This window comes from Oncorhynchus nerka, linkage group LG3 (genome assembly GCF_034236695.1).
Source record: "Oncorhynchus nerka isolate Pitt River linkage group LG3, Oner_Uvic_2.0, whole genome shotgun sequence".
NCBI classification, from domain to species: Eukaryota; Metazoa; Chordata; class Actinopteri; order Salmoniformes; family Salmonidae; genus Oncorhynchus; species Oncorhynchus nerka.
Genome location: NC_088398.1, coordinates 41,742,668 through 41,886,846, shown reverse-complemented (window position 1 = coordinate 41,886,846; position 144,179 = coordinate 41,742,668). Strand labels below are relative to the sequence as shown.

The window sequence follows — 144,179 nt, the reverse complement described above, 5'->3', positions numbered from 1 at the left end:
CTCTAGGAAGAGTCTTGAAGGTTCCAAACTTCTTCCATTTTAGACTGATGGAGGCCACTGTGTCCTTGGGGACCTTCAATGCTGCATCATTTTTTTTGGGTACACTTCCCCAGATCTGTGCCTCAACACAATCCTGTCTCTGAGCTTTACGGACAATGTATTGTTTAAGTTCAGTTATTACATTTCTGGATCAAGCCTTGGCAGTCATTCTGATCTCATTCCCAATGATCAGTGGTTTAGTTTATTATGTTACTGTCCAGGGGTTCTGAATTTGCGATGCACCTAACTGTCCACGTTTTTCTATGTGATACCCTTTTGATTTGAACATTTGAAAAGTTTTAGATGGGCTATATGGTCTACTAAGGTATATGTTGAATGTGATAGTCTACCTATAACCAGCCAGAGTAGGCCTATAACTCCATTTCTATTTTCAAGCATAGTGGTGGCTGCATCATGTTATGGGTATGCTTGTAATCGTTAAGGATTGGGGAGATTTTCAGGATAAAAAATAAACGGAATGGAGTTAAGCACAGGCAGAATCCTAGAGAATCCAAGAGGACAAACTGTTTCAGGACAACCTGCTTTCTAGCAGACACTGGGAGATTAATTTACCTTTCAGCGGGACAATAACCTAAGACACAAGGCCAAATCTACACTGGAGCTGCTTACCAAGAAAACGGTGAATGTTCCTGAGTGGCCAAGTTACAGTTTGATTTAAATCTACTTGAAAATCTATGGCAAGATCTGAAAATGGTTGTCTAGTATAGCAAATTTGACAGAGCTTGAAGCATTTTGAAAAGAATAATGGCCAAATGTTGCACAATCCAGGTGTGGAAAACTTTTAGAAACTTACCCAGAAATAGTCACAGCAGCCAAAAGGTGTAAATTAGATATTTTTGTTTAATTTTCATGAAGTTAGAAAAAAAATCTAAAACACGTTTTCACTTTGTCATTATGGGGTATTATGTTTCGGTGGGTGAGAACGTTTTATATTTAATCCATTCTGAATTCAGGCTGTAACACAAAATGTGGAATAAGTCGAGGCGTATAAAGACTTTTAAGTATGTAGCATGCTAGAATGGGTATTGTCTTCATTAATCAACAGAAGGAAGCCCCTTCCCTCGGAGGCAGGCAGGTAGGCAGTGCTCCATGGTTCACAGTGCAGTGCGGTGTGAGGCGAGGGGTACCGCTGGTGTTTCACAGCCCCGTTTCACAGGGAGGGCATGCTCTCTGATTGATGATTTTATAAGTAAGACCTTGCACCGCGTTCCCCCTGGGCCGGGCCTGTGCTTCCTGGCATCAATCACGTGTCATTTCCATTCCTGCACCACTGCGTGACAGAAATACTGTAAAGGTGATCTATGTGTGTGTTTTAAGTAATTATTAAGTGTCCAGCTACACTTATAAATCATTCACATCCACTCACCTCCCCCCTCAACACTCTCACATTCTCTCACTCCCTTTATTATACCCCCCCACACACACACACACACACACACTTTCTAAAATAAAAACAACTCAAAGCTAGGGAGCTAGGGTTAGTGCTGTTTCCATCTCCTCTCAGTTTTCTTTCAGGGGTTTGTTTAATTGAGGTAGGGAGGCTTGGCTTAAAGGTGAGCTGAGGGGTTGGGCTGCCGGCTGGGTTGGGCTGTATGGCTCTGGACATGGCTCTGGCTGGTGTGAAGGCCTTGGCCTGGCGTTAATGAGAAGCCTGCCATCAATCAGAGGCTGCGGGATGGGAGACGACTGCAAATAAGTTAGTGATTACAGGAGGCCAGTGACGGCCAGAGGCCAACAGGGGCAAGGCGGGGGCAGGACCCTCCAATCCTCCACACTTGAGCTAAGTAAACACGTGTCAAGGTGACAGGGGTCAGGGCACACTGCTGGACCTTTATTAGATCCTGACGCAGAAACCAAGATGCTCTCTGTCATCATGGTGACCACACTGCTGATTGATGAAGCTGTGGGAGGGGAAGGTTAGAGTGGGGTGGGGGCCGGAGTGGGCAGGCGTTTCAATCTCTAGGCTTTTAAAAAAGGGGTTCTTGACGGACAACATATTCAAATGACAAAAGGTAATGCAGACTCGATCAACGCCAAAAGATTCATCAAATTCAGTTGCTACTTCACATGGAGATGAGTTGATTGCATGCGATCACACTATGCACAAGCAGCGTCTCTAAATCAACATGATACAGATGGCAACCAAGTGCAAGTCCCTTGTGGAAGAAATATCTCCAAAATAACTGCTACGTGTGTGATGGAAAACAGATTAGAAATGTTAGCCAGCCTGGTGATATTTGGGCCAGTGATGCGTTCACACACTCTTTTACTGAGCAATGGTTTTGTAGATTGCTCGGGCTTCCCGGAGCATCAATCAACTTAGCAAATTAGATTCGGTTTAAAAGAGCTGTCTGTTGGTTAGTCAACAAAACCTTTATCTATTCAAAGCCTAACAAGGGGAATGTATGTAGTTCAACTCAACAGTTCAAACTATCACATCGAAGTTGAATATTTTTTACAACACAAATTATACTAGTATACTAAATCTAGGCCTACCAATTTCCTTGACCTACTTCTGTTCTATAGATCTTCTAAGCAAAGTAGCTGAACGTCAGTATACTCAATCGCCTCCATTTTCGCATACCCAAGCTATTGTGGTACTCCCTGCTCCAATATGGTCATGCTACAAGCCCAGAGGCTGCTTACATGAGTGCGCCTGAACTTCTTGACTGAAGGCACAGCAGCCCAGACATGTTTTTATGCATTTTTCATATTATCCACTACGGCGATTGCTAAATACCATTATGATTGTGTTTAACTTATCTTTAAGATAAGGTATAGAGTTCAAAATGTATCTTCAGAACCCCTGGACAGTAACATAATAAACTAAACCACTGATCATTACTAGCAATTTGAGAATGTAGAACTGGAGAATAAATGTCCAATGTAATATCTGACGGTGCTACTGGAAGACGCAAAGTGGAGGAATGTTGTGTTGTTTACATGGTCAATCCCAGTACGTCAGGGCAATGGTTAAAATAGAAGCACGGTAGTAAATACTCATTTTACTGTAGGCAAGAGGACCCACGTGTATTTCGACCTCCCCTCAAGAGTCCTGTCCAGGGTGGGTACTTGTACATCAAGCTGCGTCACGTTACGGAAACAGGAGATGCGGTCCTGTCCTATGGCCTGTTCTGGCTCGGACAAGGCTTGGGCTTTTCCCAAACTCTGTCATTTGGGCGACCCCAAGGGGTGCACTTTTTTTCGTGTTTTTTTGCCCTGGCACTACATAGCAGATTAAATGATCAAAGATTGATGATGAGTTGATTATTTGAATTGGCTGTGTAGTGCTAGGGCAAAAACCAAAATGTGCACTGCTTGAGGTCCCCTGTACTTAGTTTGGAAAACACTGGTATAGTGTGTGTGTAAGAATTAAGGTGCACATCCTCACCGGCCCGGGGGAAGTCTCATTGGATACATTAAAAAAAATGTAATAACTGACAACTTTCTGCTTTGTTTGTGTGTTTGGTAATGCCACTGTCAGTCAGGAAAAACATGCTGAGACGGATTATCACTACAGCGAGCGAGGTACTTGGAGTCAGACAGACAGGCTTGGGTTGGATCTTTAAGCAAGGGTCACGGAATCCTTTTAGACCCAAGCCACCCCCTGTACCTGGAGAAGATCTCAATTGCATACTCCTTGTGTCCTCTCTACTTGTCTCCTTATCAAAACCCATGTGAAAAGCAGAGGTCCCTCCCTTTTGATCTTCTCCTCCAATGGGTTTTGAGAAGGAGGCTAGGAGAGAGGATGCGAGGAATAGGCAATTGAGATTCTCCCCTGGACCTTGAACTATTCCCCTCTGGGCGCAGATATGGGGGCACCTCCGTGCAGGAAAGACAGATCTAGACAATTGTTTGTGCCATGTGTGATATCCCTCCTAAAAAGCTCGAGTTAATGTTGATATCAGGCTGGTGTTCTTTCATCGGTATATACTGTATATAACTGTCGTGAGTTTGTTTGTTGTCTATGGTACATTTGCTTTTTCTTAACGCCATTTTAAACGTGCGCATAATACTGCAACACATTTTCTCCACAGGGACAATGAGGTCCTTGTCAATGTCGGACCTTGTCAAACAATCTTTCATAGTGCCAAACTCTGTCCAACAACAACAAAAATGTATGGGGATGTATGACCAGAATAGCCAGTAAATATGAAAACACAGTTCAGTAAATCGTAGAAAATGAATCACAGATAACTGAATATTCATTATTAATCTGGATGCAGAAAGCACGATGTGCTTCAATTTAGTACAGCATATGCAACATGGATAACAAATCCTAATGAAAGGCTACTTCAATATTTAAAACAAGTCCTTAATCCAAATGTAGCTGGAACCGTTTCCTGTCCATCTGTCAGCCTGTGAGTCTCAGAGCTGGCATGGCCCCCTGGAGATTCCAGTGGGAGTTTTGGATAAGAGTTTAGGGTTTTTGAGTTGTAAATTAGTCCATAATACGCTGGCCTATCGTTGAATGAGTGGGATTAAAGTGAATGAAAGTGATGGAGTGGGATCATAGTGAAAGTGAAGGAGTGGGATCATAGTGAAAGTGAAGGAGTGGGATCATAGTGAAAGTGAAGGAGTGGGATCATAGTGAAAGTGAATGAAAGTGAAGGAGAGGGATCATAGTGAAAGTGAATGAAAGTGAAGGAGTGGGATCATAGTGAAAGTGAAGGAGTGGGATCATAGTGAAAGTGCAGGAGTGGGATCATAGTGAATGTGAATGAAAGTGAAGGAGTGGGATCATAGTGAAAGTGAATGAAAGTGAAGGAGTGGGATCATAGTGAAAGTGAAGGAGTGGGATCATAGTGAAAGTGAATAAAAGTGAAGGAGTGGGATCATAGTGAAAGTGAATGAAAGTGAAGGAGTGGGATCATAGTGAAAGTGAATGAAAGTGAAGGAGTGGGATCATAGTGAAAGTGAATGAAAGTGAAGGAGTGGGATCATAGCGGAAGTGAATGAAAGTGAAGGAGTGGGATCATAGTGGATGAGATCCGTCAACCCCAGAGATACACATAGCATCCAGTCTTCCAGCTCACCTGGGAGGACCCTGGCATTGGAACAAGGAAAATAAACCACATTTTGTTGAGATCAGATGAAGGATGCCACGGTGTGTCACAGTAAACTGAATGAACAGACTATCGGTGGAGAAGGATACACTTTGATAAGCTTTTGCTCAGTCCGTCTTATTTTTTCAGTCGAAAATAACACCGCTCAGCAAAACTATCGGAAACGTTTCATGTCAATCCCAGACGACACCAATAGGACATTCTTAGATCCTTTTCATATAGAGTATTAGACAGTATACTCAGTGGAGGCTGCTGAGGGGAGGACGGCTCATAATAATGGCTAGAAGGGAGTCAATGGAATGGTATCAAACAAATGGTTGGGGTTGATGCCATTCCAATGACTCCATTCCAGCCATTATTATGAGCCGTCCTCCCCTCAGCGGCCTCCACTGAGTATACTGTATAGTCAATATAATCATATGCACTTCTTCCAACCTCCACAAGCAAATGCCCTGAAACAGTACCAATTTCAGATTTTCTTCTAGAATGACTTCCCGTCTGAACATTGTTTTTTTTTCAAGTGACTGTGCACCATTTCAGATGTGTGTTGGCTGTACTATGCATACACACCATGCCTTTCAACTCATCCTATAGTAATGAAATGACGGCACTTCATCTTACCGGTTTGAGACTGGAAGTGGAGAGGCAGGTGTTTTTAGTCACACCGCAGGCTTTAAAGCTTCTTCCTTTGGTGAGAGCGACAGAGTTCAGGTTGATCCCAGCATGTCACACACATTCAAACCCACTTCCATCGGGGTTGCCTGATGAACCATGAAGCCCAATGTGACGCTGACCCTCAGCACAGCTAATCTCAGTGCACCAGAGTCCTGCTGGGGGAACCTAGACAATCTCAGTGGCCTTCCTGCCTCCCTGCCTTGCCATTGCCTGCATCCTTCAAAACTTCTCCATAAACATGAGGCTGCTTTCTGGTCTGCTGGACACACACAGGAAGCCCCTACCTCCCCCTTCCTCCCTCTCTCCTGCCTCTTCCACTGCCCTGTGTTCTCACTGCCCGGCAGATCCATCGATTTTCTAAACTAGTGTATAATGCAGGATGATGTCGCACCCGCCCCCTCTCCCTGGTATGAACTCTGGGCCAGTGGGTCTGGCATGTCCAGAGGAGGACAGAAGGCCAGTCCAGGGTTGAATAATTCCCAGTGGCTGATGGGTTTGGAATGGATGAGACCTTGTCTCGGTCTCCATGGCGGCGGTGGAAATGATGACAGCAGTGGCTGCGATAATGGCAGCACACATGCGGACGGGAATCCATCCCGATAACAGTGAGATAACACTGATGGAGTCTTTCAATGTCATTAGTGTCCATCACGTAGAATTACAGGGCAAAACCTCAAAGCCATATCTGTAATTATCAGCATGGCAGCCTGGTGTGTGTTTCTCCTGAAACAAGACAGAGATTAGGCCCATCGAGCTGGTCAGGGAATCTAATGTCATCTACTCAGACCTGGAATGCTTCTACAGCTGGACATGCATGTGCCTCCTTTATCCCTGTGTCTTTTATTTTCATTACAGCAATTCTCTACATTCGTGTGGACGTGCTGATACAAACCAACACAGACAATGCAGGGATAAAACCCATCCATGTCTCTCCAACTTTGTCCTAATCTTTAATAGAAAACTCAAACGTGGGATTAAATCCTCAGCGCGTTGAAATGTTTCAGAAGCTATTGGATGTATTTTATCTCTCGCTACCTTTATAAAGATAATTGTTTGTTTTTTCACCTTTCTTTATACATATATGTCAATTAAGAACCATTTCTAATTTACAATGATGACCTGTCAGGGAGTGAGCACAACACACATAACATGCTAATAGATTAAACAATAACATACAAACAATAGTCAAACATACACAATGCACAGTCAGTAAAACAGGCAGTAAGACATTTAGTAATAGGCAGTATTTAAGAGGCAGGGGAAACAAATGCAGTTATCTTTTCAAATCTCAGACAGTTTGTTTTTAAAAGCAGCAATGGACACAAAATAGCTTAGTTTCTGTGTTTTTTATGGATGGTCCGGTCTCTAGAAGCGGATAATTGAAAAGCATTTTCACCAAAGATACTGCATGTCTTGGAGATTGCCAGGTTTATGTACAGTAATTGCTGGATCTCAGATTGCTGATGGTGGTGGGGAGTCTTCGCAGTGAGCTGAGATAAAGAGAGGTCTTGCTGAGGAGGGATTTGTATATGAATGAGAGCCAGTGGGTTTGACGTTGTACATGTAGGGATGGTCAGGTAATGGATGAATATACTATAAGTCACAGTGATGGGCTTGGAATGGAGCACTAGTGGCAAAGCATATGGCAGAGTGATGAAGCGCATCTTATTTGTTGAGGGCGGACTTTACCACAGAACGTAAAATATTAACACAAGTGAATTTTGGCCAATATCAACACGTGTCGCTATTAGCTTTGACACATTAAGAAAAAAACGTTAGGAACGAACTTCTTCAGAATTGGTGTCCCGTCCACGGGACGGTTGAGCTAACGTAGGCTAATGCGATTAGCATGAGGTTGCAAGTAACAGGACATAGACATACTCTATCTGATATTGCCAGAAAGCTTCAATTCTTGTTAATCTAACTGCACTGTCCAATTTACAGTAGCTATTACAGTGAAAGAATGCCATGCTATTGTTTGATAATAGTGCACAGTTTTGAACTTGAAAAGTTATTAATAAACCAATTAGGCACATTTGGGCATTCTTGATACAACATTTTGAACAGAAATGCAATGTTTCATTGGAACAGTCTAAAACATTGCACATACACTGCTGCCATCTAGTGGCCACAGTCTAAATGGCAAATGGGCTGGAATAATACATTATGGCCTTTCTTATATTCTCCTACATTCGTTCAAATTTCCACAAACTTCAAAGTGTTTCCTTTCAAATGGTATCAAGAATATGCATATCTTTGCTTCAGGGCCTGAGCTACAAGCAGTTAGATTTGGGTATGTCATTTTAGACAAAATTATTTTTTAAAGGGATCGGATCCTTAACTAAAAAACAATCTCTAACCAAATAAAACATTTTTTTTAATTTTTATTAAAATCACAGTGCAGTTATCACAAAACTACCACTAACAGGTCCCAACTATCATCATAACGGGGAAAATACTAAATTAAACCTACAGCACCTAATGCAACAACGCTGTGACGTTAGTAGGAGATATGCATCTTTCAAATTATTTACCACGGATACAAAGCCCTCTGCACGTCATCGTCATTTAACAGTTGGAAAAATGTCCGAGAGTGAGACAGGGAAGCAACAGCAGTTAAGTTCCATATGACAATATTTTGAGGAGTTAAATGAGGTGTCGGTGAAATGCAAACTTTGCGAGGTGGAATTGAGTAACTGTGGCAATGCAGGTGCAATGCTCAGCTATATGAAAGGGAGGCACAGTGAGACCCAAACCGTTGCTGGCAGCAGTGCAGGCCTCCAACAACAGACATTAGACAGGCTCTTCACACAAAAGAAGTGTGATGAGGGACGGAGTGATAAAATCACAATGCTGATTTCAAAAAAACAAACAGCAACCCAGCATAGACCAGCATAGGCTGGTGACAAGCCATGGCTGTGTTTTTGCTGCTAACCAGCCTTCATACATGCAAAAACATAGATACTGAAACAAACATTTTTTTTTTTTTAAACGGCAATAAAGCATGCTGGCAAATCTAATACTGATGGCCGTGGTTTTGCAGACCAGCTTGACCAGACAACGCTGGACCAGCATACACACAGAAACAAAAGGTTATTGAGGGGTTCTTTGTCAGGGGTGAGGGTGATGTGTAACCATTTTTTTTACATACCAGGAAGGGTTCTTTAGTGCTGTGATGGTTGTGAAGAACCCTCCTGTTCTTTAACTCTGCACCACGTTTTCCTTTTATGCCATTTTATGCCTAACTGTTAAAAGGTTCCTGTAATTTGGCAGTACACTACAGGCCACTAGTTGCTGTGAAAGTAAGGTAAACATCAAGTTACTGCATTTTGACAGCTGAATGAAGATGTTATTGCTGTAAATGGACAGTATGCTGCTTAATTCTGGTTACGTGAGACTATACCTCATTTTTTGAGCTTACAACCTCTTGGCTGCTAATAACCTGAATTTCCTTCTACACCACCGGGTCTGTGGGCATGACAGAGATTGGCCACACATTTAACGGCAAGAATACATTTCTACACTTTGCTAAAAAGTTGCCCAGAATCAAGTCAAGTGCTCAGGCACCCTTGATGTAAAACGTGCATACATTCTTAGGGGATTTAAACTTGAACTTGCCAAAGTTTACAGTAATGCAAACTTTGGCAAGTTACCAAAGTTTACAATAATTTACCAAAGTTTACAGTAATGTACTGTTAAAGCAAAGTTTATTTGGAACTGGCAACCTAACTGGCAACAAGATGACAATAAGTTATTGTGAAATGCACAGTAAGGGCCTCCCGAGTGGCAAAGCGGTCTAAGGCACTGCATTGCAGTGCTAGCAACATCACTACAGATCCAGGTTTGGTACCGGCCGTGACCAGGAAACCCATGATGCACCGCACAATTGTCTGGGTTATGGGAGGGTTTGGCTGGCTGGGATGTCCTTGTCCCAATGTGCTCTAGCAACTCCTGTGGCAGGTAGGGCACATGCACATTGACAGGTATACAGTGTTTCCTCCGACACATTGGTGCAACTAGCTTCCAGTTTAAGCGAACAGTGTGGCTTGGCGGGTTGTGTTTCGGAGGACACATAACTCTTAACCTTTCCCAAGTCTGTACGGGAGTTGCAGCGCTGGGACAAGACTGTAACTACCAATTGGGGAGAAAAAGGGGTAAAAAGTACCAAAACATATGTTTTACATGCACAGTAACTCACTGTACCTTCACTTAACTTTTCTTATTACAAGAAAGCTTATAGCATTAGGTGAAAACTACTAAGAATTATTTGTGGTGAGCACACACGAGACTCACCAGGCCTCAACCTCTCGGTTGACAGCATAGTGACCTTCCTGCCACACCCTCAGGTCAGTGATCATGACAGAAATCAGCCACAGTAAGTTACTGTGAATTATACAATAACTACTTGCAGCAAGCTGACAGTAAGTTGAAAGTTGAATGAATTTCCCGATGACCAACTGCCAATAAAGGAAAAATCCACCCAAAACCACAAATTCCTATCATTTACAGTGTTAAATAACACTATGTGAGAACAATAGTTTTGCTGAACAAATATTTTTTTAAATCCGTCATAATAAGGTTGGTAGCAATGTGAAAATCATTGTAAAAGTCTGTTCAAGTTCAAGTCATGTTCAAGTTCAAGTCGACTACAAAACCCACAATGCAATGCTTTCTCTATGGGCTGGCTGGCTAGCTAGTTAGCAAATGTAGCTACACACAATAATACCAAAGCATGTGAAGTAGCTAGTTAGCAGTAAAATAGCCTAAACAAACAGCACTATCACCATGTTCAACCTGCAGATCGATGTGTCTCGTAGTTTGACATTCGCAACAGCAATGCAATGCACCATAGAATGAAGAGGCAGACAAATAGGAGATATGTGGTGGACCCTCTGTTAAATTTCACATATTTTTTTGTGATAGGAAGATCTAAAAAATATGATCTATGGCTCATTCGAGAGTAGACAACCTCCCATGTTATGACATTGGCCAGCACTGAAATCTGACATGTATGATAGACATTTTTGCAATCTAAAAGTCGTATTCATATTAACTTCCAGTTTAGTGAGAGCAACTTAATCACAATAATACGTCATACCAGACACATTTTGGCCTGCTTGAACAGCAATAGCTCAGATACACATGAAAACATGAAATGACCCCGGAAATCAATAGAACTTTGCTCATTAATACACAAAAACAATATAACACTCAAAATGGGTGAAGCTTTCCTTTAAGATACTGGAAAATGCACAGCAGCCTCTTAATTAAGAGTGCAGCTCTTGATTGCCACCCGATTTGACAAAGATTGTAAAACTCAATGTGGACAAATGAGATGCTCAACTTTCATCAACATAACGATTAAACAACTTAAACTGGTGCAACACTTCCACTAACGGTTGGCACAAATGCAACATTTTAGACCATGCCGTTTTAGACAAATCAAAGAATTCTATGTGGCACCCAAAAGAGTTCCCCCATAGAGACAAATGACAGAATGTCCATTGGTTGTATGCTTTTACAATCTTTATTATACCAACAGATCCAGTGACGTAGCAGAAAATGAAGACTGCTCACACCGAGAGGTTCATATCCCAAGTGAGGTTGACTCCCAACTAACCCAAATTTTGCTGGTTTGCAAAACCCCACCCATAATTATAATATTTACCAGCATGCTCTATTGCAGTTAGATTTTTTTGAATTGTTTGTTGCAATATCTATGTTTTTGCAAGTGCATTAATCAATCAATAAATTCATGTATCTTATGCTGCACAAAGATACATAACATACACTTTTATAAACTAATCCAATATGTTAGTTGGATTTATTGCATCTGTTATTGAAATGGTTGTTCCAGTTTAGATGGTTTAGGTAGTCTCATTAATTTATCTTTCTAACCCCGGTAGTCATTCTGTATGCAGATTGTGGGAATCTTCTCTGGCTGGAATCCAATAGGAGTTGAACAACATTGTAAACCAGCATAATGTGACTTGATTCTGGTTTAGCTTTAGCTTATGCTGGTCACCAGTGTCCCAAAACACAGCAAAGGTTGGTCACCAGAAATAAAAACCACAAAGAAGGCTGGTCACGACGAAAATAGAACGAAGGCCGGTCTGCCAGCATAACCAGCTAGACCATGCTGGTCAGCCAGCAGAACCAGTTAGACCATGCTGGTCAGACCAGCTTGACCAGCATCCAACCAGCACTGACCAGCTTAGACCAGCATAGACCAGCTTGAAATGTATGCTGGTCTACACTGTTTATTTTCAGCAGGGATGATTACAGTTGATATGCAGCCATTGTTAATGGATGCCGGCTTCAATGCCCTGATGGCATATCTAGAACCAGACTACAGGATGCCAGGTCTAAAAACCGCGACGGCCCGGATGGAGAAATTGTACAATGATTCCTCTGCATGTACAAAGCACAAGCTCTCAAACACCCCATACGTGGTTACAGATGATTGGACCTCTATGAACATGCTGTCATACATCACTGCATCGAGCCATAATATCGATGACAGGTGGGACATGAAGTCCCATGTACAGACCACTGAGAACATGGAGGAATGGCACACAGCACAGAACCTAAAAACGGCATTAACTACCATTATTGCCGAGTGGGTGGAGGACAGCAGGAAGGTGAGCGTCATCTGGTAGCCCTGACCGCGTAGATGGAACTAAATAGCCCCCTTACTGGTCATGAGCAGGACAATATCCGCATTATGAATTGACATGGAATTGTACAACAAACAAAAAAATCTTATAGTTCTAGACAAAAAATGGCTGTTGAAAAGTTAATACTGCATATTCCAACTTCCACGAGGCGTATTTCAAACTCATGTTTGTTTTGCATGAAGAGAGGACGGGGGGAAAAAACAGAATGGTCTAGTAGCTGTAAAGGCATCATTCCTCTTTGCACCCACACTTCAATCTGAAATACACTACATGACCAAAATGTATGTGGGCACCTGCTCGTCGAACATCTCATTCCAAAATCATGGGCATTAATATGGAGTTGGTCCACCCTTTGCGGCTATAACCGCCTTGACTCTTCTGGGAAGGCTTTCCACTAGATGTTGGAACATTGCTGCGGGGACATGCGATACAGCCACAAGAGCATTAGTGAGGTCGGACACTGATGATGGGCAATTAGGCCAGGCTCGAAGTCGGTGTTCCAATTCATCCAAAAGGTCTTCGATGGGGTTGAGGTCAGGCTCTGTGCAGGCCAGTCAAGTTCTTCCACACCGATCTCAACAAACCATTTTTGTATGGGCCTCGCTTTGTGCACGAGGGCATTGACATGCTGAAACAGGAAAGAGCCTTCCCTAAACTGTTGCCACAAAGTTGGAAGCACAGAATAGTCTAGAATGTCATTGTATGCTGTATCGTTAAGATTTACCTTCACTGGAACTAAGAGGCCTAGCCCGAACCATGAAAGATCATTATTCCTCCTCCACCAAGCTTTACAATTGGCACAATGCATTAGGGGCAGGTACGGTTCTCCTGGCATCCACCAAACCCAGATTAGTCCATTGAACTGCCAGAAAACAGTTTCCACTGCTCCAGAGTCCAACGGGAGCGAGCGTTACACCACTCCAGCCAACGCTTGGCATTGCACATGGTGATCTTAGGCTTGTGTGCAACTGCTCGGCCATGGAAACCCATTTCTTGGAGCTTCCAACGAACAGTTCTTGTGCTGACGTTGCTTCCAGAGACAGTTTGGAACTCGGTAGTGAGTGCTGCAAACGAGGACAGACCATTTTTACACACTACGCACTTCAGCACTTGGTGATCCCGTTCTGTGAGCTTGTGTAGCCTACCACTTTGCTGCTGAGTCGTTGTTGCTCCTAGATGATCCTACTTCACAATAACAGCACTGACAGTTGACCAGGGAAGCTTTAGCAGGGCAGAAATTTGACGAACTGACTTGTTGGAAAGGTGGCATCCCATGACAGTGCCAACTTTGAAAGTCACTGAGCTCTTCAGTAAGGCCATTCTACTGCCAATGTTTGTCTATGGAGACTGCATGGCTGTGTGCTCGATTTTCTATACCTGTCAGCAACGGGTGGGGCTGAAAGAGTCGAATCCACTAATTTGAAGGGGTGTCCACATACTTTTGTATATATAATATATCAACAAAGCTGTGTATATGGGGATTTCCCGTTACTAACAGGGGAGGGAGAGAAAGCAGGAGAAATAGACTATTCTTCATGAGTTTAACATTCCAGGCATGCAGCTACCCAGAGATGACGGGGAGGCTCAAAGGTTTTTGGGTGCAGAATAAAAAGGACTTGGGAGGGTAATATAAATGTTGAGGTTGCTCTATGATTATTAGTCAAATGATGGTTCAGTAGCTTGAATAATATTTTTACAAATCAATTTTCATGGATATGAATGAAACAGACTGCAAGACAGACTATAAGTCATGCAAACATCATTAGTCTTTCCTTTTGTAAATGTGTGTGTTCAGTAGTTATTGCATTTAACCATAATACAGATTACTTGATAATGGCTTATTAAATCCAAAGTTCACCGTGGTCCGGAAAATTAATTTCAACCGGAGCGCAGGCATTCCTGTAACATTTCGATTTGCCACCCCCCTAATTGCATGACAAACAGACACAGTTAGTACAGCAGATAAGCTCAAATAAAATCGTACCGCTGTAGTATAGACATGTGAAAATTGGCACACTTGTATAACTAAACAATTACTGATAGAGTACCATTTGATCCAGGCATCATCGAAGATGGTAGCGCCACCTATAGGCTAAACCTGCAAATTAATATCGACATTATTCTCAGCTATATTTTAGACTCCTGCTTTACGTATGTCAAATATTAACAGATGACTGTAATTACCAAAAATACCAGACATGTCTATTAAGAGAGAGATTCCAATAGAATCCAAAAGAGATTCCAATATTATCCAAAAGAGATACCAAAAGAATCCAAAAGAGATTCCAATAGAATCCAAAAGAGATTCCAAAATAATCCAAAAGAGATTCCAATAGAATCCAAAAGAGATTCCAAAAGAATCCAAACGAGATTCCAATAGAATCCAAAAGAGATTCCAAAATAATCTAAAAGAGATTCCAAAATAATCCAAAAGAGATTCCAATAGAATCCAAAAGAGATTCCAAAATAATCTAAAAGAGATTCCAAAATAATCCAAAAGAGATTCCAAAAGAATCCAAACGAGATTCCAATATAATCTTAATAGAGAAATCCTCCAAAGCAGCAGGGAGTCAAGGGCCGGACTGAAGTTCATTAATTTGTCTCATGCAAAGATCAAACACATAACTAACGTGATAAGATGGGTTAAATAATAAAAGGCATGCTCATTTTGTACCAGATAATAACACATCCAAGATAGGTTATTTATAGTACTTAAAAGAGTAAAAGACAGATGCAACCAGGTTTTAAAAATCAGGTCATAGGTGCTAATGATGTAACAGACCATGGAGACAACAAATCCATGTGGAGCTCATTTGGGGAGAAATCAGGGTGGCTGAATCTTTATTTTAAGAAACATCCTTCAGGGTACTAGAAGCCATAGCGTTGAGACCCTAGCATACCCATAATGCTAAGGATGTCCAGGTCTTTGGGTTCCTGGCCAGTTGATGATCCAGCCAGTTGTTGATCCAGCCACTTGTCTGGTCCTGAGAATGATACATCCTGGTCCTCTTTACTTGCTGTGTGGGAGGTTCTTCTCTCAACTTCAAGCGTAATCACTTGGTTCAATTCATGATTGCATGGCTTCCTAGAAACACATTAACTGATTTTCCCTGTAGTGGATTTAAAATAGCCAGGGTCTCTCTGGACTGTGGCTTTCCAGAGGCAGGCCTGAGAGCTGCAGGTCCTTAGGGAGTCCCTTGGTACAGTACATCTGGCTCCATTAAGCCTGTGAGGCTGGCTCTCTGTGAACAGCACCCAACACACACATCACCTCACACAAACTGCTTCACACACACACGCCACCTCACACACACTCCGGGTTGGGTTGCAGACGGGTGGTGTCAGATCGCCTCGCTCTGCAAACAAGCTCCGGAAGACATCATCATGCCAAAACACAGCTCATTAAACGCTATTAGCGAGTCATTTAAGCAAATTGAGTCCCCTCTCGACTCCTCTGGTTAGCAAACAGCTTTAGGGTCATAGCTAAAGATGGGGGGGGGGGGGGGGAGCAGGACAAATGAAGCTACTCTAGGTCACTCACTGTGACGCCGCTTGTGGGACTTACAGAAATATCATGTTGTTAATGATCACAGACCAGTCTTTGACTCTAATGATATGCCAAGAGCAAACCAATGGGTTGGTTGAGGATATATCATATCCATGTGGCCAGAGTGAAAGCATGCCCTCAAATAACATCACAAACACCTACTGAGAGAAACATATCAAATCATGAAACGGTTTTGTCACTATCATGTGAGGGACATGGACAGGCAAGTGTCCTCTGTAGAATGAAAACATATAGTTTATTGACTCTCAGTGTGCCACCATGTTATCTTCCTTTTGAGATTGTGGTTTAAATGTGATAAATGCACAAAATGCTTTTAATCCAATAGGCTACATCTTTATAGAACAGTAGTAAGACCTTAGTGAAAAGCATTTAAGGCCAGTGCATTTCCCAAAGACGGGGGGGGGGGGGGGGGGGATCATGAACTGTGAGCTGGGGGAAAAGTAATTGCACATCAAACTTTGACAAAACGCTGTTTTTGATACTAGAAAATTGGAAGCTGATGCCTTTTCCCTCATGCTGCCGGAACACATAGATAATCTGAGGATTCTGAATCTCTGATGATAAACACTACGGATTTCTGATGCATAGGGAGGTAGAAGCAGGGTAGGAGGCATCTTTCCCTAACACTCTAAGCTACCAGCCCAAAACCCTGACAAGACAATTTTCTACTAGTCAGAGGATGGTAGAAGCTTCTCAAAGATTAATCTTCTATTAGTAATGGGTCTTATGCAAGTGTTCTCAACCAGTCTGGCCCAAAGACGCATGTGGTTCTAAAATAGAATGTTCTGAACCAAAAACTCCACACGTGTCGGACTGTGAACAAAACTTTGTACATTTTGTTGAATTAAATAACTATCATCAATATGCCAATTCACTACACGTTTGAGTTTCATGCAATATTCTGAAAACGTTGTGGGAATATTGTAAGAAATACAAGACAACAATGTTGCAATAATAAACTTCTAGGCTAGTTATAAAATCAGGTCTGACACATTCGTTTATGTCCATGTCGATCCACTTCCAACTTGATATCACTGCAAATGTTTTATCCACTTTCAGTGATTTACTGTCTTTTCTATTGGAAATGGAAGATGATCCAATCAAAAGTGAACTAAATGGCCGACAGGCCCTTCATAACCACTAAACCAACGGCAAGGTTCAGTGACAGTCAGTTGTTTTCTTTCTTTCTGATAGAAGGGATGAAATGATGACATTCACAGGCCTGTTTCAAAACCAGGTGTCTGGAGCCTGCCTCCAGACACTGCAATAAATCAGGATGACTTTGCCGAGTCCGACTAATGGCGACTAAACAGAAGATTAATACGACTCAAGGTTTTGATAAAGGTCAATTTGGTAAAAGTATGCATCCGTTTGAAGCAATTACCACCAGCGATCTGGCTGTACCTGCAGAATTAGGGTTGCCATGGATACCCGCTGAGCTGGAAATGGGAATGTTCCCCTGCATGACAACATCTTGGATTGGTTCATTACACTCCTATTTACCACTACTAAAGCCAAGCACGCAAAACCTAAAGACACTGCCAGTCAGGTATAAAGACACTAGCTTTGCATTTAATTTATTAGATATACCAACATTGTAAATATATTTCAGCTTGTGCGTGTCTGGAAGATTTAAGCATCACTCTTTCTTGACAGGAAAGTTCATTTTTTGTGGTTTATTCTTAAAGCAAAAGGGCAACAATTGTATTTTTTATTTTATTATTATTAATGTTGATTGACCTCCATACTGGTACATAAGCTTGCATTTCCGACCTCTAAAAATAAATGATAACCCTGGTGCAATGTGACGAGACGCCAATATCGAGCAGCCAATCTCAGTGCTGAGGCACCCTCTGGTTTGTTTTCCATTGTAAGGCTGCATTGATCTGATCATCCGTAGTAGCCCGGTACCTACCACTGTAATAGACAAATCGACACATCAAACCTCTAAAACAAGCCTAATCTAAGCCTTTTCTCCATATAGAGGGCGACAGGTAGCCTAGCGGTGAAGAGCATTGGGCCTAAATTACGCTGCTTCAAATCCCCGAGGCCGACTAGGGGAAAAAATCTGTCAATGTGCCAATGTGCAAGACACAACCCTAATTGCTCCCGTAAGTCGCTCTGGATAAGAGCATCTGCTATAAATGACTGAAATGTACAAATGCAAATGGATAGACAATACAACTTACCTAACACGCCCATCAATCAAGTCCGAATCGGTCAATACCAACTGCAAGGGACTCTGTTTACATAATGTCAGTAACTATTAGGATAAAAGGTCTGCAAGTCTAATCATGTACACTAGTAAATTACAAATCATGAATGTCTGTGCCGAGGCATTTCTGGGGGTGTGCTGTTTACACGGGTGAGAGAGAAGGATTTCCATATGTCAATTAGACTTGCTTGATGAACGCTCCATGACAATCAACATGAATAATCTAGAGACCAATTACTTGTCTACAGGCCACAGGGCTGCAGAGAATAACAGTTCCCCCCACAGGCACTGGAACATGAGATGTGCCGGCATAAACGACACGTCCTACAGGAACCTCAGATACCGATTAATCAAGAGAAGGAAACTAACTAGCCGACTTACTATACCCTTGTTTTTTCTCTGTATTCATCCCAGGGGTCAAGTGGAGTAGCAGTGTGAGAAATAGTCAAATTATCAAGTGTTGACCATCTGCTACTGGACATTGTACAAATGGGCAAACCGTACAAATGCTGTAGTTCATGGCACAAAAAAAATGTACCCGCAATATCATCGTATCCAAGGACGAGTTCAAATCAAGCGTTTATACATTTCTCGTTCAGCTAACATGCCAAATTAACATTGTATTTGTAAGGTACGAAATCCATCAAAGCTTTATTCCGATGTTTGTGTTTTACCCTCTCTTGGTAAGTTAATGGTGGTGTTTCTCAAGTTGTTCATATTCCATCCAGTGCAGTATGTCTAAGGTACTGTGCGGCTTTCATTAAGACGACTCACTGACACAATATACCGATATATTACTGGAGGGTTACGACAGTCAGATTGATAAGATATGGCTGGAACCTCATCTTTTCGGGAGACGTCTCTCTGTGTGGTGACACACTCCCCTGAGTGAACAGAGTTTTAATTAAACCCCAAGCACTAGAACGGAGGATAAAGTCTTCACGACTTTAATGCCTTGTCAGTCGCTGCCGTGGAGGTGAAGAGAAAGCGGGGAAGTTATTTACACCAAGGGGAGAGTTCATCTGCTTTGATGATCTTAGATCTCTAATCACATAGAGAAAGATTGTAAATATCATTGCAGAGTAACCCACCCTACCAATACACTGAGATGCCAGGTAAGGGCAAAAAGTTCCTTCGCAAATATGAGTACATCTAGCGAGAAACAGGTAGCTCAGAACATGCGTCTACGTCATACTTGTTTTCCACCGTAATTTGCAAATAAATTCATTACAAATCCTACAATGTGATTTTCTGGATTTTTTTCCCTCATTTTGTCTGTCATAGTTGAAGTGTACCTATGATGAAAATTACAGGCCTCTCTCATCTTTTTAAGTGGGAGAACATGCACAATTGGTGCCTGACTAAATACTTTTTTGCCCCACTGTAGCAGTGCAATGAATTACTTTATTTACTGACTGTGGGCTAATACGGTGGGGTATGAAGTGTATTAGCACAGTATGGTATGTGGAAAAGGCTTATTCTGAGTACTACTCGTATCAGATAGGGAAGCTGAGCATGACAGACTACTCCGTCTGCAACAGTCTTACCAACAGCCTCCTTTTGCCCCTTATTTCAGGATTCATGTGCACTCAGGAGTGTAAGACTGGTGGTCTAAAAATGATATGAACTACTTTGGAAATACCGAAGTAGAAAAAGGGGGACTTCAAACAGAATATATTTCAAGCTTTGATGTGTAGTTAGTGCCTTTATGGGCCAAAACAAAAAGCAAGAGTTTGCAGAGAGCTTAGTCAAAAAGGTAATAGAAGTCTTGCTTCTCAATACCCCAAAGTAGCCATACATTGTTCTTTGACTATGAAATCACTTTTTTGTTCTTTTTTTTTACAACAGTTGTTTGGTCAGTTGGAACATCTCTGATTCGTGAATAGACGGAGGGCTGTGTGCATATTTCTTGGTTCATTGACATCTTCCATACACCCTGCAGGCCTCAGGCAAAACCTCCACTAAAATGATTAAGATCAAAGGCCCGACGATAACAACAACAAAAATGACTCACTGACTCAGTCGTACAGGTCGGTCCAGTCGAACGCGCGAAGGTGGCGCTCCTCTTCGGTCATGGAGAACCGGTCTGCTTTGCATTCGACTGATCCACATGGCTGGTCAGGTTCGCTTTGTGTTCAGCGGAAGGAGCCCACATCTCACCAACATGCTCCACATCGTGGGCAGTCAGCGCAGACAGTCGAACTGTATTGACATTGCAGAAGGTTTCGGCAGGGAAGTATCTCTGTTGGTCTCCTCTCATCAAGTTTGGTGATATGATGGAACTAGAAGTAGTAGATGAAAGCACTGATGCGGTGGTAGAAGAAGTAGCAGAGTGACCCGGAGAGAGCCAGAAAGGCAAAGCCCGATGCTGGAGGAACCGCGGCTGACTGAATGTAGTAGACCATGGAGAGACGTCCTGCTGGAAAACCGCTGCAAATCTTCTGGCATATTCAGCTCCTCGGGGCGAGTATGGATAGGACAGGAGTTGGACTCTGGGGAAACTTTCATACCATCCACCCAAATGTGTTGTTAACATTTGATACCTCATAGCCAACAAACAACTAACTGAAGTGGATTTAATGACCTTTTATACACAGCAGACAGTTTATTCAGTACACCCCCCAATTTACAAAAATGGTTCGCTCCGACAGACAGCAGACGGTCATTGGGGCATTAAGTTACTGTTCGGTTGCATGTTAGATTGGACAAAACAAGTGACCGAAGCGACTTTGAGCGTGGTATGATCGTCGATGGCAGTTCCAGTATCTCAGAAATGGCCGGCCTCCTGTGCTTTTCATGCACAACACTTGTCTACGGTTTACTGAGAATGGTGGGACAAACAAAAACCATCTGGTAGGCGGCAGCCCTGTGGGTGAAAACAGCTCTTTAATGAAAGGTCGGAGGAGAATGTCAAGAATCATGCAAGCTAACAGGCGGGCCACAAACAGGCAAATAATGTCGCAGTACAACAGTTGTGTGCAGAACGACATCTCGGAATGCACAACTTGTCATTCCTTGTCACGGATGGGCTATTGCAGCAGACAACCACGCCGGGTTCCACTCCTATCAGCTAAAAACTTAAGAAGTGGCTCCAATGGGCACGCAATCTCCAACACTGGATAATTGAGACGTGGAAAAACATTGCCTGGTCCGACGAATCCCAGTTCCTGTTGCGTCATGCTGATGGCAGAGTCAGGATTTGGCGTAAGCAACATGAGTCCATGGCCCGTCCTGCCTAGTGTCAACGGTACAGGCTGGTGGCGGTGGTGTAATGGTGTGGGGAATGTTTTCTTGGCACCTGTTAAGGTCCCTTTGAGCAATGTTTCCGTGCCCAAAGAATTCAGGCTGTTATGGAGGCAACGGTGGGTCCGACCCAGTACTAGATGGGTGTACCTAATAAACGGGCCACTAAGTGTGTATCTCTGGCATCAGAGAGACACAGCCACTCCACTGTTTCAAAATTACCATCGGAGGATTACACACCATCAACAAACCTTTTATCATCAACGAAGCTCCTCACAACAGGAAAAATGCAATCAAATATCTAGATCATAAATGAAAAACAAAGTAGAATAGAAGTAAAAATGTCCATATAAAAAGCTTTCTCTTTTGGTTGAATGAGTGCAGGAAGCTGTTCTAATGGTCTTTGTTCCCTCTGGTTCAGATAGCAGGCATGGTAAGGGCTTATTGATCAGCAAAATGGGACATGCTTTAGCAACATTAGAACAGATTTGCGTGAAAGCATCCAAAAACATAGTATTTGTTTGAAAGCACTGTTGAGCAACCTTGAGAAAATATGTTTTAGGCCTACAGTTTTTGTGGTTCATGTTCCATTTGAGCATTACTCAGTAAAATATCTTCAATGAAAAATACTCAAGCTAAATATTGACTACAAAAGTCCTTGTAGATAGATTGTTCAACATTATGGTTATATCAACATAGATATTTTCGAGTGTTTGCCATCCTTCCACTCATGGCCAGACAATGATTTGCTGTTAAACAGAGAAGTGGGCGCTGGCTTCCTCCCAAACAACCCCCAACCCAGTGAGACATCTCACTATAGGGAGCGTGATGTCCTGCCGACACTGATCAGAGTGCAGCCAAGACACAGCATGCCCTCTCTGCCTGCCATCTCTACAAGATGAACACCCTCTTAGCCAGCCTTCCAGTACCCAGGTAATACTCTCAGGCTAGATATTGTACTGTATTGCCTGACAAAGGATTACAATCATCTCCCTCGGCGATGCTCCAACTTCATCCAATAATACATCTAAGAAACTCTCCGAAAACAGGATGATGCTTGGAACCTCATCAATTCTTCACTCTGAAGGTCACTACAATTTGCATGGGTTACATAAAGTTCATATGTTAAATCATTTCGTAGTTAAAGGGGCAGAAACTATTGCAATTAACCAAACATACCTCAAGCCGGGTCAAAAGATTTGTGGTACAGTGTTTGGAGAAAAACGTCCAAGCTCCCGGGAAAAACATGTCCTGTAGAATGTTAAATCATAGATTCCTATAAAAAAAATAAACTGTTCAATATATCATCTCCCCCATAACCTCTGTCATATCCCCTTTTGTAATGCATGAGTCTGTGAGAGGACAGCAACATGCCGCCTGTAGAACCTAGGCTCTTAAACCTGCTCAAATAAAATTGATCTGGCATTGGCCTAGCTAGCTTCCAATTAACTCCAATGCCTTTCATTTCTCTCTCCTGCGGCTCCAAGTCCCAGCTCTACCTCTCAGCGTAGTATTTCTATGGCTGCTGTGGGTACAGGGTCATGGAAATGTCCAGGAGAGGCAACAATTTAATAGAAGTTGTGCTCAAGCTTGGATAGCCCCTATACTGCGCTGGATCATATTATCTGTGGGAAGAAGATTGATGTCTGAGTATCTGTTGCAGACATCATAGTCCATCTTTATATTGCCGTAAATTGCTGTACACTTGGGCACAGAGAACTTTATACATCCAGAATATCTAGACTCTGTTAGACACTGACCATTGTTCTGTTTAGGCAAGTTACTAAACACTAATACTTTCTAAGAGAGTTGTGATTTTCCCCATACTCTCCTCAGTACCTCTCCATTATTAGATTTGGCTAAACTGTGCAGTTTAAATTAACAAATACTTGGGGGCGGGGGAAGCGGCCAACTTGACGCTGTCTCCCATTCGTTAGAACCAACTGCATTAGTCTGAACCAGCAGCCAGCAGGACACGTGATGTATGTACAAGTGAGCAGTTCATTAGCAGGCCTATGAGGAATGACAGTGCAAAACTGTCGATTTTCATCCTGCTGTCCCATAGCGAATTAAAGACATTCTAATTGCTGGACCGGCTCACCACTTTCATTCTTTGAGGACTTTTTACCATCACAGTAATGGACTCTGGAACGTATTCACTCAAGTGAGTTCTAAATGTATCATTCCGCATCACAGACGATTGGAACAAAAATAAAACGCACATAATGTGAAAAGAAACGGAAGAAGACACCTCTGGCCAGATATCATTTGACTTTCCAGAGAGGAAGTGTGGCCCATGAAATAAAGAATAGTGTGAATAAATGGAAATGATAATACACGCGGTCCAACAGGGACAAGGACATTGAATTAAAACATATCATATCTGCCTCAAGCAGAAGAGACATGGTTTACCTGATGCCTTTCTATAAAACCTGCAGTGATTCGTGTGACATTCCCTGACTAAATTGTGCTGTGACGTTTGACACAGAAATATATAAGAATACATTGTGATTGTTTGCTGTAATCCCTTTCTCCTGTTTGTTTAGAATTGGGGTCACAATTAAATCACAGGCCAAACTGCATGTTCATTAGAGACTGATAATGATGTTTTAATCCGACTCAATTTGCTAAAGTTCCCTCATAATAATCCAAATTACCCCAAGCAGGCTGAGCAGAAATATCACGATTTCCTACTCCTTATCCTCCCAGATATGCCTAAAAACCATGTACTTTGTGTAATTAGCTTCCATAAATGATGAATCCCAACTAATTAATATTTCCATGTCTGGCTAGGGTAACAAAATTATGAGCTGAGTTTTTTTCTCACACTGAAATTCTCTTCTGCGTTTAACTGATTGCAGACAAATGTAAACAATAGGCTGTGTAATAAGTCTAGACGTTTAACGCTTCCTACGGGCTTATTTGGTGTTCAACATGATGATTAAACTCAACCCTCTCAGAAACTATTGTAAAAGGTTGCATCAGTACTACAATGCAAATAATTGTCCTTCCACCAATCAAGAATGTGCACACTGAAAAAGGGGTGTTAACTTACCATCTTGACCATATATGAAGATAAAGGCTCATTGCTTTGAGGGTTAGTGTGTAAACAGTAAACACAGGTTAGCATGGAAACAAGATATGGGGGAGGGGGGGTAATAGGCCTATAGTTGGTCATTCAAAAAAAGTATTTTGAGAGACATTTTGAACAATGAAGCGAATTCTAGCAACATTGGCCCCTGGCATGTAATGAATTGTCCCTTCTTACCTTATCAGCCAAGGCACCAATAAACACAGTCCTTGGAGCTCCAACTCTGAACAAAATGACTTTGAGGGCTTTCAGCCACCTGGAATTGTGCCATTATTTATGAAATATCAGGAACAAAATACCCAACCTCTTGGGCTGATAGCAGTCTAATTTATGCAGTCTAATGCAAGTGGTCTTAAGGGCTCAACCAGGAGAGAACAAACATTTCCAGGAGCTCATTGTATTTGGAAAGATGCCTAAAACTAAAATAAACAACTACATCCTAGAGTTAATGTAGTGCCATGTCCAGACTAGGCTCTAATCATAAGCATGAGCATTGAACTTCAAGTGACCCGTTATCACTAAAAAATATATATTTTTATTTCACCTTTATTTAACCAGGTAGGCAAGTTGTTCTCATTTACAATTGCGACCTAAATAGAGACCACAACACAATTTACATGGGAGTATAATACGTTGACATAACAGAACAGTATATTTGTGGCATCATCACCTCTCTCATGGGAAATGTGCATGAACACCAGTCTTGTGTAAGATACAGTATTCAGATGCATGTGTATACTTCTTATCTGATTCAGAGCGAACAGCAAACACTACATAATACATATAATGCGCGCAACAAACAACTGCTGGGCCTACAAGCAGCCGCCCAGCTGGGAGACTATCCCCAGAAGTCATTAGGACACAATTCCACTCGTGTCTTCATTCATTCGACAACCAAACAAAGACGCATTCGAATCAACGCAACATGAATAAAGAATAAACGGGCTTCCTGCGATTGTAGAACAGAGATTCCTTCATTTACGTCTGGTTTACTTTCAGTCCATTCCTGAATTCACTGTTTCCTCTTGTACCACTCTCTCCCTCCCGATTCACTCTGAATTCATATGGGCCCTGTTTTCACACTAATTGTGTGTGTGTGTGTTTTTGCAAGAAAAATGATGGTTGCTCTCGGGAGAAACATTATGAATGAAGAAAATAACTTGTAATAAATGAAAGGAACATGTCCGATGGGAGCTGAGGGATGCCTCTCAACCTTAAAAGTAATTTGACAGTCTTTACTAAGTGAACAGCTGCAGCGGGATGTGATGTTCAAATAGAAGATTTGGGAAACTGTGACATTTCCACAAAATCAACAAATGAAATGCTCGGCTGCCAAGTGTTCTATTAAAAGCTTGTCAGTAGTTCAACATGCTTGCTGATTCAACTAACATATCAGGGCATATAGTGTGGTTTGAAGTCGCATATAAAACATGACAAAAAAATCTAATTGGGACACTTAATTTCGCTAATAGCAAACATCTCGGGAAGGCTTATGGGAAGCCTATGCTAGCGTCCTTTAGTTAAATGGAATGGCAACCAAAAGGTCAAATAGTGACATTTGTACTGAACATCTCCTACTCACTGGAAATAGCCAATGGAGAAAACCATTTTAAAAGGGCTGCGTACGAGACGGAACAAGATTTGCGTGTTCAAAGTTGACATTTCGCCCCCCATTGTATGTTATCTTTCAAGCTTCCTTAGAATACATTAAAACATGACAAAAAACCTCCTCTGTTGACAAACATTCCAATAATTTGCATCTATACAAAAACCCATGAATTCATTTATGCATTGCTTTGCCACAGTCCAGTGAATAGTCACCTTTCATTGGCTTAACTGAGACAGAAACACACCTCAACAACTGTTTGAAGCTATCAGTATGCCACAAAGTATTTGGGGTCTTATTCTGACAACTAGCTAAAAAAAAAAAAAGACCCAGGTTTAAATACTACTTGAAATCTTTCAAATACTTAGCCTCCCCAAGTCTGCCTGGAGTGTCATAACTCAGGCGATTATTCTATTGGTTCTATTAAGCCAGGCAAGCTCAATCAACCACAGATAAGTATTTGAAATAGCATTTAAACCCATGTCCTCCTGAGACATGGGCCGCCAGATTGTCAATTCCGAATGTCCACTCGACTCTCTGACCACTGCAGCTGACTGACTTGCTTGTAAGCTGAGCATACTCGAAACCCCACTCTCGTTTTCATCCGATTCCAATGTCAACGATCCAATGTCTTGAATGCTTTCTACACTAAAGAACTGCTTCAATCGCTCTCCTTTGCCTTCTTATCGACAGCCCCAACGTCTCCCGCAGCTTTTTTTTTTTAAACAGCACTTGTAAACTTACCTGCTCCGACCTCCCCTGGGTGCAGTCTGTTAGTGGCCCATTTAAAACAAATGAATTATTCAAAGGTATTATTTTCAACATTGAATCTATTCCCTGCATCAGCGATTGCTGATAATGGATCCCAAGAGGGTCCCTTGTTTAGTTCACACCTTGACCTTCATAACAGCACCATAGACAAAAATGCTACACACTAAAAATCAATGTTTCAGCAGCAGGCCCCGGCAGTGTTTAAGCAAAGTACGCCACTAAGTGAATGTTCTGTCCGTAGCAGAGTGGCGGCTCTCGGTGTAGATGGCGTCATTCCAGTTGAAGAGATTTGACGTAGACTCTGGGGTGACCACCGTTCCAGATTGACACAAGCAGGCCCGTCAGCTGCAGGCTTCAGTATCAAACAGTGATACTTCTTCTGATGGTAAAAAAACAAAAACATTTACAGTACATAGCCTACCCGTGACCATGGACAAGAACCAATTGTCTTCGACTCAATGATGCTTGCATAACAACCTTACTTAAGACATAAGACCTCAACCTAATACTACTCAACTTGCGTCAGTCGTCTTGGCTAACCGTGAACTTACCGTGAACTAACCGCTAACAAAACTGCCTATTGTAAGTGCATTGCCACTGATAGCTACTGGCTAAGAAGACAAACAATATAACACAAATTGATATATAATAGGTATAATTTCCTTACAGATGGTTGAGATTGTGTTCATGTCTAGCCTTTAACGCTTCATCATACGAGATTCTCTTAGGGACATATTCTTCCTTTTATTTCGACTCGTTGTGCTTTGGACTAGATGTGAAACCAGTTTAAATGAATTATGAGGACTCTGAGTGAGACAGAGGAGGTCAAGACTGTAGAATCACTGAGGCGAGAAACAGAAGCTGCCCAAATGGACTCTCATTACAAAAATCATCTTTAAAATGAGCAAGTGACATCTTTTATTTTATTATATTTTTCGCCTTTATTTAACCACTTAGGCCACATAAATAGGCCATTGTGGCAAAATAATTACAATTTAGCAATTAAACACTGGAGTGATAGATGTGCAGAAGATGAATGTGCAAGTAGAGCTACTGGGGTGAAAAGGAGCAAAAAAATAAATAACAATATGGGGATGAGGTAGTTGGGTGGGCTATTTACAGATGGGCTGTGTACAGGTGCAATAACCAGCTAGTGGCCGTACCAAGACTACAGAGTAGAGTAAAAATGGAAGCTAAACACGTGGCTCATTCTGAATACATTTGGGTTGATTTTTAGATGGTCATTTCAACTAAGTTTCATCTGTGTATAGTTTGTTATATAGTACATTTACGTTGACATAGCATCCCTGATGTCCAATTTATACATTTGGCAGAAACCAATCAACAATAGTGGAACTCATACCACAATAGAAAACTAAGCTTTAAATGGTATGCTTATGATGACGCAAAAAAAACATTTTTCTCTCTACAAATATTAAGAGCAGTAATTTGTGTTAATCCAAGGAAAATCATTTGCAATGTCAATTTCCCCAACAAATGAAGGCTTTCATGAATCAAATGTCTTATTATCACCAATTGATTATTTTTAGGGTTTTCTAAACAATGCAAATAGGAATATACTCCAGAGAATAACAGATTTTGCATTCAACGCAACACTCCCTATCAGAATTACATTTTTATCAACATGGCACTGGGAGAGCATTTCATTTAGAGACCAAAACTCAATTTCTAAAATCACACTGGAATTATATGCCTGGGGTGAAGAGAGGGGGGCACAGAGAGAATAAAAGTGTGTGAGAAAGAGGGGACGAAGATAGAGAGGTGGGTGAAAGAGAAAGTTTAATAGAAATGGCTTCATACAAAGGATTCATTAAAATACATCTAGTCTATTCTCGTTCAAATAGACATACTGCAACTAAAATAGGGTAAGGGTGTGGGAGTGATGGCTCACCTGCAAGATTACACATTATCTTTCTCCTAGATGTAGTGTACCATATTTGCATCACAGAGAGTTAAAATGTAGATCTAATACTGCACCCTTTCTAAAAAATATATATTAAAAAACATGGAAAATTCAGATTTGCTCTGCACTCAGACTTGTGTTTAGTATTCAAAAACATTTACACATGCACTTCTGCTAAGCGTTAGCCATAATATGAAGTGCTTATTACATGAGTTGTAGCCAGTGTACTTTCCTTATTTTAATTTTTTGGAATGTTTGTGTTACAACTAACAGGACATACACATTCTTGTGTAACAACGGAAAGCTTAAATTCAAAGGTAAAATCTCTACCAGTGTCACATGAAGAGATAGATCCACTGTAAATGAACTTTCAATTACTTTCCAATCTGTCTAATAATAGTGATATTGACTTTCAGTCAATAATCAAAAATCAGTATGAGTAGGAAGCTAATTGTGTTCAAACTCATTAAGAGCTAAACAACAGTGTATGTGCTTACCTCAGAATGAATAAACGCTCAAGGCAAAGAGTAAAATCACAGTTTCACACCTGTCTCTCAAACTTGGAGCTAACCAAGCAGTGCTGCTTGTGATCTCGCGTTAGACTCAAGGGCCTCATTTCACGTCAAAATATGGGTCTCGAATTCAAGTGATTCCTAGCCAGCTAGAACTACTGTTTGTGTAATAGAGTCATTTCAACACTGAGAAAAAAAGGACTAACACCATTGATATCAGCAGGGAGCTTATTTTTTTCTTGTGAGTAGAGTAAAGCCAACCAAACACAACAAAGCTTTGCTCAAACATGGTCCTAATCACTGAGGCCACACAACCACACACTTAAACGAGGTACTGGCTACTGGCCATCCTACAATGAACATCCACAGTGCCCTCTACTGGGGAAAAAAAAAACAATATCCCATATCACATTGACACTACAGGAGCAGTATGCAAGTGTTATGTATGGAGCTATGCAAACACCATCTGAGGCCATTGATTAAATTAAAATACCACAAGTTAGTCTGTATTATTAGTCAAACAATAAACTCTACTGTGGCCTTCTAGACCTTACAGCGATTAAAACAGCAGATGGGTTTGATTTGGTTGTCTATACGCCAATGTAGAGAATCAACAAACAATGCAGAAAAGGCCTTTTTGGCCTGTAAAATGCACCGTCAATGGCCATTATGTCATCACCCAAGGCTATCCCATGCAATCATTAGAGTGGTTGGTTTGGTCCGGAGTCAATAAAAAGGCTATAAGTAACTGAGTCAACGTCAGACTAGCCGGGCACACATTTATCAAAATAGTACATTATGGTTTGTTAAAGAAATATATACTATTTGCAACTATTTCAAATGGCTCTTAAAACAATTAGCCTCACCAGTTTGTCTGTCTAACCAGGCTTATGCAACATATTTTTGCAAACATTTCTTCTTCTTCTACCCTACCCTGTCGGGGCGGGTAGGGTAGAACCTAGTGGTTAGAGCGTTGGACTAGTAACCGAAAGGTTGCAAGTTCGAATCCCCAAGCTGACAAGGTACAAATCTGTCGTTCTGCCCCTGAACAGGCAGTTAACCCACTGTTCCTAGGCCGTCATTGAAAATAAGAATTTGTTCTTAACTGACTTGCCTAGTAAAATAAAGGTAAAATAAATAAAAGATGAGGTAGGCCTACGAACAGTCAGGGTATAGTAAAAATGTAATGGGCACATTGCTGAATATGTTATCCAGACTCCATGATTTACAGTAAAACCTGAAACGCGTTGCTTATTGATAAAAACGTTCACAACTGTTTGATTTTGAACGCACCCCTTGTACTCAGTCAGCTGAGATTTTGTTAGTGAACATAACTACAGTTTGACAACACATCAATGTAACACGTATTATCATGCAGGGGCTGTCTGACAGCTGCTGCAAGCAAAGCCGTAAAAGACATCCCCCGGAATGCCAAGTCCCTGATACACTTTCATCTTAAGTGTACCGAATGTGCAAATATTATGATTTTATGGAAATAATGAAAATAACCACACGGCCATCTCCTGTAAATAAGTGACAGCATTACTTTCTCCAATCAAATGAATGATGTACCTTCTTCGGAATAATGTGTGAATGCATTGCAGCAGCATTCATTAACATCACGATGCTTATGAGAACATCCACCCTCTGCTTTCTGGAAACTGCCACTGCTTGATTTGATTTGATTTGATTAGGATCTTTTTTTTTTGTCCTCAAACATTCAAATGCAATTTCTAATCCGATCACACATTCACTGTTACAAACAGACATAATACACTGACATATTGACCAGATAGTCAACGTGTCGGTCTGAAAAGATAGATTGATTCCTTCATCTACCATAGTCCCACACAACCTTCCAATTTATTGTAGTTAAATGGTTTTAAAGTATTGTTTGATTTTTATATATTGAAAGGTTTCTGGTTTGCTCAGGTAAATCATTCAATTTCTTTACCGCTCTAAATCGAAATGTTCTTTTGCCTATTTCTCTTTTCTGTCAGGGTAACACATAGATGGTGGGAAATCTATTCCTAGTATTTACAGGACGTCTGTCTCTTACCAACTAAATACTGTTGTGAATAGAATTTGACCATTTTAAATGGTGTGCATAGTGAAATAAAATAAGCATGTTTTTTTAAATGTATCTTGTTGATTGATAACCAACCAAGAGCTTGACTACAGGAGAAGAACCATATCTCCACCTTAAAACAATCCTTGCTGCTTTGTTCTGTGCAATCTCCAGCCTCCTAATTTCACTTGACCACAGAACGACAGTTCACCTGACTCCCGATTAAGCATTTTTCCAGCTAAATATTTAGCTATCCTTTTGATCATGCATACAGTTTTTTATATATTTTTTTTACATAGATTAGTTATTTGAGCTGACCATGATAAGCAGTTGTCGAGCTGCACTCCTAGTAGTTTGGTTTCTGCCACTTCCTCAATTTGTGCTATGGATATGGAAGGGACTAAAGCTTCACAATAAAATCAACCTTAGACTAGTCCTACTGATAGGCCTACAGAGGTTTTCACAGCCAACCTACATAACCCAACCCTATATTTTCTTGCACTGCAATAATGCACATTACATTATTCATGTAGGCCTAGTAATCAAAAACAATGTAGACTAGACATATTTTTTTGCATATTTCAATTCAACCTCACCTGATTTGTTGGCAAAAGAGTAGCAAGGTGTTTGCGAGGTGAAAGGTTCGATAATTTTCAATCCCAACTAGGCTATGAAATAAATGTTTGCTATGGAAGCTTGTTCCCACCCACCCACCCCAAAAACACTTTTAGTTATGAGATATTAAGTCATAATTATGAGATAGTAAATCCTTATTATGAGATAGTAAGTCATAATTATGAGATAGTTAATCATTATTATGAGATAGTAAGTCCTAATTATGAGATAGTTAATCATTATTATGAGATAGTAAGTCCTAATTATGAGATAGTTAATCATTATTATGAGATAGTAAGTCATAATTATGAGATAGTTAATCATTATTATGAGATAGTAAGTCATAATTATGAGATAGTTAATCATTATTATGAGATAGTAAGTCCTAATTATGAGATAGTTAATCATTATTATGAGATAGTAAGTCCTAATTATGAGATAGCATGTCGTTATTTTGAGATTGTAAGTCAGTAGGTCATGACGGTATGAGGTGTATGTCCTATAGTCAATCACACATTGTGTGTGTGTGTGTGTGTGTGTGTGTGTGTGTGTGTGTGTGTGTGTGTGTGTGTGTGTGTGTGTGTGTGTTTCGAGAGAGATTGTTTGTGGTGATATTGTTAATGTTTGGAGAGATTTGTTGAGCTGAGTTGTTGATGATCTGGTTGACATCAGATTGATTGATTCAGCTTGTTTAACTCCATTGTTTGTAAACAATGTAATTGTCGACAAACACAGTATACACTGTGACCTACTATCTCATAATTATGACTTCTAGGTGGTGGGCCGAAACCAAAAAACAATTCCTGTCTAGGGAGGAGCAGATTTTTTTACCAAAAAATGTATGGGCAATTCTTGCACATTTTCTCATAAAAGTATATTTCAACACTGTTTCTCAGGCAAATTTGCCGAAGTGCTAAACTTGGAACCAATCAGAACTCCCGTAATACGCCTCGTGATGAAGGCAGCCAATGGCCGGCTTCTATTTAAGATGTAAACACAGACAGACAGTCATTGAAACACAGCCTCACATGAAAACTCTGGCTGCTGTCTGTGTGTTATGATTGAAGTAACATAAATATCTGTTTGAGTGCACTTGAAATATACAGCATGCAATGCAAATTGTCTTGATCATATGAAGAGGTAACTCTGTTGACCACTTAGCCAATGTTACAGTTTGACTAGCCTAGCTATTGTAAATGTCAACTTTCCTGATCAAGAAGCTAGTGTTTCATTAGCTAGCACTCTGTCTGTGAATTACATTTTTTAATAATGTGTTGGCATGGTTACATGTCTAATTTCAATTAACTCGCTGCAGGCTTAAATAAACATTTAATCATATAATTTGCATAGAAACACAATTAAAAGCATGTACTGTAAATGGAAAGACATGTGGTGTGTCATGTAAGCTAAAAATGGAGGTTTAAAAACCAACGTTACAGATGCAAATGCATATTATCCAACACGGCATATCCTATACATATTGCAGTACAGTGTTTAAAAAAGGCTGGGCAAACTGTATACAATGTGCTCTGCGATAAGATGACCAGAGTTTGATTTCTATACAAGATGAGTCCGCAGCTGCCCAATACCATGGTGGATATGCACAATGTTGAATGCATTGGAATATAAGGTAGGGAGAATGATAAAGATCTTCTAGGATTTTAGAAAAAGCAGTTGGGGAATGTTTGAGTTTCAAATACTAAATGTTCAGGGAATGTGAATATATTTAGGTGGTTTAAATGATTAGGCTAACACGGAACCCACACCGGCTGCGCGCGTGCGCCATCTTGCATAAATGTCTTTTGTCCCCATACACCAAACGTGATCACGACACGCAGGTTAAAATATCAAAACAAACTCTGAACCAATTACATTAATTTGGGGACAGGTCAAAAAGCATTAAACATTTATGGCTAGTTAGCTTGTTAGCTAATTTGTCCTATTTAGCTAGCTTGCTGTTGCTAGCTAATTTGTCCTGTGATATAAACTTTTTTTTTAACTAGGCAAGTCAGTTAAGAACAAATTCTAATTTTCAATGACGGCCTAGGAACACTGGGTTAACTGCCTTGTCAGCTCGGGGATTTGATCTTGAAACCTTTCGGTTACAAGTCGAACGCTCTAACCACTAGGCTACCTGCCACCCCAGTTGTTATTTTACCTGAAATGCACAAGGTACTCTGACAATTAATCCACACATAAAACGGTCATCCGAATCATTTCTAATCATCTCTCCTCCTTCCAGGCTTTTTCATCTTTGAACTTATATGGTGATTGGCATCTAAACTTTTATAGCATTACCACGACGACCGGCAACACAGTTTGTCTTTCAATCACCCACCTGGGTATAACCAATGAGGAGATGGCACCCACCTGCTTCTATAAACCAATGAGGAGATGGGAGAGGCAGGACTTGCAGCGCGATCTGCGTCAGAAATAGAAAGGACTTCTATTTTAGCCCTTGGCAACGCAGACGCTCCATGAGCACGAGCAGTGTGGGTGCAATAATTGAATAACATAGATTTCTAAATTTATCTTTCAAAGTCAGGGTAGAACTTTCCGACTAACCTTTTAAAAGTTCACGGCCCCAAATTCTTGCCAATCCATTATTCTACTACTAACCTTGGCTGAGTGTGAGGGATGTTTTCCATAATGCACAGTGGGGAGAACAAGTATTTGATACACTGCCGATTTTGCAGGTTTCCCTACTTACAAAGCATGTAGAGGTCTGTAATTTGTATCATCACACTTCAACTGTGAGAGACGGAATCTAAAACAAAAATCCAGAAAATCACATTGTATGATTTTTCAGTAATTCATTTGCATTTTATTGCATGACATATAAGTACTTGATCACCTACCAACCAGTAAGTATTCCGGCTCTAACAGACCTGTTAGTTTTTCTTTAAGAAGCCCTCCTGTTCTCCACTCATTACCTGTATTAACTGCACCTGTTTGAACTCGTTACCTGTATAAAAGACACCTGTCCACACACTCAATCAAACAAAACTCCAACCTCTCCATAATGGCCAAGACCAGAGAGCTGTGTAAGGACATCAGAGATTAAATTGTAGACCTGCACAAGGCTGGGATGGGCTACAGGACAATAGGCAAGCAGCTTGGTGAGAAGGCAACAACTGTTGGCGCAATTATTAGAAAATGGAAGAAGTTCAAGATGACGGTCAATCACCCTCGGTCTGGGGCTCCATGCAAGATCTCACCTCGTGGGATATCAATGATCATGAGGAAGGTGAGGGATCAGCCCTGAACTACACAGCAGGACCTGGTCAATGACCTGAAGAGAGCTGGAACCACAGTCTCAAAGAAAACCATTAGTAACACACTATGCGGTCATGGATTAAAATCCTGCAAAATCGGCAGTGTATCAAATACTTGTTCTCCCCACTATGTTTCATGCATATACAGTTGAAGTCTGAAGTTTACATACACCATAGCCAAATACATTTAAACTCAGTTTTTATCCCTGACATTTAATCCTAGTAAAAAGTCCCTGTATTAGGTCAGTTAGGATCACACTTTATTTTAAGAATTTGAAATGTCAGAATAATAGTAGAGAGAATGACTTATTTCAGCTTTATTTCCTCATGATGCCATCTATTTTGTGAAGTGGACCAGTCTCTCCTGCAGCAAAGCACCCCCACAACATGATGCTGCCATGTTTCACAGTTGGTATGCTGTTCTTTGGCTTGCAAGCCTCCGCCTTTTTCGTCCAAACATAACGATGGTCATTATGGACAAACAGTTCTATTTTTGTTTCATCAGACCAGAGGACATTTCTCCAAAAAGTACGATATTTGTCCCCATGTGCAGTTGCAAACCGTAGTCTGGCTTTTTATTGGCAGTTTTGGAGCAGTGGCTTCTTCCTTCCTGAGTGACTTTTCAGGTTATGTCGATATAGAACTTGTTTTACTGTGGATATAGATACTTTTGTACCTGTTTCCTCCAGCATCTTCACAAGGTCCTTTGCTGTTGTTCTGGGAATGATTTGCACTTTTCGCACAAAAGTAAAGTACGTTCATCTCTAGGAGGCAGAAAGCGTCTCCTTCCTGAGCGGAATGGTGGCTGCGTGGTCCCATGGTGTTTATACTTGCGTACTATTGTTTGTACATATGAACGTGGTACTTTCAGGCATTTGGAAATGTCTCCCAAGGATGAACCAGACTTGTGGAGGTCTACAATTTTTTTCTGAGGTCTTGGCTGATTTCTTTTGATTTTCCCATGATGTCAAGCAAAGAAGCACTGAGTTTGAAGGATCCATGAAATAGATCCACAGGTACACCTACAATTGACTGAAATGATGTCTATTAGCCTATCAGAAGCTTCTAAAGCCATGCCGTCATTTTCTGGAATTTTCCAAGCTGTTTAAAGGCACAGTCAACTTAGTGTATGTACATTTCTGACCCACTGGAATTGTGAAACAGTGAGTTATAAGTGAAATAATCTGTCTGTAAACAATTTATGGAAAAATATCTTACAATGCTGCAGTCCAGAAATTTGATCTTTTACCATCTACAGTGCCAGTCAAAAGTTTGGACACACCTACTCTTTCAAGGGTTTTTCTTTATTTTTACTACCTTCTACATTGTAGAATAATAGTGAAGAAATGAAAACTATGAAATAACACATATGGAATCATGTAGTAACCAAAAAAGTGTGAAACCAATCGAAATATATTTTCTTTCTTCAAAGTAGCCACCATTTGCCTTGATGACAGCTTTGCACACTCTTGGCATTCTCTCAACCAGCTTCATGAGGTAGTCAACTGGAATGCATTTCAATTAACAGGTGTGCCTTGTTAAAAGTTAATATATGGAATTTCTTTACTTCTTAATGCATTTGAGAAATCAGTTGTGTTGTGACAAGGTAGGGGTGGTATACAGAAGATAGCCATATTTGGTAAAAGACCAAGTCCATATTATTGCAAGAACAGCTCAAATAAGCAAAGAGAAATGACAGTCCATCATTACTTTAAGACATGAAGTGCAGTCGCAAAAACCATCATGTGCAATGATGAAACTGACTCTTATTAGGACTGCCACAGGAAAGGAAAACACAGAGATACCTCTGCTGCAGAGGATAAGTTCATTAAAGTTACCAACCTCAGAAATCGGCAATTATTTGCACCTCAAAGTTTAAGTAACAGACACATCTCAACATTAACTGTTCAGAGGAGACTGCATGAATCAGGCCTTCATGGTCGAATTGCTGCAAAGAAACCACTACTAAAGGACACCAATACGAAGAAGAGACTTGCTTTGTCCAAGAAACAAGAACAATGAACATTAGACCAGTGGAAATCTGAATGTGCAGGTGTGTCCGAACTTTTGACTGGTACTGTATATAAATATATATACACTACCGTTCAAAAGTTTGGGGTCACATAGAAATGTCCTTGTTTTTCAAAGAAAAGCAAAAAAAAATAGTCCATTAAAATGTCATCAAATTGATCAGAAATACAGTGTAGACATTGTTAATGTTATAAATGGCTATTGTAGGTGGAAACGGCTGAATTTTAATGGAATATCTACATAGGCGTACAGAGGCCCATTATCAGCAACCATCACTCCTGTGTTCAAAAAACGTGGTGTTAGTTAATCCAAGTTGATCATTTTAAAGGGCTAATTGATCATTAGAAAACCCTTTTGCAATTATGTTAGCACAGCTGGAAACTGTTCGTCCTTAGACTCGTTGAGTATCTGGAGCATCAGCATTTGTGGGTTCGATTACAGGCTCAAAATGGCTAGAAACAAATAACTTTCTTCTGAAACTCATCATACTATTCTTGTTCTGAGAAATGAAGGCTATTCCATGCGAGAAATTGCCAACAAACTGAAGATCTCGTACAACGCTGTGTACTACTCCATTTACAGATCAGTGCAAACTGTCTCTAACCAGAATAAAAAGAGGAGTGGGAGGCCCCGGTGCACAACTGAGCAAGAGGACAAGTACATTAGAGTGTCAACTTTGAGAAACAGACGCCTCACAAGTCCTCAACTGGCAGCTTCATTAAATAGTACTCACAAAACACCAGTCAACAGTGAAGAGGTGCCTCCGTGATGTTGGCCTTCTATGCAAAGAAAAAGCCATATATCAGACTGGCCAATAAAAAGAAAAGTTTAAGATGGGCAAAAGAACACAGACACTGGACAGAGGAAGATTGGACAAATGTGTTATTGACAGACAAATCTAAGTTTGAGGTGTTCAAATGACAAAGAAGAACATTCATGAAACACATACAAATTAAAAGATGCTGGAGGAGTGCTTGACGCCATCTGTCAAGCATGGTGGAGGCAATGTGATGGTCTGGGGGTGCTTTAGTGGTGGTAAAAGTGGGAGATTTGTACAGGGTAAAGGGATCTTGAAGATGGAAGGCTTTCACTCCATTTTGCACTGCCATGCCATACCCTGTGGACGGCTCTTAATTGGAGCCAATTCCCTCCTACAGCAGGACAATGACCCAAAACACAATGAGAACTATTTAGTGAAGAAGGAGTCAGCTGGTATCCTGTCTATAATGGAGTGGCAGGCACAGTCACCGGATCTCAACCCTATTGAGCTGTTATGGGATAAGCTTGACCATATGGTACATAAGAAGTGCCCATCAAGCCAATCCAATTTGTGGGAGGTGTTTCAGGAAGCATAGGCTGAAATCTCTTCAGATTACCTCAACAAATTGACAACTAGAATGCCAAAGGTCTGCAAGGCTGTAATTGCTGCAAATGGAGGATTCTTTGACATAAGCAAAGTTTGAAGGACACAATTATTATTTCAATTAAAAATCATTATTTATGACCTTGTCAACGTCTTGACTATATTTCCTATTCATTTTGCAACACATTTTATGTATGTTTTCATGGAAAACAAGGACATTTGTAAGTGACCCCGAACTTTGGAATGGTAGTGTATATATATTTTTCATATAGTGTTTTAATTAAATCTACTACATTCACTGAGCTTGTCTGATGCTTTAAGCACAACGTTTGATGAAATAATTAAGACACAAATGACTCATCCTGCTCCCGCTGCACAGATTCCCCCTTTGCCGGCACACTCCTGAAGTTGTCGGTAATAGGCTAGAACCAGGGGTCGTATACCTTTTTCATGTGGAGGGACAATTTACAACTAATCTTACTATCTTTCTACTGATCTGCATGCTAGTTATGAATTTCATGCGCACATTTTCATTGAACAGTTCATTTCAATTATAATAATGTATTTGTATCTCAAAATCAATATCATGTTGGTAATCTAAATTCCCTAAATATAAATGAAAATGATTACAACTCTAAAACTGAAAATGTATCTAATGCAAGAGCGCCTCCCTCTGCCAAATGGACACATTGTATGATAGCCTACACCGTGAGCAAATGGCAGCTAAAGAACTTAGCACAGAATGCAGAGATAGGCTTATAAACGCAGAGGCTCTTTGATTATCGAAAGGGAGAGAGCTGTAAAGATTTTATAATTACACTGAACAAAAATATAAACGCAACATGTGTCGGTCCCTTGTTTCATGAGCACCTGTGTAATGATCATGCTGTTTAATCAGCTTCTTAATATGCCACACCTATCAGGTGGACGGATTATCTTGTCAAAGGAGACAATAAAAGGCCCCACTAAAATGTGCAGTTTTGTCACACAACACAATGCCACAGATGTCTCAAGTTTTGAGAGAGTGTCCAATTGGCATGCTGACTGCAGGAATTTCCACCAGAGCTGTTGCCAGAGAATAGAAGGTTCATTTTTCTACCATAAACCGCCACCAACATCGTTCTAGAGAATTTGGCCTCACAACCGCAATGGCCTCACAACCAAAGACCACGTGTAACCATGCCAGCCCAGGACTTCCACATTCAGCTTCTTCACCTACAGGATTGTCTGAGACCAGCCACCCGGACAGCTGAAGAATCTGTGGGTTTGCACAACCAAATAACTTCTGCACAAACTGTCAGAAACTGTCTCAGGGAAACTCATCTGCATCCTTGTCGTCCACACCAGGGTCTTGACCTGAATGCAGTTTGGTGTCATAACTGACTTCAGTGGGCAACGGCTCTCCTTCGATGACCACTGGCATGCTGGAGAAGTGTGCACTTCACAGATGAATCCCGGTTTCAACTGTACCGGGAGATGGCAGATACCGTGTATGGTGTTGTGTGGGCGAGAGGTTTGCTGATGTTAATGTTGTGAACAGAGTGCCCCATGATGGCAGTGGAGTTATGGTATGGGCAGGCATAAGCTACGGACAACGAACACAATTGCATTTTATCGATGGCAATTTGAATGCACAGAGATACCGTGACGAGATCCTGAGGCTCATTGTTGTGCCATTCATCCGCCGCCATTACTTCACGTTTCAGCATGATAATGCACAGTCCCATGTTGCAAGGATCTGTACACAATTCCTGGAAGCTGAAAATGTCCCAGTTCTTCCATGGCCTACATACTCAAAAGACATGTCACCCATTGAGCATGTTTGGGATGCTCTGGATTTAAGTGTACAACAGAGTGTTCCAGTTCCTGCGAATATACAGAAACTTTGCACAGCCATTGAAGCGGAGTGGGACAACATTCCACAGGCCACAGCTAACAGCCTGATCAACTCTATGCGAAGGACATGTGTCTCGCTCCATGAGGCAAATGTTGGTCACACCAGATACTGACTGCTCTTCTGATTCATGCCCTTACCTTTTTTAAGGTATTTGTGACCAACAGATGCATATCTGTATTCCCAGTCATGTGAAATCCATAGATTAGGGTCTAATGAATGTGTATCAATTGACTGATTTCCTTATATGAACTGTAACTCAGTAAAATCTTTGAAATTCTTGCATGTTGCGTTTTATATTTATGTTCAGTGTACATTGAGGAACTAGTGTAATTTTCAGAAAGTATTCAGACCCCTCTACTTTTTCCACATTTTGTTATGTTACATCCTTATTCTAAAATGTATAAAAGTTTTTGTTTACCCTCTTCAATCTATACACAATATCCCATAATGACAAATCAAAATCCGTTTTTTAGAAATGTTTACAAATGTATTAAAAAAAAAATTAAACAGAAATACCTTGTTTACATAAGTATTCAGACCCTTTGCTATGAGACTCGAAATTGAGCTCAGGTGCATCCTGTTTCCATTTATCATCCTTGAGATTTTTCTACAACCTGATTGGAGTCCACCTGTGGTAAATTCAATTGATTGGACATGATTTGGAAAGGCACACACCTGTCTATATAAGGTCCCACAGTTGACAGTGTATGTCAGAGCAAAAACCAAGCCATGAGGTCAAAGGAATTGTCCTTGGAGCTCCGAGACAGGATTGTGTCGAGGCACAGATCTGGGGAAGTTTACCAAAAAGTTTCTGCAACATTGAAGGTCCCCAAGAACACAGTGGCCTCCATCATGTCTTAAATGGAAGAAGTTTGGAACCACCAAGACTCTTCCTAGGGCTGGCTGCCCGGCCAAACTGAGCAATCGGGGAAGAAGGGCCTTGTTCAGGGAGGTGCCCAAGAACCCGATGGTCACTCTGACAGAGCTCCAGAGTTCCACTGTGGAGATGGGAGAACCTTTCAGAAGGACAACCATCTCTGCAGCACTCCACCAATCAGGCCTTTATGGTAGATTGTCCTGGCGGAAGACACTCCTCAGTAAAAGGCACGTAAAGGACTCTCAGAACATGAGAAACAAGATTCTCTGGTCTGATGAAACCAAGATTGAACTCTTTGGCCTGAATGCCAAGTGTCACATCTGGAGGTAACCTGGCACCATCCCAACAGTGAAACATAGTGGTGGCAGCATCATTTTGTGGGGATGTTTTTCAGCGGCAGGGACTGGGAGACTAGTCATGATAGAGGGAAAGATGAACGGAGCAAAGCACAACGAGATCTTTGATGAAAACCTGCTCCAGAGCACTCAGGACCTCAGATGGGGTCGAACGTTCACCTTCCAACTGGACAATGACCCTAAGCACAGCCAAGACAATGTTGGAGTGGCTTCGGAACAAGTCTCGGAATGTCCTTGAGTGGCCCAGCCAGAGCCCGGACTTGAACCCGATCAAGCAACTCTGGATAGACCTGAAAATGTGATTATTTATGAATACCTTTGAAACGAGGTCTACTTGCGACCGCAGCTGGACTAGATTGTGAAAGACTCTTAGAGGAATGCAATTGCTTGGCAGCCGCAAGGAAGATGAGCACAATATCGTTCGCGAACTGCATTACCCCCTCCCCCAAATGATTAGTTCTCCAGTTTGAGTGCTAAGCAGAAGCAGGCTGTGTATGTTTTGGTTCTACAAAGCTGTGTCCATCGATAACATTCAATAATCAATTAATTGCATTCATTATTGCACCATGCAATCATTTATCAGTACTAAACAGGCCCTTTTCTTCTCTATGCTGCCTGCATGCATGATCAAATTTTCTGCGTGCACATGATAGACAGGTGGAGCTGCTGAGCCGGAGGAGCATGTATTAATCCTCCTGTATAAATCATTACTGCAAGTCAAATGAATGACTAAAATTAATGAGTCACTCTGAAAAACAGATCATGACTCTCAAGTAAGTAAAAAGTAAGTAAGTAAAAAGAACACATCGTTCGCAAACTGCACATCATTAAGGCACGTAAGTAAAAAGAGTTGTTCAAAAAGAACACATCGTTCGCAAACTGCACATCATTAAGGCACCCCCCCCCCCCCCCAATATTAGAAACAGGTCAATTTGACCCCCTTTAACATCCTACCATGATTAGTTTGATTGATTGGAGAGAGAGAAAATCCCCACTGTAAAGTGCCAGGAAGCTACTGGCATTATGTGGCATCGCACCGCAGTGATTCAGTTCCTCATTTTATGATTGTATCCCTCCACAGACAAATATGCTTTTAGTTGCGCAGCAACGTGCACATGGCAGTAGGCCTATAGGCTTCGTACAAATGTTCCAAAATGCAATTAGCGGTAACACGCTGTTCTAAAAAGCACACTGCACATTCAGGCTGTTTCATGTGACAGAGAGGAAAATATCAGTTTAAAATTTAGAAAGAGGGGAGATCCAAAGATGCAACATACCACCCTGCATCCCACTGCTGGCTTGCCTCCCACTGATGGCTTGTCTTTGAAGCTAAGCAGGGTTGGTCTTGGTCTGTCCCTGGATGGGAGATCAGAAGCTGCTGGAAGTGTTGTTGGAGGGCCGGTAGGTGGAACTCTTTCCTCTGGTCAAAAAATATATATCCCAGGGCAGTGACTGGGGACATTGCCCTGTGTAAGGTACCGTCTTTCGGATTAGACATTAAACCGGTGACTCTTTGTGGTCACTAAAGATCCTATGGCACTTATTGTAAAAGGTGTCCTGGCTAAATTCCCATTCTGGCCCTCATACCATCATGGCCACCTAATCATCCCCAGCTTCCAATTGGCTTATTCATCTCTCCCCTGTAACTATTCCCAAGGTTGTTGCTGTAAATGAGAATGTGTTCTCAGTCAACTAACCTGGTAAAATAAGGGTAAAATACATTTTAAAAAACAAGCATGGGTTGATAATATAACTAGGATCGTGTCTTTGGCTGCTGGACAATGAAAAAAAGTTAATTTGAAATCCAACAGAACATGAGAGAAATGTTGGTTTCAATGGCAAAAAGAAGTGTTTATAAAATAATTCCCTCAACTAGGTCTGATTTTGCATAGGCTACTTTAAAACAAGTTAAGACATGCCTCATAAAATGGCATAACACCTCCAGGATTTAAACAATTAAGTTTATGATTAAATAGTTTCAAAATGCTGACAGCTTCTGCTCAGATTGCAAGGTGGGTGATGTGTACTGGCCTTTCTCTCCACTCTTGTGACCATTTGATCTGAACGAACTGTTCCTCGAGTATGTCAACAAAATCAAGCTTTTTAGATGTTAATGTTAATATAATCCTACATTATATTTGTCAAACATGACTGGCGTTTAGCCTAAATGTATGTAATTAAAAGTTTGGCTACATTTTCTGGTGCCTCCCTCATATCAGCATCAATGTGTACATATATCCTAGGCTACACTTTGAAATGTAGGCTAATTATTTATGTACAGGTAGGCCTAACTGACAAAATAAAGGGAACACCAACATAGTGTCATAATAGGGCGTTGAGCCACCAGAACAGCTTCAGTGAGCCACCAGAACAGCTTCAATTTGTGTCCGGAACTCTATTGGAGAAATTCCATAATTTGGTGTTTTGTTGATGGTGGTTGTCTCAGGCCCTGCTCCAGAATCTCCCATAAGTGTTCAATTGGGTTGAGATCTGGTGACTGAGATGCACGCATGCACACCCTTTAAACCCCCTATGCTCCTTTGAGACCCCTGAGCTCTCTTCTTTTGCCATGGTAGACAAAATAATGGGCAACCTGGCATTTTTATATCCTACATGTACAAAACCCTAAGCATTATGGGATGTTAATTGCTTAATTAACTAAGGAACCACACCTGTGTGGAAGTACCTGCTTTCAATATACTTTGTATACCTCATTTACACAAGTGTTCCCTTTATTTTGTCAGTTACCTGTACATTTATGCGAAATAGACTTGAATATTATTACAATGTTGGCCTTTTTAGAGGTGAATTTCTGGCTTAGTTGACAGCCCCGTTTTTCTATTTCAGTAATACTCTTATTAGCCTTTAAAATCACTGTGAATGACCTACTGTAGGTCCTACAGTAGACCCATGTTGGCATATCAAACAAAAATAAATGAAGTATTTTATTTTGGGAAGGTTAAAATTGCACTTTGGGATGGTAATAAAATAAATGGTGATTGGGGTATATTGACCAAATTATCAGGACATTTTTGGATGTATTTTGCCTTTTGACACTGGAACACATTGACCCATACCCCCCCAATATCCAAAACAAAGTTATGCCCTTGACATCACTACAGTCTAATGGGGAAATGAATGGTAGCTAAACTGGGCTAGACAGGAGACTTGCCTCCTATGCCCAGATAGACCTACTGGTTCAGCGCCGACAGTTTTTGTAAATGTTTGTGATGTTACTAGCGTGTAGGCTAAAATGTTAACATCAAATAACATTGTTAAGAAGTTACATTATATTGCCGACCTGTAGGCCAGGTCTACTAAACACCACAGCTGTTTGTTGGACAGGCAACGGGATCGCGCTGGGTGGTCACGTCCACATATCCAGCAGCAGGTGCGCGTGCTTTGTAATTAGAATGTTCTATGTTTAGGTGTGTATTCCTATTTTAGTCCTCAAATGTTAATGTGATATTATATCCCAAATTGTCGTAATGTATTATTTATTGGCTATTGATTTTGAAACTAGTGATACGTATTGATTATTGATTGATTTATTCATTTAAATCCATGAAATAGCCTACCTGTTTCGGTGCAGTTTGGATTATCCCAGTGATAGGTATGGGCTTTTATTTGGCTCCCGGAAAGCATGTTCATTTGACACCCTGAGTCCTACCTGAAAGGTAAGGAGGAGATGTAGTGTAGGCCTATTGATTGTTTTCGATTTTTAGGCCATTGCTCTATGCGTCTCTGAATTTAGTCTCAATGTATTTAGATGCAAACTATTCTATCCATCAGTAAAAATGGGCGAAGCCTTTATCAGGGAGCTTCTCTCTCTGTTCCTTCAACGGATTGCTGTGGAGGAAAATGCAATGAACAACACTGAACTTGGTAAGAATGCAATCTGAATAGCCGTTGTGAACTTGTTGCAGAATGCAGGTTTTCTTTCTGGCTCTACACTATACATTTTGGTTTTGGCCAGAGAGTCTGTTTCACAGACTTAGAAGTCCATTCTGCAATACCATATTCCTTTTGAGATGTTTACATTCCATGGGCTTACCTGGCACTTATACAAGTGAATGTCCAGTCAAATCCATTTTTTTGTGTGTACATGTTATTTAGTTTTTTTCCGTTCAGGAAGTGTTACGGCTCCTAAAATGTGAACAGACAATGTTGAATGGTACACTACAGTACAGTCTCAGACATGTGACTTGAGAACCTTTTCAAGGTGTATTCCACTAAAAGACATGTTCATGTGTGATTTTTGTAGTGCGATGTCATGGCCAAATTTTGCATGTACTCATTTATTGTTATGGTGTATCTTTTTTGTTCTGGCATTTATATACACACGGAACAGGCTATTATTGCTGCCCATGGCGTTCAAATTGGTATTCGACCTAAGCCTCGACGCTTTCGTCTTCTCTTTCTGCCAGAGTTTATTGAGGTAGTAAATAACTATGATGCCACAAGGAAGAAATGGTTACATGCAGAGCTGGAGCTGAAGAGGCACAAGGCGCTACTGTTGAAGTCCGACATAGCCCAGGCTGCCCTGGAGGTCAAACTAAAACACTGTCGCAACCAGGTCGATGTGGAGATCAAGAAGCGCTACAAGGCTGAGGCAGACTTTCAATACCTGGTATGGTTCCTTTTAACCTTGTTGCACTGTCCTATTGGAACTCGAGATTTACACTGTTCCAAGTCCTTGACTTTCACAATGTCATGGTCGGTGTCCTATTCATGGAAAATGTAGTAGTATCATATTTTGTGTAAAAGTTGTGAACTTATCAGTGATGCACTTCAACATTCATAAATGAATGCATGGCTTGATTTGTAACGTATGTAATGAAGGCCGGACATGTCCTCCCTTTTAACTGTCATATTGTATTCCTACACAGCAGCGGCAGATGCAACTGATGTGTGACATACTGGTCCACGACAGCAAGTCCAATGCCTGTCTGAATGACGAGCAGAGATCTCTGCTGGCCAACTTCAACCACAGGGGAGCCAACGTCACCCAGCACAAGAGCAAACGGTATCGCACGTACAGCCGTTACTTTTTAGATGACTTCACATTTCCGTAGTTTTTTTTTGTGTTTTTATTTTGTTTCTTCTGCTCTCTCATTAGATTATCTGTCATCGATGAGTCTTCATTCCTGTCTCACTCTGATATTAGTTACGATAGAACTGATGACGACATGGTAAGTGTTTTACCCAAAAAATGTAAAAATGTTTTTTTTATTTGATTTATGACTGAACATCCACATAATTAAATGTCAAAGCTGGAGGTGGCTTGTCCATGTGTCACCTTTTGCCGTGAATATTTTGTTTTCAATATGAACAGGACCTGGATGTGACAGCCGTGAAACCACTTAAGTCGAGAGCAAGGGAAAAAAGGGTAAGTGCGGACCTCTTTGCGGTTGAAGCTATGATTACGATGGTGCTTTGACCTATGTTCTACACTTTTGGGCATTACCAGCGCTCCTCCATGGGACCGACTGTCGGTGCGCACGCAGGGAAGAGGGGAAGAGTCGGTGGCCGTTCAGACGATCTCCTTGAAAGAAGACCAATGGAAAAGGTAAGCAAAGGCTAAATACGAGTGATTTTTGACCAAACATTCTTTTCATCAACCTAAGGCTGCAATGTGGAGGTCCATGGATTTGTTAACTTTAATAAGAGAAATTCACTAGGGTTTCAGTTTCAACCACACAAAATGGACTCTGAATTGTTCATGTTGCAAATTGATGCTTATTCCTTTCTTTAAAAGTGGACGCCCTCTGGTTTTACACAATCATCTGCTAAAACGTATTTGGCTTCACAATGCAATGGCAGTCTAGTTTTTCTGGAAGTTATTTGAATCAGCTGGAGTGGAACTAAGGCCTTTTCACCGGGGAGACAGTGACTTGGTTCAGCCAGTCTATCTTAAGCCCTAAGCACAAAAATATGAAAAGGTGTTTTTTTTTTTCAAAACGTATACATTCATTTTATTAGCAGGTCATTAGAGCTTGTGTCTTTTTGAAAATAAATCATTGAACATTTTTGTGGGATAGAAAGAACCTTGCTGGATTAACAGAGAATTGTTCATTTGCACCCATGATGGTTTAGAATACAGTTAAGACATTAGCCGTTCCTGGTTAGACGTTAAATCTACGGAATCATCTGTGTTCCTGGCCATTGGGTCCCTGGACCTACCCACTCGGCAAGAACTCTTTGAATCAACGTTGTTTCCATGTCATTTCAACCAGATATCTGTGACTGAATTCACATGGAAAACTGATTGGATTTGAATTGGTCACCGCAAGGGAATTTCATATTTTTAACTTAAATCCAATGACATGGTGACATTCTGTTTGTTGCATTCGCGCTAGTTGACAACTCGGTCAACTAGGTGTTGGACTGACGTCTGTGCCCAGTGGGTTGTCACTTGCTATTAGGTGGCTCATTCGTCAGTCTCCGGGCCCTCTGCTCGGTGTCATCCTTTCAGTGCACAGGTGGAAATGTCACCCTATTTTCTATGGTGTGCTACTTCAGTATATAAGAAATAGTGACATTTGGGATGTAGTCTTTGTCTACCTCGGTCACATTCCTTCTCCTCCCACATGCGCTTTAGAGACCACTTCACTCTGTGAACAAAGACAATTCAGCACTGACTGACTCCGTTAGCATGGCATGATCAGATTAGTTAATGAAATACGAATTGTGACAATGGCAAGTGTTTCGCACTCTTATTCAGGAAGTTGAGACTACGATTGTGACCGCGTCCGTTACAACCCCAGAGAGCGGAGGTCAAATTCACATGGTGATCGACATCACCCAGGAAACACCTGAGAAACTACCCAGGACTTACCGGAAGGAGCACCAGATTTCATCTGTTGGCGGTAAGGGAGATGTACTCCACGGTCGCTGTGGCTCAAGCGACGTTTCCCAATTCCCATTCAAATAAATTGTCAACATTTCTGTTCTTCAGAGCAAACGTCCGTGTGGACTCCCAATGATGAAACCGCTGTTGATCATGATACTACCGTGGAGCCGGACACCATGACAGAAATGGAGTCCACCACAGAGCCTAGATTTAACCAGGTGTTCACTCCCACTGTTAGCAAAACTTTGCGGCACTACTTCCTGTCTAAAACGGTAAGAACTGTTTCATGGATTCCCGTCTCGTGTTAAACAACATATGGACTCTTGAATAGGAATTGTTAGTACTATTTAGAATGTGAATGCAACTTCTAGCCATCTGGGTGGGCCCTTTTCAGGTGATTCGTCCAGAAACATGTGTTCCATGTGGGAAGAGGATCCGGTTTGGGAAGATGGCTGTGAAGTGCAGGGACTGCCGTGTGGTAGCTCATCCCGAATGTAAACCGAAGTGCCTAGAAAGCTGCTCTGCCTCATGTGGAGCTCATGGAGCTGAGGTACCGCAACTCAATATTCCCTAAGGTTCCAACCTTGCTTTGTTCTGTTTGAGATATATTATATATATATATATATATATATATATATATATATAATTTTATTTACATTCACTTGCAGGACACGTTAGAGAGCTTTGCCCCACCTACCCAGCCTAGAATCCCTCAGATTATTGTTCAGTGCGTGAATGAAATTGAGAAAAGAGGATTGGAGGAGGTATGTTATTCTCAATCTGGAATACTTTCCATTCAGACGTTTTATATTTGCCTAGTTATCAACATGTATAAGTTTGACTTCCTCCTCCCTCTGTTTCAGAAAGGCATCTACCGTGTTCCTGGGGGTGAGCGTATGGTGAAGGCGCTGAGGGAGAGATACATTAATGGGAAAAGGCCGCTCATGCTCAGTAGAGTGGATGAGATCCACGTTGTCTGTGGACTTCTCAAGGACTTCCTGAGGAAACTGAAGGAGCCTCTCATCACCTTCAGGCTGCATAGAACCTTCATGGAGGCCTGTGGTATGTGTTCCCTGGTCAACAGTAGTACAGCAGTGCACTATATAGGGTGCCATTTGGGACTACTCCACTGTCACGAAGATGTCACACCACCAAATGGAAGGGACACTTGGGCTGCGTCTACAGACAGACAAATTCCGATTTTTTTTTTTTTTTTTTTTTTTTCTCTCACACATTTTGACCAATCGGGATGAGCTCTGAAAGAGTTGATGTGAAGAGCTGACATGATTGGTCAAAAGACCAGTTAGTGGAAAAAAAGATCAGAAGTGGTTTGCCTGTCTAAATGCAGCCATAGTTTCTCAAGTGGAGGGTATACAATAGTCATCCTCTCGAGGTGTTCTTAATTGCCTGTTGAGCAGCTGTGATTACAATTGTCTTGGATTATTAACACCGAAGAGCACTAGGTTATAACCACTGTGCAGATCCAATACAATAGTAGTCTGTCTGCAATAGATTTTTCAGACTACATGAGCGGTACCGTAGAGCTGTCGTGACACAACGGGATGCATTAGTTCCGGTGCGTTGTATAAATCATGATTTTTGCAGGTGTTGGCATCTTTCAAATTTCAGAAGTGACATTTTGGCCCATAGACTTCCCCGTAAGTTGAAAAGAGAAGTTCTCTCTGAACGCGTGGACCCAGAACTTAAAAGCACGATCTGAGTGTTGAACTCAGACTTTGCGATTTGGCCTCTGGTTTTAAGCCGCGCTAGAGTATCTGCTCCATGTAATCTACATAAATGGAATGCTTGATAGAATGCATTTGGCAGTAACTCATGGATGGACTTTTAATGATCTCAATATCGCCTTGGAAAGCTTTAGGTATAAAGTGCTAGAGAGATGGAATGTGTTTCCTTAAGTTCATCCATTTAGGGCATATGGTTATTTCGTTGTGATTCCTGACCAACTCCCTGATGACTGTAAAACAATCAACGCTCAATATTTCTCCCAGCCCAGTTTGTCTACTTTCAGCATATTCGCTTCAATCTTGTATATGATCTTGAGTGAAGGGTAAGTGGTAATTTGTGCCGGGAATTATCCAATCTAAATCAGTCTTTCTCGCTGCCTCTTAGAAAAGCCGATTTGACTTTAGGACATAGCACCTCTCTTTTGTCAATTGCGTTGACGTCTGAGGGAGCTCAGGGTTGCTTTTGTCTAATTTCCTTGGCAGCCAATAATAGATATATGCTACAGAGAACTCTAATTTCCACACTCTCGAGGCCTTCTCGGTCATAATGAAGTGAGCGAATCAGCTGAAAGATTACAATCCGCCGAGGGGTTATAGATTTGAGGTGTACTGTATCTCTCGGCATTGTTACCTTCTTTATCTTACGGTGTCCCAAGGACCTCGCTGATGGGATGTGTATCAATTACAGAGATTCCAGATGATGACGACAGCGCAGCAATAATGTACCGGGCCATAGGGGATCTGCCTAAGCCCAACAGAGAGACACTGGCTTTCCTCATGCTTCATCTGCAGAGGTAACACCTACGGGTGATGGGATACCTCTGGCTTTAGTGATTTTATTGGGTTTCTCTCCATGATCGGGCACTGATTTGTGACGTTGACCCATTTTTCTCAACTTGCAGTTCCATAAATGTCGAGTTCCATAAGTCGTCACGATAATTGTAGTTAAGCAGAATTGGACCACTCTGCTGCAGTTTATTGCATGAGTAAACAGGAAGTCTATATTCAATGAGAGGTTTGTCTTAATAAAAACTGCACACTGCCTTCCCTCTCACTGTAGAGTCATGCAGAGCCCCCTCTGTCAGATGGACAAGAACAATTTGTCCAGAGTGTTTGGACCAACCATTGTTGGACATGGAATGGCAGAGCCCTCCCCAATGACCATTATGAGGGACACAAACATTCAGCCAATGGTGGGCACTGTCTTGTGCATGAATGTAATTGATATCAATATTACAGTATTTAGCAGTGTTCCTGAATTATTTTTTATTTTTTTAAACCTTAAGTGCCACAGTATTTCCAGTGATTCGGTGCTGAAACACTTGCACTGTCAATGTCACCCATAGAGATGGTAATACAATTTGAATTCGGCATGATGCCTCTATTTGTGAAACTGGTTTGTTGATTTAATCTCTAAGGTCATAGGCAGAATGCTGTCGTTCCCTGCTGAGTACTGGAAACGCCTCATCATGGTGGCGAGGGACCAAGTTATATCATCAGTTGTCGACGCCAACATCAATAGCGAGAGCCACAGTACAGACCGAGGTAAACGCACAACTTGCCAGCAACACTAAGCTGCTGTGCTATTACATTTTCCCCCATCAATGGGGACTCGACAGCCCTCACCCAAATGTCACCGGTGTTACTTGTGTACATGATGCTGGACTATGACAAATGCTAAATCATCATGGTGCCTCTAACATGCATGTACCACCTCTTCAGATCGTCTGTTTAAACCGCTGACTTCCCCTGAGCTGAGTAAATACCCCAAGACTCCTACCAGTGGTTCTCTTAAGGGCAGAATGAAGAATGCCTTCAACAATACGTAAGACCACTTGATTTTTTTTTCTTAAGCAAATTACAAAAATGTTTTAATTTAACTATTGTAGATAGTATGACAATGATGTGCTAGCTCTTCATTGTTTCTTGTGACAATCTTGTCACTTGTGGGGGTTTTTTCCATTTTTTTTTTCAGTAACAGGGCAAAGACTGACCCGGGCAAAAATAAGTTCTTCACATCCCCCAACTGATATCATTGTGGCATAGACTGTTGGTATATTCATGAGTAACTAAAGCACTTCACATTTGGCTATCTTTTCAGTGTTAAATGTTGTTTTGTATCATAACATGGAGTATAAGGGTTAGAATGGTGTACATTTTAGGAACCACACTAATGCATGAGAAACTTTAAATAAACTACATTATGATACTGTTTCTAAATGGAGAGATCTGTGAAATGAAACATTTCTGCATGAACGTGAGAATCGACACCTTTTCTCCTATACTTGGCGCACAGACCATTGCAATTTAGTTACAAAAGGTGGTTTTGTGTTTTTTTTTTAAACAAGGAGCGCTTGATTTGAAGAAAATTAGGCATGCAGCAACAATTTTATACTGGGTAACAATCTCCCATTTGATTGTCACATGTACAGAATCGATGGCTACTCATTAAAGTAAATCTCTCCTACAGCCCTGAATCTAAGTTCCCTGCCATGTTTAAATTGAAAGCAAACATTTCTTGATTACAATTGGTACATTCATTTTTGGACAAACACTAGCCTCAAGGTTAAACTTTATCTCATGGTTGGTCAGTCCTTGCATCTATGAATTTGAAGTGGTACAGTTCAACAGCCCCATCCCTCAGCTATTTACCAAAACAGGCAAGGTTGCCACTTTTATTTCGAACTACTGCTTGCCCCTTTAACCAAAAACATGAGGCAGTCATTTCTTTCAGAGAATGTAAACGCTTGCAATTAATGGTCATGTTTTAATCAAAGCACATGTAAAAAGGCCCCCAAATTACCCCTCCAAATTAAACAGCAAACCAATTCCTTTCATTTTGCAATCTTACTAAATCAGCTGCAGACTTTCACTTTCTTCCAAGATGACATTTCAGTAACTAGGCTAGCACCAATGAATGGTAAGTACTACTACCAAACCCTATGCCAAAATAACCATTGTTTTAATTTCCCTTACATGGTAGTGAATCCAGAGCTAATCATAGGGATAGTGCAGAAATGTAACATTAGAATCCTTAGTTGCTACATCCATTTGACTTAATTGTGTGCACACACCCTTTTGATTCTTGAAGATGAACTTATACCTCGTGTTTAGCTCAACTGTCGTACCCCATCAGAATCCAAAATAAAAGCTTGTTTTACGCCAATGTTTAAACACTGTCTAGCCTCAACATGGTTGCATCCATAGCTCTGAAATTGAGTGGTTTACATTTCTCCAGACTCATTCCTCATTCCTGTGTTTTACAGGCGGGCGGCCGCTTTAAGTTACGGGATGACATTCATGTCGAGGTAATCTAACCGACCCACTATCATCCTCCAAACCATCTCATTACATCCTTTAATTTAAAGGCTAAAACCTACACAATCTTTCCAACACCTAGTGTCATCTTCTATACAATAACCCAGAGGCAGTGACATTGTTCTTCAAGCTACAATCCTTAATTAGTTTGACACTAAATGAACACAGAATGCAGCACATTAACTACAGTATAATTTGGTTTTTGAAACTCCTGTTGAGGTCTTTGTGTGGCAGAACAATTGAGTTGAGTATGATCACCTCCGATGGGATAGTCACATTACAACCTGGGGGGGGGGGGGAAAGAGCATATTAAAACATTGCCAATCCTGTCGTTCACACACTAAATATTGAAAAAGCGTGGACGACGGCGAGAAACAGAATGATGCAGTTTGAGGCCATGTGGCAGAATGTGATGAGTGGGGGGCAAGTGGGTCTGGGCAGTATGTAGTTTAACTTTTGTATACAATTATTTCACATGATCTAAACACATCTTTTTCACACTAACGTCAGACTGTGCTAGCTCTGATATTGTAGTTTCTGAAACCGTGCTGGAAAGGACTATGGTGTATGCGTAACCAAGCCAGCTCAACTCGGTGTTTTAAATGTGAAAGTATACGAAACTTACCAAGAATGGTGATTGATGGTGTGAGTTTTCCATCTCTGAAGAGTGTTTCACTGTCTATTTTTGCATAGGGGTCATTTGGATTTGGGTCACTGGGAGTTCCTTCAACTCTGGCCCACTTGCCAATAGTGCTGTCCCACCCCACTATACAGTTCAACACACAACTGTGATCCTAAAAGAACCATATGACAATGGAATTGGGTCACTCTTATCAATCCTACTTTAAAACACAGACATGATCGTAAAAATATGAGCTATCAAGGGAAAGAGCCATTTCAGCATTTTTTGCCTGGGGAACTGGCAAATTTAAATAATGACATTTGCCACTGGCAACTGCTTGCCTGTAGGGTAGCCCCGTGGAGGATGATGGACTCTCTCACACGCACCCCAGCCCCGATGGTCACTCCTGTGCCTATTGAGACGTTGGGACCCAACTATAGAAAAACATTATTAGGAATATGTTTTTGTGTCTTGTGCTGTATGTGTAAGTAGTAATACTGAGGAGAAGAAGCACTTACCACCGCAGTAGGGTCAATATTGGCTGTTGGGTGAATGTAAACATTTCCTGGGACACAACAAAACCAAATCACTGGTGTGAACAAACTAGAAACTGCAAAGCTAAGAGTACTGGATTAGTTTACCACTTATTCTAGGCCCTCCATCCTCAGTTGTAGCCAGTCTTTCAGGATGTGTTTTATGATACTGGTTAAGGTACAACCGACTGGCGTATATTGCAGACCTGTTAACAAAAATGAGACAAAGCCGATTCATGACAGTACACTATGCCGACGTCTTCAGGTTTCACAGATGGAGACTACTTACTCACCCTGCAGATTTGATCTGGCTCCAGAAGGCAGGTGTTTTGTAGACGTAGAGCTTGCCCTGCCCAGCCAGGGCTGTGAAAATGTCCTGTTCTAACCGAATGGCCTCAGCCCGATGCCAGCCGTTGCCATTGGTCTGCTCATCTCTGAGGAAGAGATCAATGAGACTTCTGTAGTAAAAAGTGTTTACCAAAGGTAGATCACAACTATTTCTGATTGAATTTTGAAAAGGCAACAAGACAGTTAAGGGCTGTAAACAAAAGTGAGTAGAGGATTCACAAGTGCTTAAGGATACATGGAGAGTTAAGTTGACAAGCTCAGTAGAATTAAAATGAATTGTGACAGGAACATTTTTGACAGAAGAAGAGGCAACATGGTTGACTTGAGTAATGGTACACATACTCAAAGAATCTTAATATACAAATATCACAACCCCTTTTGAATGTGTCAATGTTATTGAAATGATTGTACATGTGATTAATAACCAATTGTATAGATCTGTATGCCAACTTATATTGAAAAGTGATGAGGATGTGCAGTGTGTGGAAAGTTTGACAAAACAAGCCATGTATAGATAATCATTGTACAATCTAAACCGCTGTGAAATATATTTTCAATAACCAAAAATATTGTGTTTGAAGCTGGTGTACAAAACACTTAAGCACAGGCGGCATAGAAATAGTGCACATAGAACATCTACCGCTTCTTAGACTTGCTTTCCATGAGAATGAAAGATCTATAACTCACAATTCTGTGAATTGTCAGGTCGCCCAAAAAGTGCTACATTGCAGCTTTAAGAATGATCTGTCATCACCCCACGTGCTGGTATTGACTCCATGAAGAAACATCTTTTTGTGTGACGTATTTTACTAATGCCCAGCTCTACAACCACACTGTGCAGCCTAGCTGTACCGACTTACCCCTCATATGGATATCTGGTGATGGGAAACGGAATGATGGCAGGAAAGGGGAAAGGAAAAAAAAGACATGAAGGACAACCAAGGATAGGAATTGATAAAAATGCACATGCACCACTCCCACGCACAGAAATCCTAGGATCTTTATAGGATCTCTATGCTCCCAAGATAGGGTCCCCGAGGGATTCTTCCCACTTACAACAGCATGTCCTGCTGGTTCTTCTGGAAGACTGCCCCAATGTGTTGGAAGATCTCCGGGGTAAACAGGTATATTCCACAGTTGATGATGTCACTAACAAAAGTGCTAGGCTTCTCCACATAATGTAAAACCTGAAATAAGAGCAGGAGATTACGTTCTGAATCAAGTAAGAACTGTCCAATGTTCATAGAAAGGCACCAACATGAAGTGGATGGCAAGTAATCTAGCAGTTAAGAGCGTTGGGCCAGTAACCAAAGGGTTGCTGGTTGAAATCCCCGAGCCAACTAGATGAAAAATCTGTCCATGTGCCCTTGAGAAAGGCAAGTAACCCTAATTGTTCTGGATAAGCATGTCTGCTAAATGACTAAAATGTCAATGTAAAGTTCATAGGAGCATGTCAAATGAAAGGTAAGTCTACTTTAGAAAATAAAGAGAGACATTTTTCAACCATTTCCCATCCTAAAAATTACAAATAAGCAAAGGCTTTGATTTTAGGTCAAACAGATGGATAAGAGGTCATAGAATACATCGAGGAGAAAAAGTCTTAAGGTATTTACATCAAAACACAATCATGAAGTAAAGACCCCTGCCAACTAATATCAACACATATTTAGTTTGAGAATTTGTTCTGCCTTCTGTAGGTTTAAAAAAACATTGCCTTAAAATTCCATTACCAAAAACCCATATCGTTAAGATATTTTCACATTTCTCTCCCTAATAATGAAAGTTCACAGAAGGTAGACCTATCAATTAGTTAGTAATGATATCAATTTTGTTTATGAACTATTACGTGATTAACTCAATTCCATTACCAAATCGGTTAATGGAATTTCTGGAGAGAGCAAGAGGACAAGTACATTCGAGTGTCTAGTTTAAGAAACAGGCGCCTCTCACAAGTCCTCAACTGGCAGCTTCATTAAATAGTACCCACAAAACACTAGTCTCAACGTCAACAGTGAAGAGGCGACTCCGGGATGCTGGACTTCTAGGCAGAGTTCCCCTGTCTGTGTTCTTTTGCCAATCATTTATTTTTATTGGCCAGTCTGAGATATGGCTTTTTCTTTGCAACTCTGCCTAGAAGTCCAGCATCCCGGAGTCGCCTCTTCACTGTTGACGTTGAGACTGGTGTTTTGCGGGTACTATTTAATAAAGCTGCCAATTGAGGACTTGTGAGGCGTCTGTTTCTCAAACTAGACACTAATGTACTTGTCCTCTTGCTCAATTGTGCACTGGGGCCTCCCACTCTTTCTATTCTGGTTAGAGCCAGTTTGTGATGTTCTGTGAAGGGAGTAGTACGAGATCTTCAGTTTCTTGGCATTTTCTCACAAGAATAGACTGACCAGTTTCAGGAGAAAGTTATTTAGTTTCTGGCCATTGAGCCTGTAATCAAACCCACAAATGATGATGCTCAACTAGTCTAAAGGTGGCCAGTTTTATTGCTTCTTTAATCAGAACAGTTTTCAGATGTGCTAACATAATTGCAAAAGGGTTTTCTAATGATCAATTAGCCTTTTAAAATGATAAACCTGGATTAGCTAACACAACGTGCCATTGGAACACAGGAGTGATGATTGCTGATAATGGGCCTCTGCAAGCCTATGTAGATATTCCATTCAAAAACATTTTTAAAACAGCCGTTTCCAGCTACAATAGTCATTTACAACATTAACAATATCTACACTGTATTTCTGATCAATTTCATGTTATTTTAATGGACTATTGTTTTTCAAAAACAAGGACATTTCTGTGACAACTTTTGAATGTAAATAATGTATGTGTGTGTGTGTGTGTAAATAAAAAATAATCAGTAACAGAATTTCTGCAAATGAATTGGCTAGTGGGAAATCATAGTAGTCACAGACCAGTTGGGCTCACAAGTTGGGACAACCCAGTACAGTAAAGAAAACTATAGTGGAGTTCAGTACAATACACAGTAGAGCACACTAGAGTTGAGTACACTAATGTACTGTATTTTAAAGTACTCTACTGAACTACAGTGTACAAAACATTCGGAACACCCTCCTAGTATTGAGTTGCACCCCCGTTTGCCCTCAGAACAGCCTCAAGTCATCAGGGCATGGACTCTACAAGGTGTTGAAAGCGTTCAACAGGGATGCTGGCTCATGTTAACTCCAATGCTTCCCACAGTTGTGTCAAGTAGGCTGGATGTCTTTTGGGTGGTGGACCATTCTTGATACACACAGGTAACTGTTGAGCGTGAAAAACCTAGCAGCGTTGCAGTTCTTGACACACAAAGCGACACGCCTGGCACCTACTACCATACCCCGTTCAAAGGCACTTAATCTTTTGTCTTGCCCATTTACCCTCTGAATGGCACACATACACAATCAATTGTCTCAAGGCTTAAAAATCCTTCTTCAAAATGTCTTCTCCCCTTCATCTACACTTATTGAAGTGTATTTAACAAGTGACATCAATAAGAGATCATAGCTTTCACGCGGTCAGTCGAATGTTCCTAACATTTTGTACATCAGTGTATATTTTACTGAACTGTAATGAGCTCTACTGTGATGTCCAAACTTGTGAAACATAAATGTCTATAATTGGTTCAGGTTTGGCCAGTTTGGAGGCAGAGCTCATTAAAATAATAACCAGTGTGTTGAATAATACCCAAATATGCTAAGGGGATATTGCATATTTAAACCTTTGTGTACCTATTTAGGATACATCACCATGAAGAGAATGACGTTCATATCCTTAATTATGCATTTTTGTGTAGTAAAGATCAAGGACCCATGATGAAATTCCGTTACCGAGTGTAAATCCACTTCACTTACTGTAGCTCAATAACCAAAATAGATTTTTTCAAAGTCAATGTGTCATGTCATAGCTGACACCCCATTCTTTATGCAGACGTTGTTGAATCTAAATTTGGAGCAGATATTACAGTTTTGAAGACATGGAGATTTTATAGAAATTCCGTTACCTAACTTTGCATCTGCAAAATGTTCAGTGTAAATTGTTAAAAGTAGTCCTTGTGCTTAGAGTTGTATGGTTTGTTAAACTTTGAAATCAATGGTTTTTGTTTGGCATACATAAAGTGAAAGATTGAGTCTCAGCGCAAATTCTGTTACTGTGGAATTGCCCATGACTAAAATGTGCTGCATCATCACCTCATTTGTTTGCTGGTTTTCCACAATACAGCCATAATTCATGGACTGCTTTCTGTTTGCCTGCAAAACAAAGAAAAATAAATAAATAATGAAAGTCAAAGGAATTTTACCCCAATGTCCCCATCAAACATACTCCCAACAATTAATTGTTAACTTTTCCCTGTATTGGTCTTGGTCATAGCCATAGAAATCATGGATGTCTCCTCACAGTTGTCCCCATGATGACGAAACTGCTTGGCTCTCCGTGTTCTTTCTGGAAGTTGAGCATCTCTGGTAGAGGAAACTCAGAGCACACGTCAGCATTCATGATGAAGAATGCCTCTGGGCCACCTGATAGAATCTGATCTCTGAAGTGGTAGATTCCACCCCCAGTGCCCAAAGCAGCATACTCCTGCAAATACCTACAGAGGTTCAACAAGTTTATCAATGATCCATCTCATATGTATATACTGTACTCGATACCATCTACTGCATCTTGCCTATGCTGTTCTGTACCATCACTCATTCATATATCTTTATGTACATATTCTTTATCCCTTTAGACTTGTGTGTATAAGGTAGTAGTTTTGGAATTGTTAGGTTAGATTACTCGTTGGTTATTACTGCATTGTTGGAACTAGAAGCACAAGCATTTCGCTACGCTCGCATTAACATCTGCTAACCATGTGTATGTGACAAATAAATTTGATTTCATGTGCTCTATGTTTGTTTTATGACATTTCTGTAAGATCCTCTTGTTTACCTGATTAAGATTTTGAATTCCTGCTGTGCGCTACAAATGAATCTGGTAAGTTCTTCATTTGGCTGGTAAAAGCCAACAAGCAAAATCTCCTTCATATTTGGCACCTATGGGGAAAATTAAAACCATGTTTCTTTCTACCAATGAAGATGTACAAATTGATCATTTTTAATCAGTGCTAACCGACCTTGGCACATGCTTCAATGTGATGCTGTAGCATGGGCACACCAGCAACTGGAAACAAGGGTTTTGGGACCTCAAATGACAACGGTCGAAACCGTGTCCCTGTATGACAATGAAAGTCACCTGCTCAGTTGATCACATAACATTTTCAGACGTTACCTTTGGAATAATTAGTTTGTACTTTTCCTTTCTAGATTCTGATGTAGTAAAAATCACTCTAACCTGTTATATTCTAAAGGAGTTGAACGCACCCAACTCGTTCAATTAAGTCCAATGCAAGTACTGGTAGCTAGCACAGAAAGTTTATGCCGGGCTATCAACTATCTTGATGGTAAACTGTCAGCCCATGCAATCGTTTGTTTGTTTGCTTGCTTTTTCGACTAAATGCTTATTGCTAAAATGTTTAGATATGCAAACTGCACCGGAGGGTTTCGATGATCACTCCACGTCATTCATTACAACTAACGTTAGCTAGCTATCAACTAGCTAGCTAGCCCTTTAGAGCAAGGCTAGCTAGCTAACGTTAGCAAGATACATGGCTATATAGCAGTACTGGAGAATGAACATGTAGGCATTTGTAAAATAGTGATTTATTTAACACTTACCTTTCTGCGGGCCTCCAATGAGAATCACAGCCTTCAGCATTTTGAATGTGTAGGTAGCTGTCTAACCTGGATCAAATATGCTCTTCCTGAGTTGTTTGTTATGCTCAATACGTCACCGCGTAAAACTGAGGATTATGGGAATGTGAGTTATTTTGCGGGTCAGAAAGAGAATCTTAAAACCCCAGTCATGGAACAATAAGCAAGAGATTTCAACGGATGTATAAATGTGAAGCATCCGGTAGTCGTTTCCACTTCCTACCAAATATGGTGATGAGAGGAAGCCCAGTGGCCGGCAGTGAGAGAAGGTGGAGAGGGATGGATTTTGGCCGGCATTCTGTTAATCTTCTAACCATGAAGCTTTTGATCTCCATACCTGCAACAAACAGAGAGGAATGCGTTTTTGTAGACTTTACCCTTTGTTAAAGTTTCCAAAAGGTGTGTTGTTCAGGAGTACATGGACGAATTGAGTTATTGCACACCAGCACTTCAAAGAGCAGGTATTTATTCCCTAACGGAAATATGCAAATAATTGCTAGAACGAGCCCATTGGTTCTCCCTAGCTTCTGCTTGGCTCTGCCCGCCTCCTTGCTTGTTCTGCCCACTGTGAGTCATTTGCTACTATTCAAAATGACGGTGGTGCTCTATCTTGCATTAATTATTAAAAATATTTGCCACAGTGGCGTGAATGAATCAGAATGAATGGGTTGTGACTAGATAGAGTACAGCTACGACCGGAAGTGACTTTTCGTAGCAGGTTAACAGAACATTTTAGGTAACCCTAAGCCTAATTATTCTAAACTGCTACGTTATTTATTCTAGCTTGCTGCGTAAGACAACCATGTCCACGGTTTTCCTGACAAATTGTTCTACTTTGAAAACAATGTGCTAGTGAAAATGTATTGGTCACAGGTGGTGGGGTTTTGGGATACTTCTCAATTGCACCGCAGCGGCCATGGCATTTCTATAAAAATAAAAAAAATAAACAAGAGTAGGTGTGTCCAAAAGTTTGCACACACCTACTCATTCAAATGTTTTTCTTTATTTTTTACTATTTTCTACATCGTATAATAACAGTAAAGACTTCTAGGTTAGACTACTGCAATGCTCTATTTTCCGGCTACCCGGATAAAGCACTAAATAAACTTCAGTTAGTGCTGAATACGGCTGCTAGAATCCTGACTAGAACCAAAAAATTTGATCATATTACTCCAGTGCTAGCCTCTCTACACTGGCTTCCTGTCAAAGCAAGGGCTGATTTCAAGGTTTTACTGCTAACCTACAAAGCATTACATGGGCTTGCTCCTACCTATCTCTCTGATTTGGTCCTGCCGTACATACCTACACGTACGCTACGGTCACAAGACGCAGGCCTCCTAATTGTCCCTAGAATTTCTAAGCAAATAGCTGGAGGCAGGGCTTTCTCCTATAGAGCTCCATTTTTATGGAACGGTCTGCCTACCCATGTCAGAGACGCAAACTCGGTCTCAACCTTTAAGTCTTTACTGAAGACTCATCTCTTCAGTGGGTCATATGATTGAGTGTAGTCTGGCCCAGGAGTGGGAAGGTGAACGGAAAGGCTCTGGAGCAACGAACCGCCCTTGCTGTCTCTGCCTGGCCGATTCCCCTCTTTCCACTGGGATTCTCTGCCTCTACCCTGTTACGGGGCTGAGTCACTGGCTTACTGGGGCTCTCTCATGCCGTCCCTGGGGGGTGCGTCACCTGGGTGGGTTGATTCACTGTTGTGGTCGGCCTGTCTGGGTTGGCGCCCCCCTTGGGTTGTGCCGTGGCGGAGATCTTTGTGGGCTATACTCGGCCTTGTCTCAGGATGGTAAGTTGGTGGTTGAAGATATCCCTCTAGTGGTGTGGGGGCTGTGCTTTGGCAAAGTGGGTGGGGTTATATCCTTCCTGTTTGGCCCTGTCCGGGGTGTCCTCGGATGGGGCCACAGTGTCTCCTGACCCCTCCTGTCTCAGCCTCCAGTATTTATGCTGCATTAGTTTATGTGTCGGGGGCTAGGGTCAGTTTGTTATATCTGGAGTACTTCTCCTGTCCTATTCGGTGTCCTGTGTGAATCTAAGTGTGCGTTCTCTAATTCTCTCCTTCTCTCTTTCTTTCTCTCTCTCGGAGGACCTGAGCCCTAGGACCATGTCCCAGGACTACCTGACATGATGACTCCTTGCTGTCCCCAGTCCACCTGGCCATGCTGCTGCTCCAGTTTCAACTGTTCTGCCTTACTATTATTCAACCATGCTGGTCATTTATGAACATTTGAACATCTTGGCCACGTTCTGTTATAATCTCCACCCGGCACAGCCAGAAGAGGACTGGCCACCCCACATATGCTCTCTCTAATTCTCTCTTTCTTTCTCTCTCTCTCGGAGGACCTGAGCCCTAGGACCGTGCCCCAGGACTACCTGACATGATGACTCCTTGCTGTCCCCAGTCCACCTGACTGTGCTGCTGCTCCAGTTTCAACTGTTCTGCCTTATTATTATTCGACCATGCTGGTCATTTATGAACATTTGAACATCTTGGTCATGTTCTGTTATAATCTCTACCCGGCACAGCCAGAAGAGGACTGGCCACCCCACATAGCCTGGTTCCTCTCTAGGTTTCTTCCTAGGTTTTGGCCTTTCTAGGGAGTTTTTCCTAGCCACCGTGCTTTTACACCTGCATTGTTTGCTGTTTGGGGTTTTAGGCTGGGTTTCTGTACAGCACTTTGAGATATCAGCTGATGTACGAAGGGCTATATAAATAAATTTGATTTGATTTGATTTTAAAGACATCAAAACTATGAAATAACACATATGGAATCATGTAGTAACCAAAAAAGTGTTAAACAAATACAAATATATTTTAGGTTCTTCAAAGTAGCCAGCCTTGATGACAGCTTTGCACACTCTTGGCATTCTCTCAAACAGCTTCATGAGGGACACTTTTCCACCATTCTTGAGGGAGTTCCCACATATGCTGAGCTCCTTTTCCTTCACTCTGCAGTCCAACTCATCCCAAACCATCTCAATTGGGTTGAGGTCGGGTGATTGTGGAGGCCAGGTCATCTGATGCAACACTCCATCATTATCCTTCTTGGTCGAATAGCCCTTACACAGCCTGGAGGTGTGTTGGGTCATTGTCCTGTTGAAAAACAAATGATTGTCCCACTGAGCGCAAACCAGATGGGGTGGCGTATCGCTGCAGAATGCCGTGGTAGCCATTATGGCTAAGTCTCTTATTATTATTGGTGTTCTTTAGTTGTGGTTACTTTGCAGAAGTGTAACGATGAATTGTTGCAAAGTCTCCTCTGAACAGTTGATGTTGAGATGTGTCTGTTACAATGAACTCTGTGAAGCATTTATTTCGGCTGCAATTTCTGAGGCTGGTAACTCTAATGAACTTATCCTCTACAGCAGAGGTAACTCTGGGTCTTCCTTTCCTGTGGCGGTCCTCATGAGAGCCAGTTTCATCATAGTGCTTGATGATTTTTGCGACTGCACTTGAAGAAAGTTTCAAAGTTCTCGACATTTTCCCCACCTTAAACTAATGGACTGTCCTTTATCTTTGCTTATTTGAGCTGTTCTCGCCATAATATGGTCTTTTACCAAATAGGGCTATCTTCTGTATACCACCCCTACCTTCTCACAACACAACTGATTGGCTCAAACACATTAAGAAGGAAAGAACTTCCACAAATTAACTTTTAACAAGGCACACCTGTTAATTGAAATGCATTCCAGGTGACTACCTCATGAAGCTGGTTGAGAGAATGCCAAGTGTGTGCAAAGCTGTCATCATATATGTTTGATTTGTTTAACACTTTTCTGGTTACCAAATGTGTTATTTCGTGGTTTTGATGTCAGAGGGGCTGGGTGGTGGAACGCACAGGACCCTCTCTGAACGCCCGCGGGCAGCCAGCAGATTGTCCAGTCGAATGGACATGTCAATCAGCTGATCCAGTGACAGAATGGTGTCCCGACACGCTAACTCCCGGCAGACGTCCTCTCGGAGACTACACCTGTAGTGGTCCATAAGGGCCCTGTCGTTCCACCCAGATCCGGCTGCCAAGGTCCGGAACTCCAGCGCGTAATCCTGGGCGCTCCTCCTCTCCTGCCTGAGATGAAAAAGTAGTTCTCCCACCGCTCGGCCGTCTAGAGGGTGATCAAACATGGCACGGAAGCGGCGGGAAAACTCTGGGTAGTGCTCCCGCTCTGAGTCTGGGCCATTCCAGACTGCGTTCGCCCACTCCAGAGCACGACCCGTGAGGCAGGAGATGAGGACACTCACCCTCTCCGCTCCTGAGGGAGTGGGTCTGACGGTGGCCAGGTATAGCTCCAGCTGAAGCAGAAACCCCTGGCAACCCGCCGCCGCTCCATCATAAGCCCTCGGTAGCGTCAGACGGAGGGTGCTGGAGTCGGGAGATGGGGAGTCCGGAGCCGGGGGTGCCGAAGGTGGAGAGAGGAGACCACTCCTCTCCCATCGGTCCATTCTCTCCATCACTTGATCCATCGCGGATCCGATCCGATGGAGGACGGTGGTGTGGTGGAGAACCCGTTCCTCCATCAATGGGAGAGGGTTGGCTGCTGCTCCTGCTGACTCCATTCAATTTGACCGGTGCGGGATTCTGTAATGCTCCGGGTGTCGTGGGTGTGGAGTCAAACGCAGGAGACAGAGAGTGCAATGCTGTGCGTCTTTAATAGCACCAACGCACCACAGGGTGCTCACAATAGTAACGGCCCCAAACACAGGGAATGAAAATGTACAACGGAAAAATCACGACCAGGCACTAACACGTACCTCTACAACAGAGCCGAAGGTTACACTGAAATAATCCCGCACAACAACCAGGCGGGCCGGCTGTCTAATAAAGACAAACTAATCATACATAAACAGGTGCTACCAATAAACATACAAGGAGGGGGAGGAAAGACAATCAGTGGCAGCTAATAGGCCGGTGACGACGACCGCCGAGCGCCACTCGTGACACCCCCAGATCATCACCGATCCTCCACCAAATTTCACAGTGGGTGCGAGACACTGTGGCTTGTAGGCCTCTCCAGGTCTCGCACCCACTGTAAAATTTGGTGGAGGATCGGTGATGATCTGGGGGAGTCAAGCAGATTTTTCCAGAGCTGTATATGGCACATAATAACGGCACAATTGCCAACAAATTCACATTCATTTTTTAATATTCTTCCAAGTGTTGCTTGCACAGAGATTTAGAGATCCTCTGTCCAACTTTTATCACTCAAATTCTCCTGTCGGATTTATCTATAGTTATGAAAATGTGAAAATTTGATTTGTTTACAATTATAAACTTGGCGGTGTGAACCCTGAATGCTGATTGGTTGAAAGCCATGGTATATCAGACGTGTACCACGGGAATGACAAAAACATACTTTTTACTGTTCTAATTACATTGATAACCAGTTTATAATAGCGATAAGGCACCTCAGGGGTTTGTAGTATATGTCCAATATATCACAGCTAAGGCGTGTTCTTTGTGGTATATGTCCAATATACCACGGCTAAGGGCTTATGCCCTAAGAACAGCCCTTAGCCGTGGTATATTGGACATACACCACACCTCCTCGGGCCTTATTGCTTAATCATAGCAGTCAAAACAAGTGAAATTGACATCCATTGATGAAAATGATCTGGAGAGTTTAATAAGGGCGATTTATATTTTTTCTTGCGACATATTCTTAAACTCGCAAGAATTGTTATTTTGATGGAAAACTGAATTTTGCATTGTAGCCTACGTCGTTAAAAACGACATCGCTATTCCTTCTTAATTCTCTCAATGATGTTATAGAAAAGGCTTTATTGGTTAATGTGGCAACTCCTCTCTTGCTGCACAAAACATTCTTTGGGCTAGTTTTCAGGCCTTGTGGGTGAGTTTTCAGAGGTCACTGGACTAGACATTTTAGCTAGACCTTGGAACCCTGCCTGCTACGAAAAAGTAACTTCTGCTAAATATATTTGACCTTAATCCTCCCTGAACGCTTGAACCCTCCCCTATACCCAAAATAATAATTAAAACATAAAGTGGACAGCAGAGAACCTGTCTACCATTTACCTTCACTTATTGGACAGACCAGAGCCTTAGATATGCAGTTTTAGACACTGTACTGTAAACATTGCATGGCAACGCAGGAACTTCGATAGCGCACAGGGTTGCAGGCCAGAAGGTTGTGGGTTTGCCCACCACCATGGACAAGAGTAGGGGTGGAAAGATCTCCTTTATAAATAAAAGCATTGCATGAATCTATCCTCGTATTTGCAGGTGTCGTGGAAAATTGCGAGATTATGTTATAGTGCTTGTAAAATTATATTATAATCTTTGTATTGCATTAGAATGGTTGTTTTATTCTGTCGACTATTGTGTGTTCAGTGTTCCACTGAGGATGGACCTCTATGAGATAGCACTGACAGAGGAGATTTACGATGATTTTGCCAGTAAAGCCTAAAGAGCATTCCAGATAGTGAGGTAACGTTTATGTACTATGAAGTACCAGGAACGAGATTAGAACCTCGTCTTAGAGACCAAACTGAACGATAATCTATAGCTAATGCTATCTGGCTATGGGATACTCCTTTCTCAAGTAAAAGGCTCTTTGTGAAGTTTCCTAAGATCTGTGGTTCGTCATGTAAGTTGAGAGGGGTGTATCTTTGCTATAAAAGATCTCAGTTGCCATTATGTTGAGGCTAGTGAATTGTGAATTGTTGAGAGTCAAATGCTATTGCAAAATCTTTATTATTATTAAAGATTATTATTAAAGGTGAAGTTTAAGTATAACTCTGACTGGTGTGTGGTTTGTAACTCTCCTCATTTGTTAATACAGGAAATTGCCACGACATTTGGTGACACAGATGGGATGTGAATCTTCACTCGGTGACCGCTCCTGACGACCTAGGTAAATCGTGCACGAGGGATCCCTTAAACTTGGGATCTCAGGGAAACCACACTTCGGGAACGAAGCAGATGGACCCACCTTCGATCTGAGAGGCAGCGAGCCGAGTGGATAACACATCTCAAACTTATTTTTTTTTAAGAAAGAGGTGAGCGAACCACACACACTTGAAGTCGAGTTTTTAGAAAAGCCTCTGTTACGTAGCCTCTGAGTGTGTATTATTTTGTGAGGAGGATACCTTGGAGGCGTAAACAGGGCCGAGTCAGAGGAGAGTAATCTGAGAGTTTGCGGACTCAAAAATACTCTGCTATTGGTTGGTTGCGGGCGACCTAGAGCCGTTCTGACACTGAATTGATCACAGTGGGGATTGGTGCGGTCTGTGGGGGTCAGGGGCCAGGGTGACTATGTGTTCTGTGTGAAACACGGTACTTGGTGAAGCCCTATTGGAAGAAGGACCTCGTTCTGAAAGTGTCTGTGTGACTGTCTAAGTGACCCTCAGAGGTGGTGAATTCCAATTATTTTAAATGTGCTAGCCAGGTATGCCCTGGGTTACTCTGTGTGAGTATTTTGTTATGGGATCACTAGGTATTCTTTGTAGGAGCGTTCTGTGTGAGCGGGGTAGGTTGACTCTGTGTGGGTAACCTTTTAATTATATTCTAATGTTCTGTGTGAACATCTGACCAGTTCTGTGTGAACATTGGACCAATCCTGTGTGGTTGATCCTTAAAGTTCTGTGTGAGTACTTAAGAATTTCTTACGTTTTATATGGATTCTGTGAATATAGGAAAACATAATCAATTGTATGTGTGTATAATCGATTACTAGAGATTTGATAAAGTAATGCTGAGAATATAATTAGATACAATTTAAACACCCATTCGTAGACGTACATTTACATTTAAGTCATTTAGCAGACGCTCTTATCCAGAGCGACTTACAAATTGGTGCTTTCACCTTAAGACATCCAGTGGAACAGCCACTTTACAATAGTGCATCTAAATCTTTTAAGGGGGGTGAGAAGGATTACTTTATCCTATCCTAGGTATTCCTGAAAGAGGTGGGGTTTCAGGTGTCTCCGGAAGGTGGTGATTGACTCCGCTGTCCTGGCGTCGTGAGGGAGTTTGTTCCACCATTGGGGGGCCAGAGCAGCGAACAGTTTTGACTGGGCTGCGTGGGAACTGTACTTCCTCAGTGGTAGGGAGGCGAGCAGGCCAGAGGTGGATGAACGCAGTGCCCTTGTTTGGGTGTAGGGCCTGATCAGAGCCTGGAGGTACTGAGGTGCCGTTCCCCTCACAGCTCCGTAGGCAAGCACCATGGTCTTGTAGCGGATGCGAGCGTCAACTGGAAGCCAGTGGAGAGAGCGGAGGAGCGGGGTGACGTGAGAGAACTTGGGAAGGTTGAACACCAGACGGGCTGCGGCGTTCTGGATGAGTTGTAGGGGTTTAATGGCACAGGCAGGGAGCCCAGCCAACAGCGAGTTGCAGTAATCCAGACGGGAGATGACAAGTGCCTGGATTAGGACCTGCGCTGCTTCCTGTGTGAGGCAGGGTCGTACTCTGCGGATGTTGTAGAGCATGAACCTACAAGAACGGGCCACCGCCTTGATGTTAGTTGAGAACGACAGGGTGTTGTCCAGGATCACGCCAAGGTTCTTAGCGCTCTGGGAGGAGGACACAATGGAGTTGTCAACCGTGATGGCGAGATCATGGAACGGGCAGTCCTTCCCCGGGAGGAAGAGCAGCTCCGTCTTGCCGAGGTTCAGCTTGAGGTGGTGATCCGTCATCCACACTGATATGTCTGCCAGACATGCAGAGATGCGATTCGCCACCTGGTCATCAGAAGGGGAAAGGAGAAGATTAATTGTGTGTCGTCTGCATAGCAATGATAGGAGAGACCATGTGAGGTTATGACAGAGCCAAGTGACTTGGTGTATAGCGAGAATAGGAGAGGGCCTAGAACAGAGCCCTGGGGGACGCCAGTGGTGAGAGCGCGTGGTGAGGAGACAGATTCTCGCCACGCCACCTGGTAGGAGCGACCTGTCAGGTAGGACGCAATCCAAGCGTGGGCCGCGCCGGAGATGCCCAACTCGGAGAGGGTGGAGAGGAGGATCTGATGGTTCACAGTATCGAAGGCAGCTGATAGGTCTAGAAGGATGAGAGCAGAGGAGAGAGAGTTAGCTTTAGCAGTGCGGAGGGCCTCCGTGATACAGAGAAGAGCAGTCTCAGTTGAATGACTAGTCTTGAAACCTGACTGATTTGGATCAAGAAGGTCATTCTGAGAGAGATAGCGGGAGAGCTGGCCAAGGACGGCACGTTCAAGAGTTTTGGAGAGAAAAGAAAGAAGGGATACTGGTCTGTAGTTGTTGACATCGGAGGGATCAAGTGTAGGTTTTTTCAGAAGGGGTGCAACTCTCGCTCTCTTGAAGACAGAAGGGACGTACGTAGGTTTTGAGTTGGAATCTTTGATGGATAATTTGATAAAGATTCAGTTTTAAGCACTATTAAACTAGTCTACAAAATCTGGGAAATTGAGCTCTAGAAACTGATTAGAGTGTGTCCACTTTTGGTTATCTTACCCTAACGATGTAACTATAAATGCTTATTGGATTATCTCCATCTGGGTACAACATTTGAAATAAAACTGCCCTTAAGGTCTGAAAATGTTTTATTTTTCTTCCCAGTATGAGAGGAGTTGCGGGATTTATTGAATAAACCGTTTTCCATAAAGTTAGAGCGAATTAAAGAAGGATTCTCGACGTCATTTATAATGTCATACAAAGCCTAAGGTATCCATCAAACGAATTATCATTGCGTGATTAATGTGATGTAGTAAAGTAATTGAAATACGTTGCATGAGAAAACATAATCTACTTGTATTAAAAGGCGCAAGATCTGTTTCCTAGTCTATGAATGTCGATTTGACTCTTTAACTGCTAATCTATTCATTTGGCATGTGAGAATCATCGCCGGAGTAACGCTTGGACCTTTAAATTAGGGCTATTTTACGACTACAGACAATTGTAAAGTTTGTTTATTTGCGGGGAGTCTTACTCATTCAAGTAGCGTTGGTGGTATAGTAGTGAGCATAGCTGCCTTCCAAGCTGGGGACCTGAGTTTGGTTCCCAGCCAATGCACTGACAAAAAAAATTTGACTAGAGTTTTTTGATTGCAATTCAACTATTGGTATGTTTTGCCTGGAAAGATACGGTCGCTAGCGTTTGTATAAGATATAAACTGAAAGTTTTAATAGCTTGTTTGGTTCAAATTGAAAGAAGGGATGAATTGGACTTTTTAATAGATTGTTTCAAAATAATAGCGAAGCGAATTTTGATGCAAGACGGTGTCTGTTGCCTAAATGATCTGCTGGAATAACGTATTGAGAATGGAGTCGTATTTAAATTACTGTATCATAGAGGAGACAGTTACCTAAATGAAAGAAATTCTAAATAATAGCGGAGAGATAATGGCGATAGAGTGGTGGCCATCGAAATGTTTTTCATTCTTATGGATTGACTGACATATGTTAGAAATTTGGCGCTGTGCGTGTTATTTTTAAAGTCTTGTGAGGAAAGAGAAGAGAAAGTTGTAAAGTTTGGTTTTAATCTTTATTCTTTCTTTAAATTATTTTTTTTACCCCCAATTTTGTGGTATCCAATTGTTACTAGCTACTATCTTGTCTCATCGCTACAACTCCCGTACGGGCTCGGGAGAGACGAAGGTCGAAAGCCATGCGTCCCCCGAAACACAACCCAACCAAGCCACACTGCTTCTTAACACAGCGCGCATCCAACCTGGAAGCCAACCGCACCAATGTGTCGAAGGAAACACCGTGCACTGCGCCTGGCCCACCACAGGAGTCGCTGGTGCGCAATGAGACAAGGATATCCCTACCGGCCAAACCCTCCCTAACCCGGACGACGCTAGGCCAATTGTGCATCGCCCCACGGACCTGCCGGTCGCGGCCGGTTGCGACAGAGCCTGGGCGCGAATCCAGAGTCTCTGGTGGCACAGCTATTTTTTATTTTCCCAGTGGGCAGAAATATAACCCCTCTCCTCTCAACGTTCTGCCCTTAACCACTGCGCCACCCGGGAGGCCCGAATTTGGTTTTAACCTTACGATAGAGGTAGGGCAGAACGTTGAGAGGAGAGGGGTTATATTTTTGCCCACTGGAAAGAAAAGAAAATAGGATATGTTAAGCTGAAAGTGATTCAGGTGTGAATAAGGAAACATTGTGATAATGTATTATGATGGTTATTGATTCTTGGTTTGATTGTTTAGGTAACACCAGTGAATTTGAGCAGGAAGAAATGTATTACAACATTGTAATCTGTTTCCATTACATGGAACAATGTCAGGTCATTAAAGTTGATTGCAGTTTGAGTAATTTTTATTTTTACAGGGACAGTGCACATTAATCACAGTTGTGTGTGTCTAATGGCAGGGTATTCCAGACATGGGAAGCTCTCACACTGAAAGCAGATTGACTAAAGGTACTTTTCTTTAAGGCAACTATACAGTCATCTCTCATGGCAGATCTTGTGGATCTGCTGCCAGAAGGTTTGGGTTTTCTGCTTGACAAAAGTACTGAGTGGAGGGGGAGCCAGGGCATTTACAATCTTGAATACAAGATAGGCGTCAGTGTATCGTACAAGCTTCCAACTCAGGAGCTTATGCTTTCTATAGCTATTGGGTTTCCTGTCAAGTACTTTGAGAGCCTGTTTGCCGACAGACTGAATGGGTTTTAATGTTGTAAAGCAAGCTTGGGCCAAACTAGTAAGGTAGTATGTTAAGTGGGGGAGTGTCATAGATTTTAATTATAGTTTGGTTACCTCTGTAGTCAAAACAATTTCATATGTTTTGGGAAATTAGCTAGGTTGAATTTGGTTATTTGAGTTATTTTTAAAATTTTATTTTTAAAAGAGAGGATGGAATCAAGTATGATGCCGTGGTACGTAAAATCAGATACCACCTGGAGCTTTTCCCCTGATACATAGACATCTGTCTCAGGGGCATCAGTTGTTTTCTTTGTGAGGAACATGCAGACTGTGTTTGTTTTTTTTAATTGAGATGCAGACATGAGTCTCTCAGCAATTTTGTCATCTGAACCATTAGAGTAGTGAGTTCTTGTGTAGCTTGTTGTTTGTTATTTGCATGCATTTATCACTGTATCATCTGCATACATTGGGACTTCAGACCCTGTACAGACAGAAGGAAGATCATTAATGTACGAGCGGAACAGTATTGACCTTTGGGGAATGCAAACCTTGTAGATATGAGTGGAAAAAAGTTAGGTTTGATTTTTACGCTGATGAGACAGCACCAACTTTTGAAAGATTTTAGATTTGTTAAAAATCAGGATAGTTTTTACTAAACATATCAACAGGTTGAAATGATTAGATTGCTGATTAAAGGGGTTATGGATTTGTTTATTTGTTTACTGTTTATTTTACTTAATTAATCATTGTATTATCTGTGTGTGTTTGAGTAGGATTCTTTCTTCCGGGACAGATGGAAGTTATCTAAAGTATGTATGTTAAAGGAGACATGGGAGAACACGTCTACATTTTTATTAAATGCCTGGGATTAAATATCACTGATTCCTTACGCTGAGAAATGTACTACATTTGCGACAGAGGAAAAAATAATTACATTTAGATAGTAAAGGCACCAGGATAATTGTATCTAAGTGTATGTTCAATTAAGCATACATATACATTTATGTTGATTTAAAATGTATGATTAATGATTTGAGGTACAGTGGAATTATCATTATTATTAGGTTTTGTTTATAGTTCACTTTTGAGTTTCTGAATCGGTGTAGTATAATGAATGCTAATGAAGTGTTTTGTGTTTTTTCTGGGAAAATGGGGGTGTCATTGTCTCTCTTTGAAATGTTTCCTGGGACTATAATCTTGGGGAGAGTGAGTGAGATTGAGGCCGTAAACTATCAAATTGAAAGGGCCTGGAAGTATTTGTGTGTTTTTGCATTAAGGTTTGCAAATACACACACAGGTCAGAGACCTGGCCGGGGTGGTGCCAGAATGACAACCTTTCCATCGACGAAGGAGATGATTGTGGACTACAGGAAAAGGAGGACCAAGCATGCCCCCATTCTCATCGACGGGGCTGTAGTGGAGCAGGTTGAGAGCTTCAAGTTCCTTGGTGTCCACATCAACAACAAACTAGAATGGTCCAAACATACCAAGACAGTCGTGAAGAGGGCACGACAAAGCCTATTCCCCCTCAGGAAACTAAAAAGATTTGGCATGGGTCCTGAAATCCTCAAAAGTTTCTACAGCTGCAACATCAACCCTCTGGTTGCATCACTGCCTGGTACGGCAATTGCTCGGCCTCTGACCGCAAGGCACTACAGAGGGTAGTGCGTACGGCCCAGTACATCACTGGGGCTAAGATGCCTGCCATCCAGTACCTCTACACCAGGCGGTGTCAGAGGAAGGCCATAAAAATTGTTAAAGACCCCAGCCACCCCAGTCATAGACTGTTCTCTCTACTACCGCATGGAAAGCGGTACCGGAGTGCCAAGTCTAGGACAAAAAGTCTTCTCAACAGTTTTTACCCCCAAGCCATAAGACTCCTGAACAGGTAATCAAATGGCTACCCGGACTATTTGCATTGTGTACCCCCCACCCCCTCTTTTACACTGCTGCTATTCTGTTCATTATATATGCAGTCACTAACTATACGTTCATGTACATACTACCTCAATTAGCCCGACCAACCAGTGCCCCCACACATTGGCTACCTGGGCATTCTGCATTGTGTCCCGCCACCCACCACCCCCTCTTTTACACTACTGTTACTCTCTGTTCATCATATATGTATAGTCACTTTAACCATATCTACATGTACATACTACCTTAATCAGCCTGACTAACCGGTGTCTGTATGTAGCCTCGCTACTTTTATAGCCTATCTTTTTACTGTTGTTTTATTTCTTTACTTACCTATTGTTCACCTAACACCTCTATTGGTTAAAGCCTGTAAGTAAGCATTTCACTGTAAGGTCTACACCGGTTGTATTCGGCGCATGTGACAAATAAACTTGGATTTGATTTGAATATCTTTATTAAAATCCAATTAATTTTCATCAAATAACCAGTGCTCTCAATCTTCTACCAAATATCTAACTTACTGATGACTTGTAATCGTCTCCTTCAGTGCAGTATAAAGGATATCTAACTTACTGATGACTTGTAATCGTCTCCTTCAGTGCAGTATAAAGGATATCTAACTTACTGATGACTTGTAATCGTCTCCTTCAGTGCAGTATAAAGGATATCTAACTTGTTAAGTAACACGTTCAAGAAAAGTGGTTATAAAAAAATTAAATTAAACTTTTCAGAAGTCAGCAGTCACCTATAAACTAGAGGGTTTCTTTAATTCATTTCTGCACATAACAATAACTTAATCTACAGCCATTTGAGGGAAAAAAAATCATAAAATGGCAACAATTCTTAATAATTTTATCACAGCATACAATGTGGAGATACAGTATCAATTCAGCCAAAATACAAGATAGAAACATGTGCCCATTGACTGAAGTGGTATCAACATGGTCCAGTAAAACTGAGTTAACACCCATGTACCTGCCGGAAGTTTGTCATTTAACCGTAAAAAATATATTGCAGGTTCTCCAATATCAATCTGTTCACTCCTATTACACCGAGTGTCAAATAGAAAACAAACCTATAATAGCAGCTAACTAACAGTACCTATCCCTTGATCTTTATTGTTCAATATTAATGAAATCTGACAACAAATAACATGAATGTGCAAACAAGTCTTTTAGACACCGTGTCTAGTTTGAGTACCAGAAATGGTACAATTATTTGAAAAGACTGCTGCATTACAGTAATACATTTGTTGACCATGTCAACTTTTAGAATCACACACACAAGGTCAACTTTACAGTGAGATACTACAACTAGTGTCCTGAACTAAACTTTTCTGTGCGCATATTTCAAGCAATGGGTTTCATATTTGTCACCTGCAATATTAGAGCTGGAAGGTCAGAACAACCAACATGGAATGGAACGGAACACGGCATTCTTAAAAAAGAATAAGAAAAAAAAAAGACATCTGCCTGTATTTATTTTGAACCTCACATTACATCAATATAGAGTTCCCAATTGGCTTAATTCACCTCAAGGCATTTTGTTCAAATGTATTCTCATCGCTATCTGCCCTTGTAAATATCCTTGCGCCTTCGCAGCTCCTCCAAGACCCGAGCCCGGAACAGTGTCCAGTCCTCATCCTGGTCCTGCTGGAGGCCCAAAGCCTGGTGCAGCTCAGAGGAGTGGATGCGCAGGAATGGGTTGTACTCCTTTTCCTCTCCAATGGTGGAGGGACTCTGAAACCACATGATTATGGAAACAATGTATGAAGAACAAAAGAGTAATAGTAATTCTCTCAACTCAACATACTATAGGTCGTTTTTGCCTTAGCTTTTCCAAGTAGAGGTCTGAAAGGTTTCTTCAGTTAATGGTTTGATAGAAATGATCTGCATGTGCTGTATGTAAAGACAGAGGGGTATGCTCGTGTAAGCACATGGGAATGTGGAAAACGTACTCCTCAGCCTGAAGGGTCACCACTTGCGGTAGCGGATAGCTAGCTTTACGCCTGGCCCGATTGGTAAGACGCTTCAGGAGGGTGTGCTGGCAAGGCAGAGGTCCTGGGTTTGAGCCTCAGTGTGAGCCGAATCAGGAGGAAGCGGTAATGGCTAAGCAAGCAGCGTGACGTCCTTTACACTAGCTGGTAGTCACAATAGGTTTCTACCTGGGGGGTAACTTGTTAGCTGGCTTTTGGCCGTCAAAAAAATAGAAAAGCCAATCAAATTGGAACAGGGCAACAAAATATCTGCCAAAATAATCCCATTGTGAAATAACGCTTTTTAGCCTGTTCATTGATGGAAATACATTTGCGCCATCGTGCCGTAAATGTGCATATTTTTGTGGAATTAAATTGCCACTTGTGTATATTCGTTATGCATCTCATCTATCACCCGAGCACAGCATACAGAAACAGAGCCTTTGAACGGAAAATCTGTCAAACAGTGATTTTATAAGCCCAATCATTGCGCAACCATTCTAAATGCAACTTTGTGTTAAAAATAGTTGTTGGGCCACAATTAAAAAGAGCTACTAGTTTTATTTCTCAACTGGTAATTAAAGAGGGTCACCAACACTTTGCAATGAGCTGGAGGCAGTATGCATTTTGAAAACATAGCTACTTAATTGTTTGAAACCTGAATATTTTACTTCATACAACCTTGCTTCTGAGTAGCCTTGGCAAAATCCGACCATATCCGTGGAGGCATTTATTCTATAAAGACTTCCATAAACTATTCTCTCGTGTTCCCACCTTTCTTTCATTGTCCGGTAACCAAATGCACATTTGCCCATAGCCTACTGCCTTGTGCGAATTGCTGCGCTAATGATGTTAAGAAATAATAGTTTAGCAACATTTTAGGCTAAACATTCTGATCTTACACCAGATTCGTTGTCTTGCTCCCAGACAAACTAAACCCGCTACCAAAACCTGCGGTCAATTTGTAAGTCGCTCTGGATAAGGAGCGTCTGCTAAATGACTTAAATGTCTCTCCTTCACCGCAGCCAACATGAGTAAAACATTTAAACGTGTTAACCCTCGCAAGGCTGCCGGCCCAAACAGCATCCCTAGCCGCGTCCTCAGAGCATGCGCAGACCAGCTGGCTGGTGTGTTTACAGACATATTCGATCTCTCCCTATCCCATTGTTCCTGTTCCCAAGAAAGCGAAGGTAAATGAGCTAAACGACTATCGCCCCATAGCACTCACTTCCGTCATGATGAAGTGCTTTGAGAGACTAGTCAAGGATCATATCATACTACACACTGCCCTAACTAATCTGGACCAGAGGAATACCTACGTAAGAATGCTGTTCATCGACTACAGCTCAGCATTTAACACCATAGTACCCTCCAAACTCGTTATTAAGCTTGAGACCCTGGGTCTCGACCCCGCCCTGTGCAACTGGGTCCTGGACTTTCTGACGGGCCGCCCCCAGGTGGTGAGGGTAGATAACAACATCTCCACCCCGCTGATCCTCAACACTGGGGCCCCACAAGGGTGCGTTCTCAGCCCTCTCCTGTACTCCCTGTTCACCCATGACTACGTGGCCATGCACGCCTCCAACTCAATCATCAAGTTTGCAGATGACACTACAGTGGTAGGCTTGATTACCAACAACGACGAGACGGCCGACAGGGAGGAGGTGAGGGCCCTCGGAGTGTGGTGTCAGGAAAACAACCTCACACTCAACGTCAACAAAACAAAGGAGATGATTGTGGACTTCAGGAAACAGCAGAGGGAGCACCCCCCTATCCACATCGACGGGACAGTAGTGGAGAAGGTGGAAAGTTAAGTTCCTCGGCGTACACATCATGGACAAACTGAAATTGTCCACCCACACGCCTCTTCAACCTCAAGAGGCTGAAGAAATTTGGCTTGTCACCAAAAACCCGCATCCTGTCAGCCTGTATCACCGCCTGGTACGGCAACTGCTCCGCCCACAACCACAAGGCTCTCCAGAGGGTAGTGAGGTCTGCACAACGCATCACCAGGAGCAAACTACCTGCCCTCCAAGACACCTACACCACCCGATGTCACAGGAAGGCCAAAAAGATCACCAAGGACACCAACCACCCAAGCCACTGCCTGTTCACCCCATCCATCACCCAGCAGGCGAGGTCAGTACAGGTGCATCAAAGCTGGGGCCGAGACTGAAAAACAGCTTCTATCTCAAGGCCATCAGACTGTTAAACAGCCATCACTAACATTGAGTGGCTGCTGCCAACATACTGACTCAAATCTCTAGCCACTTTAATAATAAAAAAATCAGATGCAATAAATGTATCACTAGTTACTTTAAAACAATACCACTTTATATAATGTTTACATACCCTACATTACTCATCTCATATGTATATACTGTACTCTATACCATCTACTGTATGTTTCCTATGCTGCTCGGCCATCGCTCATCCATATATTTATATGTACATATTCTTATTCATTCCTTTACACTTGGGTGTATAAGGTAGTGGTTGTGAAATTGTTAGATGACTTGTTAGATATTACTGCATGGTCGGAACTAGAAGAACAAGCATTTCGCTACACTCGCATTAACATCTGCATGTGACCAATTTGATTTGCTTCTTAATGTTTTTTATGTAGCTTAAACCTACTGGTTTTGTGAATTTGGGATCTATCGTCCCACAACTGTCCCAGAGTCTGTTGTTTGGGCTATTTCTTTCTCGAAAAGCTGACCAATAGAACAGGTCAACTTTTCTACTATGGGGGATAGTAGATTGACATAGCCTTATGAACACGCCACCTATGAGCCTACGTACATTGAATTAAATTGCCAGACTGATATAGCCTAATTAGCCTACTCCTGTCTATACAGAAATAAATAAAGTCATTCAAAATAGGCTACTAAAGTATGACCTGGCAACAGAGGATCATTAGCTCACCCTTGAAAAAAAAAAGTTGTGGATTGTTTTAAAATCGTATTGCCTACAGCTTTTTTTTTTTTTTTACCTTTATTTAACAGTTGGAAGAAAGGCAGAGCGCAATTTATGCAGTGCGCCCGGCAAATACCAAATACATGATTGTTGAGTAATGAGGCCCAGCCAGGCATATCGCAAAACGTCAAAATTAAATTGTCCGTAAAGAAAATGGCTATTGCTGTAAAGAGAAGACAATGAAAAGACCAATCTGTCTTTTAGTTATCAAAAGTCTCAATTTAATTGACCCGAACAACAATAGGCCTATAGCCTACCTTATTGGCACTAGCGAAGAGCATCGGCCATATCACCAGGTGAGTGCGCACTGCACATATTCACTCTTTATCACCGTTGTCTCAGTGCCACTTAAAACGTTTTTTTGGGGGGGGACAATGATTTCCTCCTCCAGTTTAGACAGACGTCATATTATATGCGTCTCCCCTTCTCATAGGCGTATTATATGGACAACGTCGTGTTGATTGATCTGCTTGTCGGTGTCAGCAGAGTAGGCTAACCTGGAATTTGTCGTATCAAAAAAAAGATTCTGCTAATGTCTCCTGTCATATAAAGTGCTGTAGAATTGCATTAAAATGTGTTTTTCCCACGCAAAGAAAGAAACGTACCTCTCCGCTATACACGCTCAGCCATGCATTGAATAGCCTTTTTTTGTTTTTTTGCGAACAGTGATCGAGTTATATTATTAGCCTAAATGATGACTATCCAATCTACTCATCGCATAAATCGGCAAATACAATGATGCATCGAATGCTTTATTACAAAAGGTTCATTTTTATGCGCTTCCCCAAACTTGAAACTCACGCACCGTCCATCCATAGACTAGTGATTTGGCGGTTCTTTTACTCGTCTTGTTGGCTGAGGACGTGGACCGTTGCCCTAACATCTTCAAAGTGCGCGGTAAGGACACACGCCATTGCATTCTCAACTTGCATGTTCTGTTTTAACTACCATAATCTAAAATGCGATTTCTAACATTCTGAGCTCCGTTAGTGGACGCCCTAATTAGGTTACGCCCCCCAATGCATACGCATCCGGTACATTTCTCAAAACGTCCGGTCGAATAAAATACTGCCAGTCAAATGTTCGCCGCCATATTTTCATAACAGACAGACACCCTGCTTGTTAGTAAAGCATCCCCTGAGGGCAGAGGCATCAGACCCACACCCTGATCCCAGCAGCTCAGATGAGTCAAATCCACAGCAAAGACTGGGTCTTATCCTCCTGACCAAATGAAAATCCCACCCACAGCTCCAGTCTGGCATGCATTCCACCGTTGGAATCTGCATCCACTAACGTCAAAGACACTAGGAGGATGCGATCACTGATGGTAGGGCTATTTCTAGTCTCCTACATATAAAAGTTTCATAGACATGAGGTTATGAGAATGGATTCACGCTGTTTTTAACACGTTCGGCATAGATACAGTAGATACACTGACTGATGTACCGCCGAAGACGGGAGCATTCAGTGAGAGGAGAGAGAGTGCAAAGGCATTCGAACAAAGACGGTCCTGTGGGCCCCCTTGACAAGCCTCTCTTCCACACAGCCCGGGATAGTGACTACCTTTGGGATTTGATGCCAGTAAGGAATAACAACGAGGATGGATTATTCTCCGTACCGTACACAGCTTTTGACCTCTCTGTTGTAGGACCCACTGGTACTTGTTTTCCCTGGCAGCGTTGTGGGGCTCCACCTCGGCAGCAAACATCAGGTTGTCCTCTGCATACTCATGGCCTGGGAAATACAAGTCCGTGCACACGGAACACAGACATCAATACAAGTCTTACAGAAGGGACTGGCGCTGAAATATTTTGTTTGTCATTCTAATGCATACATTTGCACTTAATGCAAACAGACAAGGAGGAGGTCATTTCCCTACCAGGCCATAAGAGGGTTTCATCACTCAAGGAGCCGACCGTGTCTAGTGACGACAGCATTGTTAAGGCACTGCCTTCAAACATCCTCCCTGCAGACAAAATAGATGATCTGCCGCAATTACCGAGTTATATACGCGCACGCGACGCAGTGGATGACACTCAAAGCAAACATAGTGCATTACAGCTACAGAAGCCGAACAACTGTGAACCTGCTTTTCAATACGTGCCCATTGCTCACTAAGTGCATCAAAAAATAACTAACTTACAGAGCTGATTTTGGAGCTTGACTTACCGCATCCAGAGAGGAACACTAGGTCACCTGAGAACAGGCTGGAGGGGGCTCCTATGGTACGACCATCCAGGAGGTAGATCATATGACCCACTGTGTGTCCAGGTGTGAACAGTGCCTTGAAGTGCATACGGCCCACGTCTATAGAGTCTTTGTCTGTCAGTGGGCTGGAAAACCAAGCAAAAGACAATAGGCTTCATGCATGCGGTCATCAGATAAGTTCATGTGACCACCTGGACAGTTGATGTGCATATTAAGAGTCACGCACCACTGCTTTCCTCTTCACACCACTCAGATAACAGTGAGATGCTTCAAAGTACAAATAAGTCGTCTTGCACAAGCCTTGGTTTGTGTGAATTGGAACGGCTTACAGGAGCAGGTCTTCTGTTTCTGTAGCTGAGACAGCTGGATGCATAAGTACATCCCCTGGACAGGACGCTAGTCTACCACAGTGCTGTACCCCCAGTGTATTATATACCGTGCTTGACTTGGACTTGGAGCTGTCCGGAACACTGTACCGGCGCTTCAAAAAAAAAAATTGTGGGGGGGGGTTTGCGTACTGACTGCTCTAGAAAAACAAAGTAGCCTATCCTGGCCCAGATTCACACGCAGAGGCAAAAAAGTTTGACCAAGGCGGAATGAAGGCGGGATCTTCATTGAATAGCAATGGAGGTTGGGCATTCATTTCCCGATTCCGCTTTGTTGAAGAAGCTTATTTGCCGCTAGTCTGTGAATCTGAGCGTGACATTAGGCTGTTCCAAGATTGAGACAGATTGAACATGTGCCAGCCTGTATGGCATGACGCGCTGTTTCAAGTTGTCAAATGAGGGTTTGTAAGGTCATGGAAATGAGTTTCCTAATTGTTGTTAATGTAATTCAGGAAAGCACACTTAAATATGATCAATCAATTAAGAAAACGACATATCAGCCATTATCGGATTGACCTTTCAGTGCGCGTCTGTGGTGCTGCGAGTGCCAGTGCGAGCGGGCCGTGCCCGAGGAGGGAGAGCGTGACACTTCAGCAGCAGGTGATGACAGAGTAAATAGATCACCAATTCACAAACACAACTAGCGAGATAACTGCTACACATTAACTATAGCTAACTAAGCATTCACGTTGTTGTTGCCTTTCCACCGGCACGGTGTAGCCTAAGTAAATGTGCGCAGTTGGAAAGCTGGAATTCCCCTCTATTAAACAGTAGCCATGCAATTGCAATGTTAAAAATATTCCCAAAAAATAGCCTAATTGACAAATAACTTGCTGTGCATAGATCTTCCCCCAAAACAGGAATATTTTAGCCTTATAAAACTATGCAAAAAAATAAACGTCCTCTCACTGTCAACTGCGTTTATTTTCAGCAAACGTAACGTGTAAATATTTGTATGAACATAAGGTTCAACAACTGAGACATAAACTGAACAAGTTCCACAGACATGTGACTAACAGAAATTGAATAATGTGTCCCTGAACAAAAGGGGGTCAAAATCAAAAGTAACAGTCAGTATCTGGTGTGGCCACCAGCTGCATTAAGTACTGCAGTGCATCTCCTCCTCATGGATTGCACCAGATTTGCCAGTTCTTGCTGTGAGATGTTACCCCACTCTTCCACCAAGGTACCTGCAAGTTCCCGGACATTTCTGGGGGGGGGAATGGCCCTAGCCCTCACCCTCCAATCCAACAGGTCCCAGACGTGCTCAATGGGATTGAGAGCTGGGCTCTTCACTGGCCATGGCAGAACACCGACATTCCTGTCTTGCAAGAAATCATGCACAGAACGAGAAGTATGGCTGGTGCCATTGTCATGCTGGAGGGTCATGTCAGGATGAGCCTGCAGGAAGGGTACCACATGAGGGAGGAGGATGTCTTCCCAGTAACGCACAGCGTTGAGATTGCCTGCAATGACAACAAGCACAGTCCGATGATGCTGTTACACACTGTCCCAGACCATGACGGACCCTCCACCTCGATCCCGCTCCAGAGTACAGGCCTCAGTGTTACACTCATTCCTTCTATGATCTGATGAGGACCTGCCTTACAACAGGCCTACAAGCCCTCAGTCCAGCCTCTCTCAGTCTATTGCAGACAGTCTGAGCACTGAAGGAGGGATTGTGCATTCCTGGTGTAACTCGGGCAGTTGTTGTTGCCATGCTGTACCTGTCCTGCAGGTGTGATGTTCGGATGTACCGATCCTGCGTAGGTGTCGTTACACATGGTCTGCCACTGCGAGGACGATCAGCTGTCCGTCCCGTCTCCCTGTAGCTCTGTCTTAGGCGTCTCACAGTACAGACATTGCAATTTATTGCCCTGCAGTCCTCAATTTATTGCCCTGGCCACATCTGCAGTCCTCATGCCTCTTTGCAGCATGCCTAAGGCACGTTCACGAAGATGAGCAGGGATCCTGGGCATCTTTCTTTTGATGTTTTTCAGAGTCAGTAGAAAGGCCTCTTTAGGGTCCTAAGTTTTCATAACTGTGACTTTAATTGGCTACAGTCTGTAAGCTGTTATTGTCTTAACGACCGTTCCACAGGTGCATGTTCATTAATTGTTTATGGTTCATTGAACAAGCATGGGAAACAGTGTTTAAACCCTTTACAATGAAGATCTGTGAAGTTATGTGGATCTTTACGAATTATCTTTGAAGGACAGGGTCCTGAAAAAGGGATGTTTCTTTTTTTGCTGAGTTTATATAAGCATGTCTAGTTAGATACCTTGCTTCGCAGTAGCCTACCTTATCCATTTGATCCCTGATTTATTGAATGAGGGAATCATTTTATAAAGACAAAAGTATTTGGTTGTAATGTTGAAAAAGACAAGCCTGCACACCCAGGAGCTCTCCAGATGGAGGGTTGACCACTTGCGACTAACAGTGCAGTTCTATATGGGGGGGAATAAGTGCCTTGATCAAGGGCACAACGGCAGGAGGTGGTAGGTCTACATGGGATCAGACACAGTAGCTTTCCAGTGTCAATAATGTTTACTTTTTCATGTAGGCTATAATAATCGGCGTGAAAATTTGGTTCAAAGTCATGGAGAAGTCGTGGAAAATGTGTAAGAACTGTTAAGAGACTAATCAGAGATCTGAAAATGGAAAAAGACACCTCCAGTACTTCTTCCATCCCAAGTCAAGCACTGACGATATATGAATATATGAATTACTGATTAACATGCTAAATACAAGCCAATAATAGTGAGAAGCTGTGATGTCACAGTGAATCATTTGACCTTTTCTGATTGTATGTAATCTGAGACTGAGGAGCTAATTCTCCACAAATCCATAGTAGACAAATCAACGGACAGTGCCATGGGAACTACTGGTGACATTCTGTTTAGCAAGTGAAATGCATGTTTGCCCTCTGGATCAATATCTTCAATGATACATACCAATCTCCTCTATGACTTTGAATCACAGAATTGTGCAAATAACATGCAATTTCCCCTATAATGTTGGCCATAACTACAATTTTCACGAGAACATAATGACGAAAGATGAAGGCTGAAATTCCAAACACAACAGAAAAGCTGTCAAAGATAGGACCGTGACTTACTACGCAGCTGTAGCCTAGACTTACTGTGTGAGGCCAGGAATGTTATCAGTTGCATTTCCATAAACACGACATGAGCTGTACAGCTTTTTAAGTCCTTTGTTACCCCCACTGTGGTCCCTAGGGATAAAAACAAAATATGTCTATTACATTATTTATTTTTTTAAAGCAGCTACTAAATAGCACATTATAAAAAGTGTGTAGATGAACAACACAGAACATGTCAACATAATATCACACTGCAATGCGACCTATAACATTTGGATGTAGCATCAACAACAAAATATTGAACAGGTCCATTGATATGTATGACACCTACAACCCAGTTCATCTAATCCTCCATCTACAAGTCATTTTGGCATTCAAAGTAATGACCCTCTCGGTTCTCACCAGTGTTTGTGTGTGCAGAGGATCGCTTCTAACATCACCCCTTCTTCCTCGAGGACTGCCTAAAAACGATTACAGACAGTGGCATCAATTATCGTCGACAGGGTATAGACATTCCTATCACGACCGTGGCTAAAAACCCACCACGTTAAACCACTAGGCTACACTAGATGGAGGCGAAACACAGACTGGAACTGAAAAGTGCTGTTTTGTATTATATATATATATATTAACTAGAGATAATATAACACGTTTGAAGTCATTGGGGCGAAAATCTTACATGAAACATGCACTATTTATATGAAACATGCTGTGGATATATCGAGGACACCATAAACCACAGTGTGGCCTACTCCAGACTGAGCAATCATTGTATGTGCATGGGACAGAGGCCAGACTGGCACCAGAGTCGGCTACATCCAATCAAAGAGGGTCTTATTGAGGCCAAGAGGAAGTGCCACAGATGAGATGAGGCATTATGACAGTCAGCCCTTTCAGAGGCTCCTCCATATTTACATTTAATAGTGTATTGTTCTGTGTTGCAATCACTCAGTGTCCCAAATTATCTTGTGAACGCTGACTTATATACTGAATGTCCACTGTAGCATAGGCCGATGAAATGCCAAGCTCACCAGATGCTTTGTTACGTTTACACGACATAGTCTTCATAAGTGCCCCCAACTATTTCAAGAGAGAGTATTAAAATGGTCAGAAAGTAGATCTACAAAGAAGGCATAACCATGACCCTGTCACCCACCTGAACTGTCTGTGGGTCTGCAGGGTCTACCACCACTGCAACGCTCGAGGCCATGTCAATGACAAGGTAGCTGTAGTTATCAGACAGCACTGAAATGGGCATGATTTTAATACCTGTAGATAGATGAGTGACAGGATACGTGTAAGTGATGCACTGATCTTTATGCTAGCTCACATTATTAACTGACTAAACATGAGTAGCCTGTGGGAACCACAGCTAACGTTACCATTTAATTCCATGGGCTGTGCTCTGGAATGCCCAGTGGGGAACTGCTCGCGTGCCTTCCTCATCTGCCTCTTGTAGTACATGTAACCAAGTTTGGTTCTTGTGTACAATGTATACCTAAAATGTAACAGCCTGTGTTATTTCAGTTATTTTCATAGTTACATTATTTGCAGGCAAAATAATGACAGATGTAACTAGTTCGCTAGCTAACCGAAGCATCGCTTCATTTTGTAAGAAGTGAGAAACGACAATGGAGAAAAATACATTTTGATTCGGAAAATACTGAAGCTTCAACAAACTTACGCGATCCGAAACAGGGGTTTCTCAGTGCGTGCCATTATTTGACCAAAAAAGCTTTTCCAAATGGTACGTCCTGTGCGCCTAAAACGAAGACATAAACATAACACGCTGCAAAATGATGCAGTTGCAATGAGGGTTACCGACCAGTCAGGAGGCGCCATATTGCGTGGGCGGTGCAACGTATGACCCAATTTTCGTCACATTTCGCGGAAGTGTTTTCACCAGTGTGTTGTGACCAACATTAGCGTGAGCAACACTAGTGGAATCTTCGACTCTCCTTCAAAATAAAATGATCCCATTGAAACTAAAACTGTTGAAAACATGCAACAGTCAGTATATTGTGTGTTTTGGACATTCATATTGCACTGTACAGCCTAACACATGGATTATGCACCTATGAAATGGGGGTATCAGTGACACCCACAGAACACAACTATGTAGCTACGTAGACGCTAATAATTGTATAAACTCTACATAGTTGTGTTCTGTGGGTGTCACTGAGTAGGCTGATACCTAATTTCACAGTTAAACAATCAATGCTTGATGGTGAGCTGAGTACCAGAACTTCAAATGTTCTACTGCTACCTAATTACCATACTCAGTTCAAAGGCACTTAAATCTTTTGTCTTGCCCATTCACTCTCTGAATGGCACACAATCCATGGCTCAATTGTCTCAAGGCTTAAAAATCCTCCTTTAATCTGTCTCCGCTCCTTCATCTACACTGATTGAAGTGGATTTGACAAGTGACAGGCTCATCTGGATTCACCTGGTCAGTCTATCTATGTCATGGAAAGAGCAGGTGTTTTGTAAACTCAGTGTATTTCAGTCCAAGTCAAGCACTGTGCATAATCCATGGGGATAGGCTGTACAGTGCATATGAGTATGCCCCCAATGCAATTCTGAATTAAAATATATCCACAAATCAAAATCGAATAAAAGTGTATTGGTCACGTACACAGTTTAGCAGGTATTATAGCGGTGCAGCGAAATGCTTATGTCACTAGCTTCTAACAATGCAAGTGAATGTCAAACAAACATTTTAAGAAAAATGTAAGAAAAAAAGAATGGGGATACAATATTTAAATACAGTTTGAATTTTTTTTTTGTTGGTCAAATTAACTAATAAATATATTTTGTTTAATGTATGTAACACCATTCAAAACGTGTTCAGCACTATCTAGTCAAATTGTGGGATGTTTTCACTATTTGTATCCGTTTGAGGTGGTTTTAATTTGGGTCTTTTATTTTGAAGGCAAACCGCCGATTCCACCATTGTTTATCACGCTAATGTTGTTCACGACACACGTGTAGCCTACGTTTCTCCTCCTCATCCTCCAGGGTGTTGTGGGAGAGACTATTGCCGCGTTCAAAACAACGGGGAGCTCGGAACTGAGAAATCTCTGACTTCCAAATTCAGTGCGTTCAAGACAACTGGGAACTCGGGAAAAAAACGAGCTCCGACTGGGAAAATCTTTGAACGGCCATCAAACTCTGAATTCAAGTCCGGAACTGGCGCCTCTTACGAGAGCTCCGAACTGAAAATCACTGACGTCATGATTTGACCCCGTTTTACCCAGTTGCCTTGAAAGCACCATTAGGACACAGCTGGCGCTTAAACCGAGTAGCGAAAACTAAAACGGACTCTTACCTTAACCAAACCCTTAAACATAACTCTAACCTATACATTCTGAAATATCGGGTTGGGCGTCAGGCGTGTCCTAAAAGGCGTTTTCATGTGTTGTCCATGTCATTGCGAACCATATAGCCAAGTCTGAATGTAGTTTCTAGTCAGTAATATTAATTGAATATTGATAACACATACAGTTTACACCCGACAAGTCAAGAGCCTACAAACAAGTAAAGAAAGTGACAACTAAATCAAAGGTCTCAATTAAAAGTTTTAAAAAATCCAAAGGTCTCTAGCCTAGACATCCGCGTTCCCACAATTTTCAAATGCTTCGGGTCTGGTTTTCGAGACTAGTGGTGTTGGGTGATTATGGGCCCAGTCACTTTTCGGTCACTATCGCCTAATTGTTATTTCCACTTCTGCAGTAAGTATCTGAAACGATGTGGATGCAATACATATTGTGATGTTTACAAGACTACCAGTTAATAGAACACAGTGGAACTTTGGCCATAATGTGTACGTTGTTTTCCTTTAAAATATAAATGTACCATGAGAGTAGGAATTGGGCCTGTGTCGCACTTTGTTTCCAAACAGCGATGCCTAGTGACGCCTACTAAGTATGACGTGTGAACTAATATCGAACTATGAAACATTGTTGACACATTGTTACAGTGTAACTTCAGCGGAAATGTTGCTATTTGGTCGTGCCTATTGGAATGTATCTAGTAATCCTGCGTTATTCGGATAGGTATTAAAATCATTTATCCAGCAAATGGTCTCAAAATAATGTCTTAATAAAGGTGAATAAATAATGGTTTTAATGACAGGCCTTAAAATGTAAACAATTGTTCATTTGGAACAAAACAAAAATAACCACAATTGTTTTCTTACAAATGTATGCATCAGCCGGGGGGCATGTTGGGTAAGGATCTCATTACAACTCCGTGAAATGTAGGCGACACAGGAACAGTGTCCCAGACTTGACCAAGCTAAATGATCAAACCATTTAACCGTTAGGTGTTTAACATCGCAGATCGATATCTCATCAGAATCCACTTGGTGAGTATACATGCGTCTTTATGTTTTTGCTAAGTTTTAGTCGAAACTACGTTATGAAATTTAATTCAGACTTTGTTATAACAATCTGGATGGCTATTTTGCACATTTTGTACGATTATTATGGTGTTATACGCCTCTATACAGTTCATGCTAGAAGGCTTGTCATGACAGACGGTGTGGTCTGCGGGGTATTTGTGGTAAATGTGATGTCATCATTAACATCAAACATGTCATCTGAATCATGCAGGAGTCCCTATCTGAAGTTACTGAGACTGTATATGTTAAATCTTAAATACCCTGCTAGTCATAGTGTATTTCCAAAACGCAATACCCCCCCTCCCAAATAAATGTACATTTGCGTTTTTTTCTTCAGAAATGATTGCTTATGGGTACCTTCATGTGTATGTAAAATATTACTGTTCTCAGATTTTTCATTCATAGATTTGAGATGTGTATGAGCCTGTGTTTCTTTGCACAATAGAGGCCTATCCATAGTTTAGCTGGAATGAAATGTTCTTATCCTGTACATTTGACTGTGATGTGTGGTTGTCTTACCTAGCTATCTTAAGATGAATGCATTTACTGTAAGTCGCTCTGGGAGAGCATCTGCTAAATGACTCAAATGTAAATGTTTTACATACAGATATTACTGTATACAATATTGAAAACATTTGTATTTTATTTTTAATATTGATGTCACAAATGTATCATCTGTACAGTTCTTTATACATTGTTTTTTGTTATTTGTTACATTGGGCTGTGCAAAATCAAGCAGGAGGCTACTACCTATTTCTCTGAGTGAGACGGACATATAGCATTTAGCAAAAAAAACATGATTATTGGTCTCTGAGAAATGAACCCATCAGGTGATAGATTCTTAAACAAATACAGCACACGGGCTATATGTCATTGAACATCATGTCATGATTAGATAGTGAGAAAACACACATCTCTTTCATAATTTATTTAAACAACGAAAGCTAATTTACCAACATTTCTGAAAATGGATATATAGCGTTGTGGGACGAAAATATGTGATGTCATTGGCATGGTCTATTGGTGCTTTCAAGACAACTGGGAACTCTGGGGGAACAAGGTCAAATCTTTCTGAGTTGGATCACCGTTCAAAACGGTGATCCCACCCCAGTTGTCTTGAACGCACTGAATTCGGAGGTAGTTCGCAGTTGTTTTGAACGCACTGAATTCGGAGATAGTTCGCAGTTGTTTTGAACGCGGCATAATGTTTCCCTCTTACCCCCTCTGTTTTATAAGGTGCCCATATCGCATGTCATAATGTCAAAGTCGGATTTCCCTCCAGCCTATGAAGATGCACTACATGGCCCCAGGCCCCGGCATGGGAACTACCCACAGCCCCCACCAGCGTATGGACCATACCCTGCTCAGTCCTCAGCTCAATACCCAGGACAAGCAGGGTACCCTCTGGGCTACCCTCCTTCTGGGATGCCTTATTCCATTCCTCTAGGAATGCCCACCTCCAACCCAGGTTCTGAAGCTATTTTACTGTACAGTATAATATATTAAATATGAAAAAATATATACTGTTAATATCCGAAGTTTGTCAAAATAGTTTTACTTGGTCATTATTGACTTCGTGTCTTTCCTTAATGCAGTGGAAGACGATGAATTTCCATATTCTACAGCATGGGAAAGCATTTCTATTCGACATGCGTTCATCCGAAAAGTATGGGATCTTATACCTTTTACACATCGACTTCCTAATCACTCAGTCCACTTCTACTGGCTGTGATCATGACAGAATTCACCTTTTTTTGTGTTGGGACAGGTGTACCTAATATTGGCTGCTCAGCTCATCGTCACTGTATCAATTGTGGCTGTGTTTACATTTGTGTAAGTGTCAACAGTGTGACATTGTATTATCTCTGTCATACCATGCAATATCAATGTAAGCTGTTTTCTGTTTTAGTTTTCTGTTTGTGCAATGCTAGCGTTTTTAGCATTTTATCTATATTACAGTGAGGAAGTACGTGCGTTTGTCATTAGGAACCCAGCCGTGTATTGGACATCATTGTAAGTACTTCATATTCCATTAAGGTTCCTTACTACATGTATTACTCATTCATTATTTCTGAATTAGATATTATAATAAAACGAGCAATATTTTTGACCTAATGGCGTCTTTGTCTTCCAGCGCTGTTTATTTAGTCACTTATTGCATTCTTGTCTGCTGCGAAGGGCCAAGGTAAGATTATCCATGCCCTCTTTATACTCTGCAAACAACAGTACACTGTTAAACAACAGATAATGACATTTATCTTTTGATCTTAATCATCTTTGTTTAGGAGACGCTTTCCTTGGAACTTTGTGCTGCTGGCCATTTTTGTAAGTAACGCTTGCAAAAAAATCATCTCTATATCATGTCTTAACACATAATGGAACTAAACTCGGCAAAAAAAAAGAAACGCCCCTTTCACAGATCTTCATTGTAAAGGGTTTAAACACTGTTTCCCATGCTTGTTCAATGAACCATAAACAACTAATGAACTTGCACCTGTGGAACGGTCGTTAAGACACTAACAGCTTACAGACGGTAGGCAAATAAGGTCACAGTTATGAAAACCTAGGATACTAAAGAGGCCTTTCTACTGACTCTGAAAAACACCAAAAGAAAGATGCCCAGGGTCAATGCTCATCGGCGTGAACATGCCTTAGGCATGAGGACTGCAGATGTGGCCAGGGAAATAAATTGCAATGTCCGTACTGTGAGACGCCTAAGACTTTGCTACAGGGAGACAGGACGGACAGCTGATCGTCCTCGCAGTGGCAGACCACAGCAACACCTACACAGGATCGGAACATCCGAACATCACACCTGCAGGACAGGTACAGCATGGCAACAAAAACTGCTCGAGTTACACCGGGAACGCACAATCCCTCCATCTGTGCTCTGACTGTCCTCAAAAGGCTGAGAGAGGCTGGACTGAGGGCTTGTAGGCCCGTTGTAAGGCAGGTCCTCACCAGACATCACCGGCAACAACGTTGCCTATGGGCACAAACCCACCGTTGCTGGACCAGACAGGACTGGCAAAAAAGTGCACTTCACTGACAAGTCATGGTTTTGTCTCACCAGGGTTGATGGTTGGATTTGTGTTTATCATCGAAGGAATGAGTGTTACACTGAGAACTGATCTCTGGAGCGGGATCGATTTGGAGGTGGAGGGTCCGTCATGGTCTGGGGCAGTGTGTCACAGCATCATCGGACTGAGGTTGTTGTCATTGCAGGCAATCTCAACGCTGTGTGTTACAAGGAATACATCCTCCTCCCTCATGTGGTACCCTTCCTGCAGGCTCATCCTGACAATGCCACCACGCACAGAACGAGCAGTATGGCTGATTTCCTGCAAGACAGGAATGTCAGCGTTCTACCATAGCCAGCGAAGAGCCCAGATCTCAATCCCATTGAGCACTTCTGGGACCTGTTGGATCGGAGGGTGAGAGCTAGGGCCATTCCCCCCAGAAATGTCCGGGAACTTGCAGGTGCCTTGGTGGAAGAGTGGGGTAACATCTCACAGCAAGAACTGGCAAATCTGGTGCAGTCCATGAGGAGGAGATGCACTGCAGTACTTAATGCAGCTGGTGGCCACACCAGATACTGACTGTTACTTTTGATTTTGACCCCCCTTTGTTCAGGGATACATTATTCCATTTCTGTTAGTCCCATGTCTTGGAACTTGTTCCGTTTGTCTCAGCTATTGAATCTTTTGTTCATACAGATATTTGCACATGTTCAGTTTGCTGAAAATAAATGCAGTTGACAGTGAAAGGACGTTTCTTTTTTGGCTGACTTTACATCTACAATATAGATATGTTATGATTGTATTGTTTTATATGTCATATTCTAGACACTGGCCATGTCCTACATGACAGGAACTATATCAAGGTTTGCTATAGAATTTTCATATGTTTTTTCTTTTCTTTTACATAATACTACTACAAATACTAATGTAAGGTGAAGTAGTAATGTTTGTTTTGTGACTCAATCTACTTTGCATTTCTTGCAGTTACTATGACACAAAAGCAGTGTTACTGACCATTGGAATAACAGCAATAGTGTGCATAATTGTCACCATCTTCTGCTTTCAAACTAAGGTACGTGGATAAAAAACTGCCTCTTTAGAACCTACAGCCTGTAGCTTGTGAGAGTGTCTTTGTTGTCAGTGTCAAATGACTCTTTTGTCTAGGATTACAATGGGCGACTGTCTTTTAAATATTCATGACATTTTGGGTAAGATCTTGTGCAATTCCTCCTTATGTAACCGATTGTCTAAATAAATAGCATACATTGATTCCCTGGGTTTATTGTGCACATTCCATGGTTGTTCATTTTTGTAGACCTTTCATATGAAGTTATTGGGGCGGCAGGTAGCTTAGAGGTTAGAGCGTTGGTTAGAGCGAAAGGTTACTGGCCCCAAGCTGACAAGGTAAAAATCCCCAAGCTGACCATCCCCAAGCTGACAAGGTAAACATCTGTCAGTTAACCCACTGTTCCCTGGTAGGCCATCATTGTAAATAAAATGTTGTTCTTAACTGACTTGCCTAGTTAAATAAAGATAAAATACAATTTAAAAAAAATGCCCATTCATGTGACATCCTATGAAACATTCCAACTATTGAGTCATTTGTGTACCTTAATGATTGTCGTTTGACCAATGTTGTGAAGAACATGTACAGTTGAAGTCAGAAGTTTACATACACTTAAGTTGGAGTCATTAAAAATGGTTTTTCAACCACTCCACAAATTTCTTGTTAACAAACTAGTTTTGGCAAGTCGGTTAGGACATCTTCTTTGTGCATGACACAAGTAATTTTTCCAACGATTGTTTACAGACAGATTAATTAACTTATAATTCACTGTATCACAATTCCAGTGGGTCAGAAGTTTACAAACACGGAGTTGACTGTGCCTTTAAGCAGCTTGGATTCCAGAAAATGATGTCATGGCTTTAGAAGCTTCTGATGGGCTAATTGACATCATTTGAGTCAATTGGAGGTGTACATGTGGATGTATTTCAAGGCCTACCTTCCAACTCAGTGCCTCTTTGCTTGAGATCATGGGAAATTCAAAAGAAATCAGCCAAGACCTCAGAAAAAAAATTGTAGACCTCCACAAGTCTGTTTCATCCTTGGGAGCAATTTGCAAATGCCTGAAGGTACCACGTTTATCTGTATATACAATAGTATGCAAGTATAAACACCATGGGACAACACAGCCGTCATACAGCTCAGGAAGGAGACGCATTCTGTCTCCTAGAGATGAACGTACTTTGGTGCAAAAAGTGCAAATCAATCCCAGAACAACAGCAAAAGACCTTGTGGAAATGCTGGAGGAAACAGGTGCAAAAGTATCGATATCCACAGTAAAATGAGTCCTATATAGACATAATTTGAAAGGCTGCTCAGAAAGGAAGAAGCCACTGCTCCAAAACCGCCATTAAAAATCCAGACTACGGTTTGCAACTGCACATGGGGATCAAATATCGTACTTTTTGGAGAAATGTCCTCTGGTCTGATGAAACAAAAATAGAACTCTTTTCCATAATGACCATTGTTATGTTTGGAGGAAAAAGGGGGAGGCTTGCAAGCCAAAGAACACCAACCTCAACCGTGAAGCACGGGGTTAGCAGCATCAGGTCGAGGGGTGCTTTGCTGCAAGAGGGACTGGTGCACTTCACAAAATAGATGGCATCATGAGGAAAATCATGTCGATATATTAAAGCAACATCTCAAGACATCAGGAAGTTAAAGCTTGCTTGCAAATGGGTCTTTCAAATGGACAATGACCCAAGCATACTTCCAAAGTTGTGGCAAAATGGCTTAAGGACAACAAAGTCAAGGTATTGGAGTGGCCATCACAAAACCCTGACCTCAATCATATAGAAAACATGTGGGCAGAAATGAAAAGGTGTGTGTGAGCAAGGAGGCCTACAAACCTGATTCAGCTGACACCAGCTCTGTCAGGAGGAATGGACCAAAATTCACCCAACTTATTGTGAGAAGCTTGTGGAAGGCTACCCGAAACGTTTGACCCAAGTTAAACAATTTAAAGGCAATGCTACCAAATACTAATTGAGTGCATGTCAATTTCTGACCCACTGGGAATGTGATGAAAGAAATAAAAGCTGAAATAAATCACTCTACTATTATTCTGACATTTCACATTCTTAAAATGAAGTGGTGGATTGAATGTCAGGAATTGTGAAACTGAGTTTAAATGTATTTGGCTAAGGTGTATGTAAACTTCCGACTTCAATTGTATGTCTATGCTTATGACAGGTGGATTTTACATCTTGTGGGGGACTTTTCAGTATTCTTGCCATCGTAGTCTTGGTTACTGGGATCATTACAGCCATCGTACTATCCTTTAAATATGTAAGTGCCTCAGTTTGGTCAAAAGTTGAACTGCTTTAATGCATTTCTTTTCACATTTTAATGCACTTTGTCTCTATTTGCACAAATCTGAGAAATGAAAGCCTATACATACAAAATGTCCTGTGTTTTCTTCCACTCACAGGTCCCATGGCTTCATATGCTCTATGCTGCAATTGGAGCTGTCATTTACACCCTGGTGAGTTTTTTTCTTTTTCTTGAAAAGCCTCAGTATATCAAAGGGAATAGAATGGTGACTTTATTCATTTCTCTTGAACCAACCTGTATGAATGAAATGAACCATTTTTATTTTGTAGTTTTTAGCATACAACACCCAGCTTCTCATCGGAAACCGCAAGCTTTCCATCAGCCCAGAGGAGTATGTTTTTGGAGCACTTTCACTTTATGTTGACATTGTCCAGATCTTCATTTTCCTCCTGCAACTAGTTGGGGCTTCCACAGATTAAAGGCAGGAGGACGACATACGACCTAGTGTGGATGGATCCTACTTATATTGTATTTTTTCACCTCAAACTGTTGCTGCTCATACAGGACTGTAAATTATAGTTTATTTTTTCTTGTAATTCCATTAACATCACCCTATGAGAGTGCTGCAAACTTTCAATTAAGATCGTTGTATATTTACTTATTCCCAGAATGGATGTTGGTTATGTGATGATTTGGTAAGTTATGAATGCAATATGCATACATGATTGTCTGAATCGCATTTGATTTGACCTACAGATTTGTTTAAAATACATTTCTTGTCCTCATGTTGCCTTTTTCCTTAAACCGTAAAAATGTCAAACATAATTAATTCATTGTCAAAATGGCTCAAACGGTCTCTGTATGCATCCATTGGTGGTGTTACAGTTCAGCAACAAGGCCATATGATATATGGCCAATATACCACGGCTAAGGGCTGTTCTTAGCGTGACGCAACGCAGAGTGCCTGGACAGAGCCCTTAGCCGTGGTATGTTGGCCATATATCATATGGGCGGCAGGGTAGCCTAGTGGTTAGAGCGTTGGACTAGTAACCGAAAGGTTGCAAGTTCGAATCCCCGAGCTGAAAATAAGAATTTGTTCTTAACTGACTTGCCTAGTAAAATAAAAATATATATCATAAACCACCAAGGTGCCTTATTTCTATTATAAACTTGTTACCGATGTAATTAGAGCAGTAAAAATGTGTTTTGTCACACCCATAGCACCCAGTTTATTATAACATCGCTTCCATTTTCCTCAATTGTATATGTGATAACTGTAGAAAAAGTTTACTTTTCTAGATATACATTTCTGATTATCAGAACCAATAATTAAAGACAATATCTCAGAAGGTTCTGTTTGTCATGCAGTTTTTCTGTGAGAAAGCAATTATTGCATGGGGACTTTTTCAACCCAACTGAATCTGGATGGCATAGAGATGGGAAGTCATGAAAAAGGCATCTTCTCTTATACAGATTATTAGTGTGTGAACTTTTCCAATTATGAGTTGATTTCATACACTATTCCTTTCAGGTGCCAGTTCACTATGGTTCTTTTCCTTACAAAAAGCACTTCATGTCCACCAATTTCAAAATGTAACAAACATGACAGCATTCCTCCTGAAAGGTAATCAAAAGACTTCTACGTGAATGTTTCTCAAGTGACGGGGCTTATAGTGATGAACAAGGCAAGCTCCTTAGCACATAGCAAAGAACGTGTAGAATATGATAGGGGTTGTTTCCCCCCCATTGTTTTCAATGACTTGGTTAGTGGCTCCTCCTTGAGCGATCGAGATATCATATATCCGAGGGGCTCCAGTAACCCAATACAGATTGTATGCACCCCGAAACTAAGGATTGTCTTTTTGAAATAAGAGAGCAAAGATGGAAAGCGAAACCAGCTTTTGGAAGTACTTTTATTTATTTTTTCCTCCAATTACTTTAAAAACAGCTGCAATAATTAAAAATTATGTCACCAGACTATTTATTAGTCATACCTCTGTACTCTGACAAAGACTGGTATCAAAGTTGATAAAGTATTAGACATAAAACACAGGTTTATTATCCCCATTGGTGAGCCTAGGGAAGCCTGGAAACTGTTTGTACGTTTGCCTACTCAATTATCATTGTCAAGCCAAACATGGCAAAGAGGCAGAAACAGACAGGTACTCGAGCTAAGCCTAAGTTATTACATCTCTAAATCATATTCCACTTCGATAATGTCTTCAAATTATTTATCCCTTATATTATGGTTCTATTTCTGAATGCTGGTAACCGTAGTAGCGTGGCTTGGTTATCTATTATTCTCTTGTTAATCACAGTGGCACTTCAGTGTTGCGCCACTCATGTCTCCTCTGTCTGGTGTGTTGGAGATTAAAATGTAGTTTCCCCATGTCCTGCATCTGTGTCCAATGGCGATCGATGGCCGCTCAGGGGGTCAGGCGTTTGGGATCACGGGGGAACATGGAGGTCTGGCGGACATTATGAAGACCCAAGTAGAGCATGCAGACTCTCTCAAGACCTGAGGGAAACAACTCACATATCAGCATTACAGTGCACTTACAATGAATAGATTTAGAGTACCGTGACCATATCTTTCATGCTGAGTATACTTACAATGGGTATATTTTGAGTACCTTGACAACATCTTTCATGCAGAGTATATTTACAATGAGTATATTTAGAATAGATGTACAATGGATTTCTTATGGAGAGGGTATGGGCCAAGGTTTAGAGTCAGTATTTTATTTCTTACCAATGCCGCCACCTCCATGTGGGGGAGCTCCGTATCGGAAGGAGTCAATATAGGACTTGATCTTCTCCAGGTCTGCAGCAACACAAATCATTGTAATATTTGATACTAGCATCACCACTTTACATATTAGCACCAGTGTATTCGTAACATAGTAATAATATGCAGATTCTCTAGCAATCGCTTAAGAGAAGAAAAGAAGCTTGAGTTACTGATTGACCAATATGGCTGCCCTGAATAACAAGGCAGAGTTGTTTCATTACCAATGTTGTGGTGCATGGCCCTCTCAGTGAGCAGCTGGGCATCGTGGATCCTCTGGGCTCCAGAGAGGATCTCCTCTCCTCTCATGAACATGTCGTAGGAGTTGGAGTATTTCTGGGAGGAAACATCAGTCAAGTCAGTTACACCTCTGGTATAACACTGCCAATGTCCTGTCACAATGGTGTCATGATCAACCTGTTGAAGTGTGGTGTGTGTATGTCTGTGTTTAGTGACTTGCATACTTTGTCGTTGGGGTCAGGCATGGTGTAGAAGGGCCTCACTGCCAGGGGGTACTTGTCCAGCACGTAGAAGTCAGTGTCATACTAACAGAAAGGCGATAAAGAGGTGCGTTAGTCTGCTTTGGAAGCCTAAAATGCTCAGCACGTACCATCTAGAGTAACATAAAATCTGTTGACATCCCAAAGAAACTGAATGTAACATACTTTTTCTTTCACCAGACGACCAAGCAACTTCTCATTGGGAGTGCTATGAAAAACCGTTTTGAAAACATGGTTATTTTCAGTAGAAAAACAGTCTTTATTTGCTCTTTACAGTTTAGTCATGAAGCTGACGCTCTTATCCAGAGCGACTTACAGGAGCAATTACGGTTAAGTGCCTTGTTTAAGGGCAGGCATATTGTCAGATTTTTCACCTGGTCGGCTCTGGGATTCGAACCAGCAACCATTCGGTTACTGGCCCAATGCTCTTAGCCGCTGTGCTACTTGCCGACCCATTTTAATGTCTTATGTTGGACCTGCTACTGACCTGAGGTCCTCCTCGTCTCCCATCTCCACCCCGGCTTCCCGGAGCATGGCCACGCCTTCCGAGTACTCCAGCCTAAGAGTGGGCTCCAGGAACTTGAATGGCTCGCTGGGGTACTGCTTCCCCACCGTCTGGATCTCTGTCTGGAACCTGGCCAACACACACACACCACATACAAAAAAGGTAATTCAGCAATTCTTGGAGGACAGTAGAAGTTGATAAGTGCCTCAATTGTTAAAAGGAAAACCTTCCCTTAAAACACACAACTGTGTCACTCAAATACTAATCTTGGTTAACCAAGAACTAAAGTCTTGCATAATTGGTCGGATACTGGATTAAGTTCTGGGTCCATACGTGTTAAGAGACGAGATCGAATGAGGATCGGAACTGGAACGAAGCACTCCACCCTCTCTCTTTGTAAATTACGGGCAAGTCTATGAGCCAAATGTCCCCTCCCCTTCCAAAATTCAAAAGATGCTAACACCTGCGAAATCGAGATTTGCCTAAAGCGCCGGAATGAAAGCTGCTCGTTATCTCACGCATCCCGTTGTATCATGACAGATCTACGGCACCATTTATGTTTAAGTAGTATGTCCACGAGAGATTACCCAAATACCATCTGCTCCCTCATCACAGATGCAATGCCCTTTCATACCAGGAGATGGCGGTGGAGGCACGCATTTACTCAATATGGGGCTCATCCACTTGCTCAGTTACAGCCCTGAAATAGGCCCTCGAAAGTTTAAACCAGAATAACTCACTTTATTCGCAAACATGGGTTCAAAGTGAATCCCAGCTTACTTGTCTCGGAGTCCTTTAAAGATCTGAACCATGGTGTCGGTGATGGACTCGATCACTTCGTGGTAGTGGTAGTTGAACGCCAACTCAATATCCAGGCCCACAAACTCTGTCAGATGACGGTGGGTGTTGGAGTCTTCTGCTCTGAACACTGGAACGGAGAACATCTTCAGTTAGTATCAGCGACGTCGTATTTCAGTGTGAAGATTAGATCCATCAACCCAGAGATAAACTAGAGGCACCCTATTCCCTTTATAGTGCACTACATTTGACCAGGGAATAGGGCACCATTTGGGACACAGAATAGACATGTGAGACTGCAGGGGGGGGGGGGGGGGGTCGATACTCCTCTGGTTACATGTGGATCCGGCCAGGTGCTAGCCGTGTTGACCTACCTCACAAAGAGACATTGTGCCACCAAGCACAAGTCAGTCAGATACATTATGTTTCCTATTGCTCAACGTGAGCCGTATCACAACACCGTCTATGTGTAGAAATGCGTTGTGTTTGCAGTTATCTGCCCAGGTTTAATATTGTGTAAGCCACTGTTTGTTTGTTGACTACATAACTAGAGTGACTGATGTATTCAACCCAATAGTCCAAATTAATTCCCATTATTGGATACAGGGGAGATAGGTGAACGGCTAAGAGATGTGGTATTATATATAGATTAATATTATTCTTATTTTTTAAAAACTTTATCCAGACAGTTGGAAACAAAGGGGGAGACAGACCAGAGGGAACACATAAGTAAGGGTGGACACAGGGATTGAACCCCGGTCTCCGGTGGTGAGTAGCGTACACGTGCCTGACTAGTAGCATTCCCGCTAGACCATTGGTTCTTCACAAGGTGCTGCCCTACCTGGTCCCACACAGAACACTTTGTCAAAGTCAGCACAGATACACATCTGCTTGTAGAGCTGGGGAGACTGGGCCAGGTACGCGCTGGTTTTGAAGTAGGACACAGTGAAGACGTTCGCCCCGCCCTCACTGGCAGCTAGAGAGGAGAAAGATACCTTTTAGTCAACTGTCCCAGGAGAGAAGCAACACATGGCACAAAAAGCATCTGTCTGTAGTGAACGGCCTTTTTTCAAGTCGTCTATGTGATGACACCATTTCCTAACAGCGCCATTAGCTTATTTACACACTTGTTAGACGTTCCTGTCATATAGTAGATTGTCTGATGTGTTTTCCTTAACAGAAGGGTGAACATTTTGTACAGGGTACATGTGATGGGTGTTGGCAGAAGTGAATGCGGTTTTTAGATTAGCCCACATTGTTGATCCGCAGCTGCTCTCACCGAAAAGGCGGCAATTTTAAATGCGTCAATGCCAGGCTGGGTTGAATGCCATTGGCTCCTACCGAAGATGAGGAAGTGAAAGCAACACTTTTTTCACCACAGCTCAGTAAAAAAAAAAAAAACTAGCACATTTGGGGTTGTGGTAGCAAGTACTGTAGTAAACAACACTGTTGTGTTACACATTTCTATGGCTACAAAACGTGACACATGGTCACACATTGTCTATGTGCTCACGCTTGTGAAGTGCAATTGAGAGTCAGTTCATCAAAGAGCACAAATGACCAGATAGTCAAGAGTTGAGCCTGCACTGCTTTATGAGCTCAGTGCTGGTACCTGATATGATTTTGGGGGTCTGGATCTCCACAAAGCCCTTGTTGGTCAGGGTGTCTCTAAAGAGCTGGCACACTCCGGATTGCAGGCGGAAGATGGCCTGGCTGGTCGTTGTCTACCAGAGGAGAAACACACACACACAAAAACAAAAGTACAGTCAATTAAAATCAACTTGTATTTCCTGAGAGGGAACTTCATGTGTGGTGACGGATTGCGACACAAGACACATAACATAAAACATGTACAGTATAAAGAACTGGAAGCATTCTATGCAATCGCAGGAGATATAAATATACAGTACCAGTCAAATGTTATTTGGACACACCTACTCATTCAAGGGTTTTTCTTATTTTTTTTACATTGTAGAATAAAAGTAAAGACATCAAAACTATGAAATAACACAGATTGAATGTAACCAAAAGGGTGTTAAACAAATCAAAATATATTTGAGATTCTTTAAAGTAGCCACCATTTGCATTGATGACAGCTTTGCACACTCTTGGCATTTTCTCAACCAGCTTCACCTGGAATGCTTTTTCAAGTAAAGCCCACATATGCTGAGCACTTGGCTGCTTTTCCTTCACTCTGCGGTCCAACTCATCCCAAACCATCTCAATTGGGTTGAGGTTCGGGTGATTGTGGAGGCCAAGTTATCTGATGAAGTACTCCATTCCTCTCTTTCTTGGTCAAATAGCCCTTACACAGCCTGGAGTTGTGTTTTGGGTCATTGTCCTGTTTTAAAACAAATGATAGTGGGACTAAGCGCAAACCAGATGGAATGGCGTATCGCTGCAGAATGCTGTGGTAGCCATGCTGGTTAAGTGGGCCTTGAATTCTAAATAAATCACAGACCGTGTCACCAGCAAAGCACGCCTACACAATCACACCTCTTCCTCCATGCTTCACGGTGGGAACCACACATGCGATCATCCGTTCACCTACTCTGCGTCTCACAAAGAGACAGCGGTTGGAACCAAAAATCTCAAATTTGGTCTCATCAGACTAAAGGAAAGATTTTCACTGGTCTAATGTCCATTGCTCGTGTCTCTTGGCCCAAGCAAGTCTCTTCTTCTTATTGTTGTCCTTTAGTAGTGTTTTCCATGCAGCAATTTGACCATGAAGGCCTGATTCACACAGTCTCCTCTGAACAGTTGATGTTGAGATGTGTCTGTTACTTGAACTCTGAAGCATTTATTTGGGCTGCAATTTCTGAGGCTGGTGACTCTAATGACCTTATCCTCTGCAGCAGAGGTAACTCTGGGTCTTCCTTTCCTGTGGCGGTCCTCATGAGAGACAGTTTCATCATAGTGCTTGATGGTTTTTGCGACTGCACTTTTTTTCCAGATTGACTGACATGTCTTAAAGTAATGATGACCTGTCGTTTTTCTTTGCTTATTTGAGCTGTTCTTGACATAATATGGCCTTGGTCTTTTACCAAATAGGGCTATCTTCTGTATACCACCCCTACCTTGTCACAAACCCAAATGGTTGGTTCAAATGCATGGTTGGTTCAAATTGAAAGAAATTCCCAAAATTAACTTAAGGCACACCTGTTAATTGAAATGCATTCCAGGTGACTACCTCATGAAGCTAGTTGAGAAAATGCCAAGAGTGTGCAAACAAAGGGTGGCTACTTTAAAGAATCAAAAATATATTTTATTTGTTTAACACTTTTTTGGTTACCACATTATTTCATACGTGTTATTTCATAGTTATGTCTACACTATTATTCTATAATGTAGAAAACAGTCAAAATAAAGAAAACCCCTGGAATGAGTAGGTGTGTTCAAACCTGTATATACAGTTGAAGTCAGATGATTACATATACCTTAGCCAAATACATTTAAACTCAGTTTCACAATTCCTGACATTTAATCCTAGTAAAAACTCACTGTCTTAGGTAAGTTAGGATCACCACTTTATTTTAAGAATGTGAAATGTCAGATCAATAGCAGAGAGAATGATTGATTTCAGCTTTTATTTCTTTAATCACATTCCAAGTGGGTCAGAAGTTTACATACACTTAGAATTTGGTGGCATTGCCTTTAAATTGTTTAACTTGGGTCAAACGTTTCGGGTAGCCTTCCACAAGCTTCCCACAATAAGTTGGGTGAATTTGGCCCATCCCTCCTGACAGAGCTAGTGTAACTGAGTCAGGTTTGAGGCCTCCTTGCTCGTTCACACATTTTCTATAGGATTGAGGTCAGGGCTTTGTGATGCCCACTCAAATACCTTGACTTTGTTGTCCTTAAGCCATTTTGCCACAACTTTGGAAGTGTGCTTAGGGTCATTGTACATTTTTGTTTCATCAGACCAGCGGACATTTCTCCAAAAAAGTACGATATTTGATCCCCATGTTTTTGATCCCCATCTTTTGATTTTCCCATGATGTCAAACAAAGAGGCACTGAGTTTAAAGGTAGGCCTTGAAATACATCCACAGGTACAACTCCAATTGACTCTAATGATATAGTTAGCCTATAAGAAGCTTCTAAATCCATTACATAATTTCAGGACTTTTCCAAGCCGTTTAAAGGCACAGCCAACGTATACCATGACTACACCGCTCACGTCGCTAGCGTAAGCATTGCAAAATAAATTTAGGAATATAAGTTATTCATTTATTGCCCCCACACTGCTCGTGCGCGCCAACGAGCGTCTGCGTTGCCACGGGCTAAAACAGTAGTCGTTCCTATTTCTGACGCATATCACTCCGCAAGTCCTGCCTCTTTCATCTCCTCATTGGTTTATAGAAGCAGTTACCCACGTGCCATCTCCTCATTGGTTATACCCACGTGGGTGATTGAAAGACTAACTGTTTTGCCGGTTGTCGTGGTAATACTATGAAAGTGTAGATGCCAATCACCATATAAGTTCAAAGATGAAATAGCCTGGAAGGAGGAGAGATGACTAGAAACGATTGGTTGACCATTTTATGTGACCATTTTATGTGTGGATTAATTGTCGGAGTAGAGGACCTTGTGCATTTCAGGTAAAATAACAACTCAATGTTTATATCCCAGGACAAATTAGCTAGCAACAGCAAGCTAGCTAAATTGGACAAATTAGATAGCAAGTGCAAACTAACTAGCTAAATTGCCATACATGTTTAATGTTTTTCGACCTGTCCCCAAATGAATGTCATTGGTTCAGAGTTTGACTTGATATTTTAACCTGCGTGTCGTGATCGCGTTTGGTGTATGGGGACAATATACCGTTATGCACAATTGCGCACAGCCAGTTTGGGTTCCGTGTTAGTGTTTGTAAACTTCTGACCCACTGGAATTGTGATAGAGTGAATAAGTTAAATAAATCTGTCTGTAAACAATTGTTGGACAAATGACTTGTGTCTAGAAAAGTAGATGTCCTAACCGACACCAGTCTCAACATTAACAGTGAAGAGGCGACTCCAGGATGCTGGCCTTCTAGGCAAAGTTCCTCTGTCCAGTGTCTGTGTTCTTTTGCCCATCTTAATCTTTTCTTTTTATTGGCCAGTGTGATATGGCTTTTTCTTTGCAAATCTGCCTAGAAAGCCAGCATCCCGGAGTCGCTTCTTCACTGTTGACGTTGAGACTGGTGTTTTGCAGGTACTATTTAATGAAGCTGCCAGTTGAGGACTTGTGAGGCGTCTGTTTCTCAAACTAGACACTCGAATGTACTTGTCCTCTCGCTCAGTTGTGCACCGGGGCCACCCACTCCTCTTTATATTCTGGTTTGAACCAGTTTGCGCTGTTCTGTGAAGGGAGTAGTACACAGCGTTGTACGAGATTTCAGTTTCTTGGCAATTTCTCGCATGGAATAGCCTTCATTTCTCAGAACAAGAATCTGACGAAACTGATGAGTTTCAGGAGAAAGTTATTTGTTTCTAGCCATTTTGAGCCTGTAATCAAACCCCAAAAACTCAACTAAAGAAGGCCAGTTTTATTGCTGCTTTAATCAGAACAACAGTTTATTTGTGCTAACATAATTGCGAAAGGGTTTTCTAATGATCAATTAGCCTTCTAAAATGATCAACTAGCTAACACAACGTGCCATTGGAACACAGGAGTGATGGATGCTGATGGATGCTGATAATTGGCCTCTGTACACCTATGCAGAGATTCCATTAAAAAAATTGAAGTTTCCAGCTACAATAGTCATTTCCAACATTAACAATGTCTACACTGTATTTCTGATCAATTTTATGTTCTTTTTAAAATGGACAAAAAAAATAGCTTCTCTTTCAAAAACAAGGACATTTCTAAGTGACTCCAAATGTTTAAACGGTAATGTACATAAATACAATAAAGAAAAACTGAGCAATGATGTTGGCAAAAAACTAGAAGGTTCCACACACACACACTTCATTTTTCAAAAGGTTTCAAATCAATGGAACACTGGTTTTAAACTTTGAAGTTTCAAAGTGGGATGCAGTCGTTGCAGCTTCTATGATATGAAGACTGACGTACAGCATATAGAAAAGGTTCCTCTGAAAAAAAAACGTGTGGAGTAGATAATGACCCACACAGAGATATTACACGATGCCAAAAAAAAAAAAAAAAAAAGAGTGAACAGACAACACTGCTTGCGTCACATCTTGCCTTGTACAGTCTCGACACCTTTCATTTCATAAGAGGGAGTGGAGACAGGGTGCAATTCACATTAATCTAAGCCTTTAGAAAATAAACATGAGATAGGTTTTGAAAATATGACAGAGCTCTAACATTGGCAATTCATTCTAGTTGTATACAGAGGTCAACTTAGTGGCGTAGAAAATAACCCAGTCATCAAAATGACTCATGATGAGGCACGTCAATAAGCTGGGTATTACACATAACGTCTGGGAACGAGCAGAGGAACAGCCAAAATCCCCAAACCCTTTGACTGTAAGGCTACTAAGAGCCAATAGGAGTGTTCTTCTCACTTAGTTCTCAGTTGATCAGATTACTAATTTCCTAATATGACTGGTGTTATTACTGAGGATTTATTCAAACAGTTCTCTCTGGTTTCATCTCTGGTTTTAGTCATCTACACAAAGAGTTTAATACAAAAGCTCTGAGCGTCCTGATTGAACACTGAAAGCTGAAGGCTCACATTTCTATCTTCTAAACATTCCCAAATGCCTGAACGGGAGTTTTCGGACTCTCTCATTGTCAGAGAATGAATCTGCAGACAATGACTCTGGTCCAGTCTGGCCCCGGTTGAAATGGTAAATTGATATGTAGCCTATAGTTGACTGTGGTTGGAAAATAACTCCTGCTCTGATGAATAACTGCCACTTCTGGATAACACTAGATAAAACTGCTAAGCAGATACCTAGTGAGCAAACCAAACTGACATGAAAGACTTATACAAATAAGTTACATAATTCCTGTGCAAAATAAACACTTCTCTCTATTGTGAGTTGGGAGGAGGGGTCCGTTATCTTTCTATGTCCTCACACCAGGGCGGGAGGTATAAAAGAGAGTGAGAGCGAAATAACTCAGTGCGTCACTCTCGTTGACATGCAAGCTCTCAAAACAATCGTGCCTAACAGCCCATGGCTTGTGGTTTTGGTCACACGCCACCACCGCCACTCATATGGTGCCTAACGGATAGTACCGTATTTCCCTAGAGAGCATCAACCACTTATTTTCAACAAAATGGCTGGCCTGTACACTGTGGAAAAAAAGGGAAGTTATTTGTGAAATAAACCTTTTATTTTCACTGAAACGGTTCTTGGTTGGTAGGTGCCTTTTCATTATGGTTGCCCTTTATTGTTGACTGGGGTTAGGGATAGGGGTCGGTCTGTGTGAAACCCTGTTTATGGGTTTACCCTTCATTTAAGTGTGGTTGTGATAACAGGCCCAAGTCCTCAAGCTCAAAGAGACATTTTGTAGAAACAGGTGTTGTGACAAAGCCAGGGTGAGTCGAGCGGTAGGGCTGTTTTCCTGCTGCCACATCACTAGTGTGGGTACGCCTCAGAACAGAACAATGAGGCCTCTAGCAGAGTCTGGTTTAGCACCCCTCTCCGAAAACCTCTGAACCCATGCACAGTTCTATACTCCACTCTACCAGCAGGCTAACTCACGGGCCTGCAAAGTGGGATACATATCACATCATCACAATATTTTGTTGATACAAATGTAGCGTCTTCAAACCCAATTTGAATCTAGAATAACTCATTACATGTCTTTGGAAAGAATGTAACACTGGTTGAAGTGTGATAGTGTAGTAGAACTTACCCTGAGATCAATGACTCGGTTGTCCAGTCTGGTGTCCTGGTTGACCGTCGCTCTTCCATCCTGAGTAAACGCATAACGCCAACATCATTTGACCACATTACAAAACATTTAAAAGTATTAAACACATCTGAAGTATATGGGAACAAACTATTGGACATGTGTGAAAACACAGTAGGACATTGAAATATAATGTGCGACATGATCTATGTGTTCTAATGTTTGTTTATTTCCCCCCCCTGGAAATGAATTACTATCATGTTGTATTTTTAAACCTTATTAACCTGTTTTTTTCTTTTTAAATAAACTAATACAACCAATTTACAATCCAATAAAGCAGTAAAAGAGCACCGAAGCTCCTAAAATGTTACATCACAGGTTGTCAGGCATTACTGGAGCTTCCGTGGCATTAAAACAAGCTGTGAAAAAGCTCCACACATCCAGCTCATATTGAATCAGAACATGAAGACGGAGACACAGACCGAGCCCAGTCCAGAGCCTCCTCCCCAACGGTAGTTCCTGTAACTGACAGACAGAGAGACTTCCCCAAAGACAAAACCTTAAGACACAACCGCTGTTGGGGTTGGCTTACTGCATAAACACTGACACACTTCAGCTGTCTCTGAATTACACTGGAGAGTAGACCCTTAATACAGATACGGACTGACAACATGGCTCCCGAGTGGCGCAGCGGTCTATAGCACTGACTCTCAGTGCTAGAGGCATCACTACAGACTTTGGTTCGATTCCACGCTGTATCACAACCGCACGTGATTGGGAGTCCCATAGAGTAGCGCACAATTGGCCCAGCGTCATCCGGGTAAGGGTTTGAACGGGGTAGGCCGTCATTATAAATAAGAATTTGTTCTTAACTGACTTGCCTAATTAAATAAAGGTTCAATCAAATAAATGCCAGTATAGAACCAATACTATTCAAAAACAACAGCGGAAGGCCTTGAGGATGTGTACGTATTTTTCACCAAGCATCAGGACGGAGGAAGTTCTCTGGATGAAATTAGTTTGACCTTTGATCAGCTAAGAAGAGCTGCCTGCACGAGGCCCAAGAGCCCTGGCCCTCATCCTCACCTCATCCCCTTCTCCTTCCGGCCTCACGCAATCCTCCAGTTGCAGGGGCAGACGAGGCTCGGCCTGGCTGACGACAAAAATCTGAAACAGGAAAAGAAGGTGAGATTTTTCTTTCGAAGGGAGACATTGGTTCAACTAGATTCACAGTTAGAAAGTTGCTCTAAACTCACAGTACTTTCCAGGTTCAACTGCTAGGCGGAACGGAAAGTACCACAATTCCAAAAAGAGAAAACAGTCAAGAGAAGTCGTAGACTGATATCTTTGAACCAGTAGCTCCTCTGATTCACGGCTGTCCTCCCTCCGTGTGCATGTCTGTCGGTCTGTTTGTCTGTGGTGTGGTCAGACAGAGCAGAAGACAGACCTACCCTCTCAATGTGCAACTCCACATCCTGCTGAGAGCAGCTCTCGATCGTCTGCTCCACCTTCTTCACCACCGCCTCCACGTCCACAATGCTCTCCTTGTTGATGCTGCAGACGGGGGGTGTCAGACATTCTTATTCTCTTTTCATTTAATCATCCGATTGCGACAACGTGCAAACACCAAACATCACAGCTATGAACTACAGTAAAACACCAGTGGCCACACAACAATAAGACCGAGGTTAAACAACCCTCTGAAAGACATGCTGAGTGACTACCAGAGCAGGCCACTGCTATCCTATCCCACTGTCCCCAGGAACCCCAAGGAGAGCCTCATAGAAATATGAAGAACTGTCAATACCAACTGTCACATAGCACGGGGCCAGATGGAGCAAGCCCGGTGTGATCCTTCACCTCTTCTCATTAAAAAGCAGTAATGAGAGACAGGAGCGTTGTGAATGGTGAACCCAGTCAGTCCACTGCAGCTGCCTCTGTCAGATGTTTCACACTATGGGGGGGGGGGGGGGGGGTGAATCAGCTAGACAAATAAAAAGCCCACATTAATAAGCTCCTCCCTCTAACACCTGGCCAGCCTGCCCAGGGACAATGAACACTGCCCATCAACTAATATGACTAAGTCATACAAGTAAGTCTTTTGATTAACTAGACTAGTGTCATGTCCATGGGGTGTACTTGTACATCAAGATGACTCACACCACAGGAGATCCTATGGTCTGTTCTGGCTCAGACAAGGCAACTGACTAGGCTGTGTCTTATATAAAGATATGTGAAATCGATTGTGTAATATTATGTTCTAGTAAGAGAAAGTTAACCAAGATACTTTGGTGCAGAGGATACCCTAACCCTAATTTAACTCGGCATGAGGAAGTGGAAATACTATACATGACACAAGCATTACACGCTCTTCCCTATAGGTCACCACTGGCCTGGCTTAACCTCTTGTTGATTACGAAAGGACCCATGTGACCCAGAAGCTTACTCAGCTTCCCCAGAATTCAATCAACATAGAACATGTCCAACAGCTAGAGTTCATTAACCGTTTAAGGCCAATAGTTAATAGTTAATTTTTTTAATAGTTGGGAAAAGTACAATATGCATTGTGTGGATTGAAAAGATTGGGGAGCAGGATGTTTAGATCTCTGCGGAAGCTGCAGGCCTCAACCCGATCTGTATCTCAAATGGCACCCTATTCCCTATGGGCTCTGGTCAAAAGTAGTGCACTTTATAGGGAATAGGGTGACATTTGGGACACAACCCGACTATACATTTGTCTTGAGTGTGTTTTGATGTAAGCTGGTTCATGACAGACGTTTCATCATGGATTTGGTGGTTGTGTGCAATAACTGCAATACAATAAAGTGCTGAATCAAAACACCTATTTACACAAGCAAAGTAAAAACAAAAATTATTTTGGAGCAATCGAGCCACAGGATTTAAAAAAAAATACATGATCTGATAGTCTCGATCTAGCCAAATTGTGAGGGTGTTTGAAGGTACAGGTGAATGAGTGGTAGCGATGTAGAGCACAAACAGGGACCATTATTGTCCTTAAACTAGAAAGAAAAAAATGTAATAGGAACTAAACGGGCAGAAACTACGAGGGGCCTACATGAATTTGTCTAATAACAAATGATTGAAAACAAAAACAGTTGCAAAACGTTTTGCTACAGCGCACACCAGCTCTGAAGCAACCTCCTGATTGTATCACAGACACGGGGATTGAGAGGAAACAGTGAGCGGTCAAACCACTGACACAACTTACAAGGTCAGAGGGTCCTGTCAATGAGGTGAATGTTTTGACCATGTGACCTTGGCCTAGATAACATGTGTGGCCTTTACTACTGGAGACACTGTCATTTTTAGTGACAATGTTATTGACACGGAAGCACTACTGTAGCTAGCAATAAAGTGTAGGAGCAATTGCTAACTAACTGTAATCAATTTTAACTGTGGGGCGGAACAATTCACTAATTTACTGTTAATTAGTCTCCAAAACGTCTCCAGTAATGTTAACTTTTTGACGTTACCACCTTCCAAGCATATTGGACTGACCTACTGATCATACAAGAAGTGGCGTTGGGCCTATATAGTCTTTCCATTTATACTTCATTTAGCGTTTTTCATTGAAGGGTTTTAAGAGGCATTCATTAAGTGTAATCATGTCAACTTCGAGATTAGAACGTGTTTGACAAACCTGGCTTGGAAAAGTGCAGTATCCTTATGCTGTTATGCTTTTCATAAAGGCCTCCAGTAGAAGACTAAGTTGAGTCTGACCCATCGGTGAAAGCAACACGCTGACCCCACCGCTTGTGTCACGTGCGCAGAGCGTTGCAAAATAAATTTATGCATGTCTGTTATTCAATCATTATGCGTGGCCAGGCGCTAAAATAGAAATAGGTTCTATTTGTGACGCTCAACGAGCTGCAAGTCCGGCCTCTCCCATCTCCTCATTGGTTTTTAAGAGCATATACCCACGTGGGTGATTGAAAGATGAACTGGTGTCCACACTCCAGTCAGTTGTACAGTCTTGGACACAAGTTGAGAATGACACAAATATTAATTTCCACAAAGTTTGCTGCTTCAGTGTCTTTAGATATTTTTGTCAGATGTTACTATGGAATAATGAAGTATAATTACAAGCATTTCATAAGTTTAAAAGGCTTTTATTGACAACTACATGAAGTTGATGCAAAGAGTCAATATTTGCAGTGTTGACCCTTCTTGTTCAAGACCTCTGCAATCCGCCCTGGCATGCTGTCAATTAACTTCTGGGCCACATCCTGACTGATGGCAGGCCATTCTTGCATAATCAATGATTGGAGTTTGTCATAATTTGTGGGTTTTTGTTTGTCCACAAGTTCTCAGTGGGATTAAGGTCTGGGGAGTTTCCTGGCCATGGACCCAAAATATCTATGTTTTGTTCCCCAAGCCACTTAGTTATCACTTTTGCCTTATGGCAAGGTGCTCCATCATGCTGGAAAAGGCATTGTTCGTCACCAAACTGTTCCTGGATGGTTGGGAGAAGTTGCTCTCGGAGGATGTGTTGGTACCATTCTTTATTCATGGCTGTGTTATTAGGCAAAATTGTGAGTGAGCCCACTCCCTTGGCTGAGAAGCAACCCCACACATGAATGGTCTCAGGATGCTTTACTGCTGGCATGACACACGACTGATAGCGCTCACCCAGTCTTCACTGGACAAGCTTTTTTCCGGATGCCCCAAACAATCAGAAAGGTAATTCAGAGAAAATGACTTTACCCCAGTCCTCAGCAGTCCAATCCCTGTACCTTTTGCAGAATATCAGTCTGTCCCTGATGTTTTTCATGGAGAAAAGTGGCTTCTTTGCTGCCCTTCTTGACACCAGGCCATCCTCCAAAAGTCTTGCCTGCTGCCATTCCTGAGCAAGCTCTGTACTGGTGGTGCCCCGGGCCCATAGCTGAATCAACTTTAGGAGACGGTCCTGGCGCTTGCTGGACTCTCTTGGCCGCCCTGAAGCCTTCTTCACAACAATTGAACCACTCTCCTTGAAGTTCTTGATGATCCGATAAATGGTTGATATAGGTAATCTTACTGGCAGCAATATCCTTGCCTGTGAAGCCCTTTTTGTGCAAAGCAATGATGACGGCACGTGTTTCCTTGCAGGTAACAATGGTTGACAGAGGAAGAACAATGATTCCGAGCACCACCCTCCTTTTGAAGCTTCCAGTCTGTTATTTGAACTCAATCAGCATGACAGAGTGATCTCCAGCCTTGTCCTTGTCAACACTCGCACCTGTGTTAACGAGAGAATCACTGATATGTCAGCTGGTCCTTTTGTGGCAGGGCTGAAATGCAGTGGAAATGTTTTTGGGGGGATTCAGTTCATTTGCATGGCAAAGAAGGATTTTGCAATTAATTGCAATTCATCTGATCACTCTTCATAATATTCTGGAGTATATGCAAATTGCCATCAATTTGCAGCAGACTTTGTGAAAATTAATATTTGTGTCAAAACTTTTGGCCACGACTGTAGTAATGCATCGTAAAGTTGCTTTCCAACCGCCATATAAAGTCCAAAGAAGTCAAAAAGAAGCCTGAGGAAGGAGGAGAGATGACGAGAAAGGAATATGGTTTAACATTTTATCTGTGGATTAATTGTCTGAGTAGAGGACCTTGTGTATTTCAGGCATAATAACAACCAAATGTTTATATCCCAGGACAAAATAACTAGCAACAGCAAGCTAGCTAGCTAAATTGCCATACATGTTTAATGCTTTTCGACCTGTCCCCCAATTAATATATTTGGTTCAAAGTTTGTTTTGAAATTTCAACCTGCTTGTCCTGATCTTGTCCGGTTTGGTCAGCATGTAAGCCAGAAGGGTAAATAATAAAATAGTAGGGCTACACTGTACCGGTTGAATATGTCACAATAATTAAAATCAAGAAAAATAGATTTAGACCCTACAGTTATCATTACCGCAAGTCACCCGCAAGAAACATGTGCGAAGGGACTTGAAAACATGTGGAATACTCTCAGAATGCGGTGTGGTTTGACGATAACGGTGACATTTTTCAAAGGCAGAGATGAGTGGCTGAGACGCGCCGACAGTGGACGCTTTAATTCGGGTTTCAAGTGATAGGCAATTGTCATTCAATAAACTTTTGGGTGTTTTATTAGTTTGCAGTGATTGTATGGCAATCAGATGAAAACAGCGTGAGTGGTTACGTTAATGTCACATTAAAAGTTAATACTTTTAAAAATGGTAAACAAACTTTCAGACCCATAGATATCCTATTATATTAATAGGGATTCTACATGTAATTCTGTGTTTCTGCTCCCCCAGAAACTCCAAATTGGAGGACCCAAGAGTGATTAATGATGCTCAGGCTCTTCCCATCTGATCTACTGTATTTACTCTTATCTGGGCAGGAATGGCTCCATTAAACACTGCTGTATCCCATCTGAAAGTGGCCGTTTTTGTCATGAGGTGAAAAATGATTGATTCCTTCAGAATGTGTGAAAATGGATTGGGCCCATTAGGAGCCAGCTTTTCCCACCATTGTTTGTCGGGGGCCTACAGGATATTCAGTCTTGTACTCACTTGGCGGCAAACTTGACCATCTGCTTGCTGGCACGCTCCCCCACGGCGACCAGGGCCTGCACATTAAACTGCTGCTGACGCAGGACCAAGAAGCACTGCTTCCCTAAAACGATGACAACAATACAATAGGCATCAGCAGGGGCCCTCTCATTTGGGCTAGCAACTCCTAACTCACTTGTCAAAACAGGTGCCACGGTGGTTCTATACAATGCCATGTCACTCTCTCAGGCCAACACGTCATACCTGTTTCAGATTCCACCTCTCACCCATTAAAACGCTTTTCACAGCATTTCCAGGTAACTGTCAGAACCGTGAACAGACGACCCTTTGAAGAAAGGTGTATGGAAGGAGGCTGAGAGCTTATTCCCAACCAAACACCTTGAGACTGTGTAAACCAGGTTTGTCTACCATCAGACACAACCCAAGTGCTTTGATGTGGTGTCCTCTGTTCATTGACTGGGGGGGGGGGCTGTAATCCCCAAAAAGCAGTCACTTCATCCCAGTGTAAATCAGGATGTTATTCTGCTCTTAAGGACATCCTTCACTGTGGAGCTGAATGAAGGTTGAGGAAAATGGATTTTGACACGGAAGTTGTCCTGGAAGGAAGCCGTAACGATATCATCATAACACGATGGTTTATTTATTAGCATATTGTTAGCACAGTTGTGTACGTGCTGGATGTTTCGAATAATTTTGGATGGAATCCGACAGTTAGCCAAGGCTCAATGAGTTCATTGTATTATAGCCTCAAGCTCTGACAAGTTTGGAAAATAACAAATTAACCCACATTTGAGGTTCCATTTAAATAACTGAGCTTTGGTTGGAGTTTCAAACTTTTCAAAAAGAGACTTGCATGTGCTTGTATAATGAATCTATAATAGCAAAAACATTGCACTCCACAACCCCCATCCCCTATGTCCCACATCACCAGAAAATAAGGTAAAAACTTCAAGTCTGGTGCCATACTGTGATTTTCCAAGATTGTGCACAATTCTTTTAGTTTTTTGACCTTCCATATTTGCCAACCTGAGGAGAGTTGACTGAAAAAAACAAAGCTCTTCTCTGAATAGTGACTATTTGGCCCAAGGACAGTTGGTAATCTTTTTGGTAAACCCCAAGGTTCAGTTACGGCGCCATTTAGATTAGAAGGCTGGCTGTGTCCTGAGGACTAAAGGGAAAATATGAGTGATTGGGAGCTGGACAAAGATGGAGAATCTCACCTTTAGCTCTGCTGGTGTGAATCCGGGCACGCACCCAGATCAGCTGGCCTGCCTTCTCAGGTGTCAGCTCATGGACACGCACCAACCCTCTGTCTGGCTCACAGGGGAAGAAAAGTGTGCCTTTCAAGAAAACTTCAAAGACCATATACCTCCTTCCCCCTTCTGCCCACACACACATTCACACAAAGAAGCTCATGGGTTGTTCCACCAATTCGGTGCCTTTTGAGAAGTGTAACTTAGTTGTTGTTTTTTAAAGTCAGTCATAAAAAGCACATATTCAACTTCACAAAAAACAAGTTTTTCCATCTCAAGTGGTTAAATAAAAAAATTACTATAGTAGGCCTAAGTGCCAAATAAAGTAACGGCCATAAATCCCCTCTTGACAGGGGGAATGGAAACTTGTGTGCTACAAGGAGCAGCAATTGAATGTAGTTTTCCACCACAAAACTGAAAGAAAGGAGAAAAAAAAGGAAAAAAAAAAGAGTAGAACCAGCGCACCTGGTTTTACACTATGATTTGACTATTAGATGTTCAATGTTCCTTTTGAAAAACATTTGAAAAAGGAATAGTTTCACCATATTAAAACGAGAGTTCAGTTCACGTAACAGGGTGACCTTAAAATGAGGGACAGATGTAAACGAATCACAGTAAATAAAATAATCATCTTTAAAATGATTGTCAAAGCAACAAAATAACAAGGGCTTTACAATGATGGTAATATAACAGGCTTTTAAAATGCAATATTGGTGTGCAATTTCTCCTTAAAATATCAAAGGGACGCAAAAGGCACCCTATTCATGGAAAGACACTCATATTACAAGGAGAGCAGAAGTCACAAATATGAAACACTCTGCGGCCCTGCGTAGAAGTCGCCCCATTCTCTGTCTTATGACAAATGAACTCCACTTTGCCCTGTGTCACTGATGCATGCTTAACGTTACATGCACCCCGGTGGCAGTGAGCCACCCATTTGGTTGAACCTGATTCCACCCACATGTAAGGCAGGCTGTCTCGCGCCATCTTTCCTCATCCCTGTGGACAAGCATGCAGGTGGGAAGGCAACTTTGTTGTATGCCATTGGAGCTGAAAGAGCAGGCAGACAACCCATCCATCACATTTATCTGGGAGTTATGGCACGCCACAATCATCTTTGATATCTACGCCGTCTTTACTACTGCCACTACTGGCGCCATGTCACTGAGTCACTCCGATATAATCACGTTATCTATATTACCTAACAGTAGGGGCTGTCGAAAATGGGGATATCCTCTGTAAATAATATGTTGGAACAAAGAAGAGAGGAGTTAGTTGTTGACTGTACTACTGACCCAGTTTCTGCTGGGACTGTACCATCGGAGGGACACCGTACCGATCCTTGGCAAAATCCTGATGAATAAGAGAGGAGTTCATCTGCTAAGCATTTAAATACAGTAGCTTTATAGGAAACATCACTAGAGGTGCATACGTTTTGATTTTAATTTGGTATTGCGCCATATAGAAAAAGGTGTAAATAAATACTTCATATCTGAAACTAATTGAAACATGGAAGAATTGATCCAAGGATACTTACATCGTCATCTGTGCTTTGTTGGTCAGCAGACTGAAAAGAAAAAGCAAATCAATACAGAGGGACATAGGCCTAACATTGCATTTAAATAATGGTAAACTGCCTTTATTAGGAACAGCAAGTGGACTGATTATCTGTGCAACAACTTCTTGGTGACCTTCATGCAAAATCTCCATACTATGAAAGTTAGCATTAACGGTTAGGCTACCATTTCATTTCCCATGCAAGTTGATATGTCTACGGTATTGGCTGGTGGAATAGAGGGAGAATGAGTGGAATGGCCATGTAAGTGGATGGATGCTTTCGCAGTTTCTAAGATTCAAGGGAGAACGTATTCCATCTGAAATATAGGTTACTTTAAGTGTTTCCCCTAAGACATTTTTCAGCAGCGGCGGCTGACACCATCTGAAATAACTGATGTGTGCCACTGCACTGTAGGGAGATGAGGAGCAAGCGGTGGCTGTGCACTCATGGGTCTTATTTGCGCAACTGCTCACCCTGTTTGCAACTAATATAAGTTGTAACTTGTTACTATGATCTTAAAAGGGTAGGTAGCATAAACGTAATCACATAACATACGGATTTGCATTCGTATACGCATCAAAAGTCGCAATGCAAAGTTACACCTCACTTTTACATTTAAAAAAAAAACATTTTTTAGTCAATACATGAAAACGATCCAAATTCAGAAGAAATGCCCAAAAAATGCAGTTCCGGGGGAGGTGATGTAATATGGACCCGGTAAGCCAGCCTATTCCCTATAATGTAAACTCCAACAGAAATAATTTCAAAATGTATAACTTCAAATTAAACCAAATCATTTGTCGATTACATTTTATTTTCAGACAACTTACAAGCAAATACCTTATTACCTTTGTTGTTACAAATCAACTTGCAAGGTTGCTAGCCAACTAGCCTGCTAACGTCAGCCCTACTAGCCTGCTAATGTTAGCACTACCAGGCTGCTTACATTACGTTAGCAACTTGCTGACTCATGTAGTGCTATCAAATGATATCTTACAGACACATTCAAGAAAACCAAATACATTAAATCATCTAAACAGTTATCAAAGAATATTAGCTATATGTAGTTGTCTTAGCCAGCAAGCTAGCCAGCCTACTAACATGATCTATTTTGCCAACTAGCTATTAGCCTAGCCAGCCAAGCCTCACGATTATAGTCGGAATGCTAGAGCCCAATTGCTGGAGACCAGCTAGAACACCGCGAACACAACTAAAACTCAAAGCAAAGAAAAAGCAAAGACTTACAGATTGATAGCTGGGGCCATCCGAAGGTAAAAATTGTAAAAGTGTGCAGGTGTAAGTGTCCGATTGAAACGCTATTAGCGCGCACCCCCGCTAACTAGCTAGCCGTTTCACATCGGTTACACAGGCTGAGTTAACTACCAAAGCCAGGGGGAGGCAGGCGGTTCACAGGCCTGATGGAGAGTCAGGTAAATCACAAATAGATTCCAGATGTCCGTCAGATGGCACGCTAGCACTAAGCCAAGGTGGGAAAATAGCCTACTTCACAGAGAACATGCCGAAAACGTACAATCCCTCCATCAGTGCTCAGACTGTCCGCAATAAGGCTGAGAGAGGCTGGACTGAGGACTTGTAGGCCTGTTGTAAGGCAGGTCCTCGCCAGACATCACCGGCAACAACGGGCACAAACCCACCGTCGCTGGACCAGACAGGACTGGCAAAAAGTGCTCTTCACTGACGAGTTGCGGTTTTGTCTCACCAGGGGTGATGGTCGGAACTGCGTTTATCGTAGAAGAAATGAGTGTTACACTGAGGCCTGTACTCTGGAGCGAAATCGATTTGGAGGTGGAGGGTTCCTCATGGTCTGGGACGGTGTGTCACAGCATCATCGGACTGAGCTAGTTGTCATTGCAGGCAATCTCAACGCTGTGCGTTACAGGGAAGACATCCTCCTCCCTCATGTGGTACCCTTCCTGCAGGCTTATCCTGAAATGACCCTCCAGCATGACAATGGCCCCAGCCATACTGCTCGTTCTGTGCGTGATTTCCAGCAAGACAGGAATGCCAGTGTTCTGCCATGGCCAGCGAAGAGCCCAGATCTCAATCCCATTGAGCACGTCTGGGACCTGTTGGATTGGAGGGTGAGGGCTAGGGCCATTCCCCCAGAAATGTCCGGGAACTTGCATGTGCCTTGGTGGAACAGTGGGGTAACATCTCACAGCAAGAACTGGCAAATCTGGTGCAGTCCATGAGGAGGCGATGCACTGCTAAACTTAATGCAGCTGGTGGCCACACCAGTTGCTGACTGTTACTTTTGATTTTGACCCCCCCTTTGTTCAGGGACGCATTATTCCATTTCTGTTAGTCACATGTCTGTGGAACTTGTTCAGTTTATGTCTCAGTTGTTGAATCTTGTTATGTTTATACAAATTAAATTTGCTGAAAATAAACAGTTGACAGTGAGAGGACGTGTCTTTTTTTCCCTGAGATGTATAGATATATACACATACATACATACATGCATATACACACACACCGGACAATTTACATTGACTGCACTGTTGGTAAAGGGCTTGTATGTAAAGCACTTCACGGTAAAGACTATACTTGTATTCAGCGCATGTGGCAAATAAAGTTCTCATTTGGCACACACACAACCAGTCAAAAGTTTGGACACCAACTTATTCCAGGGGTTATCTTTATTTGTACTATTTTCTACATTGTAGAATAATAGTGAAGAAATTAAAACTAATGAAATAACACACATGGAATCATGTAGCTACCAAAAAAAAAATTCTTCAAAGTAGCCACCATTTGCCTTGACAGCTTTGCACACTCTTGGCCTTCGCTCACCATCTTCATAAGGTAGTCAATGCATTGCAATTAACAAGTTCATTTGTGGAATTTATTTCCTTCTGAATGCATTTGAGCCAGTCAGTTGTGTTGTGACAAGGTAGCGGTGGTATACAGAAGATAGCCCTATTTGGTAAAAGACCAAGTCCATATCATGGCAAGAACAGCTCAAAAAGCGAAGAGAAACGACAGTCCATCATTACGTTAAGACATGAAGGTCAGTCAATCCGGAAAATGTCAAGAACTTTGAAAGTTTCTTAAAGTGCAGTTGCAAAAACCATCAAGCGCTATGATGAAACTGGCTCTCATAAGGACCGCCACAGGGAAGGAAGACGCAGAGTTCTCATCTGTAGAGGATGAATTCATTAGAGTTAACTGCACCTCAGATTGTAGTCCAAGTAAATGCTTCACAGAGTAAGTAAGACATCTCAACATCAACTGTTCAGAGGAGACTGGGTGAATCAGGCCTTCATGGTCGACTTGTTGCGAAGACACCCCTACTAAAAGGACACCAATAATAAGAAGAGACTTGCTCGGGCCAAAAAACACAAGCAATGGGCGTTAGACCAAAGGTAAGATTTCCACTGGTCTGATGAGTCCAAATTTGAGATTTTTGGTTCCAACCGCCCGGTCTTTGTGAGACGCAGAGTCGGTGAACGGATGATCTCAGCAATGTGTGGTTCCCACTGTTAAGCATGGAGGAGGTGGGATGGTGTGGGGGTGTTATGGTGACACGGTCAGTGATTTATTTAGAATTCATGAAACACTTAACCGGCATGGCTACAACAGCATTCTGCAGAAATACGCCATCCCATCTGGTTTGCGCTTAGTGGGACTATCATTTGTTTTTCAACAGGACAATGACACAACACACCTCCAGGTTGTGTAAGAGCTATTTGACCAAGAAGGAGAGTAATGGAGTGCTGCATCAGATGACCTGGCATCCACAATCATCTCAACCCAATTGAGATGGTTTGGGATGTGTTGGACCGCAGAGTGAAGGAAAAGCAGCCAACAAGTGCTCGGCATATGTGTAAATTCCTTCAGGACTATTGGAAAAGCATTCCAGGTGAAGCTGTTTGAGAGAATGCCAAGAGTGTGTAAAACTCATCAAGGCAAAGGGTGGCTACTTTGAAGGATCTAGAATATTTTTTTCTATGTTTAACACTTTTTTGGTTACTAGATGATTCCATGTGTTATTTCATTGTTTTGATGTCTTCACTTTTATTCTACAATGCAGAAAATAGTAACAAAGAAAACCCTTGAATAAGTAGGTGTGTCCAAACTGGCGGCACAGATTTAGCAGCGGTGGGGCACAGCTGCTAAATGTATTTAGGGGAAACACTGCTACTTCATGAAAGCATCTGAACTGAGATTGTCCCTAATGAGAGAATGACCCTGTCAACTGGGTTAGGGCAGGGATGTCCTTGTCCCATCGTGCTCTAGCGACTCCTGTGGCAGGCCGGGCGCATGCACGCTGACACGGTCGCCAGAGGTACGGTATTTCCTCCGACACATTGGTGTGGCTGGCTTCCTGGGTAAGCGGGCATTATGTCAAGGAAGCAGTGCGGCTTGGCTGGGTCGTGTTTCGGAGGACGCACGGCTCTCGACCTTCGCCTCTCCCGAATCCGTACGGGAGTTGCAGCGATGGGACAAGATTGTAACTACCAATTGGATACCACTAACTTGGGTAGAAAAGGGGGTAAAAAAAAAAAAAAACAGTTTAACTTTCTCTCACTTGCTTACGATGCAACACTGATACCCGACTTAAGAAAATGGCTCTTTGTTTAAGTGTACAAAAACAAACCAACGACAGGAATTGCAAAACAATGGACCCCCCGCCCGATTGTGTCAAGTCAATAGCACTGAGGGGCAGGGAGGCATACAAAACCCACTGACCAGTTTGGCCTGCTTCTCAGCCTTCTTAGCAGCTTTCTCCGCTTCCTTCTGCTGTTTCTTCAGGCCTTTCTTCGACGGGGCCTGGTCCGCCTCCTCCACGACCCTGCAACAGGAAGTCCAGACCAATGCAAAACATAAGTCAACTAGCTACCTACATTTTTGGGGGCTTCCTGTAGGAAGTTTTTGACCGCTGGGAAAATGTATTCCAGCCATCACCACCGTCGCTGAATGTGGCTAATGGCACAGGTTGATGAGCCATGTTTCTGTCCAGGCTAACAATAAACACAGCTACTGGGGGAAAATGGATCACTTAAAATTCTAGGTCAATATGATTCATACGGACTACAAGGGTGTCTAGACTTTGTTATGACTACAGGAAGCACCAAGGAGCGGTAGGCATAGGCGATTTGTCTCCAGACTGAGATCAAAGATTCCATGAAAAATAAGAACTTTGCACCTCCTCAATAATATTACTACGCATGTTGCACATCCACAGCAGGAGGTATTTTTCTCATCCACAACCTGTGATCGTGCCGGGTTGTATCATTGTACTCCCTGACAGTAAGCGTCTACAGGAAATAACACTGATCAAAAGGAGAACGGTGACATAAATAGCAATATAAACAACAATCACAACAGCAACAGATGGCGTTAAGCAATGACTTCAAAAGAAGGACCAGCCAGTGTTTTTACAATGTTTTCCCTTCCACTTGTTTCCTGTCACAAAGGAAATCATAATAGGCATTAGGCAAAGGCAATTCTTCACCAAAACTCAAAATTATTGATGTTGAATCTTGAACATTTTCAACAAATACCATCCTTACCTCCTGTAATACTATAAAAGCAACCCCTGGGAACCATACAAGTATGTCAACAGAGTCAGGATGAGTGAGGGCAATTAAGCACATTCACACCTATATACATATCCAGTGGCATTAACACACAATGAGGAGAGGAGGAAATGGTGGTAGGACCCCTGACCAGGCTGCAACTGATTTAATGGCATCTAGCATTACTGATTCACAATGAAGATAGAAAAAGGGACATTTGAGAGGTTCTCGAAAGGCATTGATGCTGGAGAGACAATACTGTTTGTGTAAACTTGATCACATTCCAAGTGCTAGAACAGATGTCGCATTGGGCCATGTTTTTGAAACAGCTGAAATGTAGCCATTTTTCTTATATTTGAGACTTGTTTAATTGAGGTCTTACCTGAAATTACACTAACAGTCTGTTACATTATGAAATTGGCACAATAGCTGCCGCCTGCCAGCTGCACTGAGCCACGGAAAACTCTAGAAAACCATTTCCGCCACCATTTCTTTAAAAACATGTTGATACGATCTTAAAATGTTGACATAAGCAAGTCATTTGTGATTTCAGAGTTGGCACCACAGGTACCAGAGTGCTGGGGGGGGGGGGACGACGACATTGTTTTCCTGAGGACCAGATAATTAGGTAATATAGAGAGGAAAAAATTAAAACATATGGAAAAACTCCTGGCCCTAGGGAGGATGAAAACATTAAAATCCTGTCAAACAAATCATGAGGCGAATCAGTCTAAAAAAAAACTGCAATTTGTCCTTCTTTTCAATGATTTTCTGGCAAAAAAAATGATTAAACCAAATCAAAATTGCCGGGGCAAATGGCAGCTTGCCACACGTTTGCCGCTGTGCTGATCCCTACAGCGTGGATAGATGGAAACACAATGCCACACAATGATGCAAATTAAGAAACAACCTGTACGACCTATATGCATTTTCTTTTTGGGTGGCGAGAATGGGTTTCCATGTACAGTGCATTCGAAAAGTATTCAGACTCGTTTACTTTTTCCACATTTTGTTATGTTACAGTTGTTTTTCCCCCCTCATCTACACAGATTTTTAGAAATAGTTGCTCCCAAGCTCCGTCAGGTTGGATGGGGAGCGATGCTGCACAGCTATTTTCAGGTCTCTCAAGAGATGTTCGATCGGGTTCAAGTCCAGGCTCTGGCTGTGCCACTGAAGGACATTCAGAGACTTGTCCCGAAGCCACTCCTGCATTGTCTTGGCTGCGTGCTTAGGGTTATTGTCCTGATGGAAGGTGAACCTTCACCCCAGGCTGAAGTCCTGAGCGCTCTGCAGCAGGTTTTCATCAAGGACCTATCTGTACTTTGCCTCGATCCCAACTAGTCTCCCAGTCCCTGCCGCTGAAAAACATCCCCACAGCACGATGGTCACCACCATGCTTCATCATAGGGATGGTGCCAGGTTTCCTCCAGACGTGATGCTTGGCATTCAGGCTAAATAGTTCAATCTTGGCTTCATTAGACCAGAGAATCGTGTTTCTCATGGTCAGAGTTGTTTAGGTGCATTTTTGCAAACTCCAAGTGGGCTGTCATGTGCCTTTTACTGAGGAGTGGCTTCAGTCTGGCCACTCTACCATAAAGACCTGATTGCTGGAGTGCTGCAGAGATGGTTGTCCTTCTGGAAGGTTCTCCCTTCTTCACAGAGGAACTCCAGAGCTCTGTCAGAGTGAACTTCAGGTTCTTGGTCACCTACCTGACCAAGGCCTTTCTCCCCTGATTGCTCAGTTTGGCCAAACAGCGAGCTCTAGGAAGCATCTTGGTGGTTCCAAACTTCTTCCATTTTATAGTGATGGAGGCCACTGTGTTCTCGGGGACCTTCAATGCTGCAGAAATGTTTTTGTACCCTTCCCCAGATCTGTGCCTCCAAACAAGCCTGTCTCCGAGCTCTCCTTTGACCTCATGGCTTAGTTTTTGCTCTGACATGCACTGCCAACTGTGGGACCTTATAGACAGGTGTGTGCCTTTCCAAATCATGTCCAATCAATTGAATTTACCACAGGTGGACTCCAATCATGTTATAGAAACATCTCAAGGATGATCAATGGAAACAGGATGCACTTGAGCTCAATTTTCAAGTTTCATAGTTTTCAAACATTCTCAAAACCTGTTTTCACTGTCATTATGCGGTATTGTGTGTAGATTGATGAGGATTTTTTCCCATCCATTTTAAAACAAGGCTGTAACTTAACAAAATGTGGAAAAAGACAAAGGGTCTGAATAAGTTAGCTTATAACAGTGAACCTTTTTTGTTGGATACACATAAGGCAATGTAGCATATTTTGATTAAACTATCCCCAAGTCAATAGAATTGCAAGCCTCTGCATGCACAGTACATTACTCCATCACATGTACAGCTGATTCTCAAGATCTTCAGCCCACACTACTACACTGTCTGAGCCAAGGACTACATGCTTTCTGATAACGATATTGTAATGTATTGTTGTATTGTTATCAGAAAGCACGTAGTCCTTGGCTCAGACAGTGTAGTAGTCTGGGCTCAAGATCTTGAGAATCAGCTATACGTGATGGAAGAATGCACTGTGCATGCAGAGGCTTGCAATTCCATTAACTTGGGGATAGTTGTAAGGTGAATATAATTTATATGACATGTTTTGCTAACTAGTAAATAGTAGCCTACAGCAAAGTGTATTTAAAACATTTCCAACTTGTTAATTTCTGCTCATTAGTTTTTGCTACCATGTGGGTTTTAGCTTGCTTGAGCCTGCTAACTGAGTGTTAATTTACCTGTTTCCATACGTTTCATTTTAAAACATTTATCTTACAAAGGAGTTGTTTAATTTAACTGCTTAACTATTTATCTGTACATGGATTTTTACTCTTTTTCTTCTAATCTTTGTACAAAGATGTAAAATCATCTGGCCAAGTGCATAAACTTCCCTCAAGGCTCACGAAATTGGGGAGAAAAAAGCAACATCTGACAAAAGTCCCTCTACTTCTATTCGAGGTGAAAATGATGAATCAGACACCTTATCGATAGCAACAGCTATCCTCCTGAAATCCGAAGTTTTTTTGACTCAATGGAGGAACATAGTCAGAGAAATGCTGATATTTTTTTTTTTTTTTTTAAATTTTACCCCCTTTTTTCTCCCCAATTTCGTGGTATCAAATTGTTGTAGTAGCTACTATCTTGTCTCATCGCTACAACTCCCGTACGGGCTCGGGAGAGACGAAGGTTGAAAGTACTCCGTACTGCTTCTTAACACAGCGCGCATCCAACCCGGAAGCCAGCCGCACCAATGTGTCGGAGGGTACACCGTGCACCTGGCAACCTTGGTTAGCGCTCACTGCGCCCGGCCCGCCACAGGAGTCGCTGTTGCGCGATGAGACAAGGACATCCCTACCGACCAAGCCCTCCCTAACCCGGACGACGCTAGGCCAATTGTGCGTCGCGGCCGGTTACAACAGAGCCTGGGCGCGAACCCAGGGACTCTGATGGCACAGCTGGCGCTACAGTACAGCGCCCTTAACCACTGCGCCACCCGGGAGGCCTAGAGAAATGCTGATTAATGTCTTGCTCGAGCTGTGTATGCAACTGATGCTCACAGGCAATGTGTATTGAAAGAGATTTCTGAATGTTCTTCGTCCAGCATTCACCCCTCCAACCAGACATGCTTTATCTACTCATTTGCTGGATGCAGAGTTCAGAGTTCAAGTGAAGGTCAAGCAAATCATAGAGAAAGCAGACTGTATTGCAATGATCTCTGATGGGTGGTCAAATATTTGTGTGCAAGGAATAATTAACTACAACATCTCCCAACTAGTATTCTACCAGAGCACAGACACAAGGGACAACAGACACACCGGTCTCTACATTCCAGATGAGCTGAAGGCAGTCATCAATAACCTTTGACCACAGAAGGTATTTGCACTGGTGACAGACAATGCTGCGAACATGAAGGCTGCTTGGTCTAAAATGGAGGGGTCCTACCCTCACATCACACCCATTGGCTGTGCTGCTCGTGTATTAAATCTGCTTCTCAAGGACATCATGGCACTGAAAACAATGGATACACTCTACAAGAGAGCCAAGGAAATGAGCTTAGATTGTTGGACTAGTAACCGAAAGGTTGTAAGATCGAATCCCCGAGCTGACAAGGTTAAAAATAAAAAAAAGTTGTTCTCTGCCCCTGAACAACGCAGTTAACCCACTGTTCCTAGGCAGTCATTGAAAATAATTTGTTCTTAACCGACTTGCCTAGTAATTAAAAACAAAAAATGGTTAGGTATTTCACATACCTAACTATTTTTTAAATGTTTACTAAGTTGGGGTCATCTACCAGCAATCTACCTCACCAAGCAAAGTGAGAAGAATAAGAGCACCACATTGAAGCTGACCAGCAACACCAGTTGGGGTGGTGGTGTTGTCATCATGTTTGACAGTCTCCTGGAGGGGAAGGAGTCTCTCCAAGAAATGGCCATATCACAGTCTGCCAATATGGACAGACCCATCAAAAGGATACTCCTGGATGATGTATTTTGGGAGGGAGTGGTAAGCAGCCTGAAACCTATAGCAGTAGCAGTAGCCATTGCATGGATTGAGGGAGACAATGCTATCCTGTCTGATGTTCTGACTCTGCTTGCAGATGTAATAGAAAAAATCCATACTGCCCTAACCACTTCACTGTTGCTCCAAGCAGAGGAAACTGCAGTTCTGAAATACATCCAAAAGCGTGAAGACTTCTGCCTGAAGCCCATATCCGCCCCAACGTACATGTTGGACTCCAAGTATGCTGGCAAGAGCATCCTGTCTGGTGCAGAGATCAACAAGGCCTATGGTGTCATCACTACTGTGCCTCGCCATCTTGGCCTGGATGAGGGCAAGGTTCTTGGCAGTCCGGCGAAGTACACTTCCAAGCAAGGGCTTTGGGATGGAGATGCAATATGGCAGACATGCCAACATATCTCATTAGCCACCTGGTGGATGGGACTTTGTGGATCTGAGGCTCTTTCCCCTGTTGCCTCCATCATCCTCCAAATCACCCCAACATCAGCCGCCTCAGAGTGCAATTGGTCCTTGTTTGGGAACACACACACACCAAAGCACGCAACAGGCTGACCAATACAAGGCAAATGTGAGGCTTTTTGAGCCTGACAACTAGCCATCCTCAACCAGGTTGGAAAGTGACAGTGAAGATGAAGCCTCAGAGTCTGACGTTCAAGATGTGGACATTTAAGAGGTCCAGGGAGAAGACATGGACGGCTGAGAGGAAGACAACCAAAGCTTTGGTTTATAGACTATCATTTTACAGATGTATGTTGAAACCATTTTTGGGAGATGCAATGGATCATTCAATATTCCCTTTCTTTTGTTGTTCAGTGAAATCATCCCATGTGAAGAGTCAACTCATTTAATTAAAGTTAATTTCGTAACAAAATTGTTTTTTATTATTTCTTTCTATTGGAAGGATTTAATCATTTGCAAATACGTCTACTTATGATAAGGTCAAATGTTTATGTCTCCATATGATATGGTAAATATATCCAATGCAAAAAAACATCCACATTTAAATGGTATTCATATTAATTTGCATATATTTCCGTTAATTCCCATATATTCCCACGGAAAGTTTCCACCTCTGAATATTCCCCAAAATGTGCAACCCTATTCCCATGCGTAGCCTCCTGGCTAGTGGCTGGCTATTGTGACATTTACGGTACTTTTGAGTTGCTAAGCAAGAAAGTCAACCGAACCTTCTAAGTGTATATTATGTCAATAAAATGTTCTTCCCGACAACTCGATTCAGTGAGAATAAGCCCATATTCCTCCAAATGAAAGACTCAGAGTCAGTGTGACTACTTCAACATGTGCCATCATGCAGAGACTATGGGTTATTTTACAGAAAACAAAGGAAGAAATTTGATGACTGATTATGCACCCTACTCATTTCGGATTTTCATCATATATAGGCCTATTTTAACATTTTTGTCTACACTTTTTGGGACACCTGGGCCACGTTCAGTTACAAAAACCTTCCAGATATATTAATGGAATTTCTATATATATATATATATTTTTTTTTTAACCTTTTATTTAACTAGGCAAGTCAAATTCGTATTTACTGACCTACCCTGGCCAAAACCTAAACCGGACGACACTGGGACAATTATGCGCCACCCTATGGGACTCACAATCACGGCTGTTTGTGATATAGCGTGGAATCGAACCAGGGTCTGTTGTGACGCCTCTAGCACTGAGATGCAGTGCCTTAGACTGCTGCGCCACTCGGGAGCCCCTAAATAGAGCAGACATGATTCCTTATTCTACAGGCATTGTTTGTTATTACTGTAGCATATTTCTATCTGAACATTCCAAAACGTTGCGTCTTGCTGAACATCCCCCTGCCCTCATGTAAAATCAGTCTTGGGCTTCACCTGCTGTGAACACAGCAAGGCTTGACAGTAAAAAAACAAATTGTCACTTGTCCATAGGACAAATAGGACAGATAAGTTTTACTTGTCCAAAACTTCAAGCCACTTACAAGTGAAGAAACATCTGGAACACCATGGGCCAAAACAGTGCTTGAAAATTGTGTTGCATCATGCAAGGAACCACTTCAAAATATAAAAAGCATTATTATTACTAGTATTGACAATGGAAGGCTGCTGGTCTCTGATCCCATGTATTATATCTCCTGCCTTTGTTGCCTTGAGAAAGGCACTAACCCCCCTCTCCCAAAGTAAAATACTGCACTGATAGGCTACTGTATAAAACATGTGGTCAACCCTCTATCTGGAGAGCTACTAGGCGTGTAGGCTATTGATCCAACCCTGCTCAAACACAGTCAGCTTATCAAGGGACTGCTGAGCAGCTGGTTTTTTGTCTTTATAAAATAATTCCCTCATTCAATTACCAGGGATCAAATGGCTAAGGTGGGCGACTTCAAAGCAAGGTAGCGAACTAAGACACGTTTCTCTCCGTTTTCTCTGTTACTTGTCAATTAGGCTATTTTAATCCTTTTTTTCAACGTTTTTAGAATTATATGGCCAGTATTGAATAGAGGAGAATCCCAGCTTTCCAACGGTGTCAGAATTATTTCAACACCCAATTTTGAGCACTTGAGAGACGTTTTATAACCGGAGTACTCAGCATTGGTTTCAAACTGTGCACCCATATTTGCGGTTGTACACGAGTGCCGGGTGGGAAAGTTATTTAAGACATTGGACATGACATTAATACATGCTAATACGTAAATAGTTAACCTACACAATGTGTTTTGAATTGGCTACCTAGTTAAAATAATGATATACAATAGACTATCTGCTGCTACAACGTCTCTCTCGCCTCTGGCAAAAGCCCACTCGCACTGGCATGCATGCAGGTGATGCAAACACCATGACCTTTTACAGCTATAACTGGGGAAATAACTCACTAGCAATGAATAGCAACAAATATGCGCACGCGGCTACCGTGGCTCGGATCTCAAAAACGCATCTTGCGACTGCATGATTGAAAGACCACTCGTGCCTGTCAACGCAGGCCTAAAATGGGGGGGGGGGGCAGTGCACAACACACCGCATCCAGAGGTAACTTTGATCTGATATATATATATATATTTTTTTTTTTTACTTGTCCAGTCGGGCAACTTAAATCTATAATCTTCTCAAGTGGACAAGGGTTGATGTATGCTATACAATGTTCAACACTGGCTGTCAAACAGTGATCTAGACTTGTCAGTTTATTTCTGTCCCAAAATCAATTGTAATGCTTCCCCTACACTTGCCTAACTGTTTTAAGGAAAACACTGCACTTTATGACATGGTTGTGCACTCTGACCCGAGCAGAAAACTGCCACTGGTCAAACAACTGGGGGAATGTGTATGGATGGACAGGTTATGACAAGTTCCCTTTTGCAGAGCCTTTACAACCACACTCAATAATGAATGGCACATGTCATGCTACCTTTCTCACAAATAGATTTTATACGATATACCGGTAGTTAGCGATGTACATCGTTTATTTTGAGTACGGAGACATGCAAATTGCAAAATGAAAGTTCAACCACTAAATCAAGGCTTTGTTTTAACTAGCAAGCTAGCTACCGAACTAACTACTAAGTTCGGCACGCATGAAAAGCAGCTGTTAGCCAGCTAAATTAAGTGTAATGTATTATTGAGCATGATGGCACGGTCAGAGAGCATTGGTATGTAATGGTGCTTAGCTTGCTACTGTTAAGATACTAGCAAGTTAGCTAGCTGTCAAACTTTAGCTGTAGAAGCCAGCAGAAAGAAACGTGGACTTCACGGCTGTAGCTGCTATTCGTGACATTTTCTGTTTTAAACTAGCTAGCTAGCAAACTAGTTTGCTATCTTGATGGAAAACTGATACATTAAATTGCTGATGCAATCATCTGAAAATACAACCGGCTTTAGCTAGCCAGCTAACGTTACAGTATCTAACGTTAGCGTTTAAAACATTCTGAGACACGAGAAAGCATTTCTCTTACCCTTGGACTCCATCTTTAGTCATGACAGTTATTATTCTTTTGAGATGGTAGTTTCTTGACAGTTACTTCTGAGACAGAGTCAGCTGTTCAGAGAGCATTCATAAGTGGTAGAAGACGGGCCTATTTCCCTGATGCACAGAAAAATAGTTTCTCAATCCGGGCTGAAACTAGGTCAAAGACAAATAGTTCCGCAAGAGCTGTTGAAATCTCATCCTGTCATATTTCAAATCAAGAGTTTACTTACAAGCCCTTAACCAACAATGCAGAGTAAGAAAATATGAGCTAAAAATAAAATAACATTAACGAAGCTAAATACAGGGGGTAAATAAATCCAAGTAAAAAAAGTAACACTATAAAATAACAGTAAGGAGGCTATATACAGGAGGTACTGAGTCAATGTGAGGGTAGTGGTTAGTTGAGGTAATTGAGGTACTATGTACATGTAGGTAGGGGTAAAGTGACTATGCATAGATAATAAACATTGAGTAGCAGCAGTGTAAAAAAGGGGGTCAATGCAAATAGTCCAGGTAGCCATTTGATTAACTGTTCTTATGGCTTGGGGGTAGAAGCTGTTAAGGAGCCTTTTGGACCTAGACTTGGTGCTCTGGTACCGCTTGCCATGCAGTAGCAGAGAGAACAGTCTGTAACTTGGGTGGCTGGAGTCTTTGACCATTTCTAGGGCCTTCCTCTGACACTGCCTGGTATAGAGGTTCTGGATGGCAGAAAGCTTGGCCCCAGTGATGTACTGGGCCATACGCACTACCCTCAGTAGCGCTTTGCGATCGGATGCCGACCAGTTGCAATACCAGGCGGTGATGCTCTCGATGGTGTAGCTGTATAACTTTTTGAGGATCTGAGGACCCATGCCAAATCTTTTCAGTCTCTTGAGGGGGAATAAGTGTTGTCGTGCCCTCTTCACAACTGTCTTAGTGTGTTTAGACAATGATAGTTTGTTGGTAATGTGGACACCAAGTAACTTGAAGCTCTCGACCCGCTCCACTACAGCCCGGTCAATGTGAATGAGGGCGTGCTCGTTCCTCCTTTTCCTGTAGTCCACGAACAGCTCCTTTGTCTTGTTCACATTGAGGGAGAGGTTGTTTTTCCTGGCACCACACTGCCAGTCTCTGACCTCCCTATAGGCTCATTGTTGTCAGTAGCAGGCCTACCAACATTATGTCGTCGGCAAACTTAATAATGGTGTTGGGGCCGTGCTTGGTCATGCGGTTGTGGGTGAACAGGGATTATAGGAGGGGCTCCTGTGTTGAGGATCAGTGTGGTAGATGTGTTGTTGACTACCCTTACCACCTGCGGGTGGGCCGTCAGGAAGTCCAGGATCCAGTTGCAGAGGGAAGTGTTCTCACGTAGGTGTTCCTTTTATCCAGGTGGGAAAGAACAGTGTGGAGTGCAATAGAGATTGCGTCATTGGTGGATCGATTGGAGCGGTATGCAAATTGGTGTGGGTCTAGTGTTAATGGGATGATGGTGTTGATGTGATCCATGACCAGCCTTTTAAAGCACTTCATGGCTACAGATGAGGTGTGCTATGGGTCGGTAGTCATTTAGGCAGGTTTCCATGGCGTTCTTGGACACAGAGACTATGGTGGTCTGCTTGAAACATGTAGGTATTACAGACTCAGTCAGGGAGAAGTTGAAAATGTCAATGTAGACACTTGCCAGTTGATCAGCGCATGCTCTGAGTACACGCCCTGGTAATCCGTCTGGTCCTGCGGCTTTATGAATGTTGACCTGTTTAAAGTTATTACTTACATCGACTATGGAGAGTGGGATCACACAGTCGTCTGAAACTGCTGGTGCTCTCATGCATGCTTCAGTGTTGCTTGCCTCGAAGCTCATCTGGTAGGCTTGTGTCACTGGGCAGCTCGCAGCTGGGCTTCCCTTTGTAATCCGTAATAGTTTGTAAGCCCTGCCACATCCAAAGAGCGTCTAAGCCGGTGTAGTAGGATTAAATCTTAGTCCTGTATTGGCACTCTGCCTGTTTGATGGTTCGTCGGAGGGCATAGCGTGATTTCTTATACGTGTGTCCAGCTCCTTGAAAGCGGCAGCTCTAGCCTTTAGCTCAGTGCAGATGTTGCCTGTAATTCATGGCTTCTGGTTGGGATATGTACGTACAGTCACTGTGTGGATGATGTCATCAATGCACTTATTGATGAAGCCGGTGATTGATGTGGTATACTCCTCAATGCCATCGGATGAATCCCGGAACATATTCCATTCTGTGCTAGCAAAATAGTCCTGTAGCTTAGCATCTGCGTCATCTGACCACTTCCGCATTGAGCGAGTCACTGGTACTTCCTGCTTTTGTTTAGCTTCTAAGCAGGAATCAGGAGAATAGAATTATGGTCAGATTTGCCAAATGAAGGGTGAGGGAGAGCTTTGTACCCGTCTCTGTGTGTGTAAGATCATGCAAGATATGGACGTTTTGCTTACACTCTTAGCAATAAGGCATGCGGGAGTGTGGTATATGGCCAACATACCATGGCTAGGGGCTGTTCTTACGCACGACGCAAACTGGAGTGCCTGGATACAGCCCTTAGCCATGGTATATTGGCCATATACTACAAACCTCTGAGTTGCCTTATTGCTATTATAAACTTGTTACCAACGTAATTAGAGCAGTAAAAATAAATGTTTTGCCATACCCGTGATATATGGTCTGATATACCACGACTGTCAGCCAATCAGCATTTACGGAGCAAACCACCCAGTTTATAATTATATACTGTATATATAATATATTTGGGGCAGCAGGTAGCCTAGTGGTTGGGCCAGTAACCGAAAGGTTGCTAGATCGAATCCTAGAGCTGACAAGGTAAAAATCTGTCGTTCTGCCCCTGAATAGGGCAGTTAACCCACTGTTCCTAGGCTGTCATTGTAAATAATAATTTGCTCTTAACTAACTTGTGTGGTTAAATAAAGGTAAAAAATATACAGTACCAGTCAAAAGTTTGGACACACCTACTCATTCAAGGGTTTTTCTTTATTATTATTTTCTACATTGCAGAATAATAGTGAAGACATCCAAACTATGAAATAACACATATGGAATCATGTAGTACCCAAAAAAGTGTTTAAAAAAGTAGATTATTCAAAGTAGCCACCATTTTCCTTGATGACGACTATGACGACTATTGGCATTCTCTCAACCAGCTTCATGAGGTAATCACCTGGAATGGTTTTCAATTAACAGGTGTGCCTTGTTACAAGTAAATGTGTGGAATTGATTTCCTTCTTCATGCATTTGAGCCAATCAGTTGTGTTGTGACAAGGTAGGGGTGGTATACAGAAGATAGCCCTATTTGGTAAAATACCAAGTCCATATTATGGCAAGAACAGCTCAAATAAGCAAAGAGAAATGACAGTCCATCATTACTTTAAGACATGAAGGTCAGTCAATCTTGAAAATGGCAAGAACATTGAAAGTTTCTTAAAGTGCAGTTGCAAAAACCATCAAGTGCTATGATGAAACTGGCTCTCATGAGGTGCGCCACAGGAAAGGAAGACCCAGAGTTACCTCTGCTGCAGAGGATAAGGTAATTAGAGTTACCAGCCTTAGAAATTGCAGCCCAAATAAATGCTTCACAGAGTTCAAGTAACAGAGACAGCGTGAATCAGGCCTTCATGGTCGAATTGCTGCAAAGAAACCACTACTAAAGGACACAAATAAGAAGAGACTTGCTTGGCCCAAGAAACACCAGCAATGGACATTAGACCGGTGGAAATCTGTCCTTTGGTCTGATGAGTCCAAATCTGAGATTTTTGGTTCCAACCGCTGTGTCTTTGTGAGACACAGAGTAGGTAAACGGATGATCTCCACATGTGTGGTTCCCACTGTGAAGCATGGAGGAGGAGATGTGATGGTGTGGGGGTATTTTGCTGTTTACACTGTCTGTGTTTTTTTTTATGATTCAGGCCTACAAATCTGACCCAGTTACACCAGCTCTGTCAGGAGGAATGGGCCAAAATTCACCCAAATTATTATGGGAAGCTTGTGGAAGGCTACCGGAAACGTTTGACCCAAGTTAAACAATTTAAAGGCAATGCTACCAAATACTAATTGAGTGTATGTAAGCTTCTGACCCACTGGGAATGTGATGAAAGAAATAAAAGCTTAAATAAATCATTTTCTCTGCTGTTGATCTGACATTTCACATTCTTAAAATAAAGTGGTGATCCTAACGGATTTAAGACAGGGAATTTTTACTGTGAAAAAATGTCAGGAATTGTGAAAAACTGAGTTTAAATGTATTTGGCTAAGGTGTATGTAAACTTCAGACTTCAACTGTTTAAAGCTATATAATATCAAGGACTTCATTGAGGGCCTAACTACTTTATAACTACTTTTAGGTGGTTCAACTTCCAAACAGTAAGTTGAGTAAATAATAATACACAGAAAATACCTGAATTTATAGGTAATGTCAAAATGTTTTCAAAACCGTTGTAAGCTTTTGAAGTGCGGTCGATTTTTGGAGGCATTTGCACTTTTGGGACTATTCCATTTGTTGCCTTGTATCGGTCAAACTAAATCCCCAGTGTGTTGCCCCGCTGACATTTTATTTTACATGAATGGCCTTTGCAACGAAATGGCTTTGGCACCCTGCTCTTAAATGCATCTAGTGGTCCATTGGGAGGGTTGAATAGTCGGGGGGGCCTAAGTATTTTCACAGGCTGTTGGCCACAGAAGCTCCTGATGCAGGAAACAGTCTTCCTGCTGGTCACTTCCCAACCAAAACAATGTAACCGTTAATAATAGGTTACTGTCCCAGAGGAACCTTGTCTATTTTACTTTAGCCTCCAACTAATAACACTTCCATCAGGTTAATATGAAGGAGATCTCTAATACCCTATACTTTCATCTCCCATAAATGTAATCTTAGCTCAGTTAGTTGAGTCAAATCTTGTAGTAGAAGTAATCTTTATATCTCCCTCGATCGGAACCTCCAAACAGTTGAATGCACATTGCTAATGAACCCAGGTTAGAAACAATTTCCTAAACATTAGCCTTTAACTTTGAAAAAAACATCCTATCCGAACCAGTGAATCACCACGGAACATGTTTGATTCAAAATGTGTTGACCATTTTCTTCCTGAAAACACATGAGTTTTGAGTTTGAAACCATTGGTTTGTGTGATAATCAAGACGGATCTAAATGATTCAGTCTAAATTAGAGGATAATGATGATTATGATGATTGCATTCAACTGAATTGTGCTTCGGTCATACTAAACAAATAATTTCCGCATCATTTCAATATAATACATCTCTGATGCAATATCAAAGACATTGACTTTCAGATGGAGTATAAACATTAGTCTTTGATCAGTTGTATATAATCTCATATAGAGGTTTCCAAGTGGCAGTTAAGAAGCAGAAGTAGTGAGCCCAGCTGAACTCAATGGAGTGTGAATGGCCCAGTTCTCCCTCAGCTGAGTGGGACAATTAGCTCTTATGCTAATAGGTGGACCATTCCAATACAAGTCCAGCAGGAAAAGCACTTCTTATTTCATCCTGTTTTATTGTGAGTCAACTGGGAGAACCTAGACTAAAAAATAACCATAAACTTATGGGGGTGATTTACACCTTTTTTAAAGGTAAAGTCATGGTAATGCCTCCTAGTTGGACTCTGGTGCAATGACTGTAACCACAACAATGCAGTGAAGCCCATTCAACATCTTAATTTACTACGGCATCCATTGTTGTTGGCTTTCTCCAGTCTCCAACTTGATCATCAGCCTTTCATCATTTCAAATGGATACATTCACTGTTCACATTTACAAATGGCTTACTATCAATTAATGAGTCTGTCTGCTTATTTGTTCTGTTTCACTATCCATAGGCCTACATACTGTATATGAGCCATACTTAACAAGTGGACCACGGACTGGATCTGGACCCAGAACGGTGTCAATACGGCCCCGGGTCTCAAAAAAAATAAAATGTTATACAGTATTTGATTTGTAATAGTAGAGGTGCAATGTCAACATTTGGTAGTGCATGAGTAGTTTTCCATTTGTCATCTCATTCACTGACAGACCTTAGAGATATTTATAACCTGTCAGAAATGTCCTGTTGATAAACTAGCCCATGTTAGCTAGCTAGGTAAATTAGTCAAGCCAGCTATCTAAATCTTGTAGTTATCAGACCAGATGACATGCCCTGGGGCCTTGACCCCATGGGGGCACCCATTGATTTTTGTGGAGTCACTCAGGTATCATATGAACACACATAAGAATTTGCAAAATGTGTGAAATTGCAGTAAATTAGCTTATAAAATGGCACATTTTCTCTGCCCCAAGACAAATGTGTAGGATTGCAGGAAATTAGCTTTAAAACTGCAAAATGCTATCTCCGCCTACAAGAGGGGTGTTAACAGTTTCGGGATAAATGCATTGTGAGGTGGGTGTTTGTTACTACGCCGATAAATGACAATATTCATCCGGACCTTTTGCCACCTAGGGAATGTGTGACCGGGCCTTCTTAAATAACAGTTGATCACCCCTGCTGTACATCTTCTTCTTTTTTAAGTCCATGAAATGGAAATCATGTGTTCCCTATTGTATTATCATCACCAATATTGGATTGGAACGAAGACATCGGTCAGTCAGCATCTCTATTTGTGTACTCGTGCAGATAGATTGCTTTAAAATGTTGTAATTAAGTTGAAACACACTGGATCATTACAAAGCCACTACATTATTGGGGGAGGGGTGCAGTTTGTCTACCTAAACTAAACATACATTATTTTCTTACTCCAGAACCAGCCATATGGGTGCTCGTCCTTCTGACTCGACCTCAAGAGCTTTTGTAGTGCCGCGGCTGCTTAAGATATAAAAGTGCACAGATGTTCTTGCAATTACAAGACTCTCTGGTCAGTCCTCCTCTTCAGTCAGATAAGGCCCCCGGGGGGACATTAGTCACTCATTTAGAGAGAAAAGGTTGAGAAAGCAATGAACACCATGGCCGTTACATGTAATTTATCCACATTTTATTTTAGAACACTTGAACAAAATAGCATTGACATTGAAATGATACAAACACTTAACAAAATAGTGAAATAATGATACAAAACATTCAGTGTGAGCGACAGCAATAAATAATATAACTTCTAATCACACAAGTTAAGTGCGAACGGAAAAAAGGCAAACAACTATCTACAAATATTTTAAACGAACAAATAGTATCCCTAAGCAGACATGATGAAGTATGACATGTCCCGTATTAGAACAATGTATCTTCTATGACAGTCCGCAAGGAATTGCGTCTGTAGCAGGATTTGATATATACAGTTGACCAGTCAATGGACATCAGGCTCTGCCTGTAGATTAAATCTCCTTTGTACATAAAATGATTTTCTTGACAAGAACAACAAAAAAAATGTAAGTGGCAACTACAAATAGAAAGAGCGTCTTTTTTGTTTTGGTGTCAAAACTGTACAAAATGTAGTTTGTCCCTGAAAAAGAAAGCTTAGTTTCAACCTGAGATTTAAAAGTCAATGGATGGTGACTTTTAACTGCACAAGACACTTGAAGACTCGGATTCAGTGGATACAGATGAAATGGCTCCTCTTTTTTTAGTCAGTACTTTATGACTTGACCTACTGCTGACAGTCAGTGCATCTCGGGCAGATTTCTTGAACTTAACGCCCAGGAAAGCATAAAGGATGGGGTTGAGACAGCAATGAAAGTATGCCAGAGCCTCTGTGATTAAGAGCCAGGTCTGCAGACTCTGCTCCAGGGCACAGCTATGGGAGATCACATTGAGCAACATTAGGGTGTCCAGAAAGATCCCCACACAGTACGGCAGCCAGCAGCTGAAGAAACACAGGATGAGGATTACGGTGGTCTTGAGAGCCTTCCTCTTCAACACTTGACCCTTGGCTCCCTGGGACAGCTTGGCAATGATGATGCAGTAGCAGGTGAGGATGACCAAACCAGGCAGGACAAAGCCCACCAGAATGTGCTGGAAACGGAACCCAGCCATCCAGTAGAAGCTATTCTTCTGGGGGTAGATGCGCTGGCAGATGGTTCTGGAGCCTCCATCCAGAGCTGTGGCAAACACTATGTCAGGCACAGTGAGAACAGCAGCAGGTAGCCATACTGCCACATAGATCCATCTTTCTGCAAGCAGCTTCCTCTTCCTGGTGGTTTGGCTGTTGGTGGCATGCACCACTGCCAGGTACCTGTCCACGCTGATGAAAGCCAGAATCAGAACACTGCTATACAGGTTGATGGTGTAGATCACATGCACAGTGGTACAGAGGAAGCCACCAAAGTACCAACTGCTGGCCGCATCCACTGCCCAGAAAGGTAGCGTGAAGACGAGTAGGAGGTCAGCCACAGAAAGATGGAGCCTGTATTTATCAGTCATCGTTTTGACCTTTTTCTGGTAGCCCATCACTGTCACTACCAGTCCATTTCCGACGATTCCAAGCAGAAAGATTATTCCATAAACTGTCGGTAAGAAGATCCTTTGAAAATCATCACCTCCGACTCTGTTGCACGGCTCCTCGAAACCCAACTCCAAGTCAAAATCCCCTGATTCTTCATAGCTGATGTTGTCAAAAAATATGTGCTGCAAAAAAGAATTATAATAATTATAAGATTATAATCGTTTACAATAAGTCTATTAAAAATAATAATTGGCTATTTGTGAACATACTTAAAAAACTAAGTTAGTTATGACGGAATAGTTTAGGCCTATTATAAGGTTATATTTGTGTTATTTGAGAAACATTGATAAATTACTTCGAGAAAATAAAATGCATACCAAAATTGCGCCGAAAGTATACAGAATAGTAATTTGAGAAACATAGCCCCGTTTGTTATATAGAACAATGTCTATATTAAAGCTATAGATGCAATTACTATAATTTTAAATAATGACTGAAATGGTAAACTCACTTCGACCTCGTAAAAAGTAGACATCGTGGCAACGCAGTGATGCAGGTTATCTCCGCGGGTCTGAATAACTTTAGTAACCTGAGAATTGAAATGCACCTAAATAGCTTACCCTCTTTGCGCTCCTCCCAAAGGAGGAGCCTTGGCCGCGTGTGACACAATGTCGTTTTTAGGGTTCTCACAGAAGTGGCCGACGTCACTTGAATGCATAGATTAGTAACCTGAGGCTTGAAATGCACCTATAGACTAGGCTATGAGAAATCGACGCAGTAGCCCTTTTGCAATATTCAAACATTGGACAGATTGTACACATGGAGTGTTGAATGAGCCGTTAATTGGTATTGGAATCTCCGTGCACTTCAGTGGCGATTTTTAGCATGTACATCTTGGTGGGGCAAACTCCCAAACATGTTTTTTAGATGAATGCCAGCAAAGCCTACTACACAACACAACACTAAATAATACATTAATTGGACTATAACGGTGACAAACGGTAGCCATAAACTGTACATAAAGCTGCCCCAACACCTTACCACTGCTACACTTTGCTACCAGCAAACAGTTCATTCAACCTCATTTACTGCCATTAAAAAAAACATAGCTGATATGGCTGACTTGCTTAAACTAATGTGGTTTCTCTTGACAATTGAGATGTACAAACTATGGCATAAGGGGACGACGAGCGGATAAGAGGCAATCCGTAATTTCGTTTAAGGCATTAATGACCGAGCTAGGACGGACATAGTCAATATATATATAACTATTTGTTCAGCACTTTTGAAATGTACAGCTACATAATTCAGAACATGGGCCTTTCTTACAGTATTCTCCCTGTACACCAAGTCAGAACCATAGCATAAATAAAAGGGGGCTTTAAGCAGACAATGAAAGCACTTACTATATTTGATGATGACATTTCTCTAAAACAGCCTATAGGCTACATGTGCCCCACCAAATCAGAACAGTATGCTAAATTATGGGGGGAAAAGGGACCAAATTATTTGGGTGAGGTACATGGGCTACTAACAGCTTACTAGGCAACATACACTTAGTATTACTTTCTTAGCTACAGTAAACATATCTCCCTGGCATATTACATCATTTCTGCAGCAGCATACAATACATTTTTGGACTCATCTTCTTGTGCTATGCTCACTTGAACAGTGGCACGGCGGTCCTTCATGGGCAAATTTTGTCATCGAATGTTGTCATCAAAGTCTGGCATTCTCTGGACTTATGGTGCTCTCAAGACAACTGGGAACTCAGAAAAAAACAAGGTTGAATCATGGCGTTAGTGATCTTCAGTTCGGAGCTCTAGAAAGAGGCCTGAGTTCCTGATTTGGAATTCTGAGTTGCATGACCGTTCAAAAAGGGGCTTGAATTTTCGAGCTCTCCCCGTAGATTTTGCTGTGACGTAGTGTCCCCATGAGTGACAGAATACTGAGCCAATCACAGCGCAACTAGAGAACATTACCAACCCCTATTCTCTGTATTTTCTCTTATTTCAGTTGAAGTAATCCCCAGCTAGTGTTGGGTGATGATGGGGAAGGTCACTATGATCTTTAGGTTAAAAAAAGGGTTACTCAGTAACCAAGTAGCTGCAGCCTGTAGCATGCAGTTATCTTCTTTGAAATCTGAAATTACTGACCGATTGAATGAATCCACCCACTTTATCAGTTCAACGTATATTTGTGTTGTAAAGCAAGTGTTTTTATGTACCACACCAATTCCATCAGATACAGAGTACAGACCAGCAGTTGATGTGAATAAGAGGAGATGAGGTAGCAGTATTGTTAGGAACTCAACTCTTTTAACTAACACATTTTTGGGCTCTGTTTCCTGCAGATCCTGAGGAGAGGGGCCAGAGAGAGAGAGAATGCCCACTGTAAAGGATTGGATGGAGTCCTCTTATCAAAGCCAGCCACTGGCAAACAGTTTTTTTCTGTCCCTGTGGTTGAAGTTTGTGCTGATGGATTAAATGTAGAGTCAGTGACTTACTACATGTTAAGTTAAAAAAAAAAAAAAAAAAACGATTGACTCCACTCAATGATGAATAAAGATTTAATTACAAAAGTATACCTTCATAAAATAACATTTATTTATTTAGAATACTCTTGGGGCCAATGCTGAGTTCAAAAACAATTTCTAGGGCTAATAGAGGGTAAATAAGACTGTTATAAAGACGTTTTGTGACTTCCGTACAAATGTTTACCCAACTATTCATTGCATTTTGTGCTCACTATCATGTTTTAGTAGATAATTCACTAATCTATGCATGGAACAAGAGAAATTACTGTGAAATACATTAGTGTTGCTCACATTGTTTCGAGTGCATTTAAGAGACATTGAAACCATTTTCGTGAAGACCGTTTAAATGAGATCAATGTTCCAAAAGGTTATAGGAAAAAGTCTGCAGACCCCAGTGTAAGCAGCAGGAGCTTGCAGATATCATTTAACAATCAGAATACAAAAGATCTGAGCTATTTAGAATACAAATCAGAAGTGTAAAGAGCAGTAAGAGGACTCTTTGGTCATGAATGGGTATTAAAATGAAGTAAGAATGCAGGGGAGATAAAGAGAAGAATGAGCCATGCCTTGGAGAGGTTGAGTCAACAATGGTTGTTTTCCAGTCAGAACTCATCCATGGCCCACAGCAAGTGAGCAAAGAGAACATTTTTATCATTGTTGAAGTGCTCAAATATCACCTTCTCTTTTTTATTACCGCATAGAAAATAAGATACACCCTTTGTTGTTGAATCTGACTTTTGGGTTACGCCCTTAAACCCAAAATAAAGGGTTTAAGTTAGCAAATATGATTTTTATCTCCCATCTGTTGGGCTCCTGAATGGTACTGTATTTCAGTGCTAGAGGCGTCACTAGACACCCTGGTTCAAATCTAGGCTGTATCACAACCGTCTGTGATTGGGAGTCCCATAAGGCGGTGCACAATTGGCCGGTGTAGGCCGTTATTGTAAATAAGAATTTGTTCTTAACTGACTTCCCCAGTTAAATAAAGGTTAAAAATAAATAAAAATCTGTAAGGAATGCCAACTTGTTTCAACATATTTAAATGGGTGGTTCTTCAATAAAAAAAAATCTACATTTTATTCATTACACAAGATGGTTGTTCAATGGATATTTGTCTTGAATGCATAGTAGGCCCATTTGATTGCTACAAAAAAAAAATGATTTGGAATGCAGTCTGGTTTACAGAGCATTTCATTTTCTCTCGGTTTATTATGTTCCCTTTGCCAACAGGTTGATTTAGCAACATAAAACATATTTCAAAGAGTTTTGTCGATTTTAATTTAAAATTTCACAGTCCAAGTCCTGATATTTGCATTGCCATACCTAAACAAAGAATCAAAGGAAGGCAAGCCCATCAATCTTCCTGTTGTCATGTGATTAAGCCTACAATAGTACGCATTTTGGATTGTTTTGTGCATAAATCTCAGTTGCATTGTTTGTTCCAATATGTCTGAACATAAAGGTATTCTCAGTATTCAT

The 144,179-nt window shown here is 41.8% G+C and overlaps 6 protein-coding genes and 1 long non-coding RNA gene across 12 annotated transcripts; 3 read left to right on the top strand and 4 right to left on the bottom strand.

Annotated features, from left to right (window-relative positions):
- The first annotated feature begins 45,213 nt into the window (after nucleotides 1-45,213).
- Nucleotides 45,214-52,702, top strand: si:ch1073-416j23.1 (rac GTPase-activating protein 1). Of its 4 annotated transcripts, none has more exons than XM_029632163.2 (18): nucleotides 45,223-45,281; nucleotides 45,464-45,567; nucleotides 45,683-45,775; nucleotides 46,318-46,520; nucleotides 46,783-46,916; nucleotides 47,010-47,082; nucleotides 47,226-47,279; nucleotides 47,361-47,459; nucleotides 48,615-48,759; nucleotides 48,849-49,015; nucleotides 49,138-49,293; nucleotides 49,412-49,507; nucleotides 49,607-49,805; nucleotides 51,177-51,282; nucleotides 51,549-51,681; nucleotides 51,907-52,033; nucleotides 52,211-52,313; nucleotides 52,464-52,702. In XM_029632163.2, the coding sequence occupies exons 3-18, from the start codon at nucleotides 45,688-45,690 to the stop codon at nucleotides 52,516-52,518; spliced, it is 1,938 nt and encodes a 645-aa protein (XP_029488023.1). In that variant the 5' UTR covers nucleotides 45,223-45,281; nucleotides 45,464-45,567; nucleotides 45,683-45,687; the 3' UTR covers nucleotides 52,519-52,702. The 4 variants fall into 4 exon arrangements, with proteins under 4 accessions (XP_029488014.1, XP_029488023.1, XP_029487986.1 ...); XM_029632126.2 differs by having other exon boundaries at nucleotides 46,780-46,916; XM_029632154.2 differs by lacking the exon at nucleotides 45,464-45,567 and having other exon boundaries at nucleotides 45,214-45,281; nucleotides 46,780-46,916.
- A 539-nt stretch (nucleotides 52,703-53,241) lies between these two features.
- LOC115108148 (mannose-1-phosphate guanyltransferase alpha-A) lies at nucleotides 53,242-61,161 on the bottom strand. Of its 2 annotated transcripts, XM_029632175.2 has the most exons (13): nucleotides 61,027-61,161; nucleotides 60,426-60,523; nucleotides 60,242-60,345; nucleotides 59,708-59,900; nucleotides 59,500-59,559; nucleotides 56,366-56,496; nucleotides 56,170-56,184; nucleotides 55,255-55,395; nucleotides 55,070-55,167; nucleotides 54,947-54,993; nucleotides 54,770-54,862; nucleotides 54,432-54,600; nucleotides 53,242-54,090 (listed from the first exon to the last, which is right to left on the bottom strand). In XM_029632175.2, exons 1-13 carry the CDS (start codon nucleotides 61,064-61,066, stop codon nucleotides 53,990-53,992), a joined length of 1,290 nt encoding a protein of 429 aa, XP_029488035.1. In that variant the 5' UTR covers nucleotides 61,067-61,161; the 3' UTR covers nucleotides 53,242-53,989. The 2 variants fall into 2 exon arrangements, with proteins under 2 accessions (XP_029488035.1, XP_029488043.1); XM_029632183.2 differs by lacking the exon at nucleotides 56,170-56,184 and having other exon boundaries at nucleotides 61,027-61,160.
- Nucleotides 61,162-76,013: 14,852 nt separating this feature from the next.
- pnkd (PNKD metallo-beta-lactamase domain containing) lies at nucleotides 76,014-87,084 on the bottom strand. The gene is made up of 9 exons (XM_029632113.2): nucleotides 86,897-87,084; nucleotides 86,595-86,710; nucleotides 86,369-86,481; nucleotides 85,615-85,673; nucleotides 85,252-85,344; nucleotides 81,685-81,848; nucleotides 81,395-81,481; nucleotides 81,134-81,249; nucleotides 76,014-76,303 (listed from the first exon to the last, which is right to left on the bottom strand). The coding sequence occupies exons 1-9, from the start codon at nucleotides 87,052-87,054 to the stop codon at nucleotides 76,130-76,132; spliced, it is 1,080 nt and encodes a 359-aa protein (XP_029487973.2). The 5' UTR covers nucleotides 87,055-87,084; the 3' UTR covers nucleotides 76,014-76,129.
- Nucleotides 87,085-88,222: 1,138 nt separating this feature from the next.
- Nucleotides 88,223-97,323, top strand: LOC115108114 (protein lifeguard 3). Of its 2 annotated transcripts, none has more exons than XM_029632089.2 (12): nucleotides 88,223-89,581; nucleotides 90,854-91,085; nucleotides 91,213-91,283; nucleotides 91,386-91,450; nucleotides 91,577-91,630; nucleotides 91,752-91,802; nucleotides 91,903-91,942; nucleotides 93,463-93,500; nucleotides 93,622-93,709; nucleotides 95,894-95,989; nucleotides 96,132-96,185; nucleotides 96,304-97,323. In XM_029632089.2, the coding sequence occupies exons 2-12, from the start codon at nucleotides 90,875-90,877 to the stop codon at nucleotides 96,451-96,453; spliced, it is 918 nt and encodes a 305-aa protein (XP_029487949.1). In that variant the 5' UTR covers nucleotides 88,223-89,581; nucleotides 90,854-90,874; the 3' UTR covers nucleotides 96,454-97,323. The 2 variants fall into 2 exon arrangements, with proteins under 2 accessions (XP_029487949.1, XP_029487958.1); XM_029632098.2 differs by having other exon boundaries at nucleotides 88,224-89,581; nucleotides 90,900-91,085.
- Nucleotides 97,324-97,869: 546 nt separating this feature from the next.
- On the bottom strand, nucleotides 97,870-131,903 carry LOC115108105 (aspartate--tRNA ligase, cytoplasmic-like). Its single transcript, XM_029632076.2, has 18 exons — nucleotides 131,758-131,903; nucleotides 122,446-122,548; nucleotides 117,712-117,741; nucleotides 117,470-117,527; nucleotides 116,142-116,234; nucleotides 114,922-115,024; nucleotides 109,825-109,927; nucleotides 109,460-109,540; nucleotides 108,377-108,436; nucleotides 102,178-102,289; nucleotides 101,407-101,541; nucleotides 100,548-100,695; nucleotides 99,750-99,896; nucleotides 99,428-99,470; nucleotides 99,227-99,307; nucleotides 98,987-99,098; nucleotides 98,727-98,798; nucleotides 97,870-98,492 (listed from the first exon to the last, which is right to left on the bottom strand). The coding sequence occupies exons 1-18, from the start codon at nucleotides 131,778-131,780 to the stop codon at nucleotides 98,401-98,403; spliced, it is 1,596 nt and encodes a 531-aa protein (XP_029487936.1). The 5' UTR covers nucleotides 131,781-131,903; the 3' UTR covers nucleotides 97,870-98,400.
- LOC135565359 (uncharacterized) lies at nucleotides 109,477-142,748 on the top strand. The gene is made up of 2 exons (XR_010461571.1): nucleotides 109,477-109,558; nucleotides 142,518-142,748. It is a non-coding gene; the product is annotated as an uncharacterized LOC135565359 (long non-coding RNA).
- LOC115108096 (C-X-C chemokine receptor type 4-like) lies at nucleotides 138,744-140,782 on the bottom strand. The gene is made up of 2 exons (XM_029632063.2): nucleotides 140,676-140,782; nucleotides 138,744-140,346 (listed from the first exon to the last, which is right to left on the bottom strand). Exons 1-2 carry the CDS (start codon nucleotides 140,697-140,699, stop codon nucleotides 139,282-139,284), a joined length of 1,089 nt encoding a protein of 362 aa, XP_029487923.1. The 5' UTR covers nucleotides 140,700-140,782; the 3' UTR covers nucleotides 138,744-139,281.
- Nucleotides 142,749-144,179: the final 1,431 nt, after the last annotated feature.

Coding starts and splice junctions, on each gene's coding strand:
- si:ch1073-416j23.1 (XM_029632154.2), top strand. CDS start 45,688: ATGGGCGAAGCCTTTATCAGGGAGCTTCTCTCTCTGTTCCTTCAACGG. Junction 46,521..46,779: donor AGGCAGACTTTCAATACCTG/GTATGGTTCCTT, acceptor ATTCCTACACAG/CAGCGGCAGATGCAACTGAT. Junction 51,283..51,548: donor CTCATGCTTCATCTGCAGAG/GTAACACCTACG, acceptor CTCTCACTGTAG/AGTCATGCAGAGCCCCCTCT.
- LOC115108148 (XM_029632175.2), bottom strand. CDS start 61,066: ATGCTGAAGGCTGTGATTCTCATTGGAGGCCCGCAGAAAG. Junction 60,524..61,026: donor CATTGGAGGCCCGCAGAAAG/GTAAGTGTTAAA, acceptor ATTGTCATACAG/GGACACGGTTTCGACCGTTG. Junction 55,168..55,254: donor AGCCAGATCAAATCTGCAGG/GTGAGTAAGTAG, acceptor TTTTGTTAACAG/GTCTGCAATATACGCCAGTC.
- pnkd (XM_029632113.2), bottom strand. CDS start 87,054: ATGGCGCCTCCTGACTGGTCGGTAACCCTCATTGCAACTGCATCATTT. Junction 85,674..86,368: donor CAGACCCACAGACAGTTCAG/GTGGGTGACAGG, acceptor AATCGTTTTTAG/GCAGTCCTCGAGGAAGAAGG. Junction 81,482..81,684: donor AGTGTTCCTCTCTGGATGCG/GTAAGTCAAGCT, acceptor TTTTGTCTGCAG/GGAGGATGTTTGAAGGCAGT.
- LOC115108114 (XM_029632089.2), top strand. CDS start 90,875: ATGTCAAAGTCGGATTTCCCTCCAGCCTATGAAGATGCACTACATGGC. Junction 91,631..91,751: donor GCCGTGTATTGGACATCATT/GTAAGTACTTCA, acceptor TTTGTCTTCCAG/CGCTGTTTATTTAGTCACTT. Junction 93,710..95,893: donor TCTTCTGCTTTCAAACTAAG/GTACGTGGATAA, acceptor TGCTTATGACAG/GTGGATTTTACATCTTGTGG.
- LOC115108105 (XM_029632076.2), bottom strand. CDS start 131,780: ATGACTAAAGATGGAGTCCAAGG. Junction 115,025..116,141: donor TCACACCAGCAGAGCTAAAG/GTGAGATTCTCC, acceptor TCATCGTTTTAG/GGAAGCAGTGCTTCTTGGTC. Junction 99,897..100,547: donor TTTAAAGGACTCCGAGACAA/GTAAGCTGGGAT, acceptor TGTGTTGGCCAG/GTTCCAGACAGAGATCCAGA.
- LOC115108096 (XM_029632063.2), bottom strand. CDS start 140,699: ATGTCTACTTTTTACGAGGTCGAA. Junction 140,347..140,675: donor CTACTTTTTACGAGGTCGAA/GTGAGTTTACCA, acceptor TCTTTTTTGCAG/CACATATTTTTTGACAACAT.